Below are 124,619 nucleotides of genomic sequence, written 5' to 3'. Positions count from 1 at the left end.
TTGCGCCATTGTGGCCCCACAAAACAGTGGATGCATGATTTTTTGTGTGCAGGCTGTAGCCATGGACATGCTATGTGATCTGATGGTGAATTTGGGGTGACCCAGTGCAAAAATTCTGAGGATCCATGTGAATCCGTGCTTTGTAACCACATTTTTGGGCCATTGTGGCCCCACAAAACAGTGGATGCGTGATTTTTTGGGTGCAGGCTGTAGCATGGACATGCTATGTGATCTGATGGTGAATTCGGGGTGACCCAATGCAAAAATCCTGAGGATCCATGTGCTTTTATCTCCCTGCTCCCAGGCAGCCTCCTTTATCTCTAGAGTCCCTTATGTCCCTCCCGATCCCTTGCCAATCAGCTGCTCAGCGGCTTTGTTTCAACACCCCCTTCCCTCTTAGTGTCTTTTCCTTAGCTGGAGCAATATTTTGCTCCTTCTTTTCTTCTAATTACTCTCCTTATTGCTTTAATCCTCCTGTCTCCTCTCCTTGCAAGTTCGCTGTCTTTACCCCCCCTCCCAGGCAGCCTCCTTTATCGTTAGAGTCCCTTATCTCCCCTCCTGATCGCTTGCTGATTAGCTGCTCAGTGGCTTTGTTTCAACACCCTCTTCCCGCTTTCTTTAAAAAAGAAGCAAAAAGCACAATCTGCTTTTTGCCCCTGGGCAATTCAGCTCCAGGGACCACACATTTGCTCCATAAGACGCACAGACATTTCCCCTTACTTTTTAGGAGTAAAAAAATTGTGGCTTATGGAGTGAAAAATACAGTACTCGTAACTCAGTGTACAAGTTAAATATATTGCCTGTTTTATTTAATTCTTGTAAATGATATGTTCATATGCAACCAAATTTGAAAGTTTTTGCAAATGCATTTATTTTTGTGTGTGTGTGTGAAACCGTAAAGCTTATTGTAAAATACTTGAAAAGAACTAATGCTTCCGGTGGAAAAGCCACTAACAGAACTAAACACGATGCTTGACTCTTTAACACAGTGGTTCTCAAAAAAAAAATTATCTAGTCCACGCTGAGTTTTTTAGCAATAAGAAACAACTCCTAGCAGTGCTTGATTTATAACATAGAACACTGCTACTTTATAATATGATCATGGGAAATCCAGAAAGTATTAAACAATGCAGCTACATAAGAACATGAATCATTCCCAAAATATAATTATAAACAAACGTCTTACATATGCACCTTAAGTATCTATACAAATTCAAAGAGAAGTGTAAGCTTGCTTTCGTCAGGTAATCTCATTTATATTAAGGTCTAATTTGAGACAAATAGTATGCATTAAGGACAGGAGTCCAGCAATTGAGGAGGCAAGTGGGGAGGGCTGTATCCTTGGGGGGGGGGGGAGCGATTTCCTCCCTCTGGCGCTGCCATGGCTCTTGCTGGTGTGCTTGAAGTGTGCCCTAAGTCTGGGTCTCAGAACACTCACCAGCTGAAGAAAAGTGGACTACATCAAGGTAGGCAGTCACCGAAGACGACAAAACCACAGCCATGTCATTATGTGAAATGTGACTTTTTGCATGCCATGGTGTTTACAAGTGTTTCAGAGGAAACCAATTAATAAAGTTTTTCAAGAGCATATTAACACTCAGAACCCTGGAACGAGATCAACACTTCCCTTCGGGTCTTTTAACAGCAGCATGGATGGCACTTTTGCCTGCCCCTTTGGATTTGGATGGCTTTTGCTTTCGAGCAAGGAAGTTAGCTTGTAAACGCAAGCTTAGCTTCTAATTTCCAGTTGATGACTTAATTGTGGTCTGCATGTGAAAAGTGTCCATTTTTCAAGTACCCACGGGGTGCGTGTGTGGAAGAAGGTGGCTAACTTGACATGGGAGGGGGGAGTTTAAGTGGGGTGGGGGGAGGAAAAACACTCAAACTGGAGGGACAAGGAGTGTGCATGGGGTGCGTGTGTGGAAGGAGGTGGCTAACTTAACATGAGAAGGGGGAGTTTAAGGGGGGGGGAGAAAGGGAGGCAAAAGTTCTCCGAGAAGCCAGTCAGAGTGTGCTGGGCTTTTCTCTCTCTCTCTGTGTGTGTGTGTGTGTGTTGTTGTAAACAACATTTTTCCCTTTTTCCCTTATGGGGTATCCAAGAGCCCATATAGAGTCCTTACATAGGTTCCCTATTGGTAGGAGAGAATAACAGAGGCCAACCAGAGAATATTGAGAAGCAAAGCAGCTAGTAAGCTTGATCTTTATTGATCTGTTGCAACAGGGTGCTCCCCTCACCCACAGGAGAGAGGGACCCAGAAAAATGCTGTGCAAGGCCTTATAAAGACTTTTGAAATTGCCACCTTGTAGATCAAGACCACCCCCAGAAACATCATACATACATCACAGAAGGGGTGTAACCTAAGACCACCCCTCAGATACATCACACCTACATCACAGAAAAGGCAGTATAAAACATAAATTTGAATATTGTTTTCTCCTGTTGTTGTTTATCTCCTGTCTGGCAAGTTACTTGATTGGATTGCCTGGGGAGCCTGGCCATTCTTTTGTAGTGATAAATACTTAGTTCCTGGGCCAGGTCACAGGCTCACACCGTATTCAGACACAGACATACCCTTAAGACAGGATTTGTGAAGGAAAAGACAATGGGGAGGCTTTTCCACTTTGACCTTGCAGAGATAACATTTGATCAGTTTAGGAATCAAAATGGTTGGTCTTCCAGGTTGGTCTTCCTGTGCTGATCTATCTACGTGCTTGGTTGGTACACTTATGAACATTACCATATACCTAAGACCATAAAATTCCTATCACAGTGTGAACCTAAAGGAATCCTTTCTGCACCCAGCTTCTCTCTCTCTCTCTCTCTCTCTCTCTCTCTCTCTCTCTCTCTCCCTCGGCATGCCTCTCCATGCCTCTCCATCTGCGTATGCCTCCTCCTGCCTCCTTGCTTCTCCTTCTCCTTCTGCCTTTGTTGTGCAGGTGCGTCTTTTGCGAGGAGCATGCTGTGCTCTCTCAGGCTGCCTCGGAGAGGAGCTGGGCTGCGATCGACAGAAATCAGTCAGGTGATCTACGAGTCGATCCCGATCAAGCTGTTGGGCAATCCTGCACTAAGTTATATAGAGTACAATTTAGACACTAATCCTTTATGCTTAATAAATTTTCAAATTGTGTTAAGGCTCTCAGTTTGTGTTTTTACATGTTCTTTTATAATAAAACTACGAATACAATTAAAACAAATCCAGTTTGTGTTTAAGATTTGACGAAGTTAATTTTATTTGGTTACCAAATATAGGTTGATTATTGGTATAGAAATCTTGCAATGTGAATTCCCAGTGTTCAAATTGTTTAACTCTCCCTTGCTGATAAAAATCTGGGTGATGTGATATTGGGATTAGTGGAGAAATAATAGGTACAAGATTGTGATATATACAAATGACATGTGAAGACATGGTTTATTTATTTGCAAAATTCATTATTTCTATTTCTAAAACAATAAAAAGTTACTTAAAAACAAACGGAGGCCAACAACACACAACATTCACTCCACCAAGGATTCAGGGCTCCCTGCATGTCACAGGGTCAGGTGGGTCTGTGGTGGCTTGAAGACTCCTCCTTGCAGGGCTTTTCTTCTCTCCCATCACTCCCGGGATCTTCTGCTTTCTGTTGCTCGGGGCCTTTCTTTGGAAGTATCTACCTTCTTGTGCTTCTCACTGTGGATTGTTCTCTGTTCTTGCCTGTCCCTGTCTGTGGCTCTGTCTCGAGACCTCACTCTCACATGCTCATACTTAGACTCCTGTTCATGATGTGCCCTGCTTGCATGTTTGTGCCCAGATGTGCTACTCCAGGTCTGCTGACTTGCATTGACATGCCATTCATACCCTGGGTCTTCCTTCTCCACTTTGATCCTGGTTTTAGAAGGAGGCGAGTCTGCAAGCTGTTCCTCTTTCGCGCATTTTCGGTGCTCTCTCTTCTCTTTCTTCTTCTTGCTTTTCTCTTTAGATGAACAGCAAGACACAGAGGTCAAAAAGGTTTGCGACATCCCTACTAAAGGTCCTCATTATTTCTGCTCTTTCACCTAACCATTCCCAAATATTTAATCTCTCCAGGAAACTCTTCTTCCTAGTGTGTCATATGCCCTAACATTCCCAAGACACTCAGACACAAAACATTTTTAAATCCATCTTTCCCAAATTCAGTTCGCTCTTTTTATTCTTGGTATCAGTTCTGCCCTACTGCTGACCTTGCATTATACATTGTAAGGATCACGGGCAACAGTTTAAGAGAAATACACATAAAGACTAGCCATCTGTTTCAGTTCCTTCACCCTCACCTCCTCAAACCACCCGTTAAACAAAGGCTAGACAATCCTAGCAGGTATTCGACAACTATTCAGGTAAAAGGCATACTATAACTCAAGAAAGGCAGGGAACATGACATAACTTTAGACTTTCCAGCATGCTTTGTCACTGCCTTGCACACTAGTCATTTCTAGGAATCAAAAGCTGGCTCATATTTTTAGACTTGGAAGTTTCAAACAGATTTACAATTTTCAGACACACACATAGATGTTACCTTTTTTGTGTTTCTTTACTACCACCTCACTATCTTTTGAAGACTCTGGTGAACTTGGAGGTGTTTTAGCACCACATCCTTTTTCTCGGAGAGCTTTTGTTACATCATCAATATCCTCAGAGTCTTTCGGTGGGCGATAGTTAGCCACATGGTCCACACGAATTGTCCTTCCTTTAATCTGTGAACAGAGAATCATTACAATTATGGAACAAACACATCTAAACTGGCAACCTTGTTATCCTCCTCTTCTTTAGATTTAGGCAGAAGTGGCACCACAAAACATAAGCCTGGAGCAAAATAAGAACTAAACTCATAGAATGTTAAGATGCCTGACAAAATACTATGACTAGTCCTTTTAAGGGCTATTGAAAATGCTCAATTTCTGCAAACCTTTCCTAGAAGAGTCTGGTGACTCAATGCACCTTCCAGAGTGAGAACTTATCACAGCCTGACTCTAGTAGCTAAGTACAACAGAGAGGAATTCTAGACACGTTATGTCTCCAATTGCCAAACCAACCTTTATTCCATTAAAATTATCAACCGCAAGAATAGTGCTTCGCTGATCTTCATAGCAAATGAAACAGAAACCTTTGGATTTCCCTGTCTTTTTATCACGTACTAGATTTATGTTCACAATTTCCCCATACCTGAAAAGAAAAACAGAGATCAACAGAACTTAGGCTTCACACTGAAAACATGGAAGGATACAAGTCAAGCCAAGAAATATTAAGAAAACACAGGTGTAGGGTTTAATTTCTCAAGACAGAGAGGTGAGAAGAGTATAACCCTGCTTCAAAAATTGTACCCATGAATGTAACTGCCACACTGGGTCACATCAAGATCCATCTAGTATGGCATTCTGTTTGCAATGTATAAATCGCCAGCCAGGCTATTCCCTCACTTACAATGGGGGAAAGCCTCTCCCTGAAGTGAGAGATAGTTAGCAGAGACAAGAAGCCAGAATTTCAGAAGGGAGGGGCTGAATTGCAGTGATGGGTGAGATAAGCAAACAGGACAAAGATGTCCCTTTTCAGGCTGGAGTGTGGGGGTGTGGGGAGGCAAAGCACAAGGCAGGCAGTCTTGTTTTATGCTGCAGAGAGGGTCAGACATGATGTTTGCGGTCTCTTGGAATCTGAGGCTGCAGCAATGGGAGGAATAGGACCATCTTGTGATGCGAACACTCTGCAGTCCCTCCATCCAGACACAAGTTCTATATATGTGTAAATAAAACACATATCATAATGACACCACAGATTCTGCTGTGTCTCATTGTCTTCAAGAGGCTCACAGACCCTGGAAAGCACACCCGGGAGTCTCACACCACTCACGGAAACTGGGGTGGGTTGTAATGCTATTAATTAATGGACCTAACTCAGTCTTGTCCATTAATTTCATGTCCCATATCTAGAAAGCACGGGTCCAAGTGGTTTTCTGCTTGCCCTGCTCCTTTCCCAGGGTAAACACTCTCTTTTAATTCTAAATTGGAGAGAACATCAATCTGAAGAAACCCTGAATTGTGATCAAGCACTATAAAGAATGGCTTTTCCCAGGGGAAAGCAGCAGAACAAAAGGAAGTGTGGATAAGTCACATTGAATTTGATGGGGCTTACTTCTGAGTAGACTGCACCACAAATGTTTTTAAAGACTTCTGGGAAATGATATATAATGAACTGAAAAAAATGTTGAAAATAACTTTTCCTAAGAAACCAGAAGCTTTTCTTTTAGGTATTATAGGACCAGAGATCCCAATGGGCCAGACAAAACTATGTATGCGACCATGGCTGTGCACACTCTCTTAGCCCAGAAATGGAAAGATGGTACAACACCGACCAAAGTAGAGTGGTAGACAAAACTGATGAACTATGCTGAGATGGCAAAACTTACAGAAAAAAATAGAAACCAGGAAGGTCTTTAATAAAGAATGGGGAGTTTATAATTTATTTGAAAAGCTATTGTGATCAATTACATACTTTGGTAGGATTGACAGAAAATCTGTAGTAAAAATTTGAACTATGGATTGATAAAGATTTTATAAAAATAGTTGAGATAGAGATACAGAGGGGGGAAATCATTACATTAAGATCCACAATGTGGGGGAGGGAAGTCAAAAGGGATGCCTTCAAAGGAGTTCCGCAAAGAAATGGAATGTTGAATGGACAATAAATGCTGACAGTTAATCTCTCTTCACACCAGACCTGAGAAGAGTGCCTGAAAGGCTGCTCACAGACATTTATGTGTTTGGGAAATAACAGAGGAGCTGACTGTAAGGCAACAAGAGCAGCTAGCTATGTAAATGGATTAAAATGAATAGAAGGATGAGAAGATGATTAAATAAGAAGAATGAAGAAGGCAGCAACTGGAGGAATTGGACATATGTTTGCACAGGAGCAGGAAACCTAATTATTTGAAAAGATGTTTAAACAATTTGGATTGATTTGTTAAAATTTGGATAACTAATAAAAATTAAATACAAAAAAAATTATATGTTTATGTATTTAATTCATTTGTTTATGTTTTTTATGTAAAATACAAAATAGATCTCAATTTTTCACTTACTGTGAAAACACACAAATAATGTCGCCTTCTGTCAGCTCATAGGGAAGACCACCTAGAAGCAAAAAAAGGGGAGGAGGAAATAAGTACAATTCCCAGCAAAAGTCGCACAAACTGCTATACTTTCAGGGATCGCGCATCAGAGGCTGCTTCTGCGCTTGACACCCACCCACAAACACCCAGGCACTGTCGCTGTACTCAGCATGCCAGGAGACCTTCTCTTGTACACCAAGCTGTGCCTCGCGCTCATTCAGCTCGTTGATAAGCTTCACTTTGGTTAGTGGACTAGAGAAAAAGAGAGAAACAAAAGCCGTGTGAGTTCAGGACAGACTTCACATCCATTCTCACCACCCTGAAGGGTGTCCCAGCAATTCGCGCCAGCGTACATGGTCCTTCCGCAGCTTAAAAAAACCCCGTCCCCGTGAGGAAGAGAGAGGTAATTAGCCAAATATCACCCGGCGAGGCTCATGGCAGAATAAAGAGACTTGCATGTCGCCGATCTCGTCCTAGCACCACGCTATACTGAGGCATATTTAAGGCATAGCTGTCAACTTTTCCCTTTTCTTGCGAGGAATCCTATTCGGAATAAGGGAATTTCCCTTTAAAAAAGGGAAACGTTGACAGCTATGATTTAAAGACCCGAGAGGAATGCGTGGCGATCTTGCGCAAATTCAGACGTGCTCTTCTTCCGTGTCAGGGCGTCACACGTTTCAGGCTGGATCTCGGCTCTCGGAAAGACGATCTATAGGGCCGCGCGCTGACTCAAGAGAAGCCCCCTCGCTCGCCCAAACCTCCACACGCCATACCAAACCAAAACCTCCCTACCCCTGCCCGCTCACTTACTTCATGGGGGTTCTCTTCGTCTCTTGCGTGCAACCAGATAAAAAAACACCTTGCACAAGCCCGACTGGCCGCGCACGCGTAGTCCCGCCTCCTCCTGTCCCTGATAGGTCGCGCCTCCTGACGAGATGACCAATCCCGATGCTCCATCTCTCTCGGCCATGCTGTCCCAACCCGCCTTCTAGGAGCTCTACAACGCAATGGAACCATAGAGACAGAAATAGTGTAGAACGCATTCTGGACATCGCCGCTCAGAAATTTGAAAACCCGCCCAATGGCGTTGGTGGTGCCAAGCGGTGTCGCTCTAGCCTTTCACATCCCTGTGGTGAAAATTCTTCTGTCCTTCGTAATGGGAGGTTCCATTGGGTGGACCGGACTACGCTGGAGCGCGGGGCTTCGATTCCAATTGTCTGCGCTTTGATTAATAAATAATATGCATATATCCAAACTAAATGTCAATGCAATAAACATGTTTTAATGCTTTTAAATTTCATAAACCCTTTTTAAGATGCAGAAGGTTTGAATTCCCACGTGTTCAAACCCAAGGTGTTTAAAAATGTGGGTATCGGCGGACACGGGTGGCCGTGCTCCTCGTGTGTAAATTGTACAAGGGGCATCTTTCCTAGGCAGTGAGGCGGCCCCTCAGGGAAAGGCCCTGGAAAAGAGCGTCTGCTTTGCATAGAATTTAAAAAACAGTGGAGAATCAGGGTAGGTTATGTCATAGGTGTCAATTTTTCCCTTTTCTTGCAAGGAATCCTATTCGGAATAGGGGGATTTTCCTTTAAAAACGGAAAACGTTGACAGCTATGGGTTATGTTATTAATTGCCTTCCACATACGTTCCAAGGCAATGTACAAAGTATAAAAGAAACAAGTAGAAACAGTTACTACAGCACAAACAAAACAAAAGAGTTTAAAAACAATACAAAAATGGACACATACTCATCCAGCTGGAAACTGTTCTTAATACAGTACTGTACAGTTAATTTCTTATAACCCGTCACAGGACCATATGTGGCAGGAGGGTGGGTAAGAAATTAGTAATAATAGTAACAGTAATAATAGCATGTTGTTGTTTAGTCGTTTAGTCGTGTCCGACTCTTCGTGACCCCATGGACCAGAGCACGCCAGGCACTTCTGTCCTCCACTGCCTCCCGCAGTTTGATCAAACTCATGCTGGTAGCTTCAAGAACACCATCCAACCATCTCATTCTCCGTTGTCCCCTTCTCCTTGTGCCCTCCATCTTTCCCAACATCAGGGTCTTTTCCAGGGAGTCTTCTCTTCTCATGAGGTGGCCAAAGTATTGGAGCCTCAGCTTCAGGATCTGTCCTTCCAGTGAGCACTCAGGGCTGATTTCCTTCAGAATGGAGAGGTTTGATCTTCTTGCAGTCCATGGGACTCTCAAGAGTCTCCTCCAGCACCATAATTCAAAAGCATCAATTCTTCGGCGATCAGCCTTCTTTATGGTCCAGCTCTCACTTCCATACATCACTACTGGGAAAACCATGGCTTTTACTATACGGACCTTTGTTGGCAAGGTGATGTGTCTGCTTTTTAAGATGTTGTCTAGGTTTGCCATCGCCTTTCTCCCAAGGAGCAGGCGTCTTTTAATTTCGTGACTGCTGTCACCATCTGCAGTGATCATGGAGCCCAAGAAAGTAAAATCTCTCACTGCCTCCATTTCTTCCCCTTCTATTTGCCAGGAGGTGATGGGCCCAGTGGCCATGATCTTTGTTTTTTTGATGTTGAGCTTCAGACCATATTTTGCGCTCTCCTCTTTCACCCTCATTAAAAGGTTCTTTAATTCCTCTTCACTTTCTGCCATCAAGGTTGTGTCATCTGCATATCTGAGGTTGTTGATATTTCTTCCAGCAATCTTAATTCCGGCTTGGGATTCATCCAGCCCAGCCTTTCGCATGATGAATTCTGCATATAAGTTAAATAAGCAGGGAGACAATATACAGCCTTGCCGTACTCCTTTCCCAATTTTGAACCAATCAGTTGTTCCATATCCAGTTCTAACTGTAGCTTCTTGTCCCACATAGAGATTTCTCAGGAGACAGATGAGGTAATCAGGCACTCCCATTTCTTTAAGTGCTTGCCATAGTTTGCTGTGGTCAACACAGTCAAAGGCTTTTGCATAGTCAATGAAGCAGAAGTAGATGTCTTTCTGGAACTCTCTAGCTTTCTCCATAATCCAGCGCATGTTTGCAATTTGGTCTCTGGTTCCTCTGCCTCTTCTAAATCCAGCTTGCACTTCTGGGAGTTCTCGGTCCACATACTGCTTGAGCCTTCCTTGTAGAATTTTAAGCATAACCTTGCTAGCATGTGAAATGAGTGAAATTGTGCGGTAGTTGGAGCATTCTTTGGCACTGCCTTTCTTTGGGATTGGGATGTAGACTGATCTTCTCCAATCCTCTGGCCACTGCTGAGTTTTCCAAACTTGTTGGCATATTGAGTGTAGCACCTTAACAGCATCATCTTTTAAAATTTTAAACAGTTCAGCTGGAATATCATCACTTCCACTGGCCTTGTTATTTGCAGTGCTTTCTAAGGCCCATTTGACTTCACTCTCCAGCATAGTAATAATAGTTTCCAGTCAATTCAGCTACATGCATACCCTCCAACATTTCTCCCATTAAAATAGGGACGTCCTGTACCATAATAATAATTTTTTTATTTATACCCCACCTTCTGACTGGGTTGCCCCAGCCACTCTGGGTGGCTTCCAACATATAGAAAAACACAATACTGTAATACATTAAACATTTTTTTAAAAAAACATCCCTATACAATGCTGCCTTCAGGTGTCTTCTAAAGGTTGTATAGCTTTATCAGAATTCTAAGGTATCAAATATAGAATAAGTGGTCATAAATGCACAAGGTAACCACATATACCTACATATATAAACCACGTTTGAAATAGTACAGGAGAGCAATCCTGAAGCCATTTTGACTCTCCCAAAGTGACCTCAAATGTTCCTCTGCAATAGGAGGAAATAGGGAAAGCTTTCCAGTTGTATTTTCACTTGCAAATCCCATTAACAAAACTGCCTACAATAATAATAATAATAAATTTTATTTATATCCCGCCCTCCCCAGCCGAAGCCGGGCTCAGGGCGGCTAACAACAATAAAACAGTACAAAAGTACAGCACAAACAACACTCTAAAATCATTCATTATAAAATTAATTAATTCAGGCCACTGGCAACCATTGGGCCAGAGCTCCGCGAAGATTGCCGAGGGAGTGAGTCAGGCTGTGCCCTGGCCAAAGGCCTGGTGGAACAGCTCTGTCTTGCAGGCCCTGAGGAAAGATGTCAAGTCCCGCAGGGCCCTAGTCTCTTGTGACAGAGTGTTCCACCCGATCGGAGCCACAGCCGAAAAAGCCCTGGCTCTAGTTGAGGCCAGCCTAACCTCTCAGTGGCCTGGGACCTTCAAGATGTTTTTATTTGAAGACCGTAAGTTTCTCTGTGGGGCATACCAGGAGAGGCGGTCCCGTAGGTATGAGGGTCCTAGGCCGTATAGGGCTTTAAAGGTTAAAACCAGCACCTTAAACCTGATCCTGTACTCCACCGGGAGCCAGTGCAGCTGGTATAGCACTGGGTGAATGTGATCTCGCAGCGAAGACCCCGTAAGGAGTCTCGCTGCAGCATTCTGCACCCGCTGGAGTTTCTGGGTCAGTCTCAAGGGCAGCCCCACGTAGAGCGAGTTACAATAATCCAGTCTGGAGGTGACCGTCGCGTGGATCACAGTGGCTAGGTCAGGGCGAGAGAGGTAAGGAGCCAACTGCTTAGCTTGGTGGAGATGGAAAAATGCCGCTTTTGTTGTAGCTGCAATCTGCGCCTCCATGGAAAGGGAGGTGTCGAAGATTACACCCAAACTCTTAACGGACGGTGCTGGCACTAATTGCAACCCCGCAAGAGATGGGAGTTGCCCCCCCAATCCCATATCGTCCCGTCCCAGCCACAGGACCTCTGTCTTCGAAGGATTTAGCTTCAACCGGCTCCCACGTAACCATCCAGCCACAGCTTCCAAACATCTAGTCAGTGTGTCTGGGGCTGAGTCAGGATGGCCATCCATCAACAGATAGAGTTGGGTGTCATCAGCATACTGATGGCAACCCAGCCCAAAACTCCGGACAAGCTGGGCAAGGGGGCGCATAAAGATGTTGAAAAGCATCGGGGAGAGTATCGCACCCTGAGGTACTCCACACACCAAGGAGTGGCGCGATGACAATTCCCCCCCAAGCGCCACCCTCTGTCCCCGACGAGAGAGAAACGAGCGCAGCCATTGAAGGACTGTGCCCTGGACCCCCACGTCGGCAAGGCGGTGGTCCAGAAATTCGTGATCGACCATGTCGAAAGCTGCTGACAGATCTAGAAGAATCAGCAGCCCCGACCCACCTCGATCCAGCTGTCTACGAAGATCATCTGTTAGGGCAACCAGAGCCGTCTCGGTCCCATGACCAGCGCGGAAGCCGGACTGGAATGGATCCAGAGCCGATGTTTCATCCAGAAACCCACCAAGCTGTTCAGCAACCACTCTCTCAGTCACCTTACCCAGGAACGGAAGATTCGAAACCGGGCGGTAATTGGATAGATCTAAAGGATCTAATGATGTTTTCTTTAAGAGCAGGCGCACCACTGCCTCCTTGAGTTCCCCTGGGAATGTCCCCGTGCCAAGGGACAAATTGATGATATCCCCCAGAAGGGCCTGCACCTCGTCTGGACACGCTCTAATCAGCCAAGACGGGCACGGGTCGAGAGGACAGGTGGTGGGCTTTCCAGCTCGGAGGAGTCTGTCCACATCGGCTGGGGATATCCGGTTGAAGTGGTCCAATACTGGACCCGAGGACAGTCGAGGGGCCTCCAGTTCCTTTATTGTATCCTAATTGGCAGGGAGGTCATGGCGGAGCAACAAGACCTTCTCCGCAAAAAAGCTCGCAAATGCCTCACAGCTGTGTCAAATTGTCCCTCAAGGGATGTTAAAGACCTGATTATACTAAATAATTGCACCGGGCGAGAGCTAGCGGATGCAATGGAGGCCAAGAAGTAAGACTTCTTAGCAACCTTCACTGCCATCTCGTAGGTTTTCATAAAAGCCCTATAAGATGTTCTTGAGGCTCCGTCACGGGCACCCTGCCATACTCGCTCTAGCCGTCTGAGGTCCCGCATCATTTTCCGGAGCTCCTCGGTAAACCAGGGAGCCCGGTTTCTGCGGGGTCGCAGAGGGCGCTTAGGTGCGATCTCATCGATGGCTGCCAGGAGCTGGATATTCCAGCCCTCAACAAGCTCAGTCAATGAGTTGCCAGGGGGAGCAAGGTCCCGCAAGGCTTGGCAGAATCTGTCAGGGTCCATCAGCCTCTGCGGGCGAGCCCAAATCGGCTCGCCACCTAAGCAGGGTGGGGGTGGAAAGTCAATCCTGGCTTTCAGAGCGTAGTGATCAGACCATGGCACCTTCATCGAAGGAAACATGATCACATCTATACCTATGCCAAAGATCAAATCCAGCGTGTGGCCTGCTTGATGTGTGGGGCCCGAAACAAACTGGGAGAGCCCTAGTGTCACCATGGAAGACACCAGGTCCAAAGCCTGTGAGGAGGGAGTGGCATCAGCATGGATGTTGAAGTCCCCCAATACCAATAGGTTAGGGAACTCCAAGGCCCAGCTGGCCACCGCCTCCAATAGGCCTGACAGGGTGGCTGCTGGTGCGCTACGTGGCCGGTACACCAGCCAGACAGCCAAGCTCTCCTCGGAGCCCCACACTAGGCCAACACATTCAATGCCAGGGATCGATGGCGATGGTAGAGCCCTGAAAGGACAATCTTCCCGGATTAATAATGTCACCCCTCCCCCCCGGCCCACAGTCCGCGACTGGTGGAGGACGGAGAAACCCGGGGGCGCCATCTCTCGTAAGGTAACTGTTGCCCCTTCGCGCACCCAGGTCTCCGTCACACAAGCCAGTTCGACCCCCTGCGAGATAAAGAAATCTCGCAGGGTGGCGGTTTTGTTGCCTATAGACCTGGCATTGCACAGCACCAGTGACGGAGGTGAGTAATCCTTGCTCACCCTACCTTCGTCCCTCGGGATGAGGCGCAGATTGGAAGGGGTACGAGCATATCCATATCTTGATCCCCTTCGCCTATAACACCTGCCCCCACCGCCATACCTCCCTCGCCCCTCCACGGTAGCAATCCCAAGCCTCATAGTAGCCTCCATTGATGACAATTAATGTTATTCTTTCGCAGCCTAAAACAATAAAACCTTAAAACAAAAAAAAACAACCAAAAAACAAAAATAACCCAGAAAACAATAAAACAATACAAATAAAAACTGCAAAAATTACAAATTCATCAAAATCTAACAAATTCCCAAGCCCACCCAAACATCCATCCCACCCCCATATATAAAAAACCTAAAGGAAAGGGAGATTTTAAAACATGTTAAAAAGAACTCTGCACCCCTCCGGGTCCTCCTGGGCAGTAGCAGCATCAGTGGCAACAACCGTCCTTGTGAGGCCCCACCCTGGGCCAGATAGTAGGTGGCAGGAGCAGCCCTTGTGAGGCCTGTCAGGCCCCGCCCTGGGCCAGATGGTAAGTGGCAAGAGCAGGGCCCTCAGACACTCACACGGGGGAGCACTCACAATTCAGCCCCTCCCTTCTGAAATTAGGGTAAAGTTACCAGATTTTTTTCCCAATGGATTCCGGGATACTTTTCAACTTCAATGGATTTTGTATGGGGACTGATTTGTAAATCCAAGGACTGTCCTGGGAAACGGGGACGTCTGGTAACCTTATTTTAGGGTGGTCTTGGGCTAAGGGGTTGGTAATTTCAAAAGCCTTTAAAGGTTCCTGCACACTTTGTTCTGGGTCTCTATTACCTCCTTGCAAGGAGGGGAGGGAACTCTGTTGCAACAGAAAAATGAAGATCTGCCTTGCTTTCACTATCCTGCCTCCACCCATTCATCTCTGACTGATCATCTTCTTTGGTGAGTAAGATTGTCTTCCATGAACACTGACTTAACAGTGTGTTTGTAAGCAACTGTGTAGGTCAATTCTGGATCCACACGTCATTCCACAGTGGGGACATAAGTTTCCGGGCTTAGGGGACTCAGTCCCTTGCGGAGTTGGGCAGAAAAAGCCAACCACCCCTAGTTTCTATATCAATAGTTACTTATCACCTTGGCTTGGGGTCACATAACTCCATACCCTTCAGCATTTCTCTGATGAAAATAGGGACATTCTATCATATGCTCCAGCATTTCTTCGATGAAAATAGAGACTTCCTAAAGAAAAGAGAGACATTTCAGAGTAAAATCAGAAACTGGGATGGCTTATGTTAATCTGGGACTGTCCCTGGAAAACAGGGACACTTGGAGGGCCAGCTACATGTTGCATCCAGCTAGTAATTGTAGACTAGTAGCTTTTACTGGGTCATAGCCTGATCTAAGGTGGTGTGGGTAATGACAGCAGCACTAACCCCCCCCCCACTCCAATTATGGTATACTATAGTAATCAGAATAAGAAGTGGGTCCTTAAAGGCATGTTGGGTGGGTCTTGGGTCTGAAAAAGTTGAAGACTACTACTTTAACCAGATTGGAATAGGAGCATTGAAGACCTTGTCCTGCAATTTATGACACCAACAAACTGTGTTTTTATAGTTCGGCATCTTATTAACGATCTAAGCACTGTACAAATGTTTGTAAAAGAAACAACACTGTCCTGCTGGCTTAAAGAGCTCCTTTGGCATTTCTAGCTGGTGTGAGTAGGAAGGAAGCAAAGAGGTGTGAGCAACAGCGACCAGCCTCATAAAGAGCCAGCTAATTACTTTTCAGCAGGCAATGACATCACCAGTGCCTGATACGGTTGTTTTTTTTAATTCCTCTTTATTGATTTTTATTACACACAAAACAAGTTCATCACAAGTAAAAACAAAACACACAACAAAACTAACAAAAGAAAAAACAAAACAAAACAGAAGACCAAAACAACATATAACTAATTGACTTCCCTCCACCTCGGTTTTGGGTTATGTAACAAAGGATTTTCCCCCACAGTTTCTCTTTAAAATATCTGCACGTCGTAGGGTTATATTGAGCCTACTGTGATCTTTACATTTTTTAAATCTGCTTCGATATATATTATAAATTTGTTCCATTCCTTAATAAACTTTGTTTCTTTCTGATCTCTATTTTTTTGTGTCATTTTTGCCAATTCTATGTATTCGAATAATTTGCTTTGCCAATCTCTAATCGTTGGGATATTAGTTGAACCAGTGCCTGATAAGTGTTGGTCCATTTCTAAACATTTACCTCTCCCTTATAAACAACTACCACACTGGGCTTATTTGGCTTCTGGCCTATTGCAGTGTGGTATCAGGAACTAAAGCTGCAGGGGCTGAAAGATGCTCCTGAGATGCCTTTTCCCAGGACAACCTATCCTACACCCTCCCAGTGTTTGTATCAGGGCAGGTCCATTTGGTTATCAACAGGGAAGGTTGGTGTCCATTGGGACTGGTAGGATGGAAGGCTAGCAGGAGACCGAGGCAAAATGAATAGCAGATACAGAGCCAATAATAGGCAGAGCCAACCAATTATTGTTTTGTCCCCATCCTCCTTCCTTCCAACACTTAGACTGTGGAGGAGGAAGTTGACAGGCAATTCCACTCTTCTGACTGGTTTAAAATAGGCAGGCAGGCAGGTTGGGGCTAGCTGAGGGCAGACAGAGCTTGGTGGGGCCCATTTGGTCCAGAATTGCAGATATTTGACCATACAATACCTGTGCTTTGTCAGCCTCGCTGGCTCCCATTTAATCTCTGAGCCCAATTTAAGACGTTTTTAATATTTAAAGCTCAAGATACCCAGCTCTACCTCTCTTTTAAATCAGAACCAGTGAAGGCGGTGAAGGTCCTGTGTTAGTGTCTGGAGGCGGTTGGAGGATGGATGGCGGCTAACAGATTGAGGTTGAATCCTGACAAGACAGAAGTACTGTTTTTGGGGGACAGGAGGCGGGCAGGTGTGGAGGATTTCCTGGTCCTGAATGGGGTAACTGTGCCCCTGAAGGACCAGGTGCGCAGCCTGGGAGTCATTTTGGACTCACAGCTGTCCATGGAGGCACAGGTCAAATCTGTGTCCAGGGCAGCTGTTTACCAGCTCCATCTGGTACGTAGGCTGAGACCCTATCTGCCTGCGGACTGTCTCGCCAGAGTGGTGCATGCTCTGGTTATCTCCTGCTTGGACTACTGCCATGCGCTCTACGTGGGGCTACTTTTGAAGGTGACCCGGAAACTACAACTAATCCAGAATGCGGCAGCTAGACTGGTGACTGGGGGCGGCCGCCGAGACCATATAACACCGGTCTTGAAAGACCTACATTGGCTCCCAGTACGTTTCCGAGCACAATTCAAAGTGTTGGTGCTGACCTTTAAAGCCCTAAACTGCCTCGGTCCAGTATACTTGAAGGAGCGTCTCCACCCCCATCGTTCTGCCCGGACGCTGAGGTCCAGCGCTGAGGGCCTTCTGGCGGTTCCCTCATTGCGAGAAGCAAAGCTACAGGGAACCAGGCAGAGGGCCTTCTCGGTAGTGGCGCCTGCCCTGTGGAACGCCCTTCCAGCAGATGTCAAAGCGATAAACAACTACCTGACATTCAGAAGACATCTTAAGGCAGCCCTGTTCAGGGAAGTTTTTAACGTGTGATATTTTAGTGTATTTTTGGTTTCTATGGAAGCCGGCCAGAGTGGCTGGAGAGGCCCAGCCAGATGGGCGGGGTATAAATAATAAATTATTATTATTATTACCAAGAGTATTGGGACCAGGTTACCTGAATATCTGCCTTCCCTCATATGTACCTACTTAAACATTATGATCTCCTTCAGAGGTCCTGTTCTGAGTGACCTCGTCAAATGAAGTAAGCGGGGAACCACTATTGTAATCTTTCCCAACTTTGGGTCTCCATATATTGCTGGACTAAAGCTCCCGTTATCCCAGAAAGCATGGCTCGATGGGCAGAAATGTTGGGAACTGTGGTCCAACAACATCTGCGGACCCAAGGTTGGGAAAGGCTGCACCAGGGAGTGGCATCCTGGTTATGGTATAGCCTTCCCAGAAAGCTTTGTCTGGCACCCCATTATTCCTCACCATTGGCTATGCTGGCAGGTACTGATGGGAGTTGAGAGTCGAACACAATAGGAACACAAGAAGCTGCCTTATACTGAGACAGATCACTGGTCCAGCTAGCTCAATGTTGTCTACAGCAGGTATGGGGAACCTTTGTCCTTCCAGGTGTTGCTGAACTACAATTCCCATCATTCCCTAACTAATGACCATGCTTGCTGAGACCGATGGTTGCTGTAGTTCAGTAACATCTGGCCAAAGGCTCACTACACGTAGTTTACAGTAGCTGGCAGCACCTCTCCAGGTGTCAGACAGGGGCATTCCCAGTTCAACCTGGAGATGTTAACATTAAACCTGAGATCTTCTGCATGCAAAGTAGATGCTCTACCACAGAGCTATATACCCCATCCCCATATAGAGAGCAGCTTGTTCCCCATCTCTGCTCTAATCCACAAAAGCTGATGCATCAGTAAAATGTTTCACAAGATCCATGCGGACCCCATCAATTATGTGGTTCCTTCCCATGATGGTGTTTCTCCTCCCACAGAGAGCCGGACAGGTCTGAGAAGAACCACATTAATAATACACTCCTCAGAGATGACCTAGGCTAGTTTTATGCCTGATCAGAGAAATTTAAATGGGATTCCCCATCTCCATGAAGAAAGTATCACAATCCCCTCTATTTTTAATGTTCAGGTGGTGAGTGTCATTGCATATGTAACCAAAATAGTACTTCCTATGTGTGATAGGGAGGCATCAGCAGGATCAGGGTAACTCCAAGATTTACAAAGTACAAAACATTTTATTTTCTCTTTGTGAAAAAAGCCCCTAAAGGGGAAAACCATTGAGGACTCTGAGCATGATCAGATGCCACAGAATGCTAATTGACAGCTAGAGGCAGTGGGGTGGAAAATAAGGAAGGAGGGGGAATGGAATGGAGTATCCTGAGCAGGAGCAGTTCATAATGCAACATTCTCTTGCAGATTCTGTAGCAGGTTTGGATGGATTTGCTGGGATAGCTCAGTCAGTAAAGAATGAGACCTTTTAGTCTGAGGGTTGTGACTTTGAGCTCCATGTTGGGTAAAGGTTTCTGCATTGCAGAGGGTTAAACTAGATGATCCCTGTGGTCCTTTTCAACTCTACAGTCCTATGATTTTATGATATACTAATGCCAATTCAAGTCCTTTCATGCTTACAGCATTGGAGCCAAAACAACACAATCCTTGTACTGTACAAAAGAGAGACACCACTGGAGTTAGGCTAACCAGGAGTTTTGCAGATAGTTAAAAAAATGTGCAAGGGGAAACATTTCCCCATGCTGCATTGAGGAAGATGCTCAGTGCTAGAGCATGTGTCATGCATACAGTCTCAGGTTTAACCCCTGGCATCACCAGGTACGGTTTGTAGTGTACCCTGTCCAAAACTCTAGAGCTTGATGGACCAATTCATTCAACTCAGCATAAGGCAAAGTCCTGTGTTCTTATTCCTTCCTCCTGCCCTGCCCTACAAAATGCCAACCCCTGATAGCTATCTAGCTGTGTAAGTGGAGAAAATACAGACAACTAGGTAGACTGAAGTGGCTATTTTTAAATGTCCCCAAGGATAGAAGAGATGGCTGCTCAAGCATATCAATGGAGAAACTATGACATTTAATGTAGCTGGGTTTGGGCATCATTGTGTCATAGCAGCTCCTCCATCCCCTGGTAATATAGTTTAGGAACCAGGCCTTTTAAAGCAAACTGACAATATTGGAAGTGACATATCAATGAGCACTAGGATTCAACCTTTCAGCCGATCTCTGATGGGTGATGGGTCAGCTCAGAGATCAGCTCCAACTCAAGTCAGTGAGCACTGCTCTGTTCAGTACTGAGAAACCTGGCTAATCCAGTCAGGAAGAGAGGAGACCAGACCATTTACAGCCACCATTCATAGACAAGGCTGTGACAGTCAAGCCCTGGGCCTGCCTCCTGGTGACTCAGAAACCAGTGACAGCTGGTGAAACCAACAGCCAGTCAGGAGAGAGGGGAAGTTTTAAGTGTAGGCTTACTGTTTTAACTCAAGGTACTGTTTTAACTCAAGGTTTTAACTCAAGGTAGGTACTCAAGAATGTAGACCGGGATTATATGTGGCAGAGCTTTCCAAACTTTTCATGTTGGTGGTGGCACACTTTTTAGACATGCATCATTTTGCAAGACAGTTGTTCAGTTTTAATAGCAAGGTAAAGGTAAAGGGACCCCTGACCATTAGGTCCAGTTGCAGACGACTCTGGGGTTGCGGAGCTCATCTCGCTTTATTGGCCGAGGGAGCCAGCGTACAGCTTCCGGGTCATGTGGCCAGCATGACTAAGCTGCTTCTGGCGAACCAGGGCAGCGCACGGAAACGCCGTTTACCTTCCCGCCAGAGCGGTACCTATTTATCTACTTGCACTTTGACGTGCTTTCAAACTGCTAGGTTGGCAGGAGCAGGGACCGAGCAATGGCAGCTCACCCAGTCATGGGGATTCGAACCGCCGACCTTCTGATCGGCAAGCCGATCAGCACCACCCGCATCCCTTTTTAATAGCAAACCAGAGGTTAAACTAACTCCTTTCCGAGCATTTGCACAACACACCTACACACTGCAGCCAACACACTAATGTGTTGTGACACAGTTTGGAATGCTCTTGTCTGCATATTAGACAGGGACAGTGGAGATAGGGAGAAATTGTCAGTGTGGGCAGTTGGGGTTTGGGCTATCTGAGTGGGTTAGCTAGGCAGGGCAACCCAGTTTTGATTCCCTGAAGAGATCTTAAATTTCAGAAGGGAATGGGTGGGTGTTGCTGATTAGGAACATTAATAGCCATTCTAGGTAGAAAAAGTCTATCCGAATCTTAAGATGGAAAGAGTGCTGTTTTAAATTCTCAGTAAAGAGTTTGTGTCTTGAACCAAGTTTAGGGTCTCCCTTAGCATTGCCATCATGCTTTACACTCTCATAGAGTGTGTAACTAAATAAACATCCAGTTTTGTTACCAAAGTGTCTCTTCATCCTTTGAACCTATGCATGGGAAATGAGTGAATATTGTGCAGCCTTTGCAGAAGTACACCACCTTGCTTGGCAGTGTAATCATAAATACTACCAGAAACAGCTAAGTCTATACTTCTCTCCTGAGTTAATAACAGGGTTGTTGTTTTTCCTGTTAACATACCAATAAAACCCGTCACGTTACCCAGCACCCATCTTCAGTGAAGGTGTTTATCACAAGGGCTTGTTCATATCACAAACCAGCAGAAACAAAGCTACAACCAAACCAGTTGAATGCCATACAAATTTTATTATTAACTTAACATTTAACTTAGATTGAGACAAGTGGGTCTTGTTTCAGTTCATCGAGGGACAAAACCATCTGCCCTTCTCACTCACAGTCACACACATACCCATTAAATGGTCAGGAATTGCAACCTCAACAGTTCAGCAGGGACAGGGGTTTTTGCTGCTCCCGTCTGCATTAAGCGTCATTCTCGATGCCTTCCCCTGCTGCCTCTCCATATCCCGATAAAGTAGAGACTTCTGGGCCTTCAGCCGGCAAGCCAGACACATGAAAATAGATTCCACATTCTGACTTTCTTTGGGGTCCTTGGCTGAGGTTTCAAACAAAAGCATATTATGTGCATCAGCAAACTTCAGGGCCATGCTGGATGGCACCTGGATCTGGTCCCGCAAGTCACACTTGTTTCCCACAAGCACTTTAGGGACAAGGGCAGGGACTGCATGGCCATTGCACTCCTCAATCCAGGTCTTAAGATTGATGAAGGAAGCCATCTTGGTGACATCATAGACGAATACAACAGCATGCACATTGCGGTAGTAGTGCTCCACCATGCTCTTCCGGAACCTTTCCTGGCCTGCTGTGTCCCAGACCTGCACCTGTGGAACAGAGCAGAATTTCTGAAGAGTCTACAAACCAGGTAGAGAGTACATTCATGCAGGATCAGCTCCAGCATTAAGGGTTGACATGGAGGAAGATCCAAAGATCAAGGTATGAGCACCTGCTTTGCCTGTAGTTCAATTACAGGTGGAGCTTGGAATGTCTCCTGCCTAAATCCTCAAGAGTTGCTCCCAGTCTTTGTTGATAATATTGAACTGGAAGGACCAATGGTCTGACTGAGTATAGGGCAGCTATCTATGCTCATATGAAGGCCCTCAGCAAAGTGCTTTTGGCAGGCTCTGGGCTCACCCATCTGAGGCAGCAGGCAGCTACAAGTTGCCACTGAAACAAATTCCCACAATGCCTGTGCTGTACTGTCGTCTTTTTATTTTGTATAATGGCATGGAGCCAAGCAATGCCAGTGGCACTGTGGGAAAACTAACAAGGAAGCTCACAGACCCAGCCACTATGTGTATGTGTGTGTGCACACGCGCATGTACTCACCCAAGACAGGAACCAGGGCAAATGAGCTCTGAAGGAAATGCTAGAATCTTTTAACAGCTCACAGAAAATGTTCAGCCTCCATTTATATCCAGCTTTTCCTTCAGGAAGCCCAGAGTGTCCCACATGGTTCTTCCTCCCTCTTTTATTTTATATAACCCCCTTAGTATGGCTGAGATTTCTCCCAATTCATCTTTTGAGCTTTGTGGCTGATTAACGATTTGAAACTGGACCCTAGTCTTACACACTTAGGCCACCACATTATCTAAGGTCATATCCACACCCTTTAAAGCACATGGCTTTCCCCTAATGAATGCTGGGAACTGTAGTTTGCCTGCAGTACTGGAAATTGTAGCTCTGTAGGGGTAAACTACTGTTCTCAGGATTTTTTGGGAGAAGCTCTAACTTTTAAAGTGGTAAAAGTGTGTACAGTGGTACCTCAGGTTACATACACTTCAGGTTAAATATGCTTCAGGTTACAGACTCCGCTAACCCAGAAATAGTGCTTCAGGTTAAGAACTTTGCTTCAGGATAAGAACAGAAATCGTGCCCTGGCGGCGCAGCGGCAGCAGGAGGCCCCATTAGTTAAAGTGGTGCTTCAGGTTAAGAACAGTTTCAGGTTAAGAACAGACCTCCGGAAAAAATTATGTACTTAACCAGAGGTACCACTAGGTGCCTTTAAACTAGGTGACCTAGTTTAAAATATATGTGGATTTATAAGCTGCTTCACAAGAAAAATATGCTGAAGGGGTATATTCAATAAAAGTCAAATATAGAAGCCCTAAAAGATTATGAATTCAATAAAATCAAAGTCAATTAAAGTTTTTTTCTACAATTATAAGAGTTATTATTCCCTAATATGACCCATTTCATAGGTAGGCTCAGCCTTCTCCCCAGCTGAGACAAGGAGAGATTAACAAGAAGACATGGGCCTACTTCCTAGCCCACACCTTTCTAGCCCATACCTTTCTTAGTTGAGTAAACATGAATTGATCACCTAATATTTTCCCACAACCAGCAATCTCTTCCACTTGTTAACCTTTGTAATCTGGTCTTGAAGCAAAACAAGGCCAAATGGCCGATCTTTGTCCTCAGAAGGTTTTCTGAGGGCCTGGAGGCAGAGGAGCTTCAAGGAAACTGGGTCTGTATTCATGAGGCAATAGGAATACACTGCACTGCTTAAGACAGGGGTGCCCAAACTTTTTTCAGAGGGCCCGATCTGATGAAGTGAACATGCATGAGGCTGTGATGGCTTTATATTTGAAGTGATTTTTCCACAGCCTGGTGCAGTTTGCCCACAGCACTAAGCCAAAATCACAGCTAAGCATGAATGCACTAGTGTGTGGATTCTCACAGTAAAAAAGAATAGTGGCTGCTTCACTTCCTCCCAGGGTCATCCTGCTCCCATGCTAGTACTGGAACTAAGGCATGCTCTGGCTTAGCATTATGGTTTGCCTCCTGCAGATAAGGCATGAGCAGTAATCCAAAAGCAAACCTTGGCTACAGTTCATAGAATCATAGAGTTGGAAGAGACCACAAGGGCCATCGAGTCCAACCCCCTGCCAAGCAGGATTTTTTGGATTTGGTTTGTTTGAAGTGAGACAAACCCCAAGCCTCAGAGTTCAGACTTAACATTATGCCAAACCATCCCTTAGCTATGGGGAATGAGAGCAACAGTCATTTTGACTGCGTGTACCCACACACTCACATTATATGGGGTTATTTTTAGAGAACATGTCCATGTGGTTGGGAGAGGATGCAAGATTGCCATACAGAGGGTAACATGTGCGTTTACAACCCTGTGTGGTAGGAAAAAGCTGCTGTGGGGGGAGAGGTTTGCAGTTAAGAAATTGCAGTGAGGAAAGGGTCAAGCAAAATGTTTCCTGCCAGCTCTCCATTGTCAACCTCCCTTTTTTAAAGCGTTAAAAAGAAAGAAAGACGTTTTTAAACATTACATCTATTGGGGCACTCCGGGTCAGAACCCACAACTGCATGGCATCCTGACCACTGGGGTATCTGCAGTTTTCTTTAAAAAGGAGAAACAAAGAGAATGAGCTATCAGATGCAAGGGAAGGCAGAGCTCTTTTACCTTTGACAGTTGAGCAGGACAGGGAAAAATGTTGACTGCAGCAGCTTGTTAACCTTAAGTAAAGTAAAGGTAAAGGGACCCCTGACCGTTAGGTCCAGTCATGGATGACTCTGGGGTTGCTGCGCTTATCTTGCTTTACTAGCCGAGGGAGCCAGCGTACAGCTTCCGGGTCATGGGGCCAGCATGACTAAGCCACGTCTGGAGAACCAGAGCAGCGCACGGAAACGCCGTTTACCTTCCCGCTGGAGCGGTACCTATATATCTACTTGCACTTTGTGCTTTCAAACTGCTAGGTTGGCAGGAGAATGGACTGACCAACGGGAGCTCACCCAGTTGCGGGGATTCGAACCGCCAACCTTCTTATCGGCAAACCCTAGGCTCTGTGGTTTAACCCACAGCGCCACCCGCATCCCTAACCTGAGGTAAAGATAACTGCAACTACACTAAACTCCCTCTCCTGAACAGAATTCCCTACTGTTCTGAACTGCGCTTGGGAACTGTGGAGAGAAAAAGGAAAAAAGTGGACATGAGAGTGGTGGACAGGTCAGATGCTGTGGCTGAATGCTTATGAAATTGCTCTGTAGGGTTTGCAGTGTGGGGTTGAATCCCAAGAGCACCTGCTCTTTCGGAAGGGGCTGTAGCTCAGTTATGGAACATATGTTTTCCATGCAAAAGGTCCAAGTCCAAGCCCTGGCATCTTCAGGTAGGGTTGGGAAAGATCCATGTCAAAACCCTATTGGTTGTCCATGTAGTCCAGCCTTTCCCAGCCTGGTGCCCTCCAGATTTTTGGACTATAACTCTCATCAGTCCCAGCCAGCATGACCAGTGGTAAGGGATGATGTTAACTGTAATCCAAGCCACCTAGAGAGCACCAAGTTGAGAAAGGTTAGTATATTAAGTTTAAACCCCGCCACTTTGCCAAATTCCTCTATTTTCTGCAGGGCTTCTTGTACATTTTTCTTTGGATCTTCTAATGTTAAAACTAGATTGTCAGCAAACACTTTTATTTTAAACTCTTTTACTCCTACCTTAACCCCTCTAATTTCTGATGTTTCTCTCAAATTTTTATTTAGAACTTCCAAAACCGTAATAAACAGCAACGGTGACAGGGGACACCCCTGTCTGGTCCCCTTGGAAATTTCGAAAGTGTCTGCCAAATTATTATTTATAATAAGTTTGGCTTTTTGTTATAGATATATGACTTCAATACCTTTCAGAAAAGACCAATAATGTTAGTTAAAAGCATGAACAAAGAAGAGACAGAGGAATTGCAACAGGAGACAGGAATCATGGTGGCTAAGAAAGTGAAATACCTCGGAATATGGCTGACAACAATAAATATAAATTTGTATAAAGATAATTATAAAACTACATGGAGAGAGATTAAGAAAGATCTAGAAATTTGGGATAGGCTGAAACTCTCTTTCCTGGGCAGAATATCGGCGATTAAGATGAATGTTTTACCTAGAATGTTATTCTTGTTCCAAACAATTCCAGTGATTAAGGGGACAGGACAATGTAGAGAGTGGCAAAAAATACCGTAGAAATTTTCTGGCAGGGAAAGAAGCCGAGGATTAAAATGAAAATTTTGATAGATAAAAAAGAAAGAGGCAGATTTGCCCTACCAGACATGAATCTCTATTATGAAGCATCCTGTCTCATATGGCTGAAAGAATGGATAACACTGGAAAACACAGACCTTTTGGATTTATAAGGGCATGATAACAGGTACGGGTGGCACTCGTACCTGTGTTATGATAAAGTAAAGGTCCATAAAGGTTTTTTAAACCATATGATAAGGTGTGGGAAAGAAAAATTATTGGAAAGGAAAACCCCATGGTGGATATCGCCAATAGAAGTGTTGACCATCAAGAAAGTTAACATGGAGGGAAAGAGGAAATTACTAGAAAAATTACTAGAAAAATGGAACAAGGGATAAAACTTAAGCCATATGATCAAAGAGAAGGTATGCTTACAGGTTGGTTGCAATACCATCAGCTTAATGATATGCTGAAGGATGACAAAAAGAAAGCTGGGTATGAAGACAAAAAAATCAAGATTTCAAATAGACTTAACAGAAGGCAGAGGTAAAACATTATCCAAAATGTATGCTTTGTTATTAGAATGGTTTACAAAAGATGAGGAAATGAAAGAAGCAATGATAAAATGGGCTATAGATTTTGAGCATAATATTGAATTGGATGCATGGTATGAGTTGTGGAAGGTAAATATGAAATTTATGGCATGTACAGCTTTAAAAGAAAACCTAATGAAAATGATCTATAGATGGCATTTAACAGCGGTAAAGCTGGCAAAAATGTAGAGGATGAAGGATAAAAAATGTTGGAAGTGCAAACAGGTGGATGGAGATTTCTATCATATGTGGTGGACTTGTGATAAAGTTAAGAACTTTTGGAAGCTATTTTATAATGAACTTAAGAAAAAATTTAAGTACACTTTCCCCAAAAAACCAGAAGCCTTTTTGTTGGGTTTGATGGGGAAAGAAATTAAGAAAGTAGACCAAAGATTCTTTATGTACACCACAGCTGCAGCAAGAAATATGCTTGCCCCAAATCGGAAAGTGCAAGAAGTCCCTACCGTTGCAGAGTGGCAGACGAAAATGATGAGTTATGCAGTTAGCCAAACTGACGGGAAGAATGTGGGACTAGGACGACCAGAGGTTTCAAGAAAGTTGGAGTAAATTTATGGTGTACGGTATATAAAAGACGATTGTAAAACTTTAAAAACACTGGGAGGATTGAAATAGCTCTTACAATGTATGGCAGATATAAGATTAAATAAATAGAATATGCAATATAAGAAAATAAGGGATACTCGTTGAAGTATCCCTTCAGCAGATGGGAAGTTGTGAGCTTGGCAGAGCTAAAGCAATTATGTGATTTACTGTATTGTATTGTTAAAGTATGAATAAGGAAAATAATAAAAAAATTACTGGGGAAAAAGAGGAAAAAAAGAGAAAAGTTAGTATAGGCAATCTCCTATATGAGTTTTTGCTCTTTAAAGGTCTATGACTCATAGAAGCATATAACTGTAGAGTTGGAAGGGACCCTAAACATACCAAACTCCTACAACCATTCCTCATAAGGCTTGGTTTCCAACCCTTGATCCTCTTGGTTGCCCTCTGTATACATTCCAGCTTGTCAATATCCTTCTTAAACTGAGTATAGCATTAGTATGTAATGTATACTTTGCCCTGGAATTTACTGTAACTGAGCAAACTGAACACTTCTGCAGATGCCTATTTTATGATATCTAAATAGTCTGGATTTTATTTATTTCTTCTCTCATCCCCACTGTCAATATGTGTGCTCTCGATTGGCCTAACATTGCAAGGATGTAGCAGAGATGACTGAACCAGCACATATATATCCAGTCCTTAATTCCTGGTGTGCAAAAGTGATCCAAAACTAAAACATCCAGAGTTAATAACAGCTTCAGAATCCCACAGTATAGGTAGTCCTTGTGCAATCACACAGAGATCTCAATAGAAGTCTGCATAACAGAAGCACCAGGACTGAGTACAGTTTCTGGGCTGTGATGTGACTGTGAGAATGCACTGAAATCTTGGCCCTGTTCATACCTCTCTTTTCCACCAGTGTATCTCCCCCACACCTTGTCCATTCTACTGGGAAGGAGGTGTTTGCTTACTGAAACATGTGAAGTAGCCATAAAGAACAGAGAATCTGAGCACAGTACAGTTATGGATGCTGGTTCATTCATGCATGTCAATTGATTATGGACATGGTAGTGAACTGCCTGTAGGAACAGGCCATCACAGATTCCAGCACTGAAGCCAGAACTTTCATATCAGGCATAACAGGGGAGGAGGGTGTCAGTTCACAGATGCAAGTCATCAAGTAGTTGAGTAATGAAGTGATGTAAATGCAGTGAGCACTATGCCCTGGCCCTCTTTCTCTTGCCACTATAGGGCATCACAACCAGCTTTAGCAATCGGGAGTTGCCAAGTTGGGGGTGAGGGACAGGGAATGCTTCCACCACACTTGACTTCCAGACACTGTGGAGCCCTAAAACACTTGTAATTTTAGAAATTAGCCACTGTGAAATTAATACCCCAACCTTCAGAAGAACCTAGAGCCAGAATGATGTAAGTAGTTAGGGAGAATATACATGCAACACAGTCAGCCATTGGTCTGTCTATACTGAATAGCAGAGCCTATCCAGGGTTGTAGGCAGCTTTCTTTCTTCCAGCTTTACCAAGGATTGAACCTGGGACCTTCTGCATGCAAAGCAGGAGCTCTACCACACATTTACGGCCCTTCAAATCCTTACTTAGCCATTAAGTTTACCGGGCCAGTCCCCGTTTTGCTGTCTCTCCCTCCCTCATCATTTCCCACCCAATAGGGTTTTTGTGAGCATATTAAGATGGTGGTGAGGAGAACAGCACCAGGATTCGGATTAGACAAAATAGATACATCTTACACACTGTGCCTTAAGAAGCTTGTAGTTCAGGGTGGCTTGCCTACTGTTGCTCCTCCTCTACCCAAGCCTGTCTTATACTGGTTTCCCGTTACTCTCCCAAGACCAAACAGGGTTCTATAGCCTGCTTCTCTGGGAGTCCATCGATTTTTTGCTCCCCAGCTCTCCTCACCTCCATGGGGCGCCCTACATCCTTTCAGACATGGCAGCAATAGAAGACGAGCGGAGCTTTCAGAAGAAGCATCCTCAATTATGGTTGCTTAAAAAAAACATCCCGATAACAACAGACGAAGCCACCTGGAAGGATACCCGGCTCCCAGAAAAGGCTGTGTGCACCAGGCCCGGCTCCCCCGCTCTCTCCTTCTTCCCTCCCTGCTTTTCTTCCTGCTGTACCTTGATGTGCTCTCCCTCAATCTCCACCGCCTTCTCCCTGAAGTCCACGCCGATGGTGGCTTCGGTGTTTGCCGGGAAGGCTCCCCCGCAGAAGCGCACAGTCAGGCAGGTCTTGCCCACGTTGGAGTCGCCAATGACGATGATCTTGAAGATGCGCGTCTGAACGGACTGCTCCATCGAGGCTTCCAGCTCCATTCTGGAAGGGCACGCCGTCGGCGCTGGCTAGCAGGCTAGGCGAGGATAAGGCTGGGCTTTTCCGTAGCGCGAGAGCGGGAGGAACGCGCCGCGCAAAAGGAACAAATAAGCAAACCCAACGAAGGCAGGACTCGACGGAAAAGCTCAGGGTTGGCTCAGTACGGCCGGCATGGCGACCGGGGTGAAACACAGCTCCCTGCCTACAAGACTGCAAGCTGTCGGTCCAGCCAGCCGCATTTAAGCAATGAGTCGCAGCTGCGGGAGCACCCTCGAGTCACCGGCCAGGAGCCGCCCATCGCTCCGCGCTTCCATTGGCTGCCGACACCCAGCCGGCTCCCAGGGCACAGCCCCAAAGGCGGAGCCTTAGCAGCACCCCACCGGCGCCTTGTGTTGCGCTTAGCCAACTAGAAGGCAGGACGAGGGAAACCAATAAGCCTGGGTGGCCCCCGCTTGCTTGCCGGCTCTCTCGCTCCTAACTGTTCACCCCCTGCTGCGCATGGAAATGTGCTCATTTCCTTAGCGCTTGCTAACATCTGAGACGGGGGTGCTTGGTGACCCACGTTCTGCTGCTCAAAGGAATGCAAAAACAATTATAATAGAAGACACGTACGGAGGCCTCTCATGTTTACAGTGATGGAACGAACACATGCTGCCTAAACAACGCGCTCCAATGTCAGGGAGGGCTGTATTGCTGAGAATGTCGGGATAGGACTGGGAAGATCCTGGCTAAAATCCTCACTCATGAAGCTAACTTGACCTTGGGAGCCCAGCAGAAAATGATGCTTCTTGGACTTCAGCTCCCATCATCCCTGACTTTGGTCCATGCTTGCTGGGGCTGATGGGAATCTGCATCCCAACAACATCTGGAGGGCTCCACATTGACTAGCCCTGGCCAGTGGCCTACCTAGGGTCCCTTGTGCTCTTGGCAAGGAGCTGCATATGCCTCCCCCCTCCCCCGAAAAAAAGAAACTTGATCCAACACAGAAGATTCAATGGCATATGCTCTCAGGTTAGGCTGCAATCTTAACCCCATTTACCTGGGACTAAATTCCACTGATGGGATGCGGGTGGCTTATGGGACGCAGGTGGTGCTGTGGGTTAAACCACAGAGCTAGGACTTGCTGATCAGAAGGTCGGTAGTTCGAATCCCCGCGACGGGGTGAGCTCCCATTACTCATTCCCTGCTCCTGCTAACCTAGCAGTTCGAAAGCACGTCAAAGTGCAAGTAGATAAATAGGTACCACTCCAGCAGGAAGGTAAACAGCGTTTCCGTGCGCTGCTCTGGTTCGCCAGAAACAGCTTAGTCATGCTGGCCACATGACCCGGAAGCTGTACGCCAGCTCCCTCGGCCAGTAAAGCGAGATGAGCGCCGCAACCCCAGAGTCGGCCACAACTGGACCTAATAGTCAGGGGTCCCTTTACCTTTAAATTCCACTGAAATTTACTTCTGAGATTTGGTTAGGATTTTACTGTTAGCGTGGATAAGATTGTGCTGCAGAGTTGTCATCTTTAAACATGCTTACCCATAAGTGAATCCAATGTGAATTCTGTTGGGTTTGGTATATAATTTTAGGTTTGCTGTTTTAATCTGGTCTAGAAGTAGAAACTAACTAAATGGAATATAACTGGTTGGCATCTGTCTGTCTTGGGCAACAATGGAGGAGTGCACCTTTGGGTGTGAAGTCAAAAGGTTGCAGTGCTATGGCTGTAGAGACTGATGCAGGAGAGACATGTTTTGTTGCAGCTGGGGCAGATGAATATAATTAATTGTGCAGTATTCATAAGATAATCAGAAACAATAATAAGACCATGGGCAAGTCGTTCTCAGTTCTAACTGAATAAGGTCAACCTCAAAGATAGATGAAAATCCCCAGGTTTTCCCTGCTACTACAGAAGGAGACAGCCGTCTTCCACAAATTATGCTTGATGGTAAACAGGGTTTTTGTTCTCCTGGCATGTTAAAGGGTGCGTGAAGTTTTTCAGCTGTGACTCTGTTGTCATCCTTGGAGAATTCCAGAGCAGAAGACCAGGTGAAACCAGAAGCTCTCCTGCTTGTGGCAGAACTGCTAAAGAGGTTGGCGCCTGCTTCGGCAAAGCAGCATCTTACTATGCTAGTGAGGATGACAGAATGAAGCTGCTGCTGCTGCTACTATACAAAGCTTAGGCTCAGTTGTTTCTTGCTGAAGTGATCTTAGAATTCTGCCAAGCCTTAGATCAGTGGTCACATTATATGTGGTGCCCACAATACGTTGCTCTGGATTGCAAATGTGCCTTTGGATCCCAAAAAGTGTTGACCACCACCTGGGCTACAGAAATGATATTGGCAATATTATGGCTGTTATTTGTTTATCATTTCTATCAGCCTTCGCTTTTGTTTACAAAGTGCTTTATGCAATTTTTATATCTTTCATATCCTCTTCAGTCTGCAGGCTGATGCCCTGTTCTTGGGGATTCAGCAACTGTACCCATTTAGTAAATAGCTTGCACTGCAACTCCATGCTCAGAACTAGGGGCCCCCTCCAGTCATCCTGTTTGTTTCGTTTTCCTGTGCGCTTCCCTGCCCTTCCCTTGAGCACAATGGAAAGGAAGCAGACAACCAGTTAGTTTCACACCACAAGTTTGAGATCCCCCAAAGTTGTGCACTCAGTCCTTTCTTTGTTCCGCCACCCCACTCCCTAAAGGGGCCACACACTACCCAGATCTATGATCCTTGCCCATCACCTTCGGATATGGTTGTGAGCAGGTAGAAGAGCAGGGACTCTCTCAACCCAGACTGCCTGGAACCCAGGAGTGCCAAGCAACTGTGTGATTTTTGTGGAGTGTGTGTGCTGCCTGTTGGGGTGGGGGTGGGGGGCAACTTGGCCAGCGCCCCCAGGTACACCTCTGCCTAGGCCAGTCAATCTCTCTCTTAAGTAGGGTTGTTGCGAGGGTATAAATGAGGGGTTGGTGATAAAGGAGTCCATGGACACTGCCTTAAGCTCCTTATTGGAAAGGCTGGATAGACAGGTAATAAACCTTGACATCTGCATGACTTGCTGCTAGGAAAATAGAGATAGACACAAGCAGAAAATTCTACTCGTAGCAGATTCTTATTCACTCACATTTCCCAGGACTGGCCTTTAAAGTAGGTATTAGGGCTAAAGCATGTGGAAGAATTGAAAAATAACTTCATCCAATGGCAAATATACAGTCAGGTGTGTTTCAGTAGCAATGGCACGCACACATATACACACATTTACAATACTCCATGCTTTAGCAGAGCTCTAACCTCTCTTTACTGGGGTATTTAATTAATTATAAAAGGATACGCTCAATTAATTTTGCGTGTGTGTGTGTGTGTGTGTGTATATATGTGTGTGTGTGTGTGTGTGTGTATATATATATATATATATATATAAAATAAAAAGATGGTGAGCGGGTGGCGCTGTGGTCTAAACCACTGAGCCTCTTGGGCTTGCCAATTACAAGGTCGGCGGCTTTTCCCAGCTCCTGCCAACCTAGTAGTTCGAAATCACACCAGTGCAAGTAGATAAATAGGTACCGCTGTGGCGGGAAGGTAAACAGTGTTTCTGTGCGCTCTGGTTTCTGTCACGGTGTCCCACTGCACCAGAAGTGGTTTAGTCATGCTGGCGACATGACCTGGAAAGCTGTCTGTGGACAAATGCTGGCTCCCTTGGACTGAAAGCGAGATGAGCGCTGCACCCTATAGTCTCCTTTGCCTGGACTTTTCCATCCAGGGGTCCTTGACCTTTACCTTTTACACACAAACACACACGGTTACAAAAATTGCAGCTGCTAGATACCTTCTTAGCAACAAAGCAAGTTATTAGACTGCAGTCACATAATCTCTGCATTGGCTGTTCTGTCTGTGGCTGATGGGAACTGGAGCCCCACATCTGGAAGGCAATTCCTGATCTAAAAGCAGAACTATTACTTTATTCAAATTAACATTTGTGAATCAGTTAATATCCATTATGATAGGAACATAGGAAGCTGCTTTACCATGGGGTCATCTAGCTCAGTATTGTCAATACTGCCTGACAGTAGCTGTCCATGATTTCAGGCAAGACTATCCCCCAGCCCTATCTAGAGTTGTCAGGGATGCAAAGCAGATTCCCTGCCACTGAGCTATGGCTCTTTCCAATGTCTCTGATCTATGGCCTGCTGACTGGGACTGATGAGAGTTGGAGCCCAACAATATCTAGAGGACTAGTTTCCCCATCCCAAGTTTAAAGACCAACATACATGAGCAGGGGTAGGCAGACTCCAAGTTTATGAGATCCTGTTGTTAATAGGACCCCGAAATCCACCCATAGGAACCATGTATTGAATGTTGGCTTGGGTGGTGCTCCTGGACATGCATTTAGAATAAAGAAAAGCACCGCCTGCTCATATAGCAATTTGTTTTCACTACCAGAATCAAAACCTTGACTCCAGTCCTGGTTTTCCTCCAAAATTTGTTTCAGCAGCTTAATTGGGGGGGTGGGGGTGGGGCTGTTTATTGTTGCAATTGCTAAACCACTGGGCATCCCAAACCATTGCTGATCTCCTGCAAATCACTCAAGAGCTTCATCTATGTTCTGCCTGCATCTGTATTGTGGGACACTGCAGGGGTGGGAAAGATGTGGCTTTCCAGATGTTGCCTGACTCCAACTTCCAACATCCTTGAGTATCAGCTATGCTGGCTGGGGCTAATGGGAGCTGGGAGCCCCAGAAAATCTGGAGGGCCATAGTTTCCACGTCCCTGTCCTCGAGCTTCACATCCCTGAACATGTCACATTAATATGCCAGCATTCACAGACATCAAACCCATGCATCCCTGTCCCCCCAGCCTCTGGAATACAAACAATATTCTGTGTCTCATACTGGGAATTTTTCCTGCACTGGAGAACAGACTTTGGCAACGTGTTCTCCAAAGGCATGGAGGTTTTTGAAAGGGTGGAGTGCCTCTTCAAGCCATGACTGATTGCCAAGTGGCAGCTGGACCCCACAGGCTGGACCCCATCTGGGACAATAAGAACCCCAGCTCACCATTTGTGACTGTCCTCTTCAACCAGTGTGTGGGCAAAGCCATACTCTGCCACTTCTACTTTGCTGACACCTGGATGTTGTTCAGCAAAAATGTTCAGGAGAATCAGCCATCACCAACACACCACACCACATCCTCAGACTGGTCAATGAGAAGTGAGTGCTATCCTAATTCTTCTGTGTGTGGGGATTGATAGAGATGTGCCTTAAAAGGAATTATTATCCTCAGTGGGGCCATCAGAGTAATATGCACCAGAGCCAAGCTGGCTCTCCCTTTCAATGAATGAACCTTGTTACTAGGCACTATTGTGAATGATCTTAAGAGAATAAATACCTACACCGTGCCGCCAACCATTTACTAAAATGTAACCATAAGGCACAAGTTGCCATCTTTTCTCTCCTTCTGAAAGCATAAAAAGAGGCTACTTGTGGGTGATCTTCTGCAGCATCTGTTGATTTTTCCAGCTTTGGAAACTGGGTTCATTTGGATTTCTCCAGCTTTGGAAATAGGAGCCCAGCTTCTGGCCCAAACCTCCTGCCTTCAAAGGGAGACCTTTCGCCATAGTAGCGAGGAAGAAAGTTCAAGTTGCTTAGAGACCTTTCCGTGGGACTAACACCCAGCCTGGTGAGGATTTTATCAGCAGTGTTTGGGATCATTGGTTGCAGGAGGCTCCCATAAATCCGAAGGCATTCCAGAGTGACGTGCAGGATGGTGTCTTGCCACTGCTGCTCCTCAGGATCTTCACGACGTAGTTTCCAAGGCCTGTGCCTCTGAAGGAAGCCATTCGTCTGCCTCACGCAGTCCAGGATCGATTCTAAAGCTCTGTAGATCTGAAAGCGTTCGAAGCAGTCGCTCACATGAGCTGGCAGGTCTTTCACTGATGACACCAGTTTGTAGTCCTCAGCCATGGCTTTGCCTCTCCTATTATCCATGACCCGAGGGAAACATGCCTCTGAAAAGCCTGGGTAGCTTCCACTGGGGTTGAGGCTGGGGGCCGTGCACCGGTTAAGAAGACCCCCCAAGGCATCAGCCAACTCTGAATTGACCAAGTTGACAGCCTTCTCATCATAGTAGTCGCAGTCTCGCTCAGGGACACCCTGTCTCAGCAGGAAGTACCGAAAGCCATCCACTGAGTACCGCTGAAAGCAGGCCTGAGGGTCTACCACATTGCCCAGAGTTTTAGACATCTTCTGCCCTTGAACTGTCCAGTGGGAGTGCACCAGGATTTTCTCTGGAGGCTCCAGCCCCACTGCCATGAGCAGGGCAGGCCAGTAGATGGCATGGAACTTGAGGATATCTTTGCCCACAATGTGGGTTGCACTGGGCCACCAGGTGTGGTGTGTGTCAGGATAACCCACAACGGTCAGGTAGTTCACCAGGGCATCGACCCAGACGTAAATGGTCTGCGTCGAGTCGTGGGGGACAGGGATGCCCCACTGCAGCCGCTTTCGGTCACGCGACACAGAGAGGTCAGGCAAGTCCTGCTCCAGCCAATGGAGCACCTGCTGGTGGAAAGGCTCAGGGGTTATGGTTGCCTTGCTTTCCTGGAGCCATCTCAGCAAAGGTTCCCGGAATTCAGACAGTTTGAACATGAAGTTCTCCTCTTTGGTCCAGTGCACCTGAGATGCAAGAGAGAAACTGGTCACAACCTTTTTTTTGCTGACTCCCCTACAAATAGTTATTCATTTGTTTATATTCATTGCATCTATGATGGAACACTTGGCCTTCCAGATATTGCTGGACTATTACTCCCATTGCCCTTTATAGTTCATAAGTACAACTCCCATCAAGGGAGACGGGTGGCGCTGTGGGTTAAACCACAGAGCCTAGGACTTGCCAATCAGAAGGTCGGTGGTTTGAATCCCCACAACAGGGTGAGCTCCCGTTGCTCAGTCCCTGCTCCTGCCAACATAGCAGTTCGAAAGCACGTCAAAGTGCAATAAGATAAATAGGTACCGCTCTGGCGGGAAGGTAAACGGCGTTTCCGTGCGCTGCTCTGGTTCTCCAGAAGCAGCTTAGTCATACTGGCCACATGACCCGGAAGCTGTACGCCGGCTCCCTCGGCCAATAAAGCAAGATGAGCGCTGCAACCCCAGAGTCGGTCACGACTGGACCTAATGGTCAGGGGACCCTTTACCTTTACCTTACAACTCCCATCACCCCAAACTATGCTGACTGGGGCTGATGGGAATTAGAGTCCAACAACATCTGCAAGGCCAGAAGTTCCCCCACATCTGCATTACATTTATATTCCCCCCATGCTGAAATCCCAAGGGAGCAGATAAGACTATTTAAGTATGCGACCATGGCTGTGCGGATGTTATTGGTTCAGAGATGGAAAGAAGATAAAGTCCCTACCAGAGAAGAATGGCAGATCAAGTTGATGGATTATGCTGAAATGGCCAAAACGACCAGAAGAATCAGAAATCAGGAAGACCGAAATTTTAATAAGGAGTGGGGAAAGATTATAATTTATTTTAAAAACCATTGTAAACAGTTAAAATCGTTAGTGGGATTAGAATATCACTTGTAGTTTAATGGTGAATTTTGGACACAATGGAGAGGTAAAAGATTTTGGATTATCATAAAAGATGCAGGAGGAAATGATTAACAAGAGAACCCACAAAGGGGAGGAGGGAAGTCCAAGAGATTCCTTGGAATCTTGTTTTTATGTTGTAAGTTGGACATGTGACTGTAAAATTCTAATTTGAAAAACCAAATAAATAAATAAATAAATAAATTTATATTCCCCCTTTATTTCATAGAGTTTAAGGCAGCATATATAGAGCTCCTAGGCAGCCTCCCACCCAGGCACTGACCACTCTCAAACCCCATGAGCACTATACATTTAAAGCAATATCCTGGCTTTGGTTTCCCCAAATAATTCTGAGAAATGTAGTTTGTTGGGTGTTGGTAACTGTAGCTCTGCAAAGGTAATGGGGGGCAGGTGTCATAAAAACTCTCAGCACCGTTACGAAACTACAGTTCGCAGGACATTTTACTGAAAGTATAGCACACATGAGTCCTCAGACTTGCTAGGCTCCAGAAAAATTGCTACACGATATTTCTTCATACCAGGACGGTTCAACACATGGCCCAAGGGCCACATGTCACCCATGAGGCCTTTTAGGTGGCCCTCAGCAACGTTTGACTCTCCCCAACCATGTAAGTAAGGCACTAGGCTTTGAAAAGGAGGCAAGAGGGTCCTCCTGCCTCCTTTCCAAAACCTTGTTCCTGCTTCTCCAGCTTCGGGAAGGAGGTGGTGCTGCTTAAGCCTCATGCCTCCTTGCCAAAAACCAGTACCTCATTTATCAGGCAGCATAAGGGGGGCATCACATTTTAGCATTCCAGTCCCCATGACAACACGGCATGCGGTTTGCTGGTTCTGTGTTGAAGTACTCTTGCAGCCCACTTAGTATGAAAAGTTGGACTGCCCTGCTTCAGTCAATAACCAGGAACCATTATTCATTTCCCCCCAGCATTTATACCATGCCTTTCTATAATAAAGCAGGCTCATTCACACAAACACCAACTATGCCCTCCAAAATGGATTAAGTATTAAACAATGTATAGAAATAAATCAAATCCCTCATATCATGCAGAAAATGTCCACCCAGAATTAAAGGCCAAATTGTTGTTTCTGCATAATCCAAGGCTGTGCATATGTTGCATTGTTTGGTGCCAAGAGAAACCAAATCCTATAACCTGCATAAATTGTGCAAATTAAGCAACCCTAATGTGTCTGCTTATGTTACACCAACAAGTCGAACCTGCAACAAAATGTTGCAGTGCTAAGTGTCTTGCTTGGAGTGTTCAAGGTCCCGGCCACACATTCTTTCTATCTTTCCAGGTTCCATTCCCCCTCCCACACAAAACTCCATCATCATTCTGTGCCTACTAAATTTGCTCAATCCTCACTTAGTTCCCATCCGTCACCTTTATAGCTTTTATTCCCTTAAGGTTTTTGTGTTTCTACAAGGTTCCTCTGAGCCTGCTGCTAATTCCTTCTTATGCAGTTTTGATATTTCAGCAAAATTAAGATTCAGAGTCAGAGAACTTTCACTATTAATGTACAGGACTGATTTTTCTTTGCTTCTCATAGAATACAGAAACACAACTGTTAAGGGCTTCTTACTGGAAATCTTGCTCAGCCCCACTTGCTCACTTCTGAGATTGTGACAGGTATTACATATTAACTTTGCAAACTGAAGGACTAGAAACTTGCTTTTCAAATCCCCAGGATGCTGAATTTTCCACCAATTATCAAATTTCTATGCTTGTGCAGCACGACTGTGAAGCACACACATATTTGGCCTCATAAAGGTAAAGGTAAAGGGACCCCTGACCATTAGGTCCAGTCGTGACCGACTCTGGGGTTGCAGCGCTCATCTTGCTTTATTGGCTGAGGGAGCCGGTGTACAGCTTCTGGGTCATGTGGCCAGTATGACTAAGCCGCTTCTGGCGAACCAGAGCAGTGCACGAAAACGCCGTTTACCTTCCCGCCAGAGCAGTACCTATTTATCTACTTGCACTTTGACGTGCTTTCGAACTGCTATGTTGGCAGGAGCAGGAGCCGAGCAACGGGAGCTCACCCCGTCACGGGGATTCGAACCGCCGACCTTCTGATCGGCAAGTCCTAGGCTCTGTGGTTTAACCCACAGCGCCACCCGCGTCCCTTATTTGGCCTCATACGTGACTTAATTGCTCAGTCATTTCTGCTATAATTCCACCTGTAAAAAAAGCATGAGATTGTGTGTACCAATGTTGCAAGAGACATTTGCATTTTCCCAATGCCCCTTCCTATGCCAGAGACACATTATAGAAAAAGGAGCCAAATTTCTAAGCCATGACTCATATAGCAACCTCTTCTCATCATCCAGCCTCCCTCACTCACACAGAAGGTCTGTGTGCTTGCAACTGAATGGCTGGACAGAAGCACTTCTGGAGCGATTTTGCAGCATTGCTTGGTGACACTACGTAACCTCGTGCTGTCTGCAGTCATTTAGGAATCAGCCATGCAGTAAAGTCAATGTGACTGTGTTCTTGCTACTGCATGAAAAGGAAGGGGCAGAGGAGGATTTCTTAGCAGGATAAAAAGAGGTAGGTCTTCAAATATAATAATCAAAGGTTGGAGGGGAAAAAAATCAAAGCAATGACTATGGACTTGAGATTTCACATCAGTCTGCCAATGTGCTCATCAGAGGCCTTCCTCTAACATCAAAGTGAGGGGGGTGAGGAATGGAGAGAGGAGCTGTGTACCCAACATACATTTCAAGCACATTTAAATCACACCTGTGCCCCAAATAAGAATCCTCAGAACTGTAGTTTATCCCTCACAGAGCTACAGTTCCCAGCACCCTTAATAAATGACAGTTCTCAGGATTGTAGGGGAAAAGCAGGTGTTTAAATGTATGGTGTGAATGTAGCCATGGTCTTCTCACTCTGTGACATACCATGTGTCTCTGAAATGCTCTACTAAAGGAGGGCCACCTGATACCTACTTTGCTAACTTTTCAGCACCATGGAAATATATTTCTTTAACACCCACCCACCAGCTTCTAACTCTGAAAACTGAAACAATTTAATTGTTTACAGTTGCTAATCCACTGCTCTCAATCTTCCTTTAAATTTTTTAATAGTATTTGTTTTATTCTTATGTGACTCAACCTGGGAATATTTATGGTGAATAAATAATTAAATTTCAGAAGTATCACTGAAGCCTTTCTTGCTTAAAGCCAAGGCAGAGGTAAGATGAAAAGTGTTTCTAAAATATAACTGCATCTGTGTGCTTCCTATTTGCCCCAAATGCTTGTTGAGATGTGTTGCATGAGATCATAGGGGCCATCCTAAAGCAGACTCTGCTGCAAATCCCAAAAGATACTTCCCCGAGTGATGGAACCCTACAAAACAGGGCTTCCCTATCAGAACTGAAAAGACACAGAGGGGAACTCATACAGAGGGGCTTATCATTACCTGGTGGCCACTCTCAAGCGAGACCATGTGCCTGTTGCCATGAGCATCAGGACGCTCAGTGACCTGGGAAGCAGCCAAGAAGGTTTCTTCAGCAGTACAGTACCAGCCTTCATAGTGGGCCTGGTAGAGCCAGCCCTGGTCCTGCAGAGAAGCCCAGAAGTGCTCTACAGCCCGTTTGTGCCGAGGTTCTGTGGTACGGATGAAGTCTGTATAAGAGATGCCCGCCTGGTTGAAGAGTTCCTGAAACTTAGCTGACATACAGTCACAGAACGGTTCAGGGGAACTTCCTGAAGCTGCTGCTGTCATCTGGATCTTCAGACCATGTTCATCAGTTCCTGTGCAGAGAAATAGGAGAGTGCAAAGAATTAAGAATCCAACAGACCTGGTATCTGTGGGCCTCCAGATGTTGTTGGGCTACAACTCTCATCATCCCCAGGCAGCCTGACCAATGATCAAGGAGATGGGAACTGCAGCTAACCAACATCTGGGTAGCCAAGGTTGGAAGGCTGCACTAGACAGACTTCTAATGTGATCCAGCTGATCTGATGTTCTTAGGGCTGGAAAAATGGAGAAAACTGGTTATATTAAAGGAAAAAGACCCCCCCCCAAACATGTTGTTGGACTAGAGCATCCATCTATCATCACTGCTGGCTGAGACTAATGAGAGCTGCAGCCCAAGAGCATCTGGCAGCTAGGTGGGTGGGTAAGGAGTGTGTCACAGCTGTTGCTGCCACTGCAGCAGCAGGTGATGCATTACTGTCTGTGAGGCCGGATCTGCTGCCCCTGTGGATCCTGCCCACAAAGCGACTGCCTCACCCTCCCTCGCGAGTTGGCTGGTTCCGCACACTTGCATGCACACGTGCTTCATTGAAACTCCCATCTCCCCGCAGAAAAGATTGTGAGTTTGAGGGACTGTCTTCTCCGCGCAAGTGAGACGAACACGACGACGACAACAACAACAGCCGCTTTAAAGAACGCTCAAGGAAAAGCCTCCACCGATCAGCAGCATCTAGCAGCCTTTGACACGAGAAGAAAACCCACCACCCATTCACACAACCCCCTCTGCCAGTCCTCTCACTGACCCGTGGTAAAGCGCCCTCTTCCGCGGCCCTGCAGCTCCCGGTGCCGGTGCAGCGCATCAGCTAGCAGCGCAGAGTACAGGTGCCCGATGTGCGGCGGGCCGTTCACGTAGAAGATGGGCGTGGTGAGCAGCAGCGGCCGGCCGCTCCGGTCCGAGGCGTGGCAGCCTCTCCGCGAGCCCTGCCCGGGGAGGAGAGCAGCGCGGAGCAGGCGGCGCGCGGCGAGGGAGCGGAGCAGCAGCATGACCGCCGCACGTCGGGAGGACAAGGAGGCCACGCCCCTCCCCAGGCGCTCCCCCCCCTGGCCGTAGAGTCACAGCGCCCCCGTTCCTAGAGCGGCAACGCGCGCTGACAGGGAACACGCGTGCGCAGGGAGACCGGCGTTCCGCGGGCGTCTTTCTGTCAGTAGAGGTGGAGACCGGGATCGGACCTGAATCGGGTCGGTGCCCGTTGCCGCCGCCATCATGTTCCGCTGCCGCGTGGCTACCAGGCTAGTGCGGGCGCTGGGCCCAAGGTCACGGGGCCGTGCGGGGACAGGTGAGCGGGGGTTTCGCCGGCGTGGCCTGAAAGGGGAAGGCAGGGCAGGCGGGGGGGGTGGGGGTGCGAATCTCCAGAAGGTCTTTCCAGAAGTCCCTCAGTCTCCCCTTCGGGGAAATGGGTTCAGTGCTTCCTTTGCTGCAGTGCGATTGTCATAAATGACGTGTCTTTGTTTTTAGGGTACATTAAACACACGCACCCCCCCCGCTAATTCTGAACGTAGGTAACATGTTCACAACTTCTAGTTACGAAATTGCTTCATTCGTTCCAGATGCCCACATAAGGAAATCAGTTCCACCTGCTTTGATTCTCGGGGTGGGGTGGGGCCAAGGAGAGCTATTTAGGATGGAGTTGCCAGCTAACCAAAAACAAAGAAAAACCCCGAGGTACCGCATAATACACAAAGGCAATGCGAAACTGACGCTTTATTCCAAGGAAGTTTATGGGTCGTTATGACGTTATGACGCAAAGGTTGATGTGCATGCCAAGTCTCCCCTAAAGCTCTTCAAGGAAGAAAAAAACAAGGACCAACGTAATATTCCCAAGCAGGTCTACCTGGAAGTTATCCTTGCTGATTTCAGTGGGGCTTATTAATTAAGTAATAAGCATGTGTAAAGTACAGATATGTAGCTACCCATTTCACTCCCAGAGGGACGCTCCATTGTCTCTTGAGATAGATGGATGCCAACAACAACAATTCCAGATCTTTCCAAGTGAATGGAACTCACTTTTCTATCCTAAAGGTAGAGTTATTGGTCTTGCAACCAATTATTACTGTTGTTTCATCCTTTGCTTATGTCCTAAAAAGCCTTAGTTGGCACCCATATGTCAATAGCCTACATTTTTGGAGAACATTTATTTATTTATTTTCAAATTGGTTAGGATGGTATTAAGAAGCCACAGAAGAGAATTTGGTAAACCTAAATGGGCAAATATCAAAGTACAGTGCCTAGAGTCAACAAACCCTCCTGGTGTTGGTTAATCAAATGAAAGATTTCAAGAAGAGCCCAGCACTTGACGTGTTCATACATCTAACTAATTGGTCAGTGTAGATATTTGGCTGTTGAATTCCTAAAATGATCTCATTTCTGAAATCAAGAACGTAAGCCTATATTTCTCCCTGGTCAATTATAAATGTGTTTGCTTGGAAATAAGTCTCAAATCATTTTGGTGCAACTTCCCTGTTGATCGTTGAGGAATGGAAAGTGTGTTAGTTGTAGCTTCTTCTGTTTTCAAGTAAAATGCGGTTATAGTAATGAAGAAAGAAGTGAGTGGGGATGCTGGAATATTTAAAGCTTAGCTCTCTGCATCTCTAACAAGTCTGATTCTGTACACATTAATGGTGCTTAAAGTGAATGATTTCAGTGAGTTTAGGAATACCTTAGCTCTGCATAGACTTGGGCTGCAAGACTCATGTGACTAAATTGTAGTAGGCATGATGGGGAAAACAGACTCCCATTAACTTAACCTTTACTATGTCATTGAAGGTGTCAAATCACAGCTGAAGCAGTCTTGTATTGGATCAGGAATTCCACATAGGCAAGTTAGCAAGCTGATGAAGGAGGGACAGAGTGCTCTCTGCCACTCTTTCACATGTTTGCTGCACTTTTAAGCCTCCTTTAAACAAACAAACCAGTCTGTTTTTCACTCACAAGAGCAATGTCCCTTATGAGTACAAAGCAGGTAAGTAAAAATTATTGCAGGTTTGTAATGCTAGGGGACTTAGTAACAGGGAGAAGTTAATGGGTGCTTATGAACAGTTACTCTTGATTTTGGAAATCAGTCCACTTGCCTGTGGACAGGAATGGAATGCCAAGTTGTCAATCAATGCTTTTAGTCAGTGTTAAACTTAGTTCTTGGCTGTGGCCTCAAAGCTTGCTATGGTTCTAAGTTGTGGCCTCAGAGTTGCCAATGATGTAGATTACTATTGGTACCTTTGAGTGTATTCTGCTGAACCCAGTTGCCAACTGAATTAGACCAAGAACCGTTGCACACTTGCCTGGGAGGAAGTATCACTGAGTGTGGCTAATATACATGTATAGGATTGCATATGCTAGGTATAAGATTGAAACAAAAAGTTTTCAGCAAGCATCTAAAAGATTATAGTGATGGTGCCTGCCTAATAGCAATAGGCAGTGAGTTTCAAAGTACAGGTGCTTCCTAACAAACCATGATTGCTAGCCAACCTGAAGGCATGGCTTGGAGATCATGGCCTCTTAGGGAGCTACAAACCATGATTCTTGGTTCAGACATAACAGGGAACCAAGGTTTCGTGCTTTGCTTATCCTGTTTGCCCCAGGGAAGACTAAAGTGGGAGTGATGGGACAGCATGTGTACCAACCTATTTCACATTCACAATAAACCACGGTAAGCCAGAATATCTATTATGTGGCTCTTGTCTCTCAACTTAACTTTCATCGCAAAGTGATTGTGAATGAATATAGAGATGGGGGGGAGGGGAGGAACTTTGTTGTGAGCCACCTTGAACCCCTTATTTTAAATCCGAGGCCCACCTTTGTGCTTTGCATTAGAGGGTAAACAGCTCAATTTTTATCTTTTGGGATGTCTCAGTGAAATAATTTTAGTACCAATGTAGCACTGGCTGTGAAACAAGTAGATTGCTCGACTGTCAATTTATAACCTAGCTAGTGTATTAAGGTACACTGTTGACTATTCTCCCTCCTAACAAATTGTGTTTCCAGGCAACTTCTTTCAGCGATGGAAAGTTCCCTTAGAAGTTCAGCTGAGCAGACAAGTGACTAGTTCTGGTGTTCCGGGAGGCAAAGGCGAAAATACTGTCTTTGCCTTTCTTGTGGGCTTATCCGCCTTAGGAGCAGGGGCCTATGTAAGTAGAAAGGCCTGATGGTCAAGAAAAGAGCAAGATGTCTCCTGCTACACGGTGGTCATTTCTCTTCTAAGCTCTCCTTTGGTTTCTGCTCTTCATGCTTCTCATCTCTGTTCCTGTGCTTCTCTTCTCCGTTAGCAAAATCTCACAGGAGCAAAGTTAAGCCTGGCTCAAAAGTTAACCTTTTCTCTCATTGTTTCAGTTATCTCACCAGAAGGGCAAACACTATAAATCCACAAACAAATGGCTACTTTGTCTGCTATACAGTGGTACCTTGGTTCTTGAACTTAATCCATTCTGGAAGTCCGTTCGACTTCTAAAATGTTTGCAAACCAAGGCACGGCTTCTAATCTGGGGCTGATTGGCCCCAGAAACAATGCCAACAGCTGAAACAGATGTTCAGCTTCCAGAAAACATTCGCAAACTGGCACACTTGTGGGTTTGCAGTGTTTGGGAGCCAAGCCATTCGGGAACCAAGGTACCACTTTATTGAGTTTGTACAGAAACTAGATTGAAATTCTATGTTTATTCTTACTGGTTGGAAGAATTCTGATATTTTTTGTAAAGGAGAGATTTTTTTTAGCAATTATTGCATCATATACTGAGCTTGTCCCTAAACACAGGCTGATACACTTGCTTAGCTTGAGAGTTCTGTTTATTGCTGCTTTCCAGACACATTGTAGAATGCTGTAAATGCCATAGCTTATGACATTAGCAGTAGACAAAGCCATTGTTTTAGTCTCCCAGGAAACTTGCAGATTTGGTATTCTGGTATTCCTGGAGATTGGGTATATGCAAATTTGGTTTAAGGATTTTCCTCCCACGATACCCTTTTTTCAAAAGAAGGTCAGCTATGAATTATTGTTTAAAATCAGACTCTTAAATAGCAGGACTTAACCGAGGGTAAAAAAGGAACATTGGCTTCGTTCTTAAATTATGGTTTGGTCACCAGGATCAGACCTCAGACTTGTTGCACTCCTTGCACACTCTGATTCCCTTCCTGGTTTGAGTATACCATGGGTGGCTGTTATGTTCAACTCTATCAAACTATGGTTTGCCTCCAAAACAGATTTGGAAATCCATTTCAAACCAAGATTCCAGGCCATCACTGGAAAACTTTGGGGAAAGACTGGGTACATGAGCCTGATGCGTGAACCTGATAGCAGAACAATTGGTTTGTCTGTTCTCTGAGAATCGAACCCCTGAGTCTTTAAGCAGTCGGGATCTGCAGGATGCTTTGATTGCATTTGTGCAACATGTTCTTAGTTCTTGGCTCATTTGTCTTGCTTTGATGTTGCTCTATCTCAGCAAGCTTTCCATGGCCCACTGGAGACCCTTTTAAAATAGAAAAGCTGCTATTATTCAGTGTCTCTTCTTCTTGCCCCCAATCCTGGTGAAATCCTGCATCAGCCACTGGCGCCACTACTGACCAGCTATTTTGGAGTCGTGCTGATTTGGGAGTAGCTGCCAGCAACTGTGGCACTAGGGAGAATGGGTGTAAGAAATATTTACCAGGTCAGACAAGTAGTTGATCTGTCCAGGGTCATTACCAAGTCAGTCTATTACTAGTCTGGCTATTACCAGTCATCCATTGTCTCTTTGTTGAAACCCTTTTACTAGGAAAGCTTTTGCATTGGACTTTGCCTATATAAAGCATAGCTTACAATTAAAGCATTAGGTATTCTAAACAACAAAACAATATATAAAGATATTGTTCTAAGCAATATTTATTATACTAGCTACTTTTAACTTGAGGTTGCCAGTGGTCTCTGATCCCAGGGACTGGCCAACTCTAACTCTTCTTAGCTTGAGCACCTATGCAGCGTCAGATGCTTCCCAAACCATTCAGAGGATCTGCCCGTGGAACACACCAAAATCATTTTCTAAAGGGAAACTGCTGGGGACAGCCTAAAACACTCTTCAAAGGAGCTAATAACTGATGTTGTAAATGAAAAGAGGCCATTGAGCTGCCCATTGTTTTGGCAACTGAATGGTGACAATTTTCCAGGGTTTGGGGCTGAGATATCTCCCATGACCTACTTCCCGATACTTTTTTTAAAGTGTAGATGCCAGCAATTGAACTGGAGACTTGTGTATGCAAAGCACACACTCTACTCTTTGCATGTGCTTCCTCTTCTAAAAAAACAGTATAGGGTATGGGGTGGGCAGTTTGAAACCTGTTTTGGTGGAGACATGGATAAATCTAGTGCATTGTGCAAATGTACAGTTACCTGCCACCTTAAGACATTATGCTGGGTTCCTTGAACAGAGAGATGTGAATAATCTCAGAAAGCAACTAGATGGAGATTCAGAGTGTGCCTCTCATTTATTTTGAATGATAGGAAAGGACCTTTGGAATAGTGTGCACCTCTTGTGCAATGTTGCCACTTCATACATCGTCATCATCATGTCAAAATGTTTAGGACCCAATCCAAAGAAGCAGCAGAACCTTTGCAACTGCTGGTGGTAATGGGAAAGAATTGTGGCATCTGGGAGTAAGACAAACACCTGCTTTAGCATTCTCTTCTGCAGAATAATTTCATGAAATAGCAGATGTTATGTGCAGACCTCACCTTCTCACATGCCTCAGCTGCAGGAGGGGAAGGCAGTGGCTGTTCTTGAACAAGGCTGCTTCTTTTCATGGTCAAAGCTAAATCTACAATGAATCAGGGATGAAAAGAGTCCTTTTCTTTACTATAAATGAACACCTTCTGTCTTTTAGCATACTGGTTTTGACACAGCCCTTGCTCACCCCAAGATCTGTATAATCCAGTGTCCTAATTTCATACTCAGAGCTCTCTGCTTCCTTTCCCTCTTCTCTTTCCTCCCTGTCTCCTTTTACAGTTTTGCAGTGCCTGCATCTCAGACCCCCTTCTAGATCGCTAAGGTCTACAGGTGCTCCTGGCAAGGGCAGCAGCAACCTAATGTACTTCTTAATTGTAGGAGGAGCAGTTACGGGGGCAGGCGCTTATGTAAGCTGCTTTCCATTGAGTTTGGTTGCCGGGGCTGGTGGGTGGTGCATGACATAACTGAAGCTTGCCATTTCATGCTGGCAGTCTTAAATGTTCACAACCTAATCTTTCTATAAAATAGAGCTTTACTGCAGCCTTCTCCAACCTGGTGCTCTCTAGTTGTTGTTGCACTACAACTCCCATCAGCACTGACCTTCAGCCATGTTGGCTTGGCCTAGTGGGAGTCCAAATAAACATGTGGAGAGTGCCAGGATGGAGAAGGCTGACTTTGGAGTTCATGCTTCTGGTTGTGGTAAATCAAATGCTTGTCTTTGCTCCTGCTGTCTTTGAAGGCTCAGCTTCTTTGTTGATGGATGTTGATTCTCTCTCTGTCTATCTCTCTCTCTCAGTCTCTCCATCATTATTCTTTTATCTTACATAATTTTGTACCTGTTTAAGAAGAACCTTGCACACTTTTTCATTTTTAGCAATTGCTAACTTTCCTTTCTCCCCCACGTCTTCTCCCTCATATTTGTGTGGTTTTTGCTTCTTGCTAATAGATGCTTTAATTCACTTTTTGCATGGAGTTGGGGTATCTTGTTACTTTTTCAGACCCCCTTTGGGGAAGTATACATGGTTTTATTTATTTACTTTTTGTTGAGAGGGGAAGAAATTGTCCACAGGCACACTTTGAGCCAACTTATTTCTCAGCAATATAACTCCAGTCGGCAGCGACTTTCACTAGAGACAACATTTGAGTACGACTAGCCTGCTGAGACTTATCTAGCCTCTCAAGACCACAGCCACTGCTTCCCCCATCCCACAGCTGTCTTGCCCCTGCATAGATGGTGCCTTAAGAGAGCAACATTTGGATTTGGCCCCTGAGCCCAGTAGCTGCTGATCCATGGATCAGATTTTCCAGTTGTCCGCACCTTTATATGTTTGCTGAATCTAAGCCTGGACAGTCCTCTGTAGCAACCTTCACTTGGAGTTGCAGAAATTCTCTCCCCTCTGCAAAAGGGGACTCTCAAATTACCCCTAGCTTTTCAAGCCCACAATCTTTGTATAAAATGTGTTCCCACTGCCCTCCCCTGGGGAGGCAGACACTTCCCTTTTTTTGCTTTACTTCCTTGGAATGAAGCCACTTTTCCTGAGTGTGCCGGGTGGACAAAAGCCAATTGCTCAGCTAACAGTAAATGCAAAGATAAATCAAATGTATGTCAAAATTGTCACCTGTTTGGTTGTCTAGGCGTACAAGACATTAAGAGAAGATCAAAAGCGGTATAATGAGCGCATTGCAACAATAGATCAGCGCCCCGAGCAGGATGCAAAAGCCCTGTCAGGTATGTATCTAGCTTTATCAGGATTGCCTCAACCTTTAGAAGAGGGATGTGTAACACCTCCAGATGTTGTTGAGCTCAAGCTCTCATCACTCCTGACAGCTGTCCATGCTGGCTGGGGCTGATAGGAGACAAAGCAGGTCCCTGATAGAAAATGTTGGTTTGCAAGCTGGGATCTGCAAAGAAGAGAGTTCAAATGAGGTTCGCTGTTTTAAAAGGTTTTACCATCATGTAAGGAAACGGAGCTGTCAACAGAGGGAAAATAGGCCTTTAGCAGTAAGATTCTGCGCAAATACGACCCTACCCTGTTAGCTGTAGCAGACATTCCCATCAAATTAGCATGTTGGCCTGATCTGTGTGTGATGTGAAGTTGCATTCTGCTTACCTGCGCAGGGCAGCTTTCCAAATTGCATCTCCTCTCTTTCCAGAAGCAGATGCTGCCTCCCAGAGCACAGCAGGTGAGAGAGTGCTTCAAGACAGACAGACTTTGTATCTTTCCCACCACCACCAAAGTATATTTGAATAGTGTTATTTTTACAATGTGTGCTGGTTCAGAAATAAATGCTGCAGTGGAGGCTGTGATGGAGCGGCTGTCCGCTCTTCTGTTTTGGATTATAGGAAAGGAAGAGACGTTTTTGGGGTCTCCTAGGAAAGTTCTGTATTTTGCCCCTGTGCTTGGGCTTGTGATCCTGGTGTGGTTTTGATGCTACTGCGAATACAAGAAGCTGCTTTCTACAGAGTCAGAGCAGTGACCTGTCTAGCTTAGTATTATCTCCTGCCCTCCAGGGTTTCCTGTCCCTACATGGTGATGTCAAGGAAATTAACCTGGATTTAAGCTTTAGGCTGACCCTGTTTGTCTCTTTGGAGTGACCACCATTGTTTTGAAGGGTTTGCTAAGTTGTAGTAAAGCCTACAACAGGAGCAGAGCACCTGTGCCCCTCCAGGTGTTGCTGCAATTCACATCACACCTGACAGTTGTTTGTGTCAATAGGTGGTTTTAAGTAAGCTACTGTCCTCTCAGCTTCAGCCCCTCATTTCCAATCTGTGGGTGGCACTATCAACCTACTTCATAGGGGTGTTCTGAGGATTACAACAATGAAAATATCAGATGCATTTTGAATACATGAAGTCACTATATTACACACTAATATTGTTTCTTTGGTATTAAAATTATTCTCAGGCAGAGAGATGAGACTTAGCTCTTTTCCCTTTCTGTTTCTTTTGGACGAGAGACCTTTTTCTGTTCGGGTGTACCTTTGTGGTTGCCTTCACTGTCCATTTGGTTATCTGTTGCTTGCAGCCCAAGAAACAGAAGCAGCCGCTCGCTCAGAAGTTCCGTCCCATGCTCCTTTCCTACTAATTGGTGGAGGCACTGCTGCTTTTGCTGCAGCCAGATCCATCCGGGCTCGAGATCCTGGGGCCAAGGTAAGTGACAGAAGCACGGAGTTTGGCTGCAACATCAAATTTTATTGTACTTGTTGAGGTTCTTGAGGTAAATATTTCCACTGCCTCGTGTCCAAGGTACTGATTGTGTCTGAAGACCCTGAACTTCCATATATGCGGCCCCCACTTTCCAAAGAACTGTGGTTTTCAGATGACCCAGATGTCCCAGAAACGCTGCGGTTCAAGCAATGGAATGGTAAACAGAGGAGGTGGGTTTCTTGTTCCTCCCTCACTACATATTCCCCCCAAATGTGCCAAAATGATAATCAATGTGAGTGTTTGAGACTTGGAATCCAAAGCAATGCCCTGGAAAGTATCTGCTGTTACCCAAATAGGTGCCTCATGTTCCTGCTTGGCAATGAGCTCTTTCCCAACTGAATAAATTTGGAGCAAAAAAGTTGGTTTCTTATCTGCAGGTTGGGGCGTTGGCTCCTAGACCTGCTCGTTGCCGGGATCCTTGCAAACAGTGATGGACCTCTTGGCACTTGGTCCGGCATGGCTCATTGTATGTCCTTGAGCAAGAGTGTATACTCAGGATTGCTCAACACAGATCAGTTACGGCTTAAGTATTGAGAGATTGTGAATTGCTTACTTTGTACCTTTAAAACATGGTGGTGGACCATGAAGATTCTGTGTTTTAAAAAAAGTATGAGGTCAACCCATCCCTGGCATGAAGGATCCTGGTATCTTTCCCAAGAATTGCTTTTGAGTTTTAAGTTTAATGTACAGTTTAGTATTTTTGTCCAATTTTGTTGACCAAAAGCTAAGGGCTCTTGAGGCAGCTTATGACCCATTGAATGATATAATAATCCAACAGTAAGCACAATAAAATTGGGCACCCTGTATAATAATAACCTGCAACAATAAAATAACAGCAGCAGCAGCCAGTCTTAAGCATCAAGTGTTGTTCCTAACTAAGATTTTACCTGCTTTTAAATATTCATCAAGGATTGACTTTCACTGGCCTCATGGGGCAGTGAATTCCACCCAGAGGGTATCACTACCCAGAAGTCCTAATCTTCAGCTGCCTAACTTGAGGAGAGTAGTGCAAGCACTTTGAAGCAGGGTCACCTCTGGAGATATTAAAACAGGAATAGGCAGTGTAGGGTCTTCCAGGCATTGTTGGACTACCAAAACCCACCAGCCCCAGGGCCAGTGGTCAGGGATGATGAGAGATGTCATCCAACAGCATCTGGAGGGGACCACATTGGCCACTACTGGGTTTGAGTATGTGGAGGTATGCATGGGAAGAAGCAAGTCTGAAGATAATGGCTACTTAAGAGTGGAGCATCACTTTCTCCCTTCTTATTTATCACCCCACTGCAGTATATACTTCCAGCCACCTTCGTTTTATGTATCTGCACATGACCTGCCTCACTTAGAGAATGGTGGAGTGGCCGTCCTCACTGGAAGGAAGGTTAGTGTAGCATTGATTACATCTGTTTCATCAGTATATCTGAAGGGATTTATATCCTCTCCTTTATTTCTTGAAACCAAAGCAGAATCATTAACAAACCCAATCAGTGTCAAAACTGAAAGATGCTGCTGTATATAAAACAGCATGACACCCAATTTTAGCAGGGGGCTGGCAGAAGGGTCGTAGCTCATTGGCGGAGTGCATATGTTGGCTGTGGAAGGTCACAGGTTCAGTCTCCGAGTCAGACTGGGAAAGACGTCTGTTGGAAATGGTAGAGAGCTTTTGCTGCCAGTCAGTGCACAGACAACATGTATTTAGATAGATCAGTAGCCTGACTTGTACTAAGGTTGTTTCCTATGTTCCTAGGGAGGAGAAATGTTAAAAGGCTTGCAAAAATTAAAAAGGGCTTGCCTGGTGCCAGAAGATAAGAGTTGGCACCTGGCAATGGATAGTTTGTTCCATAGCAGTGGTTGCCTCCATTTCTCTTATTGTCACCCAAGCCAGGGGAGCCCATAGGAGGTCCTCTCAAGATGATGTAGGCAGGATGAGGAACCTCAGGTCTCAGGGGCAATGTTGGCCCTCCAAGCCTCTCTGCTTAGCCCCCCCACCTTAGGCAATGACTCATACCAGCCCTTCTCTTTATCCTCCTTGTGTGTGTTTTCCTGGCTGGAATTCATCCTTGAACTGCAGTGATGCACCCTGTTTGCCTGAATGTAGAGATAGAGGGAATGTGAATCTTTGGCTTTTACATGGCTGAATGAAGCCATCTGTACAGAAGTAAGAGTTAGAACCATTTCTCTGCCCACTTTGCCTCTGGCCCCACACACCACTGGCAAGCAAAGGTTATCTGTTAGGGCAGCTCTTCCCAGCCTTAGGTCCCTAGACATTGTTGGACTGCAACTCCCATCATCCCTAGCTGGCAGGACTGGTGGTCAGGGATAATGGGAGTTGTACTCCCAACAACATCTGGGGACCTAAGGTTGAGAAAGGCTGCATTAGGGAATGCTGCTCAGGTTCTGTGTGCTCACTCATTTCTGTGCGAAACATGAGCTTGTGTTTGACTTGCAGGTGGTCCACATGGACATCAGAGGCAACATAGTGAAACTTGACAACGGTTCAGAGATCTCCTACGACAAGTGCTTAATTGCCACAGGTTAGGATGTGGAGGCTGCTTCTTTTTCTCTTTCAGTCTACAGTGGGTGGACATGGGGTGTATTAGCCAAGATGCCAGAGGGCTCTGATATTCTGCCTAGATGTGATTTTGGTATTTCGTTTGTGTCCTCAGGTGGTTCTCCAAGGAATCTTCCTGTGATTGAGAGAGCAGGCAAAGAGGTGCATCAGAGGCTCACCCTTTTCCGGAAGGTAATCTGAAGAGGGGAACCATCTTTTGACCAACAATTCATCCATCAGTTGCCATGATGAATTTATGCTTATTAATTGACTTGTTTTTAAGAAATTGTATTGAACTGAAAGCTTATTGATTCCCCCCTAAAAAGCATATTAAAAAAACAAAGAAAAAATGCAAAGCAGACAAGCACTAGTGTTTCTTGAACATCTCAAGATCTGAAAGATATCAGAAAATCCCAGAGCAATTTCTCATTTTTTCCTTGTCTTCTTCCCCACTTCCCTGCCACCCCAAATTTATAACATTAGATGCAAGTGTCTTTTATGTGTTGTTTTTCCTGAGTGTGTAGAGAGAGAGGGAGAGAGTTTAATTTCTATCCTGCTTTCCTCACAAAGGAGCCCAGGGTGGCAGACAACAAAGTAGTTGGAACAGTGCAATTGATTTAAAATAAAAGTATTAAAAACATTGGAAACAATCACAAACATTTAAACATGTTAAGAACATTTTTAAAAATGTTAAAATGTGCAGCAAATGAAAAACATTTTTCTAGACTGTCATCCGCAAAGAACAGGATCTGTGCCCCATTTAATTTGGATTGAAATCTTGTCTATAACCAAGAGTTTTCATAGTTACCAAATCAACTAGTAAGGTAAAGGTACCCCTGACCGTTAGGTCCAGTTGCGGATGTCTCTTGGGTTGCGCACTCATCTCGCTCTATAGGCCAAGGGAGCCAGCGTTTGTCTGTAGACAGCTTCCGAGTCATGTGGCCAGCATGACTAAGCTGCTTCTGGCGAACCAGAGCAGCAGACAGAAATGCTGTTTACCTTCCCGCCGGAGTGGTACCTATTTATCTACTTGCACTTTGACGTGCTTTCGAACTGCTAGGTGGGAGGAGCTGGGACCGAGCAACGGGAGCTCACCCCGTCGTGGGGATTCGAACCGCCGACCTACTGATTGGCAAGCCCTAGGCTCTGTGGTTTAACCCACAGCGCCACCCGCGTCCCTAATCAACTAGTAACAAACAACAAATGCTTGGCTTTCCTTCAAACTGCTAGCTTAGCTTGCATTGACTTTCATTGTTTGATAATGTCTTCTCTTATTTTGCTTTATTGTGTTGATATTGTATCTGTTTTTGCTATGTTGCTTTTAGAAGGCTTCTTTAGAAGGAAAAAATGGGGTGTGGATATTGAACTGAAACAAATGGGGGGATTTGTCATCTTTGCACTGCTCAGTCACAATTTGGGTGAACTGCAGATTCTCACCTGTTGGTTATGGAAAGCCCACATCCCTGTCTTGTGTTACCTGTAGACCTCAAGCAATATCAAAAGAGAATGGGCTCCTAGGTCCTCTGCTCACCTTGTAGCTCACTGGTCTCAGTGAGAAACTATAAACTAAGAACTTTTCTGATTAATGTACTGAACAGGGACACCGTTACTAACACTGACTGAAGAGAACCACTGAAATGCTCCCCTGTCTCCTTGCAGGTTGAAGATTTCCGTTCACTGGAGAAAATTTCCAGAGAAGTCAAGTCAGTCACCATTATTGGCGGTGGCTTCCTGGGTAGTGAGTTAGCCTGTGCTTTGGGGCGAAGAGGTAAGCGTGACCTCTGATTAGTGAGAGTCTGCAAAGAGCAGGAGTTGAGAGTGTGATACCAGGGTATAAATAGCCACTGGATCATCAAGCTTATTTGGCTAAACCACTCTTACTCCCTGTTCAAACCTGCTGCTGTGGTGATGAACAAGACAAGAATTTTAAAGCGCTCTGCCACGATGCAAGGACTTAGAAATGAGAATAGTGGAATAAACACAGTGAGTTGCCTTGCTCGGAATGAATCAGTCGGGTCTGGATTGTTTTCACTGCAATTAGGTCAGCTTGGCAGCATGTAAAATCTCACATGTTCTGCCCATGTTCAAATTTTTGCCTTTTGATTTACTTCTTGGAGTAGTTGTTGAGAGACACACTCTCTTGAGAACTAGTAAGGTTAATTGTAGACTAGATGTGCTAAGTCTGTTGTCCTTTTAAAAAAATGAATGGCTTCTTAGCCCTCCATCCTCACTGCTGATGACTGGAGGTCCAGCTTATATCTTCCCAGGTTCTGAAACTGCACCAGAGGCTGCCCAGCCACTCCCCCCTCCCACAATTCTCTTCTGCAGTGATGAGGACTAGAATGTTGTTAATGTATTAAATGTGGCTGTTCTCAGGATACTGAAGTTCTGTTCTCCTGCATGGGTGATTCTGGGAGCTTGGAGCACAACAGCCCTGCCTAAGTGGTGATGTGTACCAATTTCCCAGGAAGCCAAGCAGACAGACACCAGCCTTGAGGAGTTTCTCACTTTTGAGTGTGCAGAAGTCTGCTGGGCATAAAAGAAAGCAGGAGTACATGCATTTACTGGCTTTTGCTGTGACTAATCTTGTTCCCAGCCTCAGTCTTGTGCACAGGTGTTTAAATATTCATATGACACCTCTTGGTCTTTTGCTCCCAAGGTATCTTACAATAAATCTGTCTCTCATTCATGCATGCACGCAGCATCAAGAAGCAACAGTATCAGAAAGCATCAGCACTGAAGATAAAAACGGGAGATAAAGCAATGGAAACGAACAACTGCAGTCTTCATACAAATTGTGAAAATTGTAAAATGATATTATCCCCCAAACAATCAGTGAATTCTATTGACTTGATGCCAAAAGCTAACACTGATGGTGCTGTTGGGGGAATTTTGGATTCCATACCCAATAGCCTAGACAGCCAATAGAACCCAGACACCAATTGTCAGTCAAACAGGATTTTTATTTAGGTGTTGCAAGGCCAGTGCAACACAACCTGAACCAGCAAGTAGTTGAAGGGTGGCATCCCAAATTTGAAAAAAAGCACAAGCTTTTTTGTTATGTCCATATATGGCAGTACTTCTGCCAATTAGCTTCTACTGGTTTAATCGCAAGCCATAACAACTTTCTTACCTTTTCCTCCTCGGTAAAGGTAAAGGTAAAAGGACCCCTGACCATTAGGTCCAGTCGTGGCTGACTCTGGGGTTGCGGCGCTCATCTCGCTTTATTGGTCGAGGGAGCCGGCGTACAACTTCTGGATCATGTGGCCAGCATGACTAAGCCGCTTCTGGCGAACCAGAGCAGCTCACGGAAACTCCGTTTACCTTCCCGCCGGAGCGGTACCTATTTATCTACTTGCACTTTGACGTGCTTTCGAACTGCTAGGTTGGCATGAGCAGGGACCGAGCAATGGGAGCTCACCCCGTCGCGGGGATTCAAACCGCCAACCTACTGATCGGCAAGTCCTAGGCTCTGTGGTTTAACCCACAGCGCCACCCGCGTCCCTTTCCTCCTCCTAGTTACAGCTATAGTCCTGTGTGCATGCGATTTCATCCTTCTCTCGTGGTTCCCTTGCAAACATAGCCTTCACTTGCTCAACCCTTCTCACACAAAAAAACTTTTAATTTTATGGGCATGTCTGTGGAGGGTATTTCCTGCACTGGGTGCTAGCTCAGAAAAGACCCTTTTTCCAGGTCTCTTCCTGCTTACTCTGTGAAGGTGGGGACACCTGAAGGGCCTCTTAAATCACGGACAGGTTTAAATGGGAGAAATACAATCTTTCATGTACTCTGCTCCTAGGCCTTAGGGCTTAAACCAGCACTTTGAATTATGCCCTAAAACAAATTGTAGCTCACACTCTCCAATTCCCTTTGCAGCACAGTCAAGGGGCCTAGAAGTGATCCAGATGTTCCCAGAGAATGGCAACATGGGCAAAGTTCTTCCTGAGTACTTGAGCCACTGGACCACCAACAAAGTCAGGCGAGGTAAGGCCTTTCCTTTTCTGCCTTCATGCTGGAGCTGTTGAGAGCCTATCCTTAAGCACCCAGACGCATGTCAGCCTGGGCTGTAGACTGGCATGGTCTGATTTTGAGGCTGCAACAGCCTCTCAGCAGGAAGATTTGCATGAGAATTGTCTCTAAGCCATCTTTCTGTTCCACAGTCCTTGTGCAATGAGGCAGCTCTGCCGTTTGATCCTAGGAGGCATAGCTGAGGCTTGCCACCCCAGCATCCTTATCTCATGCCTGCAGTATGGCCATGGCACATTTTCCTAGCTGCTTATAGCATATCTGCCCTGCCGCTTACATCCAAAGCAGCCACCTAGCATCTGCATTCTGACTCCCTGTGCAATTGCTACTCTGCGTTTTCGCTCTTTGGACAGCCAGGTGTAGGCTCCTTCCTGCAGCTCGGGAGTGGGGAACTGCTGTTGTGCAGGCTGAATCTGGCTTGCAGCAGATTCGCACCCAGCTTCAGTTTCACCTCATCTCTCCCAGCAACTTGCAGGAATGAGGAGTGAGTGCTGTGTTCCTCTCCTGGTGAGCCGGTTCTGTTTCTGTGTTGGGCCATGAGAAAGAAAAATATTTTTTTTTTAGGGGGAAGGGGGGGACTGGCAGAAACAGAATTAAAGCAAGTGTCTGCTGGTATTTAACTCCCCCCCCCGCCCCCCGGAGAGAATGTGGCCCTTGACTTAAAACGCTTCCCGACTTCTGTGCACCCTGCATTGCAACCCCTCCTTTGATTTCCCTGCTGTCAGCTATAACCATAGGCAAGATCCCTTTTTGTAAAATGCATCCCAGCCTGCCATGCCTCTGTAATTGCCCTGCCAAGTCTCTTTCTGCCTCAGCTATTAATGTTGCCCCTTAAGCAAAAGCTGGGATAGCTCAGTTGGCAGAGCATGAGACTCATAATCTCAGGGTCGTGCATTTGAGCTCCACGTTGGGCAAAAGATTCCTGTATTGCAGGAGGTTGGAGTTGATGACCCTCGTGGTCTCTTCCAACTCTACAATTATATTATTCTAACCCCCCACCTTCTCTCTCTCTCTGCTGCATTGTAATGGTTGGTGGCACTCCTGTTCCATCCCTGCATGCTTAGTTTACGAAGCTCCTAAAGTTTGCACAGATTTATTAAAATGCCACAGTCCCTGCCTGCAGGCTGATGAGCCTAATAAATATGAAAGCACAAATGGAGTGGGGAAGAACAGGAAGTCAAGGCATATAGAGGCACTCGCTCATAAAGTTAGCATTCATGCGCACACTTCCGGTATTGAAAGGAAAGGTGGCAGGCAAGAGTGCAGTGCTAGCAATTACAATGAGCATGGGGGAAGCAAATTGATCACTGGCTTTAAATTGAAGGTGTTGCGGCACCAGCACTGTTCCTTTTGCTGCCCTGGGGTGAGCTGGATGCCCTCCAGGTCTTGACCAACCCTGCTGCTGTGTCTTTTCTCTGTAGGGCAGCAAGGCAGTGTGCAACCTTCAGGCATTGCTAGGGTTGCCATATTTCAAAAAGTAAAAATCAGGACACCCCAAAAGTCGTTGAGCTTTTTTTAAAAGAAGATCCCAAAAGTTGTTGATCTGCCTAAGATCCAGGATGAAGCACCACATTTTGGAAATTCCCCCCATAGGTCAATTCCACCTTTGAAATCCCAGTAATGTCCGGAAAAATGCAGACATCTGGGAGCCCTAGCAATACTGTCTTTCTCCACTGCATCTCTCTGCCTCCTGCCATCAGGCAGTAGTTGTTTTCTGTGCTTTACTTGCAGAGGGAGTGAATGTGATGCCCAATGCCATTGTCAAGTCTGTATCTGTTGTTGGAAACCGGCTGCAAATAAGACTGAAGGATGGAAGGAAAGTGAGTACTGAGCAAGTGACAAGATGGATCACCTGCCTTTTCCATGTTCTGCCTCCACTGTCAGAGCCAGTACAGTGGTACCTCGGGTTAAGTACTTAATTCATTTCGGAGGTCTATTCTTAACCTGAAACTGTTCTTAACCTGAAGCACCACTTTAGCTAATGGGGCTTCTGGCTGCCACCACGCCGCCACTGCGCGATTTCTGTTCTCAGCCTGAAGCAAAGTTCTTAACCCGAGGTACTATTTCTGGGTTAGTGGAGTCTGTAACCTGAAGCGTATGTAACCTGAAGCGTATGTAACCCGAGGTACCACTGGATAACACTTGTGAATATTGTTACTGGTAACCACAGGAGGGGAGAGTGCTATTGTGATCAGGTCCTGCTTCTTCTTATGTTTATGTGTGTCTGTCTGCGCACAGAAGGAGTGAATTGTGATCATAATATAATCCAACCCTCGGTTCCTGCTCCCTACTGAAACCAACTTAAGTCGGTGTAACTGAAGTAAATGCATAGTCTTTCCCCTCTCCACCCCAGTTAAGCTGACTCCTGTTTCACTCCTTTTCCTCTGCTTTCTCCTCTCTGTCAAATTTTGGACTGTAAGCACTTTGGGACTAAGGCTTCTAAGTGTTGGCAGCCACATAGTACACAGGTAGTTTCAGAGGAATTAAAAAACGGTCTGCTTTTTCTGTTTTTTCAGGTGGAGACCGATCACATTGTGGCAGCTGTGGGCCTGGAGCCCAATGTTGAACTGGCCAAGTCAGCTGGCCTGGAGGTGGACTCAGACTTTGGGGGCTTTAGGGTCAATGCAGAGCTCCAGGCCCGCTCCAATATCTGGGTGGTAAGTGTGTTTATGTATGTATGGAGAGAGCATCTGAATGGGCCTGAGTTGCTGGAGAGTTTATTGAATATAAAGATTTAGTACAGGCAACTCCCCACTTAATGCAGTGGTTATGTTCTGGGGCCCTGTGCACGTGAGTGAAATTGCATAAAATGGGGAGCACCCCTAAACACCCTTTAAACACCTCTACCACTCTCTCTTCAATCCATACAAAAAAATACTGTATCCAAAAGTATCCATAACTGGAACTGAAGCTCTGGGGATAGCTGGAGGATGCGTGGGAAAGCAGTGCTGCTCCTGAGCTACCCCGCACGTCGGCTATTAGGCAAGGAGGCTGAGCAGCCAATACAAATCCCTGCTGTGCCTCTGGTCTTTTGGGGGCTTTCTCCACCCTCACTGAACGCATCAATTATTATTTAAAGTGCTTACATACATGTAGCTTTCCAGGGCAAAGCTCTCCCAATGTGGTTTACAAAAGAGAACTAGCTTTACGTACACATCATGAACATTATGCTTACAAATGACCTGCAGAATGATCCACTTGCAATGCTTCCAGTTTAGCCCTCTCCACCCCCACCCCCCAATTATTTATCCATCACCCTGTGATCTATTTCACTGTGCCTGTTCATCAGTGGTTCCCCTGCCCTGTCTCTGCTTCTTTCTTTGGATGGTCCAGTGCCTTGGAACTTTGTTCTAAGGGTGGAAAGGTTTTGGAAGTTGAACAGCAGTCTGTTTTGGATATGGTTTCAACCAGTGTTTCCTAACCTGAAGACTTCCAGATGTTCTTGTACTACAACTCCTGTCATCCTTGCTGGCTGGGGCCGATGGGAGATGGAGTCCTAACTATCTGGAGGTTGGAGAAGTCTGTTTTTAGACTGTCTTAATTTTCCTCCAAAACTCTTCACACCTGTATGCCAGACAGTAATTCAGCAGGTCATAGACCTGGGTGTAAGTACAATGGAGAGGTGGCTACAGCTGTTTCTCTCTTGAATGGTCTCAGCAATGGAAATTGGTTGCTGGAGGAAGTGGGGGAGACCAAGCTCTGTTTTTATCTAATCACAATGGAGGAGTGCCCAAATGCTGTTTTCTCTCTCTCTGGATGATGACAGTTGGAAGGAACATCCAAGCATGTTGCTTTTGAGGAGCAGGGGTTAAAGGAGAATGACATGCTTGTTGGCATGGAATCTAGTAATGTGCATGGGATGCTGAGAAACTGTTCCCATTTAAAGCGAAGAAAGTTAAGCTTCTGGTCATCGTGACACAAATTTCCTACTCCCCAAAAGAAAATAGCTAAGGGTTCCTGACTGTGACTAGCAGCATATTCAGTGCTGAATATGGGACAGCTTCATTCCGCTCTAGTTTTAATCACTCTCCAAAAGCCCATTTCCTCTTTTTCCATCTCCACCAACGCTGCAAGCATTCTTAAAAAGAGTTTCAGGCCACCTTTCCCAGCTGGAGACCAACAATGCCCAGATTGAAGCCACAGTGGTGCTTTGAAGGACCTGATAAATCTCTTATTAATTTGACCTTTCTCTGCCCAGTCCTCACCCTTTGCACCTTTCCCAGGCAGGGGATGCTGCTTGCTTCTATGACATCAAGCTAGGCAGGCGGCGTGTGGAGCACCATGATCACGCTGTGGTGAGCGGAAGGCTGGCAGGAGAGAACATGACGGGAGCAGCAAAGCCATATTGGCACCAGTCCATGTTCTGGTAATGTGGATTCTCTTGTTCTGTCTAATTTTGCTCAGGTTGAACTGATCTTCCTGGACCTTTTCAATGTGCTGCATTTGCATCAACTTGGTGTAGCAAAGTTGTAGAATCTGCCTTTCATATTAACTTCACTCTGTTGGTTCATTTGGCCCAGTATTGTCTGCTCTTGATAGAAAGTGGCTCTCTGGGGTCTCTGGAAGAGGTATCTTCCCCCTGTGTTGGTGCCTGAGATCCTTGGTAGGAAATACCGGGAACTGAATCTGGGGCTTTATGCACTAAGGACCATTGCTGGCAGTGTGGAAAAGCTGCCACAAAAAGCACAAGCTCTGTTACAGGAGCTAAACGGCCGTGTCACATCCTAAATGTTCATCTGAGATCTGATCTACACAAGCAGTAGAATAAGGTGGGGATAAGATGGTTAGGCTATAGATTGAGGTTGGTTTTTGAATGCTCCCTTAATATACAAAACAAACATACAAAAACAAAAAACCTGCACCCAACAACCTACAAGAAGAAAGCAAGGAGAGGTTCTAACATTTCTTCCTGATATGCTTTCCCTTAATTCTTGGATACATTACTACTACTACTACTACTACTACTACTGCTACTACTACTACTACTACTACTATTATTATTATTATTATTATTATTATTCCTCACCCCTTGCAATATGAAATGGAATATTCCTTTCCTCATCTCAGAATTCCAGACATCTCCCCCAAGGCTCCTACCTCTGCTACATGCAGGAGTAGCCAACATGGCACGTCTCAGTTGTTGTTGGACTACAGTTTCCACCATCCTTAACTATTGGCCATGCTGGCTGCAGCTGATGGTGTTGGAATCCAACAGCATCTGGAGAGCACCACGTTAGAATGGGCTGCTATAACGAAAAGCTGTACATATTCTGCCAAACTAGGATTTGGTGCGGTGGCCAGTGTCCTTGATGCTTCAGCTTTTATTTAAAATAAAGAGGAAAGTTCTAGTTCTTAGGGCATTAAAATGGTTGAGCAGAGTGCTCCAGGTTCAATCCAGCATTACCTGTTAAAGGATCTCAGGTAGCAGTTGATAGGGAAAGTCTGTTTCAGTAGATCCTGGACAGCCACTACCAGTTACAGTGGACAGTTCTAGGCTTGGTGGACAGCAGTTGACCTGGATGAGGCAGCTTTGGATATCTGTTGGGTTTTCAGTGGATGGTACTTTTACCCCTGCCCCTTACTTCCCATGAGTTGTCTGTCTGTCTGTCTGTCTATCTGTGTGTCATCTATCTACCATAGAACTGGGAATCAAGGCAGCTCACAAAAATGAAAACAAACACGGATAAAACACATATGGCTAAAAACATGTTCACATGAGTAGAACAAATGCATCTAAAAACAACCAATGACATGCCACTCTACATAATACCTGTGACAGCATTTTGTTTTTCTTGTAATCCAAGAGTTATGCTCCAAAACATTGGTTGCTTTCAGCCCACATTATAAAAACATGGATGCAGTTGGGTTTTTTTTTTTTAGACATGCCAACCTTCCTGGGCTATAATAAAGAGATTCAAGATACTGCAGAGCCTCTCTGTGTTCAGTCATTCTTTCTTTGTGCTTTGAGAATGCCAGTCACAACCTGCCTTGGATTTCTGAGCTAGCCCTTACTGTCTTTGCTTGGTTCTTTAGGAGTGATCTGGGCCCAGATGTTGGTTATGAAGCTATTGGTCTTGTGGACGGCAGCTTGCCCACTGTGGGAGTATTTGCTAAAGCAACATCAAAGGACACCCCAAGATCAGCCACAGAGGAATCAGGTGAGACTTCGCTCCTTAACCATGCTATGCTTGGGGGCTTAGCTTCAGTTTTTCCACTGGTTGATTCATAAAAGAGTTATCTTGGGTTGGAGAAAGTGTTTGTTTCTTCTCATAGGGGTAGCTTTTTATTCTCCCTTGGAGTGAAACGCAACCTACTAAAGATTATCCCAGAAGTGGGCAATCCATGCCCTTCTGTATCGGACTACAGTTCCCATCATCCCTGGCCATTAGCCATGCTGACATGGGCTGATGGGAGTTGTAGTCCATCATCATATGGCGGGCCACCGGTTGGGGGACCCTGGCATGCAAGGCAGGCAGGAGAGGAGAGCCCAACAGGCTGTGCACAAGGCTAAGACCAAGTTTATTCTAGGAACTGGAATCCGCTCCGAGAGTGAAACGGAATTAGAAGCACCAGAGCTCAAGGTCTCGGCCGCCTCGCCTTCCAGCCTGCAGGCCCCACAGCAGGGAGAGGACTACGGGAAAGGCGTCATTTTCTACCTCAGGGATAAAGTGGTGGTGGGAATTGTGCTGTGGAACATTTTTAACCGGATGCCAATTGCTCGAAAGGTAAGCAGCATGAGTCTGGGGGTGGGTTTAGTCATGGGGTGTGCCGTTGACATCCACATGGCTGCCATTACTTAACCCACTGGTCTTCAGCTGGTGGGTCGAAACCCACTAATGGGCTTCAGGGTGATCCAGGTTGGGTCACAACAGGAGCGTTGCCATTGTGCAGACATACGGGAAAAGATTAAGAAATGCATGTTTGGGTTAAAAGTAGGCCCTGGGTCTGAAAAGGTAGAAAATACCTAACTTAAAAGAATCATATCATGGGCAAAAAGAAGCACTTCCTGTAGAAGCCACTTGCAGCCTTTTTGTCTCGAGATGCTGTGTTTAGCAGTTAGCATCAGGTCTTCAGAAAGGATTTAATTTTTATTTATTTTTTTAAAAAAGGGCCAACAGAACTAGAACTGACTTATCTGCCAAACTCTGAAGCTGTAATCACTGTTGTGAATAGGAGATGGGCAGCTCTCCGTTGATGAGATGTCAGTGATCCAGTAGGTGATGCTAGTGAAGATACAGACAGTGCTTCTAGGGAATGTGTCATTCTCCATGTGTTCATCCATATATCTGGCGTGATACCCTTGTGCTCGGTCTCTGTGGCTATTTAGAATAACTGCAGCACACCAGTGCTTCTCCAGCTCACACTTTTTTCCCTGTGGCAAAAACAAGAAGAAGAAGACCTTGCAAATAGGATCTAGCTAGCATAAAGCAAACTTTACAGCCATAAATGTATTGTGAATTGCAAGGTAGGAGGCTTGGAGGTGATGCTCCTGATAGCCTAATGGAAGAGAAGTACAGGGCTGGTTTTCTTGCCTGCCTTGCATAACAGCTAAGGAATAGAGAAGGCAGGATATGAGTCCTCAAGATTACACGAGTAGCTGGATTTCATTTAGGGTCTTGTCATCTTGTCCCCCATATAAATCAGTACTATTTGCCCTGTCTGGGAGCTGTTTTCTAAGACCTTGGACAAGGGTATTTCCTAGCCCTGCCCCCTCCCTCTATCAGGAGATGCCAGGGAACAAACCTGAGAAACAGCGTTCTACATCTGGCCTAGGCCAGGCCATTAGTTCTATCTCATCCCAGGTTTTGCAGATTAAGTAAGTTGCATTGCATCTAATCTGTTTTCTGAGATAGTAACAGTGCTGAGATTGGCCCGGGGGTGGGGGGCTTTTCAAAAAGGACACCCCATGGTGTTTGACAGCAGAGTGGAGTAAGTGGCAGTTCAGGAGCTTCAGCTGAGCAGTGTAGGCTCATAGCAGGTAAAGGAACACAAGGCAGAAGCTGCTTTATTTCTCTTGCAGATCATCAAGGATGGGGAAGAGCACGCTGACCTCAATGAAGTTGCCAAGCTCTTCAACATTCATGAGGAATGAGTGTCTCGCCCAAATCCTTGGTCTGGAATGCATTTGGAAACTCGAGAGATGAAGGCCTAGGCACCAGGCTGAATGGGCTTGTCTGCTTGTGTGCCCCCTCCCTGTCCTGCCCACCAGAGTGTGTGTGAATATTTGTGAATGTTTGTAATGGCCCAAGACTTGGGCTCTCTTTGCACCATGAATTAAACCGGATTCTAAATAGCAATCGTGACCTGTTTCCTGGTAACCTCCCTGCTGCTGATTGGACACTGGCAATGCTTTTCTTTCTTTCTAGAGAAATAGGTGTTGGTACTCACCATGAAGTTGTTACCATAAGTGCCATAATTTTTAAACAACAAAAAATGAGGTGCTGGTACTGCATACCCTTGAGTACCCCCTGGGAAAAAAAGCACTGAGCAATGGTCGTGTGAAGGTTAAGGTTGGGCAGTCATGGTGAAAAACAAGCCACTCCTTTCTGACATCAGCCTTTGAGTGGGAATAACTGCTGGGTAGGAGTGAAAATCAGGAGCTTCAGAGACCAGCTGCAACAGTATGGGAAACTTCTGGTCCTGCATACAATGTTGGATTCCAACTCCCATCAGCCTCAGCCAGCATGGCCAATGGTAAGAGATTATTAGAGTTGGTAACATCTAGAGAGCTGCTGGTTCCTCATCCCTGGCTTCAACCATCCTCCTCCTGGCCATCCTCCTCCTCTGCCCATGTTTGCTTCCCCTCTACCCCTCTGGCTGTAGGGGAGGCTTGAGAGAATGAACACTGGAGAGACTCAGGGAAATCTCTTTGCCTTGTAACAGCAAGAGGGTAACACCTTCTCTTCTCAAAAGCTAAAGGGGAGCTTCTTGGGTAGAGACAAAAGGAGTTATTTTCAGGCTGAGGGTTTTCATGTTCCTTTTCTTGAAACCCCCCCCCCCCAAATATAAGGAGCAGGTTTGGTTTTGCTGCTGATGGCATGCAACAAAAGTTTCCCTTGCCAGATAAACTGCAAGTAAATTGGTGTTGAATCTATCTTCTAGCACTGTAGAACAGGGTGAAGAACTTTGGTGCCAAAGCAAGCAGGTGTAACCTGTTACTTAATAACCACCATTAAAAGAGGATATATTATATTGGGGAAACAATACCTGGTTTTTATGACTGACTTCCTGCCACTTTGGATTTCAGCTGATTCCTGATAAACGTGCAGGTGGTACTGTGCAGAAAGAAGTGTTTACTAGTGGGTTTGATGGATGGCAGGGCTGGGGAACGAGTTGCTGGACTTCATACCCATCAAGCCACAGATAGCATAGTTAGTGGTCAGGGAACAACAGCCAGAGAGTTATGGATTTCTCTCTCGTGATTTATGGTAGAGCTAACTGTGGAACCTGCAGTTCTTTCTTCCTTTCCTTTCCTCTGTCTCTCTCAGAAACTGATTTAGAGCACAAGTGGCTAATATGTGCTCCCAAATGTGGTGAATCATCCTGGACCACTGGTGCTGCTGATGGGAGTTGCAGTTCAGCAGTAGCTGGAGAGCATTAACCTAGCCACCCTTGATTTAGAGTCCTGGAGTTGAAGAATGACAGGGGACCAGGCTTCAGAGTCCTTTTCATTCCAAAATACACTCCTGGTTTTCCTCCAAGCTTTCTTCATTTCAGCTGCCTAATTTTTTTGGGTGGGGTGGGGTGCCATTGCTATTGTTAAAAGCAGTTGGGTATGAGAGAGCCTTTCTGTTCTACAGCAAGACACCCAGTGAATTACCACTAGATCCTGATCTGCTTTACACCCTAGTCCAGCTAGAATTGCACCTGGATGGGATGAAGCAATCAGGGAGAGGACTCCTCTGCCCTAGGCTATTACAGTGGAGACTTAAATGACTCAGTTGCCTTAAATCAGACATACCTAACAGAACCAATGGTCAGGGATGGTGGGAGTTGTAGTCCCAAAACAGCTGGAGGGCCAAGTTTGGCCATGTCTGCCGTAAATGGTAAGATGCCCCAAAGACCATCTCCTCTAGCATTCTCACAGTGGCCTTCGGAAGCCCATGCTTTCCCCAACTTTTGATTCCTAGCAAGTGTTATTTGGACACACATTGCCCCCAATACTGGCAGTAGTACAGTAATGAGTACTTGTAGCTATTCAAAGTCTTATCCTCAATCTGAATCCCTTTTAAAGCTACCTAGATTCATAGCCATGCCTGCATTGTGTGGTAGCACATCTCATGGTTTCAGTATGTGGTGCATACATACATTTGTATGTTGAATCTTCTAAGTTTCATTGGATGACCCAGTTCTAGTATTAGAAGAAGAAAATGCCTACCCGCTTTCTTCACATCCTGCATAATACACATTCCCACACGCACTGTTTTTTCCAGTATTACAAATGTATCCTTTCGTTAGAGGGGATTTGTTCCTGTCCCATGATCGTTTTGCTTGCCTTTTTCTGAACCTTTTCCCAGTTCCACAATGTATTTCTTAGGGACAGTGACCAGATCTGTACAGAGTATTCAAAGTGCAGTATCACCACAGATTTGTATAGTAGTGTTGCAATACTGACAGTTGTTTTCAATCCCTTTCTTAATGGTCCATAAGATGGTATTCACCTCCACAGCAGTGGCACACGGGATGATGCTTCCATTGAATGTCTCCAATACCTTTTTCCTAGTCAGTCTATCACTAGTTCAGGCCCCTTTAAGTGTACAGTTGAAGCCAGCATTTTTTGCCTCAGTGGACATCACTTTGCACTTACCTACATTGAACAGCATTTGCCATTTGAATGCCCATTCACCCAGTTTGGAAACATCCTTTGTGTTCTTGCCACCCTGATCAATTTGGTGCCATCTGTAAACTTGGCCATCTTCCTGTTCATCCCGAACTCCAGGTTATTAGTATAATAGTTCAAAAAGTCCCAGTACTGATCCTAGGGGGGCCCTACTTACAGCCTTCCATTGTGAGAACAGCCCATTTATTCTTACCCTTTGCTTGCTGATTGTTGACCAGCTGCTGATCCGTAAGACCTTATCCTCTTTATTTCATCACTGCTAAGCTTACCCATTAGTCTTTGGTGAAGAACTGTATGAAAACGTTTTGAAAATACAGTATCTACCACAGCACCTCTGCAGATATACTTATTGACGCTCTTAAAATAACTGGTATGGGAGGCACACTGTGCTAGTTATTTTTCAGCAAGGCTCTCTCTTTTGTACACTTGGTAATTCTACCTCTAATAATATTCTGCAATAGCTTTTCCAGTGGAGATGTTAAGCTAACTGCCCTGTAATTTCATGGCAGCTCCCCAATTACCTTTTAAAAAAAATGGTGTTACCTTTAGGACCTCAAGCACAGAGGCTGATCTTAGGGTGTTGCATACTTCTGGCAGCCAATCAGCAATTTCACATTTCAGTTCTTAAGATTACACTTAAGCTCCTGCTGTTCAACACCCTTGTTTTGAAATGTTCCACACAATGTGAAGGATTGTCATGAGCTCAGGCGAACTACTGCAGCTGCCCAAGGGCCTGTTTTTAGCTGGCTCTAGATATAGAGTTTGCTGTCATATACTGAAGACTGACCAGTGAGGACAAGCCATGCCCTCTTTGAGCCTGTCACACACCAGTGTTCTCCCTTGCAGCTCATTGGCTGATACGGGGCATGGGGAGTGTTTTATCTTTTGTGTCCTCCTTCCACATTGCTGGTGGCACATGACGTCCTTGAATTCCCCCTCAACCCTTGCAGCCACCCAATCCAGTCAGCTGCTCTGTATGGGAAACAATTGGGGGATTCTAGTCTACCATGTAATAATAATTGGCTACAGCTTCATGCTAGGCCCCAGCTTGGATCCCAAGTAGTTAGGAGGGAGAAATATAAATGAGGCTCACATCCATGATTAGGTTACTGGGTAGTTTTTCATCTGGCATGCATATCCTTTCTTCCAACAGAAATGGGGAACCTGTGAGTGGCCATATGTTGGACTCCTGGCTGCTATCAGCCCTGGGCAGGATGGCCAGGTTAGAAGTTTCCTATCCCTGCCTTACAGAGTAGGGACCATGCCTCCTTGTTCCAGTGAATAGCCAATAGATGCTTTTCTAGATTAAACAGCAAGATTTGTCCCTTGGGAGCTACAGCTGTGCCCAACAAGGATTGTGTGTGCATCCCAGTTCAGTTTGGAGCAGCATCTTCTCTCCTCCAGGCATTGCCTTCCGCCCAATACCTGCATCAGTGCCTTGACTTCCCACCCTCAGTTCTTTGCCCATGCCAGCAGACTCTGGGAAATGAGGCGACAGTTCCACATAACACTCCTGACTAGAAAGCCAACCTAACTGCTGAGTTACTGCTGAAGACAAAGTGGGAGATAATCCCAGCTAGGGAGAACAGATTTTTCAAACCAATTCTCCTCCCGGGAATAACAGAAACCTTGTGTACAGCTAAGCTATGATGGAGCTGATCAGAGATAGGAAACACCTGTGGCCACCTTAGCTGCTGCTGAGACTTAAATTTCCATCATCCCTGACCATTGGGCAAGTTGGCTGAAAGTGCCTGGAGTTGAAGTCCACCCACAGCAACCAAAGGGCCACAGGTTTCCTGTCCCTGGGCAAAACCTTCCATATTGAACAGCCTGCCCCGGTTGCCACCCCCTGCAGCTACTCCTTCCCTTTGCGCAGTACTCACTGGGAAGACTTTTGCAAAGACAGGATGCTGCTGCAGCAAATCCCACCTTAGCTGAATGGTATGAGGGATAACCCAGCAAAGTGCCTTAAGATTTCTCTGCAACTGATAATTATACTCTGGTACTGTTTAAAGTGAGTATAGGGAACCGGTGACTCTCAAGAGTCCTTGGCCATTGCCCATGCTGGCTGGGGTGTTCCGAGTTTCCCCAACATCTGGAGGGCCACATGTTCCCCACTCCTGGTTTAAAGAGGAGGCAAAGGGGGCTAAGTACTAAAAAAACCAGCTGTGTGAACAGAGCACTTGCCTCCTTTAAAGAAATTAGAACATTGGGTTCGGATAGAGCTGGGAGAGAAAGTGTATGTGGAGGCTGACCCTTTCAACTTCCTCACACCCCATTTTACACAACTGGAATCACAGCAGCTTTAGCTGAGGGGTGAGTGGATGGGAATTCCAGTCAGGAAAGTGCAAGTCGCTTAAATGATGCACCTTTGAAAAACACGATGCAAGCTCTTGAATTAAAACTCCTGCAAGACGCCTTCATGCTCAACAGTTTAGGTGATGGACAACAGTATCGGTGCCAAAATCCATCTCCCTTCCTTGCTGATCTTGGTTTACTGGCCCGTAGTGGGACTAACAGCCCAGCGCTCTCTTCCCCCAACCAACAACAGCTTGCTTTGTCCTGGGAGGGATGGCAAGAAACTGTTTTCAAAAGCTAACTGTTATTGTACAGGTAAGCATCAAGTGGAAGTTGTTAAGTGTACTTCTTTGGTCTGCACAGCTCACTGCCAAAAATGGGTGGAAGAGGCAGCCATTATGGCATATAGAGAACACTCGTTTTCCCCTCGGAGCAGAAGTGCTTCTGTGATGGGGCTGCTTCCTCCCCACCCCCGCCCTGCCCACCAGGCTTCAGAAGTAAGAGAGGCCGGACCCAAAAGACGAGGCAGGAGACTGAGGCCCTGATGCAGGTTTTTCTGTACATAAGTGTTTTTGACACCAAAGCGTTGCTTAAAACAAATCAGAAGAAGAAGAAAAAGCAGCAGCTGCAGCACACGCCCCAAAGGCCCAAAGCCTTGGTGGAAAAGAGTGATGGGGGCGGAGAGAAGGGAACGCTGTTTGCTTTTTCCAAGGAAGGGGGCCTGCTTGCAAAACTGATTTTGGGGCTGTGCAAGGAAATGCAGCTCCCCAAGTGGGAAGGGGGGGAAAACACAACACAAAAGAACAAAAATGTCACCACCCAAAACAACCTCCCCAGAGCAGGGGAAGAGCCAAAATAATAAGAGATTGCCCAGTCCTTGTTAGCACCTGTACAATAAAACTGTACCACACAACCCCACCCCCTGCCCCCCTACCCTCCAAATGATCCTCTCTCTCTCTGCTGCCCTCACCCCAGCCGAACTGACTGAACAAGGATGAAATGGTAAAGAGGGAGTGGGGGGCAAATAAAATAGCTGAGACCACCAGGTGCCTTTGGCTGTATAATAATTCTGTTTCGAAAAGTGGCTAGCTGGACATAAGAAACAAAATAATATGATAAAAAGGGCAGGGAGGGAAATGCACCCAACCAGGGGTGCTAACTTGAATAAAGTACGGGGGGGGGGGCCAGGTGTCGCCTTGCTTAGCTGCTCACAAGACCTGATGACCGCACACCATTTGAATGGTTATGCTCCTCAACTCTGGGGGGCCCCGGCCCCTCAAATATTTTATTGTGGAGGCTGAAGGTTGGCTCCTACTGTAGCTGGGTGTCTCTAAAACAGAGAGGAGAGAAGAAACAATAGCCTCCCTCTCGCTATTTTGTGGAGGAGAGGAGAAAGGGAGCCCCAAGCTTAGTCACTCAGGGGAATCCCAGAGGCGATGGTGGCTGCAGGAAGTTGTCCCCTGTCTCTCCACTCACCCCCCGCCCCCGAATCACAGTGATACAGACTTAGCAAGAACAAAAAAGAAAAAGAACACCACAAATTAAATACTAATTTAAATAAATACTCTGGTAGAGCTTGGGGGTGGGGAAAGAGATGCAGTTCCATGGAGAGGCTTCCGAACCACCGAGGCCCTGCAGCAGGTGAACGAGTGCAGAGTCCAGGGCACAGGGGACGGCAGCTTCCTACCCCCGGGGTGGGTGGGAAGGTAGGAGGGCAGGCGGTGAGCACCCGTTGCAGTTCGTCAGGGAGGACCAGGCAGACAGACGCCCTGCCCGCGAGAAGGCCACCTTCTCTCCTTGGTCCAGATTATTGCCTCGCAGTGCAGTCCGACACCAACAGAGGGGAATGCCCAGCCCCCCGTCAGCTGCTCCAGGCCTCCAACATCACCTCCGAGCCCAGCAGCCGAGCCAGCTCTGGCTCGTGGCGCACCAGCTCCACCGTCTCTGCAGCGCCCAGGGCCAAGGGGGGCGCCATGTGCGCCTGGATTTCTTCCGGGGCCAACACCTGGCTCAACGACATCTGGCGCTGGAACTCCACCTTGGGCAGGGTGGTCACCTCGAAGTGTGGGAAACGGGCCTGAAAGATGCGGGACGAGAGCTTCAGCCGCTTCAGCACGTCCGAGAAGAGGAACCAGTTGCAGGGCCTGGGCAAAGGGGAGAAGCGCGGTGGTCAGTAGGGACATGCTCTCTGTGCCCATCCCTCCCCTGTTCTCCATTTCACCCTCCCACCCCCACAGTCAATGTTCTAAAAGCTGAAATGCAAGGGTTGAAACCTACCCATAAGCGACACCATCCCATCTTGACGGAAGCCCATTTTCCCCATATGTTGCTGGATCGCAACCGCCATTATTCTTCCCACTGGCCAAACTGGCTGGGGCCAACAGGAGTTGGAGCTCAATGACATCTGGAAGGGCCACATGTTCCCCATCCCTAATGTACTCGGAGCAACTGCCCTATCTTCTAGTGCCGTGTTTCCCCAAACGTGGGTATGCAGCTGTTTTGGGGCTATGATTCCCATCATCCCTGACCACTGGTCCTGCTAGCTAGAGATGATGTGAGTTGTGGTCTGAAAACAGCTGGAGACCCAAGTTTGGGAAACACTGTTCGAGTGTTTTTATTTTAAAAGTGCTCGTGCTGCAATGCCACACAACCTCTCTCCCCAGCCGTTAGCACCCACCTCACATCATCCAGGGCCACAACTGCCTGGTGCAAGTAAGTGAAAAGGATGGTAGTGCTTTGTTTTTGAAGACCATGCTTCTAACCCTCATGGGTGCCCATTATGCTTGAATACACTGCAGGCCTGGCCCTACCGACATCTCAGCAGGAGGCAGGACTTGGGTCAGGTAGTGGGACTTCTGGGTAGCTCGTCTCTGTGCTGTGCGGCCCTCCCCCACCCCTCCCCCAGCTTCTGCCTAATAAAAATCAGAACCAATGATGCAAAAGCACAAGACATTCTGAGATCTGCTTCCTTTGCATCCTTTATCTGGGTCACAGCTTTGTAACGACTGCAGCACCAGCAGTTTGGAACGGTGCTTTTGCAGATGCAGGATCTTGGCCACGACTCTACCTGCCCCCACCCCCATCCTTTTGGAACCACGGAGCACCCACCACTTCCACGCTTAACATGCAGAATAGGCATCATGTACCCCACCACCACAAAGCCTCTTATTTTGTCATGGTTTGCCAGTCTCTCATTTGTCACAGCAGGCTCTCTGAATGCCCCTTCCCTCCTTGAGCAGCTGGCAAAACCTTGCTGTGCCTGTGTGAGCTAGAGAAGGAAAGGGAAAGTTGACTTGCAAGCAAATGCACGTCTCGCTCATCCTTTCTCCAAGGCTCTCAAAAGCTGTTGTCTGCAACAGACCCGTCCTTCCGTCCCTCCTGCTCACCACCTTCCAATGACACTGGCCTTCGGACTTCAGGGCTCCTCTTTCTCCCAGGGAGTAGTGGGGTGGTACAATTTGGCCCGTTCTCACAAGCTCCCCAAGCTCTCCCAACAAGGAGATGCTGGCACTACTCACCCCCGGGAGACAGACACTTCCAGGTTGTAGCAGGGGAGCAGCGGCTTGTCGGAGAACTCAAACATGAGGTGGTCCGAGTCCTGCTCATCTTCCTCCTGATCAGAGCTCCCGGGAGGGTTGAGCAGAAGGTCACAGCCGATTTTATCTTTCCCCTCTGAAACAAGGGATGCGGGAAATGGAGAGGGAGAGGGAGGTGAGCTAGGGGAAACGCCACGGGCTCAAAGAACTCTGCACGCACAACCTTGCTCCCTAGCCTTCCCTGTGCCCAGTTCACTTGCTGGACAGCCATCGCCATAGCAACCCGACCATGGGCTGCAAAAGAAGCCCAGCATGGAGATGCCTGGAGGAACAGCTGGCAGAAGCCAATAGAAATTTAGAGACCACTATGGGGCTGTGTTACGCTGCAATGCTGCAGGAGTGCAGAAGGCTCAGGCTGGGTGAGGAATGTAGCCCTGCAAGAATGACAGCTCCTGTTTTGAAAAACCCCATGCATCTAGCCTTTTTAGGGGCAGAGAAACATCTGGCAGTGCAAGTAAGCTGGGTCTCCTGATGTTTCGGAGGTCAGCATGTAAGGTTTCCAGTGGTTGGGGTGCACAGCTCATCAGCCCCTCCCAGGATCAGCAAAGCTAGAATAAATGACAGATAACCCCCCCCCCCAAACAGTGGGATAAATTGTGCATAATAAGGGAACATGCACAGTGCTCAATCCTCGTCCTTTAGAGCTACCTTCTCCAATGTGGTGCCCTCCAGTTGTTTTTAGACTACAACTCCCATTACTCATGACTGTCAGCAGTGCTGGCTGGGGTTGATGGGAGCTGGGATCATGCAGCATCTAGAAGGCACCAGGTGAGGGGAGGCTACTTTCAGCAGGCACAAAAATCAACTCTTCTGGACTGCACGGATGCAAAAATGCTGGGTTCCTCTTTCCCACATTTAAACAGAGAAGACAAACAGTCCTAGATACATACTCATTTCCCCACTCTCTCCACTCTCAGGACGGGAGAGGCCAACTTCCTCGGGCACAGGAGCAGCAGGTTATTTTCTCCCAGAGAATGGCTGGAATTCTGGCACAAGGTATGCCAAAAGTCACCCATCTCTTGCTGCCTACTGCTTGCCCAGAGCTGCCACTAGGACAAGGACAGGGAACCTGTGGCCCTCCAGATGTTGCTGGACTCCCAACTCCCATCAGACCAAGCAAATGGTTAGGGATGACGGAAGCGGAAGTCAAGCAGCACCTGGAAGGCCACAGGTTCCCTATCCCTGCCTAGGCTGAAGAAGGGAAGGCACCAGCAAAGGAACAAAGAACGGAGGAAACATCCCAAGGTGCGCTTGTGAGACCAACACGTCTTGAGCTTGAAGGCTCTTCCACAGGGGCAACCAAACTGGTTTCTTCAAAGGGCAGTAACTGGGCAAAATCACCCACCTTTTGAAGAAAATGGTTCAAACACATCTTTGAAGATCTTTCTCCTCCACTCAGTACGCTGCAGTAGCAAGTGGTTTCAGACCAAAAGACAGAGTGCTTGGGAAACAAAAAATGCCCTGCACTTCATTCCCTTGCTCCAAACATCCTGCCTCTAAGGATGGAGGGAAGCCGATCAGCTCCACTACATGTTGTTTCAGGGAGCAGGGAAAAGAGGTAGGTGGGGTCTACTCACCTACTATAGTGCTGCTGTAAAAATCCCAGGCTGTATGGGGGTCCCCTTCAGCTCGACCCTGCAGATCCAAGAGGTAATCTGCAAGAAGATAAAATGGAATAAAGGAAGCTGAGACATCAATGTGTTTTCGGGTGCTTAGGCAAGGTTCCCAGAGAGTAAGGTGGGGGACTTTTTGACCTGGTGTGCCAGATATTTTATCTCTTCCTATCCTTGTGTCTGCACTTTTACAGGTAGGCAGAGGCAACCCATCAGCCATCAGGTGACCATTAAGTAGGCAATCTTGCTCACCTGTTTAAGTTAACTTGTGGAAGGAAAAAGTCACCAGGAAGCAGCAAGGAGCAGAACTGAACTGTCTCTCATCAGGTGATGGGAGGGCACTTAAAATACTGATGCTTTGGCTGAGCATACCAGCTCCATGTGGGGAACAGGCAGGCACAGCCCATCAACTGATTTCACCCACCCATCAAAGTGATGTCAGGTGACTGACCAAAGAGGGCAGAGTTTAGGGGAAATGGTCTCATGGGCCAAACTGGACCCAAAATTGGCCTGCAGGATGAAGGTTCCACAATCCTTGCCATAAAAACTGATTAAAGCAGGGTTTCCCAAACTTGTGCCTCCAGCTGTTGTTGGACTACAACTCCCATCACCCCAAGCTAGTAGGAGCAGTGGGTCAGGGATGATGGGAATTGTAGTCCAAAAAACAGCTGGAGACCAAAGCTTGGGAAACCCTGGATTAAAGGCATAATTCATTGTGGATTTACCATGAAAGATTGTGATGTTATGATAAATCCACATAAATCCACCTTTAATGGAGCAAAATTCTTCGTCTTTTGCTCACTGGTACCTTCTAGAAATATTCTTGTAGGATTCTAGTCTAATGTTTTCAAGGTAGAGCCCTCCAATATGAATCCGTCCAAAGCCCTCCTCAGAGGGAAAACTATGCACCAGAATCAACCCAAAGAAGCATGCATATATCCTGCAGAAAGATGTCCTTTAGTGCAAATCAGGCACTTTTCCTGCAAAACCCATGTGCATTTTCGACTGCAGCAACACACACGTCATATCTAGTATCCAATGGCCGGGGTGTGTGTAAAATTGCTGCCTTACCTTTGACAAAAGGAAACCTACCATTAAGGAAATTTTTCATGTTTTCGCTGCTGGCCAGCTTCAGGGCAGTCTGCCCCGAATATGTAGCCAGGGTTGGGTCAGCACCGTAAGACAGCAGGAGCCACATGATCTCCAAGTTGTCATTTGCTGCAGCGTCATGGACAGGCCTGCCAAGAGACAAAGAGTTTTAAATCGGATTTCACAGAGTCAAAAGGCTGGAGCTGAGCAGGGATCACCCATTCCTCCCTGGCCTTCCCCATAGGACAGCCATCAGGGAACCCTTAAGGAACCTGCAAGGGACCCTACCCCTCCTGTTTGCCTTTGTGAAGTGTTGTGTACTTTCTGTTAATGGCAGGCGGTAAGCTCAGCATCTGCTTGCCTACAAGAGGTTCCAGGTTCAATACCCAAGGAGCTTCTGGTAGGGCTGGGAGAGACTCGTCTGAAAAAACCAGCCAGCCTCAGCCAGCCAGCGTAAACAATATGCTGAGGTGGGTGGAAGGGTCCTGTGCTCTGCTACATATTTTAAATAGGGAGAAATGAATATGGAGAAATGTCCACTGCTGGCCTGCCCTTGGTAACTGAGTGACGACCATATTATTAATAAATAATTATCCTGAGCTGCAAGGATTTAAAGAAGTACCAGACATGACGGAGCCACAGCTCAATGGCAAAGCACATGCCTTTCAAGTACGCGGGACAACAATTTAGTCCCCGGAATTACTCGATAAAAGATCCAGGCACCGCCACTTTGGGCTCGGGACATTGCAGAACCGCTGCCCCTCAGGGTAGGTGAGTGCATTAGACAGCCCATCCATCGTGTCTTTCTCATGGGGTGCAGCCTGGACTGGACTGCTTTCAAGACCGCGGAGGGATTCTTGCTGAGCCTTCTCCCTAGCATGCTATTTTTCTATGTGCAGGGATTTTTAAATAGAGAGTAGCTCCACTTCAGCAGACAGTTCTCAACCTTCAGAACTGGCTGAAATTCAGTGCAAGATGTCCCTCTTAGAGCACATGAACAAGGTAGGTTGCATTTATTTATTTAATTGCCACCCCACCTTTCCTCCCAAGGATCTCAAGGAAGTTTACGTGGTCTCCCCCATCTCTTTACCCTCATGAAAAAGGGTATGGCTGGTCCAAGATTGCCCAGAGAGTGGCAGAGTTGGCAATGGAACCTGGCTCTCCTCTGCCCTAAATCTGACACTCTAAAGTACTGCACCACAGCAGCTTTCACTGGCTTAACTCGTCAATGTTACAGATCCAGAAGCTAAAACGGGCCAAATGAGGCCCAGAGTCAGCAGACCTCTTAGCCCCTGGCAACTGTGGTTCCTCAGCAGCAGTGGACTTGCCTGGTGCCATCCTGTGCACTGCAGTTCACGTTTGCACCATGCTCCAGCAAGAGCTGCAGGATGTCCACCCAGCCGCGAGCGCAGGCCTCGTGCAGGGCTGTGTAGCCTGCGTTGTCCCTGTGGTTGACATCGTTGTTTTCCTTCTGCAGGCAGTACATCACCACATCCTGGAGAAAGAACCCCCAACCAAGATTAGTAAACAATGGCAGCACTTGTCTCCTGCTGTTTATCTATCCGCCCCGCCCCCTGCAAGAACTGGCACCCACCTTGTAGCCAAGCCGGGCTGCTCTCTGCAGCAGTGTCTCCCCGGCATTCTTGTTCACAATCAGTCGGCGAGCTTCAGGGGGCACCGGCGGGGCTGCGGGGGGCTCGGGGGATCTTTCTGATTTGTGCTGCCGGGACTTGTTCAACAAACAGGGTTCCCGAGCTTTCTTTGGAGAGCGTGTCTTGGACTGGCTCAGGCGTGCCTTGGCCTTTTTTTAAAAAAAAAAATGGAACACAGAGAATGATTGGGGAGGAAGAAGAGTAGCGTCAGAACAGGGCTAAGCGAAGAAGAATTCTGAACCTCTAAAAAAACCAAAAAAAGCTTGCATTCCACAAGGTCACAGTTTACATCAATAACACGTTTACTTTTGTATGAACACTCAATTCTGCTTCTGCTAGCTGTGGAGAAGGGCAGAAAATGATATACAATATGGAAGTCCGGAAATCTCAGCAGTGTAAATCACACTCTCCAACACCACACTAGCCCAGTTTCCTGGGATCTCACAGGCATCACTCACATTTTGTTAAATCTTAAAAAAAGAAAAGAAAACTGAGACTCCCAAACGCTGGATTCGGCTCCCAGTAATCCATTCTGCCTTTGCATTGTGCACTGGAGGGCAGATAAGATTGCCAATCTGGGTTCTGAACACATACACACCTGGCTTCTGCTCTGATCATATTGAGAGCCCTTTAAAATAAAATGAAAAATGCTGGCAGATCCATTCATAGGAAGTGAGGGAGCAGCTGTACACCAAGATGAGACTCTTCGTTATGCTTAAATTAATACTGTTGACAACAGGGATATGCTGCCTGTGGCACTTCAGCTCCCTCCCACCCCAGCCAGGAGGGTTATGGGTTGCCCATCCTTGGTATGCAATACCAAGTGGCAACTTCCCAAGGCCCCAGGCAACCGAGATAAGTTATTTCCCAGCAACTGCTAGCTAAACCTTTTAACTGGCAATTGAGCCTGGTTTTGTAGCTCAGACTCCCACAGAGCCCTGGGTGCAGCACCCCTCTAACCCTATCCCGAAATCAACTCCAGCACCTCCTAAGCAATACTGTACCTTCCCCTCTTCACAGACGCCTGAGAGGTGTTTGGTTTTGCATTTGCGTTTCCCAGAAGGTTTCTCTAGCACATCCTGGATGGGAGCCGAGTCAGGGTGATCCAAGAGGAATCCGTTGTGAAAGTCCAGGCGTCCTTGGAGGGTTGGAGAAAGCCTGCTCCTCAAACACAGGTCTGAGCCTTTGCTCGGCACAGCATCCTTGTGCTTTCGGTACCTGAAGTCTGCAAGGCAAGCCAGAGGGGGATTAAACAGAACAAGGAGGCTCAAATGCAGACATCCCTGTGAAGCCCTTCCGGGAGGCAGCCTAGCCTCAGAATCAGCTCCCGAACACGCAAACAGAAGTGGGAAGTAGAAAAAGAAAGGAACAGCAGAGGCTTCAGAGCAAGCTTCTTGGTTAGCTCCCCTTGCATACCATCAGCCAGCCGTGGGTACGCCAGAGGAAGCTGTCCAGCATCCTCAGTCTATGGAGTGCTGCTAAGCAACTGCTCCCATTTTAGCCAACTGAAACGGCACTAACGTCACAACTTCTGCACCTATTTCCCTAGCCCCCTTCTATTCTGAGCCACTGCCACATTACAGTGGCAGTGAGTTCCGTAGCTTTATTGCATTTATTATTATGCCATCGATGTACATGATCCTTTGCTAACAACTTGAAAGGAAGATGGACCAGAGGGCCAGAGAACTGCAAAAGCAAAGGATTCTGGGAAACTGATACCTTTGACCAGAAGCAAAGAATTAGCATACAAACGAGGACGAAGAGAGAAGCAGACTGGTGGACGGACCCACCACTGGCAGCACACGCCGTTAGATACACTGCAGACGTCCACAATCGCCTCAAAGGGAAGCTGTGCTTGAAGTTCTACGTAGTTTCCTCCTGCTTAAATGAGCTTTCCCACAATACATGCGGCCCTGTCCTCCCTTAAGGCTTCCAGGCCTTTAAGCTCTTCGCAAAGCACTCCACAGCTTTTTCCACCCCTGCTAGCAAAACCCAAGCCGAAGCAGCCGCCCCCTGGTGGCTACCACAGCTGACAAACTGGACAGTTGTGCCTTGCTCCGTGCCACTACGGAAGACATGTCCTCACTCAGGCTGAAGAGGGAGGCCTTCCTGCAGCCGACAGCAGGATTAATTTGGCAAGCCTGCAAGAGCAATTGTCCCTCTTCTTTCCAATGGCCTAAAAGGGTTTTGTTTCTGTTTTTGTTTCTTAAAAAAAGATGCCAGAAAGGAGAGGGACAATTGCTTGTTATTTCCTCTCTGGTAAAGCACTGCCTTTTAAATTCTAGGGAGGAGACGGCTGCAGCATAAGTTGTTCAAAGGGCACTCCACAGACTTAACAGCCGTTCAACAACAAATAAGCAGGCTAAGACGCTGGCGAGGTCTATTTTGGACAACCTCTAGGGAAGTGAAGTTGGATGGGTATCCACCAGGGGTGCTTCAGGCACAGGCAGAGCTGTGTGCAGTTTGTTCAGCACTTCGTGCAGGATGACAAACTTCAGACTGCACCACATGGTTCAAAATGCATGGTTAATGCTTGGCAAAACCTCAGAAGACCCAAGGAAGGGAGACCGCCTGTCCCAGGTTCACACTGTTTCCATGGGCTATTACTACTGCACATGCACAGAAACATGGTGGGCAATCTAAGAGTGCTGGCAACCACTGTGTGCAGCGGGGGCACACAGGATGTACAATGTTTCCCTCTCTGCCCCTTACAACCCTCCCAGTCACAGGTATTGGCATGGACTGGCTCAGCCCACAAATCTGTGTTTTTTATTTACCAGCCTGCCCCACGGCCAGCAAGAAACATGGGCTACGCTTTCTTTAAGAATTGCATTCTGCCAAGCAGGTTGGCAGAGGAGAGGCAGAAAGGTACATGCCTCCTTTGCGAGCCCACTCACTCGCCTGCATGGGATTCCTGGTTGCCCATGGCGACCAAGTGAACTGTTAAATGTGAAGCTGCCACAGGGCCAAGTACCACTAGCCTGACAGCGCAGAAGTTGCCCCAAGGGCTGCCGCCTTAAGGATCCCTGTGCTGCAGCCATGCCCCATGCTGTTCCTGGTGGCTCCCCTTCGCTACCTGCTTTCATTTTCCGCCGCTTATGGCAACAGCTCGTGTGCTCCTCTTTCTCCCGCTCTATCAAGTACTCTCCAGTCTGGTACTTCCAGCTTTTCTGCCTCCTCCTCTTCTTCCTCTTGATGTGGCCGCTCTCCTCCTCCGCCTCCTTGCGGCTCCACAGCTGCCGAGTGGCGTCCACTTGCCATGGCATCCCCTGACTCTTGCGTGAGTGGAAACTGCTCTTCTCTGACCGCGACCGCTCTCCGTCTTTGCAGCTGGAGTGGGGGGAGAGGCGGTGGGATTTTCTCAGCCTGCGATGCCTCGGGGCGAGCTCATCCTCTCCCTCGACATTCTCTTCTTCCTCTTCCACCGGCGGTAGAATCTCCTGGCCACACTCCTCCAACATGTTAACAGAAGAGCCTCCCATGCTTCCTACAGGAAGAAGGAAAGGAAAGGACCCCCTCGCTCTTCAATCAGAATTAAGCACTACACCTCGGGATCTCAGCTTTAGCAACGGCTCCCTCTTTTGTGCCCAATTTTCCCTCTCAGAATCCCCTAATATATAATTCATTTCACAAGTAACAACAACAAAACAATTAGCAAATCCAGATGCTGATTTTTCTTCAAAATTCACTCTGAGGAAGAGACCTGTGCAACTCAAAAACCTGCACACTTGGTTTCAAAATTAAATTGACCCAAAGTACAGATATTGCTTGTCTCTTTCTGCATGGTTGTTTAGGGACTGGGGGACCGAGGCAGCTAAGCTAAGAAGATTTCACACAACACACAAGCATACGTTTCAGACGGACCACAGCCCCCTGAAAAAAAGCCAGGTTCCCCTCCCCCAGGTCGAAGGAATCAGCCACTCACCTGTCTGGCTGCGTGTCCGGCTGCTCAGCACCACAGGAATGAAGTCCTGGAAACTGTTCTTTGATTTCTTCTCAATAAAAGCTGAGGAGGATTGTTTGGTTGGGGGGAAAGAAAAGAAAAAAGAAGAGAGCTCTGAAAACTAAACTGCCATCTGGAAAAATACAACTATTGGTCCAGGGAAGCTGTGCATCCTCCATCCTGCCCCCACCCCAGAGGAGATCTCAGCCACAAGCAGGTGTGAAGCTGGGAAAGTGAGCCCACAAACCCAAAAGGGTGTTTTCAGACACACAACTCGAGATTAAGGAAAAACAGATCAAACTGTGCATGGGTTCAGTCGTTCAGTCTGCTCTGTCCCACTTCCACATTAATTGGAAAATATGCTTTAAAATTTTCATTTCTATCCCGCCCTTCCTGCCCACCTAAAATACACATTTAAAACGTATTTTGGTACCCCCCCAATCTTTATTTATTTTAGCTATGAGCTGTATTGCAAAATTTGAACAAGTGCAGAACCCAAAGGACAGTTGTGTTCTGATTTGCATTATCATCAGCTTGTACTCTCATGCCCAGCTCAACAGGCAAGTGGTCCTGCCGTGGTTGCACAAACAAAAACTGAGGTAGAGGAAATTGCAATAAAATAAAATAAAAACCTACATCTAAGTTGTCTAATAGGCTTGATGTTTGTTAAACCTTTGATTACATGTATTTTGCTTCCTCACAAGAAAGGAAAATGCTAGGTACGCTACTGTATTTTAAGGAAGCAAGCCACAAATTCAGAGAACGGGCCTCATATACCCCAGAGAGGATGGACAGAAACCCCTCACACTGCAGGTAGCAGCTCTGCCCTTTAAGGGGGGCTCACTCCCATTTCGATCCCTCTCTCAAGAGGTAGGCAAAGATGGGCTGTGCCCAGCAGAGAGAGACCCAGCGTAGGAGAGTCTTCCATGGATGTTGGACACTTTTAGGAAAGGCAATCGCCAGAGCCCAGACCCAGCTCCTGTACCTTCTTCGCAGCTGTGCCCACGATGCCCTGGAGACGCCTTCCGGCGCTTGCGCTTGGCGCGGGGGCTGCCATGCTCCTTCGTGGAGCCCGACCGGCTCTCCTGCTTGCTGACCTCATGGGAGCTGTGGTGCTTCCGCCACTGTGGACACAGAAGAGACACACTGGCGGTGAGAGGAAGCGAGAGGTCTTTGCCAGGTTTGTTCCACGTTATTTTTTTTCCACGTTTGTACCCCACACCTCCAGCGCTCCCATGTCCCCAGGGCTGCTTGCAATTGAAATGAAACTTCAGAAATACAACACAAGGCAGAATAAAACTCTGGAACTGAAATGCTAGGAAGATCCAGCAGATTTAAAAAAGGCACGGCAATAAAAACCACTACCCCAATCTGCTTAGCAGGTAAAAAAATAAACAAATGAAATTAAAACCTGGGAAAATGGAAAAGGTCTTAGCTGGTGATGAAATGACATAAAATCAGGTGCCACCTGGGGGAAGTGTGTGTGTGTGTGTGTGTGTGTGTGTATGTATATAGGAATACCTGAAAAGGTCTCTCACTGCCCTTATTGCCATTCACTTAGCCTTTGAAGGGCAGGTCACCCTCAGAAAGGCTACAGAAGTGAACTTCAGTCACAGTGGTAGGGAGGAAGACAGTAAGAGATAATCTGGGTTCCAAGCCATGCAAGAGCTTTAAAATGATAAGCACGGGCCACTTTGAACTGAACTCTGAAAGAAATCAGAAGCCAGGCTGTGGCTTCTTAATGGCTGTGTCTCATTCAAGCAGCTGCTGGCAACAGGGCATGCACTTGGGGCAATTAAAACAGACTTGCCCTAAGCCATATGACACAGCCAAGTGCCTCTGAGCCTCTTCTGACGTCACATGCTCCATCTAGCTGCACGAAGAAACCTCTGACACAAGTAAAGTCAAACCCAGGGAAAAGCCCAAGGCATTCTGATAAGGCTGGAGCCACCAGACAAAACCAGAAATGCTTCCAAGACCACATCTGGGATTCACACATCAGCCTCACCTCCAACTAGTGTGTTACACAGAGATTCAACCTGGATACAGTTTTTTAGAGGACAAACTACATTTTAAAATGTAACATCAGAAGCATTTTGTCATGTAATTATTTTTCCTGGATCCGTTCTGTCTGTTAGCTAAGATACAGCGAAAATAAGAAACTGAATAAAAAATAACCAACCAGGACATTCGTGTTAACAATGGACACTGATCCTAATAGTGCTCTTGTGCATCAAACAAGCACTTCTCATGAGGGAGAGTCACAAAATAATTTAAGATGCACAATGTTATCACATGAAATTCCTGGTTCTGTCTGCTGTCCAGGCAAGATTCTCTCCTTCCTGTAGTATTGGAAGCAGCTCTTCAGGACCTCCATCAGCACTACAGGAGGTTACTTCCAACATCTTTCAATCCTGGTTCATCTTTTACCTTGTCCTCAGCAAGAGATTGGTCCTCCCTGAGGACTCCCTAACCTTCAGCCCAATCTCACCCATTCCACCCCTCAGATGCTGCTCCAGGAAACGCTGGGTGCGATCCCTGTTTTCACATCAGGGCAAGTCACTCACCTTGTGGGTGTGCAGGTTCTGGCTGTCCGATTTGCAGGGGGCCTGAGATTCCTCACTGCCCCTGCACTTCTGCTTCTTGTGGGTCAGGCGGTCTGGCCCGTCATGCTGCCGCTTGGACTTGCAGGGGAAGCCCTCCTCCACTTTGATGTGGGCCACCCCCTTGAGCTTGGCTTTCGGAGGGCTTCTCGAGGCAGCCCCAGCATGCAGACAAGTGGTGGAGGTGATCAGCACCTCTGGCTCCACCCGTTCCTTCTTCACGCGGCTGAGATCAACCTGGTGCACACTGCGGAGAGTGACTTCTGCCGCCGGCTGATCCCGAGATGCGTTGCTGCACTTCCGGTCCTTGCGCTTGCTCCCTGGGAGAGGCGTCTCAGAGGCCGTCCGCACGCTTGGCTGGCTAGCTAAGGAAAGGCCGTGAGATAGGTAGGCAGTCAAGACCTGGTTTTTAGGCTTGGCGTCCCCGGGGCGCTTGCGGCTGCAGCCCTCTGGGGGAGCTTTGGGCTGCGGGGTGGCCTCTGCTGCCAAGTCAGCCTCGAGTCTGTCGGAGTCGTATTTTGGGATGAGACCCTCGGAGCCCCTTGCGTCTGGGAGGCTGGTCTGAAGAGCTGGTGAGATGCACAAAGGGCTGGCTGTGTTCGGCAAGGCTGCCTTACAACCCTTGCCCTGAGAGGGAGCTTCGGGGGGCTTCTGGACCACAGCAGAGGACTCTATCGGCTGCACACCAGGGAACGTGGCCAGCTCGCCTGCGCCAGCTGGTTTGCAGGGGGCAACTTGACTCGGGCACAGCTGCCCGGCTGCCGAGATGCCGATGGAAAGCAGAGGGCCCTGATGATAAGGCGACCACCCCACGGGCAGCAGCTGGGGGCTGGCAGGCTTCCCGTTGACTGAGCACCGAGGGTAAACGCTTCCCTGGCTGGGGCTCCAAATGGCCATCTCCTTTGAAGGGTGCAACTGGGCCCCTGGGACACCCCGGCCACGAAGGAGCTGCCGTGCGGGGTCAGGAGGCCCCTCTCCACCACTCTTCTTCCCGGGAGGCAGCCCACCACTGCGAGGCTCTCCCTGGTCAACAATGGAAATGAGCTCTTGCTTGGCCAGATGGCGGGAGTCCCTGCCAAGGCCGGGGCCGGAATCCTTGCCCAGCAGCACGGAAGCTGGGACTGGGTTGGCCACCCCAACGTAGGTGCCTGGGATGGTGCTGATGAGGGCAGTCGAGTTCTTCACCCAGGAGCCCTGCTCCCCATTGCGGAGGAACTCCGGGAAGATGACGAAGGGTGAAGCGGTGCCCGGGCCGCCAATGGCCTGAGCCACCCGCTGAGGCTTGGAGAAGACCGTGGTGAGCAGTGCTTTGCCGCTGGTGTGCACCGGGGTCAACACAGGCATCGGGGGCGTCTTGCGCTGGCTCGGAGGAGGCAGCTTCTGGCGGTTTGACTTGGCGGAAAGGTCAAGGGGCATCTCGCTGCATTCCGGGGAGACCATCTCACGCTCCAGCTGTGGGGGGGATTTCAGCGGGGAGATGGAGGCCAGGACGCCTGAGGGAAGCTGTTCCGGGACTGCCGGGGCCCTGGTGAGCACGCTGGCGGCGACTGACAGCGGGACAGTGCTGGCACCTGCTGCTGCCGAGGCTGGCGTGCTAGGCGAGAGGTCCGAGCCTTCGACAGCAGAGGAGGGCCCAGTGACTGCAAGGGCGCTGCTCTCCCCTGACGGGGCAGGGCAGTTCAGCTGGCTTGTCTCCACAGGCGCCACTTTGGGATCTGCGGCCAAAGGCCTGGCCACGGAGAAGGCATATGGGTAAGAGCGCAGCTCAGAGGGGGCGAGAAGGCTAGGCAGGCAGGGGTCTTGTGGGAAGGAGGGTATGACAGGCAGGGCAAGGGCAGACGGGACCCCGAGTGGGCTCGGAAGAGGTGGGAGGTAAACCAGGGGCTGGCTGGGGGTGAGGACTGCTCCAGGTGGGAAGGAGAGGGCCATTTTTTGCATAGCGGGGGCCTGAGAAGTGGAGAAACAGACGCTTTTCAAGGTGAAGGTGGCTGGGGGAGAGGTCAAAGTGCTGCAGCTGTTGGTGGCCGTGGCGGCGGCAGCCGTGGCGGCAGCTGTCAGGGTTGTGCCAGCAGCTGGGGTGCTCTTCTCCTTTGCTGGATGCTCACTCTCCAGAGCCTTTGGGCAAGCAGGGGAGACCTCTGCCGCCTCCTTAGCAGACGGCTGTGCACAGTCCGGGCTGCTGCTGCTCTCTGGCCTTGTGAGTCCGCCCTCCCTAACTTTGCCTGGGTTGGCATCGCCGCCCTTCAAGGCCTTCTCAGCACAGTCTGGCTCGCAGGGCTGCTCCTTAAGTGTAGGTCCGAGTTCCTCCTCCACGATGCCCTCTGCCTCAAACCCTTGGGCACTGCCGCCGCTACTCGAAACTGCCGTGAGCTCCACCTGCAGCAACGAGGGAAGGCAATTGCGTCAATAACACTATTGTATAAACATGTTGTTGGTGTTTCACATGCAAATTATATCAGGAATCCTAAAGCAGGTTAGAAATCAGTTTTATTGTCTTGCTAGGGAGCCAAGGCAGAGTGACTCGCCTAAGGCTACCTGGAATCAACAAGGGTGACCCACACCTCCACCTGGTACGCCGGGTTAGACCCCACCTCCCTTCAGACTGCCTCACCAAAGTAATGTGTGCCCTGGTTATCTCCTGATTGGACTACTGCAATGTGCTCTACATGGGGCTACCTTTGAAGGTGACTCAGAAACTACAACTAATCCAGAATGCAGCAGCTAGACTGGTGACTGGGAGGGGCCGCTGAGACCATATAACACCGGTCTTGAATGACCTACATTGGCTCCCAGTGCGTTTCTGAGCACAATTCAAAGTACTGGTGTTGACTTTAAAGTCCTAAATGGCCTTGGTCCAGTATACCTGAAGGAGCGTCTCCTCCTCCATCATTCAGCCCAGACACTGAGGTCCTCCTCCGAATCTTCTTCTGGTGGTTCCCTCACTGCAAGAAGCGAAGTTACAGGGAACCAGGCAAAGAGCCTTCTCTGTAGTCAGGCCCGCCCTGTGGAACGGCCTCCCATCAGATGTCAAGGAAATAAACAACTATTTGACTTTTAGAAGACATCTGGAGGCAGCTCTGCTTAGGGACGTTTTTAATTTTGATGTTTTAGTATGTTCTGATATATGCTGTAAGCCTGTAAGCTGCCCAGAGTGGCTGGGGAAATCCAGCCAGATGGGCAGGGTATTATTATTATTATTATTATTATTATTATTATTATTATTATTACCAGCACCTAATTTCATGGCAGAGGCAAGAGGTGAACTGAGAACTGTCCAGTTCATGTTCTGGTTTGTTTGTTTTAATAGCCACTATGCAACATTTGTTCGAAGAAAGCAACATAAGAATCCCTTTCCTGCTTCATCAGATCAAAGGTCCCTATTTGTCCCCAATATCTGGTGCTCGGGGACAGACTGCCTCAGCACATGGAGGTTCCACTTAGCTACCCTGGCTTAAGAAACAGGAATATCCTTTTGTACCAGGTTCAGATGACTGGCCCATCTAACCCAGCACTGTCTTCTTTGACTGGCAGCAGCTTCCCAGGGTCTCAGGCAAGAGTCCTTCCTAGAACCTGCAACCTGATCCTCTGGAGTTGACGTGGATGGAGCCTGGGTCTATACACATGCAAAGCAGCTGCTCTACCTCTTGGTCATGGGGTAAACAGCCATCAACAAATCTCTCCTTCTCCTCCATGAATGTGCATAACACCCTTTATATAAGTCCATGGCCATCAGTCCACCCTGTGGCAGCCCATTCCATTTGAGCTGGCCAGGTAATTAGCCACTTAGGCCCTCTGTATCTCAGCAAGAGCCAAAGCTTCCTCCCCTAGGTACAGCCACTAAGCTGCCCCTTACCTTGGAAAAGCTGCTGCCAGTGCAGAAGTCAGGGGAGCCCAGATGCTGGGAGTTGCTGGTGTTGGATTCTTCATCAGAAAGTGGGGCTCTCCTGTTGCAGGAAGAAGAGAAAGAATTGTGAAGCTGAGAAACAATCTCCCAAACCTGCAAGACCCAAAGCATCTCCCCAGCCCACTTTTGGAGGTATCTCTTGTGAGCAGATGCACATAGGCAGGGGGCTTCGTCAGCCAGATGCAGTTCATGAGTCATACACAGCTCACGCTTGTCCTAAAGGATGTGCAAGCAAGGCAAGGTTGGCTTCCCAACCTTCAGCAGTAGGCCTGTATAACTTAAGAGAAATTCAGAATCACTGAATGCTTAAGTCTTGGTCTCCAGCTGTTGCTGGACTAAAACTCCCATCATGCAAAACCAGTTTAGCCAAGAGTCAGGGATGATGGGAGCCGTAGTCCTGCAACTCCAGGGAAGCCAAGGTTGAAGAACACTAACAAAGCCATAACAAGGGACCCTTCCAAGACCTTTTCCTACCTGTTCACCTCGATTTGTGTGGCACCCACTCCCAAATCTATGCTGTTTTGGGTCCAGGGCTGCAGCTTCCCAAACTTTATCACCGATGATGGAAGTAAACTTGTGAAGTAGCAGGTGAGATTGTGGCCAAAGTGTGGGGGGAAAGAAGAGGCCAAGAGATCCCTTCCATCCACCTTCCCCCCTGAGATCCCTCACCTCAAGCTTCCCAGACTTTCCACAAATTCTCTCATATCTCAACCATGGAGAAATACCCCACATTATCCACTTGGCCTGACCTCAATCCCCTTCTCTACTTAAAGAGTGCTGAGTGGAAAGCCTGGCCACGTTTTTAGAAAGTAATCTTTCTTTCCCTCCACCCCAACATTTTTGGGAGAGGTAGAGCAGCACTATCTCTTCAAAAACATGTGGTTAGTGGTGGTGCTGTCAGGTAATTCCAGGCTGCATACAAGCTATAAATTTAAAGCAAGTGACTTTCTTCTAAGAATCCTGGGAGATGTAGTCTACTCCTCACAAAGCTGCAATTCTTGGCAACTAAAAACGACCTACAGTTCCCGGGGTCCTTTGGGAGAAAGCATATGCTTCAAATGAGCTTCAGATTTATGGTATATACACATCGTGAAACACTGTCTTGCTGGGGGCAGCGGGGAACTTTTGCTAGTTATTATGTGCATTACATCACTTCAAAAATGTAGAAAGCCAGTCCTGTTGCATTTGGGACCCCTCCTGCTCCTTTTGCTAAGGAGTGGGGCTCTGAACATGCGTCTCCAAACCCTACCCTGACAGCACCACTGCATATGAGAGACTCAGAGAGGTGACTGTGATCATGTAGGAGTGATTTGTCCCCCTTTGCCTCTGCTGGTGATGCATACGGCTACAGGTGAAATTTCATACAACTTGCACAAATTCAAAGGATCCAGCAAAGCTTCTCCATTCAAACCTGATGCATTGAAAGTTTCTGATTTTAGCTTGAAAACTACCATCCTAATACAGATCTCGCAATACTGAGTACTACTTGGCCAAATTCATACTTTAAACTAATGATGATAATGATAATAACAACAACATATTATTATTATTATTCAATGTACCACTTAATGACAAAAAAGCTCGATACCATGTGATGAAGTGGTTAGAGCAGACTGGGAAGGAAGAGAGACCCAGGTTAAAACCTCCGCTCAGCCATGAGGCTCCCTGCGTGACTTTGGGCTGATCACTCTCTTTCAAAGTAGCCTATCTCACAGGGTTGTCGTGAGAATAAGCAACGGGGGGGAGAGAAGAACCACAAGTTACTTGGAGGAAAGGATAAAGCCTTCATTATTATTAAACAACAAAGCCACACACATCCAGCAAAAAAGAGAGAGTTAAAATAATTAACAGAGATCGTAAAATGTGCTGGCTGGTGCTGATCTGAGCCACAGTCAGCACATCTGGTGCGTACCAAGATAGCTACTTTAAAGCAGTAGTCTTCCAGCTTTTTCAGACCCAGGAACTTCCTTTAGCTCAATCATACATATGCTGACCCATTTATTATTTTTCTTACCATATATTTGTATGGTTGTAGAGCTACTGTTTTGACCCACTGTAGATAAGTAGTGGGTACCTGGTGCAACAGTTGAAGGCTGAAGTCTGGTGCAGGGAGCTTGTTGGAACTTGTGTCCCTGCAGATGTTGCTGGACTGCAATTCCCATAAGCCCCCAGGCAACAATCAGGAATGGGGGGAGTTGTAGCCCAGCAAAGTCTGGAGGGCCACAGGTTCCCCAGCCCCACTCCGGAGTCTCTTTGCCTAAATCACCCTACAAATTAAGTCAGCTGAACTGCATTTCTGCAAACTGGAGGACACCCCTTTTCCCAGCATCCTCTAACAAGGAACCCGACCACCTCACACACACCAGCTGCCCAGCCTCTTCCCTCCCGGCCTGTGGAGGCCACACGCACCTCACCTCTCTTCGCTGAGGCCACACATGCGAATCCGTTCAGCGCCAGTCCAGTTGTGCACCCCGCTGTAGAGAGGCGCTGCAGAGATCATGACAGCCGCTCAGTGCAAGCCAGTCTCAATCCTGTCACAGGCTCTGCCTATTGAAAAAAACAACAACGAAACACAAAGCATTAGGGCCAGATTTGACAGTTGCTGTTTTCAGCTTCCAAGGGGCAGTTCAGACAGATAAAGAGCGGGGGGGGGGGCAGTCACACTGACCCTTGGCTAAGGTGAGGTGCTTCGATGCACAAAGTTAGGCTGGAGGCAACGGCATCTGCAGAAATGTTGTTGGGAAGGTGGAGTTAAAACACTAAAAAGGGGAAAGCAAGCTAACTTCTCTGCCGCACAAAATGAGAATAATTAGTTACTGTACTTTTTTGCCTCATATCTCAGGCTAGAAACTTAGCTTGTTTAAAATGAAATGTGGGGAATCTGGGAGTTATGGTTCATGGGGTGCAGGGTTGTCTCCTTTGTGGATGCCTATGGCTGGAGGAAGCATGGAGCACTGCAGGAGAAGAAGTGCACAAGGCAAAGGCACACACGTCAGCTTGAAATTCCTTGAGCGGAGTTCTGTTCAGATAAAGAGTCATTTCCTCTCCGCACTGAAGCATTGCCAGGCAATTAATTAGCAAAGCAATTCTCAGTACAGCTATGCAAGACATGAGCTGTTGAATTTCCAGACTGGGGCCACAGTGGGAAGACCATACAGGGATTGTGGGAAACCCAAAGAGGGGAGTACTGTAACTTCTCACGATGAGGAGAAGTTAGAACAAAACACAACACCAAGGGGAAATTCAAAGTCACTAGGAAGCTGTGTGGTGTAGTGGTTAGAGCTTGAGACGAAGGAGTCCAAGTCCAAATCCCAATTACCCATGAACCTTGGGCCCATCGTCATGTATTAACCTAACCTACCTAACAGGGTTGTTGTGAGGATAAAAATTGGGCAGGGAGGAGCATCATCTATGCCACCAAGATATCTTTGGAGGAAAGATGGAGGTTGAATGCAGTATATGAAATAAAGGGGGGGGGAGGAGAGAGAGAGATGAGGGAAGCAAGTGTGAACTCCTTTGCCCATGTTGTTTCATGTACCGACCGTATCAGTGCTTTATATAGTTATCAAAGAGCTTGCAGATGTGTGGGGGACTTAACGTGCAAATTCAGAGGGCGAGAAGAAAGCAAAGTACCATACAAAATGGGAGGCTGCACTGGGGGAGAAGCAGAGAGCACAGATGGGACAGGATCTCCACGGACGAAAGATGCCAAAAGCAGAGGCCAAGGCTACACGGGCAGCCGTGCGTTTGCCGAAAGCGCAAGGAAGGATGGGGGTCAACAGCAGAGGCACGAAGGCCCCTTGAAGGATGCAGCAACAGAAACGGACATTGTTGAGTGCATTCTTTTTTTGTTGTTCCCAGGGAGGATGTGGGACGTGAGCCAGGCAGAACCATTCCCAGGGAACAGAGAAAAGGGGAGAGCAGGAATCCCTCGCAACCAGGGGAACAAAACCCAGGGATTGAAAATTGGGTAGAGGGGGGGGAAAGAGAGAGAAAGAGGGGGGGGGCATAGAAACACACACTCCAAACTAGGCAGTACAAGTGCAAGTTCCCAAGGAACTACGAGGAGTTCCCTTCTGGGCAGGCAGCACGTGGAGAGGTGCCAAGTGCAGAGAGAATTCCACAAAGGAATTTGCAGAAGTGCCCTCGACCAAGCCCACTGAGAAGCCACCCTGATGGCAAGCACCCCTTCTTGGAGTCAGGAGCCTTGAGAAGCAGCAAGCACCTTCTTTCCCAATCCTCAGTATGCCACTCCCTCAGCAGGAAGCTAGCCATGTACACCTCTTGGGGTCCTATAATGTCATCTTGTGTAGTCTGGCAAATTAGCATGACCCAAAGCTCCCTCTCTGCCCATCTACAGTGAACCATTACAACAAAACAGAGGCACCAGGAAAGCAGCTCGAGCCTACATATGTTTACTCAGAAGTTGCCCTGCTTTCGGCACAGTTGAGGCTAACCGTGAAGAGGATGCTGCAATCTGTAGGGTCTTCCAAATTTAGTAAACACCTTAGCAATGGAGTTTTGAATATAGCTCTCATGAGAAAGGGGAAAGCTGCTTCCCACTTCGCCTGTTTTCTCCATTCCCCTGCCTCAGCTGCCTTTTTCAGAAGCCTGTTCCAATTGCCAGAGATGAATCCAATTCGGAACCCATGCAGAAATGCTTGCTGTTTTCCTGTTTCATTGCAAAGTTATTCAAGAAGTAACACACTCGATAATACAGGAAAGATCATCGCCTGGGAGTGCTACACTTGGTCCAGGATGCTGAGGACTGCTGGAAGCATAGAAGGGATTTTGGTAGCTTACCCATAGAACCAATTCAAAGCACAACTGCATATGCCATTTAAGCTTTTGCAGGGGTTAGTCCTGCAAGTCAGGGAGGGGCTGTGGATCAGCAGAGGAGCACCGTGCTTTGTATGTGAAAGCTCCCAGGTCCAATCTCTGGCATCCCCAGGTAGGGCTGGGAAAGAGCCCAGCCCCAAATCCTGGAGAGCTGCTACCAGTCAGGAAATGGCCTGCTGCTCATTCATCAATAGTTCTTGTAACCTGCCCTTCATCCCAAAGAGCAGCACAGGATGGCTAACAACATAACATGAAAATAACTATATGACACAACTGCCTATCAGTACAATAAACAGCACCATATAGACCCAACACCCTTTGGTCCCCCACCCTACCCCAAACGGCAGGACAGATTAGTGAGTTTTTAAATTTTGCCTGAATGTGACCAAAGTGGTGGACGATCCGACGATACTCAGGAGAGAGTTGCATAAACAGGGGGCTGCCATGCTTCCTTTTACTGTATAAGGCAGCTTCCTATGTTCCAAAGTCCTGGTGCAATGGCAATAGAGCAATAGCTAGTCAAAACCTAATGGATGGGAGGTGAGGTCCACCCTGCTGCAGAGAGGTGCAACTGTGCTCACACACCCCTTCCTAATGGTCAGGAAAGATGCAAGAGGGAGCTTGTGCTGAAACCATGAGAAACTAGTCTCAAGATAGTCTGGAGGAACACCTTGGTCATCCATCTGCACAGGTGGGAGGAGAATTGCTCAAACAAACAAAAGGACTTCTCTATATTTTTGTCCTCTTCAACCTGGTCAATTTCAGGGGGCCTCTTACAGGCTGTGGCATTAGAATTAAGGACCACTAGGCTTTCCATAGTTAAAACCATACTCAAGGCAGCTTACAACATGAAAAATATTACATAATTACAAACATAGCAAAAGTAGCCATAAACAATAAAAAAAAGTCTGAAAGTACACAACTGAACTAAACAATTTCCACAACGTACCTCATCAGTGAAGTCATGAGCGCCAGCCATTGCACTCACACAACCACATTCCAGACAGCACTCTAAATAGCAATCCCTTAACCAGCTGAGCAAAGAATTTAAAATTTCCCAACAACAATATGGTTCCATCAGTGTTTTTCAGGAGGGATGGGGGTGATGGTGACTGCAATACCCTTTCAGAACAGAAGCAGTTCCTCAAGGGAAAATGCCCTGATCCTGTGCAAGAGATGAGCCACAGCAGCACATTTCTTGGTCTTCAAAATAAACATGTGAAAAGGAATTCCAACCCCAGATAGAACTCAGTGGGTCATCTAATACAATCTCAGTGTAATCCCAGTCAAATGTAGTTGGTACAAGTGTCAACCTGGACCTGGAAAACCCATGTCTGAGTCCGTGTTAAGTCATGAAGCTCACTGCAGGACCTTGGCTTAGTCACTCATCCTCAGCCTGTGCTACCTGACAGGGCTGTTGTGAGAATAAACTATGATAACCCTCATGCATATTGCCCATAACTCATCCTAGCAAGAGCAGGATACAAACATGATTGATGGTAACAATAAATGACCTCCTATCCTAGGAGACAAGATCTCTTAGATGACATCCAGGAAAGACAGGAAGTTAACTCCATTGCATAACTGCTCTCCAAACTCCTTAAATCATTTTTAGTCTACATCTGTCATGGAAGTTCACTACAAAGCTAGGGAAACAGCAGAAGTTGGATTCTAGCACATAATTATACAAAATAGAGTGCACAGGACACCAATGTTATATAAATGCTGGTGCTTGGAAATTTTATGTATTTTCCAAAATCTGGATTCAAACCCATTGCTTTTTGCTTTGTCCTCAGTAGAAATGATGTCTGATATCCCTAACTTTGCATAGATCTGTTCCTGCCCAGATCTGTTTTCTGCAGAACATGTATTTCATCCTGGATATCATGGTCTGAATTTTCTGCTGAAGGGTCCAGACATACTCTGAAGGGTGCCAAACAGGTGAAGGGGCCTCACAATGCTACTGGCTGGAACAGCAAGGAGGTCTCTTCAATAGAAGTGATTAGTTTAGTCCTAGCACAGAGGAAAGGGCAAAATTGGGACAAGGCAAAAGACTGGGTGTTCTTGCCTAAGATGCCCTGAAACTCTGTCCTAGGGACAGATGGAAAAGAAAGAAGGAATAAAATACCAAAAAGGATGAAAATCTAAAGGAGACGGACAAAAAGAAGTGTCCAGAGAAATTGTTTTACAGTTTATGCATTTGTAAAAGGAGGGTTGATTTTTGCAAAATAAAATCCCCAAAAAGCAGGACACAAAAACTCCAGCAGTAAAGTTTCAAACTGCATGTTGCCTTAACTTATCTTACTTTAGCAAAATAGCTAAATTTATTGTTTCCCTTGTTTCTTCTCCTCCTACACCATACTCCAAATGATCAAACACTATTTTATCTGAACAATGACAACACAAGCTTTTCTAGCCATAACACACCATTCACAGATTATCAACACCAGCTCTGGTTTTTGGACAACATTTGGCCTCCATTTGACACAACAAAAGACAAGAGTCAGCTTTCCTGCTGTCCCTTGGAGATATTCTAGCCTCTTTTTTTTAATGTCTCTCCCTTCACTTCCAAGTGGGCAGTTTGAATTTTACACTGAATGATCCAGAAAGCTCAAATCGCTGGTTGCCATAGGTGGCAATGGACAGGATAGGAACACTAATATTAATTCAGGTTTGTGTTTTAAGAGGCTCAAAGCACTTAAGATACATTATTTCAATAACTCATACAACAATCCTGTAAGTTAGGTCAGTTTTATGATCCAGGATGGGTAGAAAAGCAAACAGCAGTTTTCCTAAGGGACAGAACCTCGTTCACGAAAGAACAGAATTTGAACTGGAGATTTCCTAAATTCAGTCTCAAAGCCCTTATATTAAACTTGCCTCAGAAAGATGACCATTAGTAATGGACAGATCTGCCCAAGTCTGTCCCTTTCCTTTCCACTGGCACCCAATCATAGGTCTGTTCTGTCCTATTTTGTGCAATTCTTTTTTAAAGATAGCATGAAAAACTTGTACTTAAATTATATGCACTGCCCCAAAATATGTATTTTTCAATGCTTTCCAATGTATTTTCCACAAAAGATACATTTTACATGTGCTTTAACCATCAACAACACTTGTCTGTGCTCTTTTTGCGCACTAAAACTTCATTGCAAAATCCAGTTAAGAGCATTCTCTAATGAGGACTTGTGTTCCAATCCACAGAGAAGTTTAGGACTGTTGAACTGGGTCAATACATTGCAAAACAAAAAACGAAAAAACGGACTGATTGAATTCCTCCTCCATCCCAAAAGATTACAGAGCAGAAACTGGAGAACCTATGGCTCTCCAGAAGTTGTTGAACTCTAGCTCCCATCAGCCCCAGCCAACACGGGCAATGGTCAGGGATGATGGGAATTGTAATCCAGTATGTTCTGGTGGGCCGCAGGCTTCCAACCTCTGCCACAGAGGAAAAACCAATGTCTGAATAAAGCTTTAGATGATGTTGGAACATATTTACTAAGAATCAGGGCAAAATTTACAACATACATATATACTGTATGTTATAAAGCCAACGGCTTGTACAGCTTTGAGCGCTTCAGTGGCTACCACAAAAAGTCAAAATTGACATCTCTGCTGGTGCTTGCAGAGACAAAGGCCAAAAGGAAATGAGCTCCGTCAACAGTTAAAGGCCAGACGGATTAACAACATTTCTTATAGTTCTTGTGTTTTCAGGTCAGCCCTCCAGATGAAGAAAGAGGTTTATTCCCAACCTGCAATCTCTTTAAATTAGTCTTTGACAGACACATAGTACATAAACAAGTATGCTCCTGAATCAAATTCCATATATGACATTTTTCTTTTTAAACATACTTTCCAGCCCCCCACCCCATGAAAAACAGCAACCATTATGTAGGAAATAAATTCAGCTTGCAAAAGTTGCCAAACCTTTAGCAATATGGAAAAGATAAAGTTACCCTATTTACTTTTGCTGTACCTTATAACGACCTGGAAATCTTGATGTTGAGAACTTAAGTGAAGCAAGGAGTCCGCACTGGCAACCTGCAATTAAGCACACAACACTTCTGAGAGTGTACAGAGTGCCTCTTTCTCATGAAGTGAGAGAGAACACAGCTCCCATTCTACACATCCAGGTTGAAGGAACAAAGTTTCTAGGCCTACAGTGGCTTGAAGTATGGTACTACTTTTAGAAACAAACCACCACTATACCCAGTGGAAGGCCTTATCACAGTAGTGTCAGCAACCACTTCCAACTGGCTTCAATAGAAGGCATGCATTTGGAGCGCAGGATCAGAGTGGAAGTCCCCATTTAAAACCAGCTCCTCTCCCTCACACTCTGCTTGCGAGTATGTATACAGAATGACTGCCAAAGCAATCTTTGCCTGCACACCTGCTCACTCCCTTTTCTTAAGCGTGCGCAGCCAGGACAATGCACTCCTAAGCATGCAAAGACAATAATGCATCTCCACCGAAGCCAGGCACTTGCAAACTTTCCAACCGTCTCCAGGTAAAGCCTCTCTCTTACTCACTGTGCAATGGCACAGAGAGAACGAACCATCACTCGCTTGCTCACTGCAGCCTGGCAAGGGAAGCCTCACTGTGGAAACCTGTCGCAGCTGCAGATTAACATCACGTTTCTAAAAAACACAAGTCAGGCTACCACGACCGACAGGGAAAAGCCTCCTCCAGACCCCAAGCACACACACATTGTCCAGCCGATGACGCGATGCCTGCAGCACATCTTCCCACCCCCACCCCGCAAACCACCCCCCATCCCCATTTCAGCTTCAAAAAAACGTCCCATCCCTTCACTCTTCCCCGCTGCCACTGCCAGGCTCCGATTTTCTTGGCAGGCTGAGAACTACACGACAGTAAACATGCACAACGACTAGCTTCGGGGGCTGCCATTTGTGGGGCCAACCTGGAGGCAGAGCCCTGATTACAACAAATTGGATGGGGGGGGTGTTGCTTATGTGTTACCTGGACAAGGCAAGGCAAGGCAAACTAGGATAGCATGCAAAGCCCTAACTCTATCCTCCTCACCAACACAGACACACGGACATCTCTTGTGCTTTGCAAGCATTTTCAAGCTACCCTCCCACCGAGACATTGGATTTTAAAGGGCAGGCCCATTCCAAACGGGCTGGCCAGTTACACTGCAAAGATGCCAACCAATACTTCCCACTCTTCCAAATAGGGCAAAAGTTGTCCCCCTCTTTCTGAAAACAAGCTTATGTTCTCTTCCCTTCCTGCGGACACACTCGCTACCGAGACTCAGAGAAATCAACCTCCGGGAGAACGGGTCGCCTCCGTTCTGCTTTCAGCAGCCTCCCGACCGTCTAACATTTGGTTACTCCTTCCGAGTTTAGCTCGCCGCCGCGCCGCGTTCCTCCTCTCCTTTTCCCCCCGCGCACCACGATCTAGGCTGCCCGTCCCTTCGGGACCGTCACGGGCATCGCCCTTGTCTCTTGTTGGAGGGAGGGAGCGGGGTAGGGGAAAGAAAGAGGGAGGCGGCGGCGGCGGAAAACAGCAACCCAAGACGCCTGGAAGGAAGCAGACGGGAGGGACCAACCAAGCTTGAGTCTCTGCCATTCAGAAGTGTATATGCCATTATCAGGTCTCTTCTATCGGCGGATCGCCCCGCAACGTGCGCCCGGAGTGGGTGGCCGCTGAATTATTCCCCCTCCTCGCTCAAAAAATTAAGCCCAGAATTTAGACGGGGTGGCGCAGCTCAGGCTCCGCATGCCGAAGGCTTACCGCACGCTCGGGATGCGCAGAGACTCGCGCAGACCACCGTATCCGCCACCGAATTCGCCAGAGCGAAAAGGGTGTCGACCCCCTCTGTCCGCCCCGTCGATGGAAGCAGAGGAGAAATGGAAAGAGAGAGTGAGGAAGAGGAGGGTGGCGGTGGTCGAAGTAGTGGGGGTAAGCCCAAGCACCCCTTCCTGAGAACAGAAAGTGAAATAATCTGCCTGCTAGCCTGAAGCGACGATCGCTTCCTCCCTCGCCGTCGGGGCCGGAGCAGAAGCGGCCCTGCTGTCACCATCCTGTCCTGGACGGGACCTTACCGCGAAGGGAGGACGGGAGGGGGGGGGTCAGGAAGGGAGAGAAAAGGGCCGCGGTCCAAGGCCCGCTCCCCGTTTCCATGGAAACCTCACTCACACGCCGCCCCCCCTTCCCTCCCCGATGGCGACGGAGGCGGCGGGGGGGGGGGGGAGAGGAGAAGCGGGCCCGGGAAAGGGAACCGCCGGGGACCGTCCACACGCACCTGCTCCCAAGGCGGGCCCCCGCCGGGGTACAAGGGGCATTCGATCCCGAGGGAATCCAGCCAAGCGGAGCCGGAGGAGCACAAGGGCCGGCCAGCGCGGCTCCACCGATCAGCAGCGCAGCGCAAGGAACAGCGGCGGTGGCGGCACTGGCAGCGGCAGCCCGAGTGTGAGGACGAGAGCGAGCCGCCGCCGACTGCTGCTTGCTGCGGGGCCTGCCGGGAAGTGTAGTACGGTCGTCCGGCCGCCCCCACGCCCACCCCGAGCCGGGCCCTGCCCTGCGGACTACGCCTCCCAGGCTGCACCGCGGCGAGCCCTGCCCGTGCGGGAGGGGCGGTTTGCTCCGAGCCAGCCGAGTCCGGAGAGGGAAAGAAGGGGGGGTGGAGTGTTGGGGGGGTTGAGAGGGGGAGGGGCCTCGCGCCCTGCCCGGGGAGGGGGAGAGGCTGGGCGAGGGCGGGGGGCGAGGGCGGGGACCGTCCTCCACCCGAGGGGAGGGAGAGATAAGAAGGGGCGAAGGGGAGGAGGCGGCAGCTGCTGCTGCGCCTAGGCTCTTGCTCGCCTCCCCTCTTTCCACCCCCCCGGGGTTACCCATTCACACGCACAAAACCAAGTCCTCGGGTGGTACTGGGCACCCATCCCAAAAATATGCACTGTTAGCTGTCCACACCGATGAGGTCACGGGACTGGAGAGAGAAAAGAGGAGGGGTCGGGGTACATCAAACGTTGCGGTGTGGGGGAGTTAGGTGTTTTCTGGGGAGAGATCTACAATTTTGGGTAATCAAGCGGGGGCCTGAAAAGATAAAGGGGGCGCAAGGAACCCGCGTGGCGTTAAGGGAGGGGGAAGTGGAAGCCCCGAGTGCGCACGGAGCCCAAGAGGGTCAAGCGGCGGATCAGCCGAGGGCTCCGCGGTGCCTAGATTGGCGAGCGCGCCTCTCTGCGCAGCGGGGAAAGAGAAGCGAAGACCGGAGCGGTGCTGTCCGGTGGCTGCGCCGACGGAGACAGCCCGCAAGCGACTCGGGAGGGCTGCAGCACGCGGATGGGAAGAAGCAGGGTGCCCGTGCCGGGGGTACCTGGATCAGCCCGAGCTGATACTGCGCGCGTTCCAAGCTCCGCACCTGCGCTGGGTGGGCGCCCCCTCGGGGTCGCAGCGCAACGCGGCGTCCGAGTCTCTCTGTCTCCCGCTCGCTCGCTCGCTCCCTGGGCGGCGCAAGCCGTGATCAGCACCGGCGCGCCCCGGGGAGCGGCTGGCCTGCCTACCTCCTTCCGTCGCCTGCTCGGCTCCTCTCGGGGATGCGGCCGGAGGGAGGCGCCCCAGCTCGGTCGGAGGATCGGTTGCTGGCTTTGACCCCCAGCCGGCCGGCAGCGTCCGTCGCCTGCCTGCTTGGCGGCCACGCTCTCCTTCACCGCCCGTCTGTCCGGGCTCGCAGCGCCTGCCCTAGAAGTTGCTCGAGCTTCGAAGGCCGCGATCGCCGGCCAGGCCCGCGCGAGTCCCACCTCGCGTCGGCAGCACAAGCAGAAAGCCCACGCCGCGCCGCCCTGCTCAGTCCGGCCCCCCTGTGGGCCGTCTCGGCGACGATCGAGCCCGGCTTCCCTTCCCCTGGGCCCGTCGTCTTCGCCACTGCCCAAGGCCCTCCCCCTTTGCTCGGCCGGGACCCTCCTCTCGCACCCCAGTGCCTTCCCACCCGCGCCGTCTTGCCCCCTACCCTAGCCCAGCGCCCTCCCTTACCAGGATCGCAGTCCATCTAGGACGAGCGGCGTTGATCCCGTTTCCCCTCTAGTTTCTCCCCCACCTTTTTTCTGGCAGCCCCGCACGTCTTTACACCCGCGTGTGCACACACACCTCTCCTTACCAGTGTGCCGTCCGAGCGACTCGATCTCTTTGCCACACCTCCGCTTTCCCGAGCTTTAAACCGACTCCCCTCTGTATGGACCCAGCGCCTTACATCGTCTGCCCTAGCCGTTCTTCCTGCTTTTTGTATTCCGCCTCAGGGCTAGGAGTTCTTTCTACCACAACCTGGTTGGCCGGCACAGGGAAGCCCACCCCCCACCGCCGCCACCAAGCAGCAACTATGCAATCTGGGGCTATTAAAACTGTGCGACAGGGAAGTAAGCTAGTGGGGACTTACTCTCGAGTAAGCTTCCTGAACAGCCCCCAAGAATCTTTAAGCGGGAATTCTTCTAAAGGATCCTAAAATCAGGAGGAATGTATTGTATTGCATTGCATTTTGCAGCTTTGAGGTATGCTTTGCATTTTGCAAAAAACTTTTTACAGAGATGGATGGAACTGTGATCAGGCAAAATCCACCCAACAAACCCCAATCAACAACCCTTACTACTCCTGAAGACAAATAAGTGCCTTGAAGAGGATTGACTTCCCATCAGGATAGCTCCCTCTCTCCATTTATTATTTCTGCTCCTACCTCCCCCCCTTGTTTCTTGCTTTTACTCAAACTTCTCTAGGAAGGCCCATTTAAGATTCCTGACCAGGTGCTCAGAGCATAAAGTCGTAAGAGGCAATTCCACTACACTACCTTAAACTGTATGTGCCCCAATCTAGAGAGCATTGTGGACTGGGGGCTAAAATTAAATTTCCATTACCTCCTGTGCTCAGGGGAAGTTTACTTCTTGTATGACTTCCCTGGTTTATGTGCACAACGTGTTGTTCTTCTAGCAGTACAATATCTCTGTGCTTCTGCCTCATCTTCCTTACTAAATACCTGCTGAAAGGCCACATGTATTTTATGTTTCTGCCAGTGGCCAAAATCACACAGGATGTGAAAGTTAGAAGACAGGTCCATGAAGATGACCTCCTAGGTGTTACTATTGGACAAAGTTGCTCAGATACAACGCCTCAAACTCTTCCACCAGTGTACCTGTGAATTCAAAAGTGGTATGTTTCAGAAGTGAGGGGAAGAAATTTAACAAATATACAGCTAAGCCTGTAATTCAGCAACCAAAGCAACACCCAGCTCCAGCTGAAGTTTCTTGCACAGTAAGAATACATCCAGGTGATTTTGTGTAAGATGTAGACCAGAATAGGATGAACTTGCTTAGAAATTGGGGAGAGGAACAATTTACCCCAAGGAACATGTTGCCCTTTAACTGCTCAGTGGTGGATTTCCCTAACATGGATAACGGGCCTAATAAAATAACTCCTTTCTTTCTAGATGTAATAGGCATAGCTGAAGTATACCTGCTCTGCTGCTCTACGTCACTTTAAATACTGGTTTTACAGCTGGTAAAGCATAGTGGTTTGGGCTTAGTGCAGACCAAACCATGATTTGCACTAACTATGGAGTAGCACTCACAGACTCTCAGTGTTTCCAAAGGAAAGAATGCTCACTGTGCTCCCCCAAAAAATGTTTCTCTAAGGTTCCTGCAGTTCAGAACATGCTTGCTGTTCCCCGGGCATAAAGCAGCGAAAGAACAGTCACATACATTTCCCACAAATTGAAAGCAAGGTAAGAGTTAATGGTACCCCAGCCAGTATAGGGACCAAGGAGAACCCTTTGCAGGGCAAGATCAGGGGGTCAGGGCAAGATGAGATCAGCACCAGAGAAGGAGAAGATGTGGGTCATGTGAGCATTTTCTGTAGGTGAATGTTAGCAGAGACCAGATGGGTCTGGGAAAGGAGACCATGCCCTTTACACCTGTTACTCGACTACAGCCCTCAGCATCCTTGGCTATTGGTCATGATGGCTGAGGCTGATGGGATTTGGAGTCCCAACATCTTCAAAGGTCCCACCACCACCTTTTTTAGTCTGACCTTGCTGGGGGAAATCACACCCCGGCTGGAGAGCAGCTTTGAGATGGTTCTTGTATGTACATGGCTTGATTTTTCCACTGGATGGCTTAACATCAAATGATAGCATGCATGTCTAAATGGGTGAAAAGAGCTCTCATAACACCAGCAGAACATTGGCATCATCTCATATTACCTCAAACACAATATTTTCGGTGGAAAATGACTGTAGGGGCACAGCCTTCACTAGGGATGCTATGTTAGGTCCTGGAGATGTCAGGGATTCAATTTACGACCTTCTGCATTCAAAGCTGGTACTCTACTGCTGAGCTAGGTTTCCTCTTGAAAGTTCTATTGGTGTTCTGCCTACCATTCACACATGCAAATTGCACGTCTTGTGGTGCAGTAATCAAGTGAAGAAGCATGCAAGTATGAATCAGCCCTTCATCTATGGAAGTTGACCAGGCAGGCAGGCAGGCACACATATTTGCAAACACCAGATAACTGATAAATCCTTAGGCAGCTGAACTGATGGCTTGAATGAGAACAATACAAGAGCGGTGAGATCCTGATAGAGACTGAAGGGAAAAAGTAGAAGGAGAAAGAACAAAACTTCTCCTATGCTGTTACAGTGGTGACAAAGAAAGGCCATGCAAAATTTTGCTAACTGGATGTCCTCCGGACATCGTAGACTGCAACTGCTATCAACAGCAGCCAGCGCAGCTGAGATTTTGTAGCATAAAACCTCTGAAGAACGCCAGGTTTGTGAAGGCTGCAGTACAGACTTCAGTGATTTAAGTGGAGGCAGTGTTAGAAACTCACGATATATAAGCCAGGTGCAAAATGGCTCCTAAAACCAAGGTTACAGGTCACCAAAATGGAATGTCTAGTTGCTATTTGGGGCAAGTCTTACTTTTCAAATGGCTATGATTCTCAGTTAAACATCTAGCTAGTTCAGAGGACAACCTTAAGCTAGGTTAAGAATTTTGAGAACTTAAATAAGAAAAGCCACTTTATCCAGGGACAGTCCACATATGTACTGGCCTATTCTGACCTCTTTTTCTTAATGGTGACACGGATCATTCATAATGTGGGAATATTATTCACAACTGGGAGCAGGGAAGTGGAGTGGGGTATGTGAAGACAAGCGACAACCATTAACTATAATGTTGTTGACTGCTCCACCCCAGGCAGCACAGAAAAAGCATTTTGGTTCTGAAATTGACCTTAGTTTTCCAGAGGGGAAGGGCAGTAGTAATTAATGTATTGTGCCCATACTCCCTGGAGGGAGTAGTAGTGTGGTGCTGCTTTGACTCTGGGATGATTTATTCTGAAATAACAGCAGGGTAACAGAGAAATCCAAAATGCAGAAACCCACCAGTGGGGTGCGTACACCAGTAATCCACCAGTGCTAAATTGGTGGCATGCCAACCTCTTCTGATACGTCAGATCATAGGTCTGGATGACAGCCTTAGCAGAATTGTTCAGCCAAGGTTAGCCTGGACTACACAGAAATTCAAGGGTGCCTTTGAGCATGCACAAAGTACTTCCCTGCGGCACTGTGCATCATCAAGACGTAAAAAACCCTAAGTTTAGGAGAATGAACTTGCTGACTGAAGCCGGGATTTCAAGCTTTGATATGATGCTCAGTAGCAGGTCATCTGCCTTGCATGTAGAAGGTCCCAGGTTCAATCCACAGCATCTCTACGTAGGGTTGGGAAAGACTCCTGCCTGAATTCCTCGAGAGCAATTGTCAGTCAGTGTAGACAATACTGAGTTACACTGACCAATGTTCTGACTCCATCTAAGGCAGCTTCCTGAGTTCCACTCAACATGAACAACCATCTGAGCATATGGGTCCAAACCCAAGAAAGTAGGCTCTCTGCTGAAGAGAAAAAAAGGAGAAGGCTTCATTTACTACGTCCAAATTATAATCAGTCTTGCTAGAAGAGGTGTGCTCAGATTGTTTCTTTCTCCTTTGGTGGGTATGAGAGTTTTGGAACATTTATTGCCAGAAATGTCACAATCTTAGACTACAGATCGCTCCCAAAGCAATGCTTCCTCATCAATTTGAACCTAATGTCCCAGGATTCCTGCATAAAGACCTTCTTAGACTATGTGCATGCCATGACAAAGTTGTGTACAGCATGTAGCTGGAAGTCTCCAACACAACCCTCTCAACAGTAGTTGATTAATAGGATTTGGGACATTAGGTTTAGGAACAAATTTAATTCAGCTTAACATAGGAAGCAAGGAATCCCCATTTTTAATAATAATGCAGTGTGGCTGTTTTATTTACTATATGGAAAGCCTTCAAGCTTCTGATTAACTGCCAATCAAGTGCGGATGACTATATGATGTCTATATCATCAAATATATGTATCAAATATCCATTCTCATTTTCTTTTCTTTCTTTTTTGAAGTAATTGTCCCACAAGCATGACATATATTAAGGATTGCAATCAGTGGGTTTCTTTATTCCTTTAGTCATCTTGTTGTGTTTCCATGTGCCTTGCATTCTGTTGCAGGCATTTTTAACTTTTATTTGAGGAAGAGGAAGAGGAGAAGAGGATGACAAGGCACCTCTTGAGATGGGGAGGGGAGAGAATACATAGCTAGACTGCACAGGATGTTCAGTTACGGTTCTTCTGTCTCAAATCTCCCCCCTGCACGCACACCCACACCCAGAGTTTTCTGCAATGCCCAGAAAACTGGGTTGGGGGAGTGTGCATGTTTGGAAGGCCAGAGGCCAGTTGTATGCTGGGGGAGGGGAGGAGTAGTCCGCTGCGCAAACTGACAGCGTGCCCCGGAGGACTCTGGCGAATTTCTTCTGCTTTCATGCCTGCCTTCCCGCCCCCCGCCCCCCAGCCATCGCTTAAGGGAGACCTACTGAGGGCCTCCAAAGTTCTAGCAGGTTTTTTTTTACTGTTTTCCCCACTCAACAGGGAAAAATGAGAACGGTACATTAAGGAACAGGCCCTATAATGCTTCCATTCTTTCCCAAAGCCCAACATTTAAGCCGTTTGAATTTTAAAGCAAAGCCAAAACTGCTCGTCTATCTTTGCCCGATATCTTTTCAAGCTATTGGTGATGCTTTAATCAGCTGAATTAACTGCAGTGGCCTTGGGTTTTGTTCTGAGATGGATAGGAACTTTTCCAGAGAATGTGCTTTCATTAGGGAAGATGAAAAGGGGTTCATGCAACAAGAATTTAAGGGAGGAGAATACTTCTCAGGCAAGTGGATTTCTTTAGATCTGGACAAGCAATTCTGACTTTTAAGTCTTGAGGCAAGTTAAGTTAAGTTAAGTTAAGTTATATTATGTTGCAGAGGTAAACATCTGGAGACCACCAGGCTGTGGAAAGTTAGTTTAAAGCGTTCTGCTAGGAATGGGTTTAAAATCTCAACTTTGTCAGGAAGCTCCCTAGGTAATATTGGCCTTGTTTCTGTCTGTCTTTTGCTATCTCTCTCTCTGTCTCTCTGAATAACCTACCTCACAGTGTTGTTACGAATATAAAGAAGTGGGGAGGAAACCATGTACACTGCCCCAAATCCCTCAGAAGAAGAATGGAATATAAGCATCAATGGAATATAAGCATCATAAACATATGCATATTATTCAAACCTAGTAACATCAGTGCTATTTTTCCAGAAAAAGAGGTGTTGGAACTCACCATGAATGCCTCCCTAATCTCTTAGAACAGCAGTGATGCTCACCTGAGATGTGCCAGAACTGAGTTCCAGTGAGTTCCGGCTGGGGAAATAAGCCCTGAGTGACACAATGCAAAAATTAACCTCTGAAAACTGGATAAATTATCAAACACCATTTCATTACTAGCACATCTCTTTCCTGTCTTTCCATTCTTAATAGAACTCTCCAGGTGGTGAAAAACCATCTTCAAAGACATAAACAGTCCAGTTAAAGCAGCACAAGACTGAACCACTAATAGCACACATTTTAAAATAGCTTGCAATATCATATTGACAGAAGTCAGAACAAAAACGAGAACCATTTCCAATTGCTTTGATGAGCTCCCTGATCAAATGCCTTTCAGCGCAGGAGTGTGCTGCCTACACTGTCAGCGGCTGTGTGCTTCTGAATGCCAGTTGCTGCAAACTGCAGGAGGGGAAAGCAGTGCTGTGTTCAGGTCCTGCTTGCATGTCTCCTGCAGGCATCTGGCTGGCCACTGAGAGAACAGGATGCTGGACTAGATAGGCTTTTGACCTGAACCAGTGGGGCTCTTTTTATGTTCTTATGGTCAACTTGTTTCCTAAAGGAGCTGTTTAAGTGGGGTGCTTCTTGGCAGTGCCCTAACTGAAAAGCTTTTATACATCAAGTGATGGTTTTTGAAATCCAAAATCTGCACAATTTGGTGGTCTGGTCTTGCTTCCTTCCAGTCAGCATCCAATGTGGGGGAGAATTCTGCCCATCTCTGGCTGGATGCAACTGAAGCATTTAATCTGCTCTAATGATGCAGAATGACCTGCAAAGAAGATCCCCATTGCCAGGGCCAGAGTCAACCTGATCTCTTAGCAAAGACTCTCTCTCTCCCCCCCCCCATTAAGTTTCCCACTATCTCGCTCTCCCTCACAGCTTACCTGGTAGTAGCGGCAACACCACTTCCAGAGTATCATTCCAGGGCATTATGGGAAATTTAAAATGAAGGGGCTCATGGATGCAGCTACCCATAAACACAGACTAGGGCACATGGCAGTACTGCTGGGCTCTGCTGGAGTAACAGGATACCAGCTGCTTGCAGCAGACCTCTCCACTGCATCTATCCCAGCCTTTTTCAACCTGTGAGTCCCCAGATGTTGTTGGACTACAATTCCCATCACCCCTAGCTAGCAAGGCCAGAGCTCAGGGATGATGGGAGTTGTAGTCCAACAACATCTGGGGACTCACAGGTTGAGAACTGCTGTAAAGGTAAAGGGTAAAGGGACACCTGACCGTTAGGTCCAGTCGTGGCTGACTCTGGGGTTGTGGCGCTCATCTAGCTTTATTGGCCGAGGGAGCCGGCGTACAGCTTCCGGATCATGTGGCCAGCATGACTAAGCCGCTTCTGGTGAACCAGAGCAGCGCACAGAAACGCCATTTACCTTCCCGCCAGAGCGGTACCTATTTATCTCCTTGCACTTTGACATGCTTTTGAACTGCTAGGTTGGCAGGAGCAGGGACTGAACAACGGGAGCTCACCCCGTCGTGGGGATTCGAACTGCTGACCTTCTGATCAATAAGTCCTAGGCTCTGTGGTTTAACCCACAGCGCCACCCGCATCCCTTTTTGAGAACCGCTGATCTATCCATAATACTGTGTCAGTCATGCCACCTGAAGTGGGATCCTCTTGATGGCACATCATTCTTTCTTCCTACACAATTCAAAAGTGAATCTTTTGCACCCCAGACCAAAAGCCCCAGTTTTCAGCACTCCTTCTCCATTTGCTCAGTTTCCAAATATCTTCGTTTTTATTGCATTTCAATCACTTCATTACATTGATGTTTGAATTGTTCACACTGATTGGCAGCAGCTCTGCAAGGCTCCAGGGAAGGGTTTCTCCCAGACCTACCTGGAGATGCCAGAAATCGAATCTGGGACCTTCTGTATGCAAAGCAGACTGAGGAGGGACGTGATATGCTGTGATTACTAAGACCCAGCATGGGTTTCTCAAAAATAAGTCATGCAAGACGAATCTCTCTCTATCTCTCTTTTTGATGGAATTACAAGCTTGGTGGATAAGGAGAATGCTGTGGACATAGTGTATCTTGACTTCAGTAAGGCTTTTGACTAAGTTCCCCATGATATTCTTGTGATGAAGCTAGGTTGAACAAGGTAACTGTTAGGTGGATTTGTAGCTAGTTGACTGACCAAACCCAAATACAGTGGTACCTCGGGTTAAGTACTTAATTCGTTCCGGAGGTCCGTTCTTAACCTGAAACTGTTCTTAACCTGAAACACCACTTTAGCTAATGGGGCCTCCTGCTGCCACTGTGCCGCCAGAGCACGATTTCTGTTCTCATCCTGAAGCAAAGCTCTTAACCCAAGGTACTATTTCTGGGTTAGCAGAGTCTGTAACCTGAAGCATATGTAACCTGAAGCGTATGTAACCTGAGGTACCACTGTAGTATTCATTAATGGTGCCTTGTCATTCTGGAAAAAAGTGACAAGTGGGGTACCACAGGGTTCTGTCTTGGGCCCACTGTTGTTTAACATATTTATAAACAACTTGGATAAAGAAATTGAGGGGATGCTCATCAAATTTGCAGACGATCCCAAACTGGGAGGGTTAGCTAATGCCACAGAAGACAGAATCAGAATTCAAAATGACCTTAACGGATTGGAGAACTGGGCCCAACCTAACATAATGAATTTAAACAGGGGCAAATGTGAAATTCTGCACTTAGGCAGGAAAAACCAGATGCACAAATATAAGATGGGGTACACCTGGTTTACTAGCAGTACATGTGAAAAGGATCTTGGGGTCTTAGTGCACCACAAGCTTAACATGGGCCAACATTGTGATACAGCACCAAAAATAGCTAATGCTATTGTAGGCTGCATCAACAGAAGTACAGTGTCAAAATCAAGGGAAGTAATAGTAGCACTCTGTTCTGCCTTGGTCAGACCACATCTGGAATACCGTGTCCAGTTGTGGGCACCACAATTTAAGAAGGATGTTGACAAGCTGGAACGTGTGCAGAGGAGGGCAACCAATGATCTGGAACCCAAGTCTTATGAGGAGCGGTTGAAGGAGCTGTGTATGTTTAACTTGGAAAAGAGGAGGCTGAGAGGAGATATGACAGCCATCTCCAAATATCTCAAGGGTTGTCACATGGAAGAGGGAACAAGCTTGTTTTCTCCTGCTCTGGAGAGTAGGACTGGAGCCAGTGGCTTCAAGTTACAAGAAAGGGGATTCCAACTCAACATCAGGAAGAACTTCTGATAGTAGGAGCTGTTTGACAGTGGAATGGTCTCCCTCAGGATGTGGTGGACTCTCCTTCATTGGAGGTTTTTAAAGCAGAGGTTGGATGGCCATCTGCCATAGATGCTTTAGCTGAGATTGCTGTATTGCAGGGGGTTGGACTAGATGACCCTCGGGGTCCCTTCCAACTCTGCAGTTCTATGGTTCTACGATTCAACTACTCAAAGGGCTGTCGCACAGAAGAAGAAAAGGGCTTGTTCTCCACTGCCCCGGGCTATGTACACACTATAGCTTTAAAGCACATTCAAAGCACATTCTTTCCCTCAAAGATTTATGGGCAACTGTAGTTTACCCCCTCAGGGAACTACAATCCCCAGCAACACTTAACAAATGATAGTGCCCATAATTCTTTGGGGAAATCCATGTGGTTTAAATGTATGGTGTGCATGCAGTGACACCTTAAGAGATTCAGGCTGTGTATACACTATACCTTTAAAGCACATTCAAAACACATTCTCTTTCTCAAAGACTTTTGGGCACTATCATTCCCCTCAAAGAACTAAAATTCACTCTTCCCAAGGAACTCTGAGAACTGTAGCTCTATGAGGGAAATCGGAGGGAAATTGTAGCTCTGTGAGGGAAATCAGAGGCCCCTTAAACAACTCTCAGCACTCTTAACAAATTACAGTCCCCAGAATGATTTAGAGGAAGCCATGATGGTTGAAATGGTATCATAGTGCTTTAAAGGTGTGGTGCGGATGTGACCAAAATGACGACAGCAACATGAATGCAACGCTGGCCGGGAACATCACTGGTGCCAGCTTTTCAACGGACTGTTTCTACTATGTGTTCATCCCCTCACTCCTGCCCCTTGAGGTTTGGCAGTCAGCTGTGACACATGCCCCTCAATCTAGCCCCAAGTATACTTCCAGTTTCAACTGTTTGCTTCAGTTATCATGTTGGGAAAGAGCTTAAGATAAGGGAGATATTGATTTGCAGGGAAATGGGCTGTGCCTCGGCGACAGAGCATCTGCTTTGCATGCAAACGGTCCTGAGTTCAAACCCCAGCATGGGTTGGGAGAGATTCCTGTTTGAAACCCTGGAGAAGACTTATTGATATAGATAGATGGACCAGTTCCTATTTTACCAATCCATACTGACTTGAGAATTACAGAAAGACCACATAGCTGACTTTAGCTCGCATTTCCATCGCTCAACCCATGCCAACAACGTAGCATCCTGAAGCAAATCAAAATGGCGGCTTAAATCAACTGTCTGGCTGTGTTCTGAGTAAAGTTTCCTGCGGGCACAACCAAGTAATCTCACCAGGGCCTAGTGACAGAAGTTCCACACTTTGCTCAGGGCCACCTCAGACCTGAAGCAGTCCATGGTGAGCAGCAAAGAGAAACTTCTGGACCTCTCTCAGGTCTATGTTCAGTTTCTGAGGTACTCCTCTTTGTCCCCTCTGAGGAAACAGCGCAATTGGCAGGTACAACATAGCATGGCCTTTTCAGCTGTGGCACTGAAACAGGAAAGTACCTTGTCAAGGGTTCTGTTTTTGCCTGCTTTTGAACAAGCTCCCAAATGTTATTCTGGCAGGGTTTTATTTTCATTTGTTTTAACTACAGCTTATATATAGCAATGTGTTTTATGTACTGGATCAGACCAAAGGCCCATCCTATCCAGAATGATGACTACAGGAAGCCTGCAAGCAGGAAGTGAACCGCACAAGCACTCTTGTGCTCGCTCTCCTGCAACAGCTATTTGTCAGTGTACGACTGTCCCCTACAGCGGAGGCAGAATATAGGAATCGGGGCTAGTTAGCCACTGAAAGCCTTATCCTCCATGAATTTGTCTAAACACCTTAAAGCCACATTAGTGGCAATTACCACATCCTTTGGCAGCAAATTCCATTGTGTTGCACTATGCACTTTATGAAGAAGTCTATTACTTTGTGTGTCCTGAATCTTCCAATGTTCTGCTTCCCTGGATGGTCCCAAGTTCTAACAATATGAGAGAGGGAGAAAAGTCTCTACTGTACCCACTTTCTTCACCCCATACATAATTCAACTCTGTCATGTCCCCTGTAACTTGCCTTTTTCTAAAAAGCCCAAAATACTGTAAGCTTTACTTCATGTGGGCTTGCTGCAGCCCCATCACCGTTTTACTTGCTCTTTACTGAACCTTTCTCTGCAATTTCTACAACTGAGGTGCAGCAACCAGAACTCAACATTGTATGTGCAGCTGCACCATAGATTTGTATAACTGTGTTATGTTATTGGCAGTTTTATTTTCCCTCCCTCCCCTAGCGTCTCTTACGATGTTGTTATCGCTGCATATTGAATACAACAATTGGGTTTTCACTCGCTTCATCACACACACACACACACACACACACATGCTCAAATTCTGCAAGCCACCTTGAGCATACTTGTCATAGAAAGACATAATATAAATGTTAAAATAAATAAAGTGACAGAACAATCCTATGCATGTCTATTCAGAACCCCACTGAGTTCCATGCGAACTTGCTCTCAGGTAAGTGGGCACAGGTAAGTACGACAGTGTAATGCAGTTGTTATAATGTCAGACTAGGACCAGGGTTCAAATCCCAACTCATCTACTTATTTGTGCATTTGTCGAACTTATATCCCAGCACTTCCTCCAAGGAGCTCAAGGCGGTTAATGGTTAATGGTTCTCCTCCTCCTCAGTTAATCCCCCAAACAACCCTGTGAGGTACCTTAAACTGAGATGCAGTGTCTGACCCAAGGTCACCCAGTGAGCTTCATGATCATGTGGGATCTCTCTTTCAACCTAATCTACCTCGCAGGATTCTTGTGAGGATAAATGGAAGGGGGGCACAAGTGAATTAAGTGTGCCAGCTTGAGCTCCTTGTAGAAAAGGTGGCATTAAAAAATGCAATTATATATAATTGCATTTTTAATGCCATATATATATATATATATATATATGCACTCTTTCCTGAGAGCAAATCCCATTAAATTCAGTGGGGATAACCTCCAGGTAGGCATACACGAGATTGCACTGTACATAGGTAAGATTGCACACCCCATCGAAAACCCAGCCTGTATTCTCAGGTATTCCAGTGCTCCCTTTCCTCGCCCCACATTTTATTCCTATGCGTCTTATTCTGACCAATAACAAGAAACTTTTCTGCAAAGTTGCACGATCTTCCAGATTAGAAGAAACACACATACATACATGCATGCATGTAAACATACACACACACACACACACACACGCAGCCGAGTGCGGTGCGTGCAAGCTAAGCGGCGGAATGTGTTAGTTCCCGGGTCGTGTGCAAGGATTACCTCATGCGGCACAATGGCAGACAAACACGTGTTTCCACCTTCGCCCTCCAGCGGCTTCGGAACGCGTCCGTGGGGCACGATCGCCTCGGCGCCACCGCATCCTCCGCGAAAAAGGCTGGTCGCGTGAAGAGGGAAGAGGGCGGAGTTTGTGGCAGAATGTACGCAAGCAACCACCGTGCGATTGGCTTTCGGAGAAAGGATTGTGGGAGTTTAGGGGAAGATGGCCAGGGAGGGGTCTGCGGGGCCGAAGCAACGTGTGAAAGGGAGGGATGGCGAGGAGGAAGCGGGGAGTGAACCGATCGGGGCTTCAACACGCCCGCACGCGCAAAAGGGAGGCTCGGAATGTGGAGATCGTTTCTGGCTGCTTCTCGCAAAGTGCGGCAAGCTTTCGGATTCGCAACGAGCCTCTCTCTCTTCCCTTTCCTTACGCGGGTCGCTCAAGCCCCTAAATTATCAAAAGTTCTTGAACGGCCGGGTTAGGCTCTGTTTGTGTCGATCGCTTCTTGGGGAGGCAAAGAGAACAAAAGGATGGTGATTGAATTGGGAGTACCTAGCCAAGGGCTAGTTCTCAGATTGCACGAATCTAAAAATTTGAGGGGTTTGGTGGGAGGAGTAGAAGAATACGAATCGCGCTCCGATGAACCCTAAAATCCACAGCAGGGCGGTGCTTGTATTAGGACCCAGCCAAAATGTCACAAAAACAGTGGCGAGGTTTTGAGCTGTCCAGAGTTCTTCGTCGAGTAGGATGTCTACCCGAAGGGAGCAAATAGAGAATTGTTTCATTTTTAAGGGATTCAGACAAACATACCCGAGCCGGCATTCGATTTGGGCGTCACGGGTATCTTCTTTGCTCAGCGCAGAGTTAAAAGGAAAGTGGGTGGCCTCTGCCTTATTTGTTAATTATCATTTAATTAATATGTTTTTAGCTTGCCTTTCAAAACCTCAATGGTCCCCAGCACAACTTGCAATAGACTGCAATAATGCACACACGGAGAGAGTTATATACACAAGCCTCAAACCCACCCAACCCAGCGGTCTTTAGTCCCCTGACTGATAAATGGGACCAGAAGTGCTTCCGCTCTGCAATCCTGGAGCAACTGTCAGTTGGAGCTGAGTGCTATTTGGGAAGGGCAGGGAGGGGGGCGGTGCAGGGAGAGGGAGGCAAGCTTCTTGCAACTTCTGCTTCTTAGGAGCCCAGGGTGGTCTCCCCCTTGCCCGTGGTGACTGGTTCCAGCCACAGCCAATGACAGGCAGAGCTACTCCATTCCGCTTGTAAGCAAGAAGATAGGTGGTGGACTGGCTGAGAGCAGACCAAGGTTGCCCTAGGGCAAGCAGACCTTCCCCTGCCAGGGGACCCTTGTTTCCTTCCTGGTAAGCCGAGTGTGCAGCAACATTTACCTGGAGAAGTTCCCTAACGGAATAGAACTGTGTTTCTCAGGGGTCGCGCAAGAACAGGTGATGCTCTCAGAGCAGAATATAAAGTTGCCTTTTATTTGCCAGTGAACTGAGATAGGCATAGCTGGCAACTTCTTCCTTCTTCTTCCTGGCAAGGGCCCTTTCGCTTTCAGCAGCTACACAACAGGTGGATATTCCACAGGGGAAGCTTTTCTTCAAGCATAAATGTGCATTGATGGAGAAACAGTCCTGTGCTGAATTCCTGGCTGCCATGCAAGGCGATAACTCACCTTCTCTATAGATGACAACTCATCTTTCTCCATGGGAACGCAGAGCACACACCTTCATACTAGAGTTTCTGTTAATGACTACTTCCCCCTATTAAGACATTTGCCAATATCAAAGGTGCATTTTTCATTCCCACAGAGGAGGTGAGTTATCATCCCGTTGATCAGAGTTTAAAGCGGCCCAGATTGCTGGGAAACAATAAAAGGGAGACTTTTTGCTGGTGTACTTTTAACTCCTTTCCTGACAGAGGCTGCAGCAGTAATATGACAGGTGGAAACTCAACCAGTAGTGTTTTATGTGTCTTGGAACTACTGCCTTTTGGATTTTGGCTTTATAGAGGCACAGAAGCCTCTGTCAGGAAAGGGAGCGTCAACCTCTGCCTCAGACCCATGGCTTTGTTTAGGCAAGTCACTTATCTCTCGACCTTTGCTCCCCCTTCTGCAAAAAGGAATGAAAGTGACCTGCCTTACAGGGCTCTTGAGAGGACAGCCATGAGAAAAAGAACGTGGGGGGGGGGGGAGAGAAAGGTCCACAAACTCAACAGTACCATGTTGAAATATTTTTTCTACTGTATTAGCATTAGCATGTGTGGTGGGTTATAAGACAGTGGCAAGTTCTGATAGATGGATCCATGGAAGGTTTGTGTATTTATTTAGGACAATCACACACTTCCCTTCACAAACTCTTACCCAGGAGTGATTCCCAGTGCAATTTAAAGCACAATATGATAACTATAATGGCTGTTAGTTGTTAGGCATGACTGAAAACTGAGCCTCCATTTGCAGTTGCAGTGTACCTCTGTATCTGAGATCCTGGGGGCAAATGGAGAGGTGCAAAGCCTTGGAAAAAAATGGCTGGCTACTCTTGGAAACAGGTTGTTAGACTAAAAGAGCCTTGGTCTGATACAACAGGGCTCTTCTTACATTCTTAAAACTGCTACTATAAGAGACTCAACATTTAAAGTGGTGTCCCTTGGAGGAAGGAGCAAACTTGTTTTCTCCTGCTCCAGAGGTTATGACCTGAACCAATGGCTTCAAGTTACAAAAAAAGGAGATTCTGACTTAACATCAGGAGGAAGTTTCTGACGGTAAAAGCAGTTTGACAGTGGAACAGACTCCCACAAGAGATGGTGGGCTCTCCTCCCTTGGAGGCTTTTAAGCAGAATTTGGATGGCCACCTGTCATGGATGCTTTAGTTGAGATTCCTTCATTGCCAGGGATGAACCAGAGGAGCCACAGGGTTCCTTCCAACTCTAGAAGAAGAAGAAGATGAGTTTGGCTTTGATATCCCGCTTTATCACTACCCGAAGGAGTCTCAAAGCGGCTAACATTCTTCTTTCCCTTCCTCCCCCACAACAAACACTCTGTGAGGTGAGTGGGGCGGAGAGACTTCAAAGAAGTGTGACTAGCCCAAGGTCACCCAGCAGCTGCATGTGGCGGAGCGGAGACGCGAACCCGGTTCACCAGATTACGAGTCTACCGCTCTTAACCACTACATCACACTGGCTCTCCAATTCTATGTTTCTATAGTTAGAGTAGGATGGGGGAATTGTGGCCCTCCAGATGTTTCTGGACTCCCAGTACATCCAATGGTCAGGGATGACAGCAGCTGTAGTCCAGCAATATCTGCAGAGCCATAGGTTCCATATCCCTGAATTGGGTAAGAACCTTGAGAAGCCAGGGTTCGAGTTTCCAGTAAGTCGTAAAGCTGTCTGGGTGGCCTTGGGCCAGTCTCTCTTAGCCTCTCCTTGAGGTCCTCTAGTGCCCCCCAAACCCTGCCAGTAACTGCTCCAATGTCAAATTGCTCTGACAGTAAAGGAGCGTCTCCTAATATTCAACTAAAATTCACCCTCCTCTTAAGTCTATTCAATTTCTTGCCCTGCCCTCTTAGGCAGCAGAGAGTAATTATCTTCAGATACTTGATAAGAGAAGACTCCCTGGAAAAGACCCTGATGTTGGGAAAGGTTGAGGGCAGAAGGGGAAGGGGACGACAGAGGACGAGATGGTTGGACAGTGTTCTCGAAGCTACCAGCATGAGTTTGACCAAGCTGCGGGAGGCAGTGGAAGACAGGAGTGCTTGGCGTGCTCTGGTCCATGGGGTCAGAAAGAGTCGGACACGACTAAACAACAACTTGATACTTGAAGACTGCTGTCATGTTGTTGTGGTAATCATTGCCCCCTGACTTCCCAGTCTTTTCTTTTCTAGGCTAATCATACCAAACTCTGTTCATCTTTTCTGAAATAACTTGCTTTCCATACTGTTGACCATCTACATTGCTTTCCTCTTAACCTATTCCAACCTGTTTATAAGAACGGAAGAAGAGCCCTGCTGGATTGGCAGGACCTGAGCGCAATTGTGCCCTGTCCCCACTTGTGATTCCCAGCAATGCATATTCAGAGGCATACCAGACCTCTCATCCCTAGAGCAAGCAAACCATTTGGTAACACAGCAGGTCTCAAGCTTGCCCACTTACCTCATTGAGCACCTGGGTTAATAACCTTGTTGCTAGTCACTTGATCAATACAAATGAAAATGCTTTCAGAAGTACATAACAGCAGCTCTGCTGGAGCAGACCAATATCCCCAGCTAATCAGGCATCCTATTTTTACAGTGGCTAACCAGAAACTAAAGTGGAAAGACTGTCAGAAGGACCTGAGTGCAATAGCACTCTCCCTTCCTGTAGTTTCCAGCAAGTGGCATATTCAGAAGCATTACTGCCTCCAATTGTGGAGGCAGAGCCAAGCCACAGTGGCTAGTGACTATTGACAACCCCATCCTCCATGTATTTGCCTGATTCTTGAGCTGGGGAGCCAGTGTGGTGTAGTGGTTAAGAGCGGTAATCTCGTAATCTGGGGAACCGGGTTTGCGTCTTCGCTCTGCCACATGCAGCTGCTGGGTGACCTTGGGCCAGTCACACTTCTCTGAAGTCTCTCAGCCCCACTCACCTCACAGAGTGTTTGTTGTGGGGGAGGAAGGGAAAAGAGAATGTTAGCCGCTTTGAGACTCCTTCAGGTAGTGATAAAGCGGGATATCAAATCAAAACTCTTCTACTCTTCTTCTATCCAAATTAGAATCAGAATCATAGTTGGAAGGGACCCTGAGGATCATCTAGTCCAGTGTTTAGCAAACTTGGATCTCCAGCTTTGTTGGACTACAACTCCCATCATCCCAGTGGGCAGGAATGGTGGGAGTTGTAGTCCAACCACAACTGGAGACCCAAGTTTGAAAAACACTGATTTAGTCGAACCCCCTACTACTATACTGTGAATATGCAGCTGTTGCATATGGGGATTTAACCTGCAACCTTGGTGTTATCAGTACTATGGTCTAAACCTATTGAGATATACACACACACACACACACACACACACACACTGGTGGCCATCACTACATCGCCATCTTAATAGTGTGACCCACAGACCTGAACACAATACTCCAAATGAGATCTGAGTAGTGCAGATGGAACACTGGAAGCTGCCTTGCGTCAGACCATTGGCTGATGTAGCTCAGCACTCTCTTAGTTGTGGTTCTCCAGGGTTTCAGACAGGATTCTGCCCCAGATCTACCTGGAGATTCTGGGGATAGAACCGGGGACTTCTTGCACACAGGTGAGCTGCAGCACTTTCACCAAATGCAGGGCCATGGGTACAGGGGTCTAGCCAGGTTTTTTGCCCCGGGTGAAGCTTCCAGAGGAGTGTCAGTGAGGCTCCCAGGCTGTGTGTGTGTGTGTGTGTGTGTGTGTGTGTGTGTTTGTGCGTGCACACACACAAATGCACGATGGGAGGTGTCAAACTGGGTCTTTCACCCGGGTGAAATGAAGTCAAGTTTCGCCCCACCAAATGGAACAAAACAAAGCCTACACTTTTGTCTCCCATCCCAGAGGTGTGTGATTACTCGGTACAGTAGTGAAACAAACCACTCTGCCAGAAAGCCTCAGACTGCATGTAAAGCAGGAGATTTCTGTTAAGATTTCCTAAAAACATCATGGGTAGAATGGGAGGTGATTTGATCAGGACCGTCCTCCCTATACCGATACTAAAATTCAAATCCTAGCCCCTGCTACCTGATATTAGCTGTATTGGGGGAAACATAAAAGACAGAGCAAGAGCTGGGCAGCAAATTCTTGCAGGTGCAATTTGCATTGGGGAAGGGGGACTGGTGCAGGGTCTGGAATGGAATTGCATCCTCCCAACACACACATGCCAGCTGCTTAATCTTTTGCTCCCACAAGATGGGCCTGATCCAAACTGGGCTCTGCATAACTTCCTTTACAAGTAGACCAATATATTAGAAGACTAGAGTTGAACATTCATGCTGCTTTTTATTTGATTTTACTTGGCTTAATATTTGTATCCCACTTTTCCAACAACAAATGTTGAGCTCAAAGCAGCTCACAATAGTTACAATAGCATTAAAAAACGACTAACACTGTGATCACTGTAATAACAAACGAAGCAGCATATAAATAAAGCAAACAACAGCAACAAATTAATCAAAACTTTGTAAACTAATAATGTTATAGTAATTCAAAATACCAGAAAGAGTTGCTGCACACCAGCCCTATGGTGGCTTAGTTGTTTGAACCATGAAGTTAGGTCAAGCAGTTATAATCTCAAACTTCTCAGTGCATTTTCACATCACTTTCCTTACTGGAAAAAAAATCCTTTAAAAAAGTGGATTGATTGTACAAGGGTACAAAATCCACTTTAATTATGCAACCTGAATCTGACCATGCACAACTGAATTCTACTCATAAAGTAGCAATAGTCTGGAAGCAGCCAGTCACATGGATCTCCCAGGTAACATGTAAGAACAGTACATCCCATGTTTGCATATATTCATTATTTCTTCTCTTTGCATCTCCCATTTCTGCCTTCCCTCTGTTGACTCCTCCACTGTCAAAATTTCAGTTGTAGAGAATTATACAAAATTGATGACTAAGTAGTACATTCCATATAAACTGACCAAGGTAACAGGTAACTATATAATTCTCTGGGTTGGAAATGTGGCCATTGCATAGTGGGGCTTCCTATTACATGTGGTTATCATGCCAAGCTAACAATAAAGCTTTAGTGTTGCTTCCCCCTCACAAATAAATTGTCTGACTAGATCAGATTTAAAATCAGACTTGCTGGGGTTGGTGATATCAAAGCTTTGGGAGAGCCTGTGGCATTTCCAGTTCTAAATAGTCTGGGTGAGAAAGGCCTTTGACTGAGACCCTTGACAGCTGCTGCCAGTCAGTGTGGACTGAGCTACTGAGCTTGGTAATGCAGTTTCTTATGCTTCCTGTATTAGAACCCATGGGGTATGGTGGTTAGAGCAGGTATGGGGCACCTGTGATCCTCCATATGTTTAATGCTGCTGGAGTTCAACTCCCATCAGTCCTAGCCAGCAGGGCCACTGGTCAGGGGTGATCAGAGCTGTAGCTGCATTCAGACAACATCTGGACAGCCATAGGCTCCCTATCCCTGTGCAAGAATGGCCACATCTGCACTATGCAGATTCTTCAACATCAACTTCATTGGACTGGTCATGTGCAGATGCCTGGTTATCGTCTTCCAAAGCAACTACTCTATTCCGAACCTAATAATGGAAAGCGTAATGCTGGTGGTCAACAAAAGAGGTTTAAAGACTGTCTCAAGGCAAATCTTAAAAAATGTAGTATAAACACTGACAATTGGGAAACACTGGCCTGCGAGCGCTCCAGTTGGAGAGCAGCCTTTACCAAAGGCGTCATGGGCTTTGAACTCAGGACGCAAGGGAGAAACGTGCTAAGAGGAAGGCACGCTTGGCAAATCCACACTGTGATCAACTCCCACCCAGAAACCGATGTCCCCACTGTGGAAGGACGTGTGGATCCAGAATTGGCCTCCACAGTCACTTAAGGACTCATTGTTAAAACCGTGTTTGTGGAAGACAATCTTACTCGGCTATGAGTGATCACCGAAGAAGAAGAAGAAGAAGAAGAAGAAGAAGAAGAAGAAGTACAAGAAGAAGAAGATGCATTTAATGCAGTATCACACCGTTGTAAACACTTGTGATTTTCCCCAAAGAATCATAGAACTGTACTGTATTTTGTTAAGGGTGCTAAAAATAGATAGGGAGACCTCTTTTCCCCTCACAGAGCTGCAATTCCCAGAGTTCCCTGGGAAGGGGGACTGACTGATAAATCACTTTGGCAGAGGGAGCATATGGCAGAAGGAAGGGCTTTCCACAGTGCAGAGCAGGAGCAAAAAATGTGCGCAAAAAATGTGCCTGTAATATTATATCAGTGTTTCCCTAACTTGGGTCTCCAGCTGTTTTCGACTACAATTCCCATAATCCCTGACCACTCGTCCTACTAGCTAGGGATGATGGGAGTTGTAGTCCAAAAACAGCTGGAGCCCCAAGTTTGGGAAACACTGGATTATATAGAGCGTGGTGCCATGAGTAAAATTCCCCATTTGATATGAGTCAGGAGTTCTCAGACTGTGGTCTGTGGACTGCCAGTGGTCTGCTAGCTTCAATCAGGTGGCTGTGGCATGTCTATATTAAACATTCATACTGGTTTTTAACTGCTTTTTTTAAAAAAATATTATATCTTATTGTATTGTAGTTTGAAATCTATGGAATGCAAATTGTACTACAATGAAATACAAGATAAGAAACAAAAGAAGCAATAAAAGTATTGTTTAAAACTATACAGCATTTAGCACAGCTACTACAGGCAGAAAACTCGCTGAAGTGGTCCAAGACCCTCAGCAATTTTCAAGCAGTCTGTTAAGAAATAGATGGGAAGCCACTGGTATAAGCGATCTTGTTATTTACGGTTATAACAGTAAGTGCATTTTATGTTCTTAGGAATTTTCAGACCTCAGACACAGGCGCTGTGGCAGAAGAGGGTGGGGACTTTAGGAATGAAGAAGACAACCCCCCCTTTTTTTTAACACAGTTCCCTCAACTTGACAGATTGCTGCTTTGTTCCAAAGCACACACAGGATGGCTTTTGTAAAAGAGAAAACGGAGCTTGCTAAACTACTCCAGCAGGAACATCAAACTCTCCAATAATTCAAAGTTTCCTGGTCCAGAGTTTTGCAGCAACAAGGATTTACTTGCAGCTAAATCTGGAGCACCTTCCAAATATGTTGCAAACAGCTCCCCACCACCACCACCTTCAGCTATAACCAGCCGTAACAAGCAGAACATCCTCCCCATGCGGTAATGTGGCCATAAAACACACACACAACCCCCCTTTTTTCAGAGGCTGCATTTCAGGAATCCAGGACCAAGGGTCACAAAAAGCTTCCCTAGCATACAGCAAAGAGAAGGTAAGAGGCCACAATTCACTAAGAGAACTTCTCCTGTGCAAGCCTCATTGGTATGGCTGGGAGCACATGGGGGCACCACAGAATGTTGGGGAAGGGCTGTAGCTCAGCAGTAGAGCATCTGCTATGCATGCAGAAGGCCACAGGTTCAATCACCAGCATCTGCAGGTAGGGCTGGGGATGTCCTCCACCTGACACCCCAGGCAGCTGCACCAATGGGCTCATCTGGTATAAGACAGCTTCCTATGACAAAGCCAGAAATGGTTTTTCCCAGCTTTGTCCTGTCTCCACCTGTCTGGCTGCCCTGGCCAAGCCTCCACACAACCTGTTTTTCCTTCCTTCTTGCCATATTTCCTGACCCATCCTGCTGAATTTCAGCGGCACTGTCTGTGGTTTCAAGCTGCTGCATAGACTCGGGCAGTCAGAAAAGGTTGAGCAAACTTGCAGTGCAGCCATCATTTTATCACTCTTTTTTACTCAAACCTTGAATCAGCTTTGGTGGCCCAACCTCAGTTCCGGGTGGAGTAGGAAGGAGCAAGTGCTTTTGTAAAGCCAGGAGTCCTGGACTCTTCCTTGAGAAATGTGGAACAGCAGAACACCTCCTACAAGCAAAGTATTCTCTCTCTTGCTACCCAATTCCTAATCCTAGCCTCTTTGTCTACCAACACCAACAAAAGGGCTCTCATGGGAGCAACCCTCACTTTCACGGCTTCCAAGTCTGGAGGTGGCATTTTTAGGAAAGGCTGAAATTACCTAATGAACTGGTGATTCGCCTAAGCCAAAAAAAGATTAAGAAATGTTTGAGTTAAAAGTGGCTCCTGGGTCTGAGAAGGCTGAAGTCTACTAACCCCTGAGAAGCCCAAGGCTCCTTTCCCATGTTTTGCATTTCCATCGCAGAAAGCAGGTTGTGGGAAATAGGTTGTGGGAAAGGGACGGCTACCCACGTGTCGAACGTCACATGGTATGACAGCACACACGTGCATTTGGCATACCTGCAAGGGAAGCCTCAGCCAAACTAGAGTTACGCGGCTACAGCAAATTGCACTCGTGACTGTCAACTGCCCCCAGCCCGCCAAACATTCGTTACCACAGCGGGCAAAGTCGCCTTTAACTATGCTCCAGCAAGAGCTTTACAGACGTGCGCGGCGTTATGATATAAGGTGGGGACACAGAGAATAGAGATAGGTGTACAATACCTAGTTCCGTGGCTCGGGAACGCATTCATTTTTCTTGTGGGTCCTAACTGAAAGAAGCCGCGGCTCGAACATTACTACGTCCCCACTCCAGACATTCAGTGAGGCTGGACGAACGGGGGTGACGAAGGGGGCATCCTGCAAAAAAAAAAACAACCTATCCTCGACGGCACCAAATCACTGACGATTTATACATGCGAGCTGCCAGCACGCTACTGCCTGTAAGGAAGCGCTTTCATTTCCAGGTAAACGACACGTGTGTAATGTGTGAAGCGGCCGTGCATGGCCTAGAGGGAAGGATTGGGGGCTGATTTGGCTTGCATTTCTCTCCAGGAGACGGCGAGGAGGAGTCCGCCGCCTAAGGGCGTGAGCGCGGCGTTTGTTTGTGTTTTTCTAAACGGCCGCTTCTGACCCTGGTG

General features: G+C 47.0%; 5 protein-coding genes and 1 long non-coding RNA gene across 22 annotated transcripts in view; 2 read left to right on the top strand and 4 right to left on the bottom strand.

Moving 5' to 3' along the window:
• Positions 1-3,375: 3,375 nt before the first annotated feature.
• On the bottom strand, positions 3,376-8,024 carry RBMX2 (RNA binding motif protein X-linked 2). Of its 2 annotated transcripts, none has more exons than XM_080990736.1 (6): positions 7,927-8,024; positions 7,253-7,368; positions 7,087-7,138; positions 5,048-5,177; positions 4,514-4,708; positions 3,376-3,937 (listed from the first exon to the last, which is right to left on the bottom strand). In XM_080990736.1, the coding sequence occupies exons 1-6, from the start codon at positions 7,929-7,931 to the stop codon at positions 3,596-3,598; spliced, it is 840 nt and encodes a 279-aa protein (XP_080846862.1). In that variant the 5' UTR covers positions 7,932-8,024; the 3' UTR covers positions 3,376-3,595. The 2 variants fall into 2 exon arrangements, with proteins under 2 accessions (XP_080846862.1, XP_080846863.1); XM_080990737.1 differs by having other exon boundaries at positions 3,376-3,951; positions 4,531-4,708.
• A 13,300-nt stretch (positions 8,025-21,324) lies between these two features.
• Positions 21,325-29,927, bottom strand: RAB33A (RAB33A, member RAS oncogene family). Its single transcript, XM_080989520.1, has 2 exons — positions 29,380-29,927; positions 21,325-21,937 (listed from the first exon to the last, which is right to left on the bottom strand). The coding sequence occupies exons 1-2, from the start codon at positions 29,572-29,574 to the stop codon at positions 21,482-21,484; spliced, it is 651 nt and encodes a 216-aa protein (XP_080845646.1). The 5' UTR covers positions 29,575-29,927; the 3' UTR covers positions 21,325-21,481.
• Positions 29,928-32,644: 2,717 nt separating this feature from the next.
• MARS2 (methionyl-tRNA synthetase 2, mitochondrial) lies at positions 32,645-41,915 on the bottom strand. Of its 2 annotated transcripts, XR_013981529.1 has the most exons (4): positions 41,659-41,915; positions 40,577-40,911; positions 34,606-36,222; positions 32,645-34,568 (listed from the first exon to the last, which is right to left on the bottom strand). XR_013981529.1 is itself a non-coding variant. In XM_080990256.1 (3 exons), exons 1-3 carry the CDS (start codon positions 41,897-41,899, stop codon positions 35,083-35,085), a joined length of 1,716 nt encoding a protein of 571 aa, XP_080846382.1. In that variant the 5' UTR covers positions 41,900-41,915; the 3' UTR covers positions 32,645-35,082. The 2 variants fall into 2 exon arrangements, 1 of the variants encoding a protein (XP_080846382.1); XM_080990256.1 differs by having other exon boundaries at positions 32,645-36,222.
• A 97-nt stretch (positions 41,916-42,012) lies between these two features.
• On the top strand, positions 42,013-65,681 carry AIFM1 (apoptosis inducing factor mitochondria associated 1). Of its 4 annotated transcripts, none has more exons than XM_080990253.1 (17): positions 42,013-42,192; positions 47,882-48,009; positions 49,238-49,331; positions 49,757-49,786; positions 50,629-50,753; positions 50,850-50,980; positions 52,098-52,188; positions 53,257-53,341; positions 53,474-53,550; positions 55,018-55,126; positions 57,235-57,342; positions 59,116-59,204; positions 59,901-60,041; positions 61,608-61,750; positions 63,418-63,542; positions 63,913-64,109; positions 65,405-65,681. In XM_080990253.1, the coding sequence occupies exons 1-17, from the start codon at positions 42,120-42,122 to the stop codon at positions 65,474-65,476; spliced, it is 1,818 nt and encodes a 605-aa protein (XP_080846379.1). In that variant the 5' UTR covers positions 42,013-42,119; the 3' UTR covers positions 65,477-65,681. The 4 variants fall into 4 exon arrangements, with proteins under 4 accessions (XP_080846379.1, XP_080846381.1, XP_080846380.1 ...); XM_080990252.1 differs by lacking the exon at positions 47,882-48,009 and adding an exon at positions 44,895-45,037 and having other exon boundaries at positions 42,014-42,192; XM_080990255.1 differs by lacking the exon at positions 49,757-49,786.
• Positions 65,682-71,061: 5,380 nt separating this feature from the next.
• Positions 71,062-114,440, bottom strand: BCORL1 (BCL6 corepressor like 1). 12 transcript variants are annotated; one of them, XM_080990241.1, is made up of 15 exons: positions 114,021-114,440; positions 107,485-107,536; positions 91,337-91,469; positions 88,872-88,962; positions 84,983-87,394; positions 83,401-83,539; positions 82,398-82,478; positions 81,549-81,959; positions 79,477-79,697; positions 78,415-78,621; positions 78,149-78,315; positions 76,824-76,969; positions 75,696-75,773; positions 74,041-74,194; positions 71,062-72,666 (listed from the first exon to the last, which is right to left on the bottom strand). In XM_080990241.1, the coding sequence occupies exons 3-15, from the start codon at positions 91,420-91,422 to the stop codon at positions 72,384-72,386; spliced, it is 4,476 nt and encodes a 1,491-aa protein (XP_080846367.1). In that variant the 5' UTR covers positions 91,423-91,469; positions 107,485-107,536; positions 114,021-114,440; the 3' UTR covers positions 71,062-72,383. The 12 variants fall into 12 exon arrangements, with proteins under 12 accessions (XP_080846367.1, XP_080846364.1, XP_080846360.1 ...); XM_080990238.1 differs by lacking the exons at positions 107,485-107,536; positions 114,021-114,440 and adding exons at positions 97,718-97,802; positions 101,754-101,807; XM_080990234.1 differs by lacking the exons at positions 107,485-107,536; positions 114,021-114,440 and adding exons at positions 97,718-97,802; positions 100,030-100,225.
• A 7,260-nt stretch (positions 114,441-121,700) lies between these two features.
• LOC308468249 overlaps positions 121,701-124,619 on the top strand; it is a 7,541-nt gene continuing 4,622 nt past the window's right edge. Inside the window, exon 1 of the long non-coding RNA XR_013981534.1 lies at positions 121,701-124,445. This is a non-coding gene — a long non-coding RNA (uncharacterized lncRNA). The remainder of the gene's footprint in view (positions 124,446-124,619) is intronic.

Source organism: Podarcis pityusensis (assembly GCF_964106645.2).
Source record: "Podarcis pityusensis genome assembly, chromosome: Z".
Lineage (NCBI taxonomy): Eukaryota > Metazoa > Chordata > Lepidosauria > Squamata > Lacertidae > Podarcis > Podarcis pityusensis.
This window is presented reverse-complemented; position numbering and strand designations above follow the sequence as displayed.

Coding starts and splice junctions, on each gene's coding strand:
- AIFM1 (XM_080990252.1), top strand. CDS start 42,120: ATGTTCCGCTGCCGCGTGGCTACCAGGCTAGTGCGGGCGCTGGGCCCA. Junction 49,332..49,756: donor GGATGCAAAAGCCCTGTCAG/GTATGTATCTAG, acceptor CTCTCTTTCCAG/AAGCAGATGCTGCCTCCCAG. Junction 60,042..61,607: donor CCCGCTCCAATATCTGGGTG/GTAAGTGTGTTT, acceptor CACCTTTCCCAG/GCAGGGGATGCTGCTTGCTT.
- BCORL1 (XM_080990241.1), bottom strand. CDS start 91,422: ATGATCTCTGCAGCGCCTCTCTACAGCGGGGTGCACAACTGGACTGGC. Junction 82,479..83,400: donor TGGGCACAGCTGCGAAGAAG/GTACAGGAGCTG, acceptor AATCCTCCTCAG/CTTTTATTGAGAAGAAATCA. Junction 79,698..81,548: donor GCGGCGGAAAATGAAAGCAG/GTAGCGAAGGGG, acceptor CTTGCCTTGCAG/ACTTCAGGTACCGAAAGCAC.
- RAB33A (XM_080989520.1), bottom strand. CDS start 29,574: ATGGAGCTGGAAGCCTCGATGGAGCAGTCCGTTCAGACGCGCATCTTC. Junction 21,938..29,379: donor TTGAGGGAGAGCACATCAAG/GTACAGCAGGAA, acceptor TCTGTTCCACAG/GTGCAGGTCTGGGACACAGC.
- MARS2 (XM_080990256.1), bottom strand. CDS start 41,899: ATGCTGCTGCTCCGCTCCCTCGCCGCGCGCCGCCTGCTCCGCGCTGCT. Junction 40,912..41,658: donor AAGAGGGCGCTTTACCACGG/GTCAGTGAGAGG, acceptor TTCTCTGCACAG/GAACTGATGAACATGGTCTG. Junction 36,223..40,576: donor CGCTTGAGAGTGGCCACCAG/GTAATGATAAGC, acceptor CTTGCATCTCAG/GTGCACTGGACCAAAGAGGA.
- RBMX2 (XM_080990736.1), bottom strand. Junction 5,178..7,086: donor ATTATTTGTGTGTTTTCACA/GTAAGTGAAAAA, acceptor TTTTCTTTTCAG/GTATGGGGAAATTGTGAACA. Junction 4,709..5,047: donor ATAATTTTAATGGAATAAAG/GTTGGTTTGGCA, acceptor CTCTGTTCACAG/ATTAAAGGAAGGACAATTCG.